The sequence below is a fragment of the Taurulus bubalis genome (assembly GCF_910589615.1).
Source record: "Taurulus bubalis genome assembly, chromosome: 11".
Taxonomy (NCBI): domain Eukaryota; kingdom Metazoa; phylum Chordata; class Actinopteri; order Perciformes; family Cottidae; genus Taurulus; species Taurulus bubalis.
In genome coordinates, this window is record NC_136599.1 from 8,738,607 (window position 1) to 8,844,369 (window position 105,763).

Here is a 105,763-nt window from a genome sequence, read left to right on the forward strand (position 1 = left end):
TATATGTATTAATATTTTAGAACTAAACCCCAAATTAGTCGTTTGTAGATAAAAAATAAATGATTAACCGTCGTCTTTTTGTGTCAAAAGAAGCTTTCTTAAAAAAGTTTTTTTCCTGACATTTTGATTTAATCTTCTCTTTGTCTTCAAGATTCTGCTGCACATCAAGATTCTTCTGACTCTACAATGTCTGACAACCCGCCTCCCGCAAAAAGGAAATATGTTTTAAAAAATAAGGCGAGCCCAGCACCCGTGATCACCTATAACAGGGGTACGTATTATTTTTGTCCACATTTGATTCACAAGCATGACGACAAACTCTTATGAAAGCAAAATCACCTACTAGATTCAGTCATGGCGTTTATGTTATGTCCTCGTTATAGTTCCGTATTTGTGATTTGTTTTCAATATTTTATTTTACAGAATCAATAAGAGAAAGGGTCCAAGAAAAAGGCAAACAGATTGGAGGTAAGTTTTGTGTGAGCGCATTGAATGTGATTTTAAATGGTTGTTGATATAAATATTCTTAATTTTAAAATGGTATTTCAGATTTTTGTTTGTCTTGTGGATCCTGCGAGATTGAAGTGCAGCACCCGTTGTTTGAAGGTGGTCTTTGTCTGAAATGCAAGGTAATCTACCTCAGTCTACTTTGTCTGGTCTGCTTTCTGCATTCTGCTTTCCAGTCCAGTCAGTGAATGTCTAACCACCTGAAACACAAACTGCTATTAACAACAACCATGTCACTGTTCGCAGGGGAACTTCTCAGAGACGCTGTTTCGCTACGATGAAGACGGCTACCAGTCGTACTGCACCGTGTGCTGCGCCGGCACGGAGGTCATTCTGTGTGGCAACGCCAGCTGCTGCAGGTAAACACTGTCCAGGTGTTATATTGATGACTATTGATCATCACTGTAAGCATATAAAACCTTAGATTTTATTGAATATTTCAAACCATGACACACAAAACTATATTAACAAATTATGTAAATTATAAAGGCAGATTTTGCCTTATCTTGGTTTCAGCCAACTAGGTGGTTTATTATTTACATATTCCATTTTCTTAAAATGACAGTTGTGAATGACATGGTATTAGGTAATTGCTAAACTAACATGTCAAGAATAATAAGTCCCAATTAAACAGTCTTTTTACCACATACCACCAGACCAAATTCAGCTCTCAAATGTAACACTTGAATATGTATCAATTACTTTTCCAAATATTTATCCGTCACTTTCCAAAGTCCACATAAACCACTCTCAGCCTATTTTAGATCCACTGCACATCAATTATTTAAAGTAACTTTTAAAGCTGGTTGCTGACAAGAATTGTAGTACTTTAAAGGCTTTTATTAAATGGAGCACAGTGCTCACTCCACATAAAACGCACCGAGGATACATTACATCACTTCCAGCGAACTTCACAAAGAACAACGAGAGAAAAATAACATCACTGGTCCGGTTTGACCGACTGTTCTTTGGTCTAGTAGCTCCAAAAAAAACACAAAAACACTGAATCCACAATTGCTGAATTACTTTGATACTGAAGAAAGCTTCAAAATGTGATGATTCTAGTTCTGGAGTTTTAAAGAAACTTTTTGATATGATTTCAAAGTGTGTATTATTGATGATGTTGATTATTGTAGATAAAGATATTTTCAGAAGGTTTACAGTAGATTATATGTGTCTGTATTTAAATGACTTATAATAAACAGCAATGGTGAATGAAGATTGGTCACTCTTTGTTGCCGTCTGCCCCATTTCCTTTTTGTGTCTGCACGGTTATAATATTGTCATTGACATTCATGGGTGTTCTCTGTCTGTCCCAGGTGTTTCTGTAAGGACTGTATGGAAATCCTGGTGGGCCCGGGAACCTTCGACAAGCTGAAAGAAATCGATCCATGGAGCTGCTACATGTGCAAGCCATCACAGTGCGATGGAAACCTCAAACTCAGACCGGACTGGAGCGTCAAAGTTCAGGACTTCTTTGCCAACAACAGCGCCCTGGCCTTCGTACGTACCACACATTATTCTCTCAGTGCACATTTCTAGTTCAAATGTTGGCTTGTTTGAAGGTGGAGGACAGACAATGTCAGCAAAATAATATTAATTCAAGAACCAAACAAAAACATAGTCTTTTTTTCTACACTGAAGTTGCTCCGTCTGTTCCACTGCTTTTTTATTTGCCGAGTCACAAAGTGGTTTATGCTTTTAGTTGTAGTGTTTAGTTGTGTATTTGAGTGAAGTTGAGCTGTACTTGTAATCTTTTAGGAAAATTTGCTGTTTTGAATCCTGGGTTTTTATCCACGCAATGTTCTGTTGCTCCTGACATGTTTGCATCCCTGATTTCCATTATCAATTAATCTGCTGATTATTTTCTGAATGAATTGCTTTGGTTCATAAAACACTGTATCATAAAACAGTCACTAATGACAATTAGAGTTTCACAGAGTCCAAGGTGACTTCTTCAAATGTCAACCAACAGCCTAAAAACAAGAAATATTCAGGCTTAAAATTTATAGCAAATGTGAGCGAGTGTGTTTGTTTATTAAATGACAATTAGTCGATTCTCAAAATAGTTGGCATTTAATTTTATGCCGAAATAATTCATCAACTAATTGAAGGGAAAAACATCTAGTGGCAGGTTTAGGTAGTCGTCCTTGTCCAGTCAAGATTTATCATATTAATAAGTCAATAATCATATTATAAGTCAGCCTTTCTTAACACTTTTACAGACACAAACACAAAAATAAATGTCTAGCTGATACAACAAGATTTAGGGACATTACAATGGTCTCTTGCTGAATGCTGTTATTTAACTAATTGCTGCAGTGGTACTGAAAGTAGTTGTTTTCTCTCACAGGAGCCTCACAGAGTTTACCCCTCCCTCCCTGCTGACCAGCGTCGACCAATCAGGGTGCTCTCTCTTTTTGACGGCCTTGCAACGGGTTAGTTTTCACGTTATGTGTCAATCTTGTTTATTAGACAAACTCTTCTAGTCTCTGTGATGTTTTGTTCATACTACCGAGTCTTCAGAAACTTCAGTCAGACAGTTACCTGAATCAAAAGTACACTTCTAATAGGAAAATGGTTATGGAGTTTACATTGAATAAACTGTGTGTTTTCCTCCTCATGATCAACCTGTTTTAACGGCTCATGACAGGCTACCTGGTGCTCAAAGACCTCGGCTTCAAGATCGAGCGCTACATCGCTTCAGAGATTTGTGACGATTCGATCGCTGTGGGGATGATCAAGCACGAGGGAAAGATCGAATATGTCAACGATGTTCGTACCATTACAAGGAAACACGTGAGTACGAGCCGGAGTAACGGTCACGGCCAAAGACAACACAAGAATGTGAACTCAAGTTAAACTCTGTGGTTGCAGGTGGCTGAATGGGGTCCGTTTGATCTTCTGATCGGAGGCAGTCCGTGTAATGACTTGTCGTGTGTCAACCCTCTTCGAAAAGGGTTGTTTGGTATGCAGCTTTCAAACCTCTGTGAAAGGCATTTTGGTAGCTGTGCATTTTGTAGCAGTTAACAAGTAGTTACTGATGAAATACTGGGGCTTATAGCGTTTCAGCGTCCTCTCCACACATTAACTTGTCTTCTCTCCCTCTCTGTTTGTCCTGCAGAGGGCACCGGAAGGCTCTTTTTTGAGTTCTACCGTCTTTTGACCATGTTGAAGCCGAAGGAGGGCGACGACCGTCCTTTCTTCTGGTTGTTTGAGAACGTGGTTTTCATGAGTGCCCACGATAAATCAGATATCTGCAGGTTCCTTGAGGTGATTATTTTGGATAACCGGTGAAAGTTTTCCTCTCAGCCCAATGGCAGAAAAACAGACTTCATTAAGTATTATTGTTCATTATTTGCTTTCTTACTCCCCCCCCCAGTGTAATCCAATTTTGATCGATGCAGTGAAAGTTAGTCCTGCTCACAGAGCACGCTACTTTTGGGGAAACCTTCCCGGCATGAACAGGTACATAATAATACACAATCATATGCCCTTTCTCCATGCATAAATGTTCGGTTTACAAGCCTGTCTGCGTTCCTCTTTAGACCTCTCGCTACGTCTCTCGATGACAAAGTGGGCCTCCAGGATTGTTTGGAAGGCGGACGCAAGGCACTGGTAAAAGCATTTAGTTTGTTGTTTGACAGATAAATGATAACCTGACTATTATAGTTATGCTGTTGTTGAAGCAACCATATAACCAGGATACCTGCAGGTCTTAAATTGCATTCTGTGGGATTTTAAAAAGGTCTTAAAATGTCTTAAATTAAAGTATAAACACCCTGATTCTCTTCCTGCAGTTCGAGAAAGTCCGCACCATTACAACAAAGTCTAACTCTATAAGGCAGGGAAAGATGGGTCCACTTCCTGTCACCATGAACGGCAAAGAGGACTACCTGTGGTGCACCGAGATGGAACAGTAAGCCTTTTGGAAAATATTGCTTTCTCGTAGGCCACCTCAGGGTTGTGACCTTGGAGCACATATTCTATGAGTCGATTTTTTTTTCTTGTAACAATTTGCAATCTGATCGACTCTTTTAGGATCTTCGGCTTCCCGAAACACTACACAGACGTGAACAACATGGGCCGCTCGCAGAGGCAGAGAGTCCTGGGCCGCTCCTGGAGCGTCCCAGTTATTCGTCACCTCTTCGCCCCGTTGAAGGATTACTTTGAATGTGAATAGCGACTGTGAACAGAACAAGCAGCGGTAAACCTTCTGCCTTATCCCCCGCCCTGCAAACCCGCCAATCTTTTTATAAAACGTTAGGAATTTACTGTAGAATTTACTATTTTGACTTGTAGTGTTTACTCATCACCAGCAGGCACTGACACTTTTCAGTTAGTTTCCCCCCCCCCCCCGGGTTTCCTTTGATAAATGATGGTGCTGTGATCAAACAATACTTTTCCTCAGAACATTGGCCTGAATCACAAAGCGAGAGCAGACGGGTAACCAGCTATCTTTGGGCTTAGTTCAGGGTTTCCAGTATCACAAAGCTGGTTCTTTCCTTTTTGGGTAAGATCACGATTGTAAACTGCCAACAGCTCCATTACTGACCAATCATTTAAGGGAAATGAATGAGTCATTCCTTCAGGATCCTGACATGAACCACTGAATGTGCAATGATCAATAAAGTTGCAATAGAGACGTTTTATAGACCAGTAGAAGCACTTTGCCTACCATGACAGTTACAATGAATAATTAGGATTAATCTTGGCTTTGGCAGCAGGAAGATCTTTTACCTTAACTTATTTTAACTCAATAATCTAACCATAGTTGTTTGTTCATCATTGGACAAGATGTCTTCATATTTGGACGTTGTTTCTAATATTTCTACAACTTCAGTGACGCCAAAGAGAGCCGCTGAACTTGCTTTGTGGTTCAGGCCGTAGGTCTCTACCTCAACACCGATTTACCGGTTAAACATCTGTAGTAACACTTCTTTATCCTGTTTTTAATGTATGAATAGGAAATATGTCTGTGTGATCTGTATTTTTTGTTTTATCGCATAATCTTACCAGTGATTTTAGGTCTGATCTAATCATGTTCATCATTAGCTGTGGTGAATTTTATTGTTTTTACTAGCCAATTTTTTTAATCTGCTTTTTTGTACATTTTTATTGAAATTACATTCATCTCACCATCGTGCACCAGTGATTTTGCCCCAAATTACCTCACTGATTTTGCATCGGTGCTAACATTTGATCTTCTTTAAGATCTGCTATTTATACCAAAAATATGTTCTGCTTACTTCTTTGAGAGCAAACAATTGTGAGTATTAACATTTCAACTTGAGTGTCTTCAATAATACTGTAATAAGGACAAGACTGCAGAGGTCTGACTTACACGAGACGTAGTAGACGTGTAACTTGCAGTAAAGGATCATACTGATGATTTTGCACATTTCCTCCCTTCACAAAGTTGTATCAATATAAAACAAAAAAGGGCAAACATATTTCACAGCGAATCCTAATTAATAGCCCAAACTCTCTGTTTTGTTTAAGAACCAACATTTAAGACCTTTTACTATCCTTTTATGAAAAAAAGATCAAGACGTATCTTCCTCAGGTTCTCACTGTAAGAACAAGATACTAATTAAAAGTTACTTCTAGTATAGATACAGTAATAATCATGTTTTAATAGCAATGTGAGATAGATATTTAAAAAAAAAGCCCCAATGAAGAGGTAGAACTGTAAGAATGTAATTGTAAAAACAATAAATAAGAAGTACAAAAATAAAATAAATAATAAAAAAGAAACAATCAAATAGAATATAGTATATAAAAAAAAGAAAATCCCAAGAATTGGAGAAAAAGTGTAGAAATTATTAACAAGAAGATTAGAAACCTGCACCTACATGAAGTAAAAGGTGGAATAATCAATACTATTATTGAATATAATAAGTATTTAGAAGTCACATTTGAGCCTTTCTCCATCCCCAACAACTGTAAACTTTAAACAAAGCAGCGAGCTTTAAACTTGATGGAAACCGTTTGCCCTCCTGTGCATCCGACTGGTCCAACTGGTGCTTCCTTCATTGTTCCTTCTGTCATCTTGGACTCTCTTTTTCCCGTAGTTTCTGACATTTCATAAACCAAACTATTAATAAACTATTAGGACTAAATATTCTTCAGAATGATAATAATTGTGAAATTATTTGTTATTTGTGGTCCTACATTTTTGGGCTTTTGAACCATTAGTTGGACGAAAACAAGACATTGATGGTATTGCAGTGTGACGAGCAGTCTTCTGATGTTTTATCAGCCAAACTATTTATCGATTTATCAAGAAATCAATCGGCAGATCAAACAGTAACGAATGCTTTTGGTATTTACTGCTATAATCACAGTAAGAACTTTTCTAACACGATTTGTTAACTGCAAAAAACACTGTGGTCCTTTTAATCTCAGTGAGACATGAACCATTAGTTAGCATGAATGTCATATCTGTACTTTTGATTTCTTAATATTGATCTTTCTTTAAATGACAGCTTTTAAATTCTCTTAAAACATTGACAGTATTGTTCAGGTGTTACGATTTAACACTCCACTGAAAGTTCATATTTTGGTGCTGTTCTCGGTATGAATCACTGTTAGTTTCCCGGTGGTTGGCCACACGTCACTGTGCTGCATCTGTTCTCTGCGTGTTGTGCAGTTACACGCACGCACACACACACACACACACGTATGACGGACAGACCGACAGTGATGTGGTCGACACCTTTACCTCACTGCTTGTTTGTTTGGGACTTTTGATTCCTGATGGTGCTACGCTAACAGTGCAAACTTTGCATGTACAGTTTGGGTTTGCCGTTGTTTTTTCTCTGCATTTTATTGGCAGCAGAGAACACTGTTTTGTTTTTCTTGTAGGTTGTTGTGCTCTGTGTTAAATGTTTATTTGTTTCAGTGAAATGACAAAGTGATGTAGAGAAGTGCGATGTAAAGCCCTGTTCCTTGGTAAAAAAAACAAATGGCCTTTGTGATATTATACTCAATACATCATTGATAGGTGAAGATATCTTTTTTTCTTATTTTTCATTTTGACTTGTTTTATTGCTTTGAGGTGACTAAAGAAAGTGCCCTGAAAAAAAAAAAAAGAATCATTCTATTCATGTAGATTAGTCCAACTTAATGGAGATAATTAGGAACTTAAATTCACCTGAATGATGATGGAAATAAAATCTGAGCTGCATAATTTCTTGCTTCTTTATATCAATGTTTTATACGACCACAGACTGTATGAAAGGTTACGACAGAAAGACCCTTTATTACTCCACAAGAGGTCAACATTGTTTTCCACAATGCTGCAGTATATAGTTTCGGGACGAGGTGGAAGAGAATCAGCGACTTTATGTTGAGCTCATCAGCCTCCTGTGGACCCATATCCTGTCACTAGGGGATGTGAGGCCCACCTCAACAGATCTGTCAGAAGTGGGCAACATAAAATAAGATAATCCTTTAATAGTGCCGTAGTGGGGAAATTGCAGGATTACAGCAGCAGTGCACACAAGAGACATATAGTAAATACAAATCAAGTAATATAAATAAACAGTGAAAACAGTAAGAAGACTTATGTTTTACAAGTAATGTATTAGTCATACATTAATCTAGATAAACAACTCAGTCCAGTACATTTGTAGAAGCTTGCATTGGTGGAAGAAATATGCATATCCTTTGCACTCTAGTTTTAGGATTTGGGAGAGTTGTTTATGTTTACTAATATTTTTGGACTGTCTTAGACCATAAGCGTAACGTATGAATTTAGAAAATGGTAATTCACCTTTAATCCATAAGAATATCCTAAGTATTAGTTTTTTATTTATTTAAAAATCTGAATGCAAATAACTAAGTAACAGTTTATAAATGTGTGCAGTGGAGTAAAAAATACATTTGCTTCCGAGATGTTGAGGAGCAAAAGAACAAAGTAGCATAAAATTGTCTTGAACTATAAAGTATAAGTACCTCAACATGTTACTGAAACGCAGTACTTGAGTAGATGTACTTTATATTCCACCACTGGAAGCTTATCAAACCTCACATGAACTGTGAGTCTCCACAGTAATCCCAGTGACAAAGGAGAAGCACAATTGAAGGTAAACAGAATAAGTTGGGTTACATTCTCATATATTAACATTAATTATGCTGGAACGTTACCTGTGGAGGGTTTTGAGTCTTTTCTGTCCATCCAATTATTTTTCAGCACTTGTTCCTATACCTTTACTTTTCAAACCTCAGTCAAAAAAAAAAAACTTGTAGTTTGACTTTTTCATAGTCTTTATTAAAATATATATTTGTATTTTACAGTAAAAAGTCACTTTGAAACCGATGATATTTCCCAGGGTTTCAGTCTCCTTTCCATGTGAGAAGGAGTGGGACTCTGGTTCGTTGGTTTTACGTCAACCTTTGTTGCTCCGGGCACTTCCTTTCCCTCCTGAACCAGTCGCATCACCTCCGCAAAGGACAGCTGCGTGACCTCCGTCTCTGCAGATGTTTCGGCCGTCTGGTTTTTACTGATTTCGGAGTCTGAAAGGGTCAGCTGCTCCAGCTGCTCAACGCTACAATCTACTGGAGGCGCACAAGCAGAAGCGGCGCTCCACTGTTTGTAGCCCGTCCGGTCTATGGGCTCCACGAACCTGCAAATGACAGACACAGCTTCATTTCCTGTGGTACTGTAGCATTAAGTTCATCATCAAGATCATGATGTAAAAACACAACTGTTACTATTTCAAGGTACTTATACATTAGGTATTTCCATGTTCTGCCACTTTATACTTCCACTACAGCAGAGGCACAGCACCACATTCAGATTGAAAATACAAAATATAATTATATTACATCAATAATACCCAATTGAGCCCCAGGAAACATTCTCATGCTATCCATTTGGGGGAAGTGGGGCATAACGCCATCTGCTGGCAGCAGAAAGAGGTTTGGTTTTGGAGGTACTAAATATTAATAATTTATCAATTTAGATAATATCAGCACTTAAATATTCGTGCTGATCAGTAAGACTACCTGTACAAATGGAGAGCTGAGCAGTAAAGCAGCAAAGGTCAGCGATAACCTGAATTGTCACCTAGTTTGGGATCTTTGCAATAGCAGATGCCACATTTCCATCCAAAGACACCTGCAATTAATAGTTATTTTATTGATTATGTTTTGATTTGTTCAGAAAATTGTGAGAGAAAAAAATCCCCCAGAGCTCAAAGTGATACATCACAGTGTCCTCAAAATGATTTATTTCATTTTAAATAAAACAATGACAATAATTAAAAGGAAAAGTAGCTGGAACCATGACATCTTTTTGCAACGTAAATGACAGAAATCATTAAATATTTTGCTTATTATTTCAGCTGTACTTGTACAACGTTATTTTTGTTGGGTAGTTTATACGTCTAGTCTAGTTTAAACTATGATAATAAAAAAAGTCATTTTATAAGCTCTTCATTCTTCTTAATTTGTAAAGTAACTAAATCTGTTAAATAAATGTCGTGTAAAGTACAGTTGGACTAAGTTACCTCAAACGTGTAACAGTTACTTAAGTACAGCTTGAGTAAATGTACTTGTATACACACAGGTGCCACATACCTGTTGTAAAAGAAGAGTTTCAGGTCCAGCAGTTCGCTTTCCTCGCCGCTGCTGCTGCACGTGCTTACTTCCTTCACTCCGTCCTGAAACCGTCGATCAGCCTCGAAGTCAAAAGAATGAAACCTCAAGAAAACGGCCTCCATCTAACCGCTGATGACTGTCTCATCTGGAGGAGAAAACCACTTCCGGCTTTGTTTTCATTTCGGTCAACAAACCGACAGACGGAACAGCACAGCTGAGCAAAAGAGCAGAGCTGCAGCTGCAGCGCCCTCTCGGGTATGATATGGTACTGCACCGTGTCACAAGAAGTATACAGAAAGTAGTAATACTAAAGTGTACTGTAGACGTACTTTGTTGCAAGTTCTGCATTCAGTAAAAAAACACAAGTAAGTGTGTTACTGCTACATTATATTGTATATTACTGGATTTGTATCATAGATGCATTCACATGTACAGTTGGAGCTGGTCAGGGAGAAGCTAATTTGACTAAATATACTGTTCGGTAGTTCGCTAGAAATATGACTGTAGTTCATACAGTAAGTCAGTCAGTCACTTTTTTGTCAACAGAATATGAGAGGTAGATGTTTTGCCAGCAACAATATTGTAAACATCAACATGTATACATATACATTAATAATATTAATTGTCTGTTTTCTTAATGTCTTAATATATTTTCATATTGACATAGGTTTGTGTGTCATGCGTCTATGCAATTATGCCTATTTGTTGTATTTCTATAAACACTGTGTGGGCTAATTCATGATTATTTATAAATATTACTTTTATTTGATCTTTTTTTTCCATCCTCAGAAAAGTTGTTCACTGTCCCATTTTGTGTATTTTAGCCACCTTTTCACAAATCCTCTGAAACTGGGTTATGTTGACTTGAAGACTCTCCACTTGACAGTGTGTGTGTGTGTGTGTGTGTGTGTGTGTGTGTGTGTGTGTGTGTGTGTGTGTGTGTGTGTGTGTGTGTGTGTGTGTGTGTTATGGAGACAATAGAGGGAGAACACGTGTTGAGCAGAAACATGACACTGTGTGATTGTGTGTCCTGAGAGAAGACAACATGTTTCAGCTTCCATCTCACACTATCAATATTTAATATCCAGGTATATCACAAAGTTACAAAACAAAACGCTACATTTCCATTGTGCTGGCTGCAGGTTTTCAGAGACAGTGAAAGTCAACAGTCACACAATCCGAGAGAGAGAGAGAGAGAGAGAGAGAGAGAGAGAGAGAGAGAGAGAGAGAGAGAGAGAGAGAGAGAGAGAGAGAGAAAGGATGGATCATGCTCCTGACAGGCGAGGGAATCTTATCTTATTAACTACTTAGCAGTTTTGAGCCTGTGATGTAACAGCCTGCAGTCTCCCTCCTGAAGCAGCCGATTACTGCAGTGTAAACAAGTGTCTGCACATTTCAGGGTGAGGGGTGACTGTGAAGCCATATATGGAGATGAAATGATCTCAATACATCATCCTGTTATTGAAATCTTAGATGTTTATTCAATAAAACAAGGTTAAATACTACAAAGATAATATAAAGTTAATTTGCAGTTTACAATATAATCAAGTTTAAAGTTGTAAATAGGAATTAAGCTTTGCAACATTGTAGTTTATTGTAATTTAAATCCACATTGAGCCCATGTGTTAAAGGAGATGAGGGTTATAAATTGCACCAAAAGAAAACACAAGAACTGAGCTAGACAACCTACACATCCCACATACAGTTTACTAGTTCTCCCAGTTCCTGCAGTAAAGCAGGAATTACATTTGAAGATTACATTTTAAAATGCCCTTCCCTGTCACTCGGACCGCTCTCAGCCATCCAGACGTATCAGTAATCGCTGCTGTTTCTCTGCCCGTTCACTCACAGTTGGAGTCTGCAGCCGTACTCGAGGGAGGCGAGTATCTGTGTCGGTGGAGTTTGCTCGGGCTTGACGTTTGTCTCTGGCTGGAGCGAGATGGGCGAGCAAAGCAGAAGGTCAGGGTGCTGCTGGAGCTGTGGTCGTAGTTTCCATCCTGGTCGGAGAAAGAGAAAAGAGAGGACTGAGATGAGATAGAAACACTTACCGAGCAACTATCAGTTATTTTCATTAACAAAAAGGTATCTTTTAAAAGTTGTTCACAATGGAAGAGGAAAGCGCTGAAAGGCTGCAATGCTCTGAAGGCTAACCCGACAGGTGCTCTGTGGTCGGAGAGGTGAAAGAACAAAAAAAACAGAATCCAGAAAGTCTTGCTTGAAAGTGGTGCAGACTTCTTGGATTCTGTGTTGTCTTTTTATTATTATTGAGTAATCAATCATTCAGTCAAGAATACGTCAGAAAAGAATTTAAAATGCCGTTCAAATTTTTCCATTGTGAGGTATTTAAATTACTTGTTTTTAGGTAAAGCAGCAAATCCTAATAAATAACACAAATATAATATGTTTTAATCTTCTGTTGATTGACTAATCGATTAACTACTTAACTGATTATTCACTGCAGAACTTAAGCTCACTAATCAATCAACTTGACGATCTGAACATCTCGCCTCTATCTGATAAAACACACCTGCTGCTAATTTCCACACAGACAGACATATTGTGCGTTACTCACCTCTGCTGTGACGGTACTCGGGCTGTGTCGGACCCCGTGGGGGTTCAGGCTGCTCCCCTTCTCCTCTCTCTGGGCCCGACTGGCCTCCTCTCGCTGCTTCATGAACCTCTGGTTGACGATCCTCGTCACGCTGTCGTTCCTCTGCAGCGGTGCTGCAGGAGGCCTCGTGGGAACGCGTTCCAGGTTCTTCAGACCGTTCTTTGTCTTCTGCCCTGACCCTGGTACCGGTTTCTCTGCCCGGCCGCTCACCCTGCGCAGGAACTCCGTGACCATGCCGTAACGGTTGGCGCCTGCGGGTTTGCTAGAAGACTTGCCGCTGCCCAGAGAGCTGTGGTTCAGTCCTGGACAGGATCTGTGACTGGTTTGTCGAGTCCATGTGAGGTTGGTGTGGCCTTGGTGGTTCTGACTCCACAATGCTCGATCTCTCGAGGTGGATGAAGATGAGGAGGAGGAGGAGCTTAAATTGATGGATGAGGGAGGAGACGATGCACCGGATACAGAGTGTCTCCGGTAAAATTTAGGGGAGGAGGTGGAGACTCTGGACCTCTCGACTCTGCCTGGTCCCCCGTCCAGTGAGGTGGAGATGTGGTGTAGGCGGGCCGACACCAAGGAGGTGCCCAGGACCCGGGATGGACTGCTTCTCACAGTGACCGACCCGTCTGTCTGCAGACCAACACTCACCATCTGTGGCTTCATGTGGGTCTGAGTACCTGAACAGGCCACGTCCACCCACCGCTGCTGTAATCTCCCTCTCTTCTCCTGGGAACTGCCCTGAACCGACTGCCTCCAGCCGGCCGTCATTTCCTTCATGTCGTCACTGAGGTTAGCAGCCGAGCCGAGACAGAGCGGCGAGAAGGAGGTCGGCGGCGTGCACCACGGAGAACCGGAGTTGACAGACTGTCGATCTGTGACGGGGCTTTGCTTCAGCTGAGCCAGCTGGACTCTGCGAGCTGACGGGGGGCTGTAGTAGATGCGGACGGCAGATTTCTCCGGGGCAGTGTGGCTCCTCTCCATGGACATCCGCTCAAAGTCGAGATCAGGGAAGCTAAGCGGCATGATTAGATGGTCCCACGTCTTAACGGGGTCCTCTCGGTCCAGCTGGGCGGCCTCCTGGCTCAGATAGCACCAGTTCTTCCTCTTACAGCCGTGTGGAGAAAACTGTCGCCGAAGTCTTTTCACTTTTGAGCTGCTTATTCTGTTAAAAACAGACAGTGAGACATGAATTATAACCGCAGTGTTCTCAAGAACAAAATGGTTAAGATGTTAATGGTTTAAAGACACTCACCTGTCAGCTCCATCATGAAAGACATCACTGACGCCACACTGAGCAAAGAATGACAAAAAAAAAGTCACGTAAATGTTTTTCTGTAGAGCCACAACTAAGGTCCAGACTCTTAACAACTATTGGATGGATTGACATACCTGCTGAACTAATGCCTCAACTGTACTTTGTGTTTAGTGCTACTTGGCAAACCTTAGCATGCTAACATAAACTAATATGGTGTGACCAAACATTAACAGTGTTCATGTCATAAGGGATTGATGGTAGTAATTGGACAGATTCCCATTTCCGACTTGTGAGTTTGTATTGTGAGGATTAGAATGTTGTGTATTGACATTGTAAGACCATAAACCATTACGTTTGGGTTCAATTACAATGAACGACAGCCGTTATTTGGCACTCGTGCATATTAAATGTGCCTCAGAGGAAAGGAGGGATTACAGTCTAGCCAGTGGAATAAGGAGGAAAAACACCCTTGAAGAAATAAATCCGGCCCTTCAAAGCAGATCTAGAGTCATGCTGTGCAAAGAAAACACACCAAGAGTGCAGTGATTATTTAAAGCTTTCGTTTTGCATTTGATAAAGCAGCTGGAAAAGATAATCAAGGAGCTGTTACGTTTTGGAGAAATATATTCATGCACCAGGTCTGGACAACGCAGAGAATCAGTTGAGTGTTTTCATGCAGCAGATTTTGAAAATGTCCTGTTTGGCCGCAGCCCCTACAAGAGATTAGCCTAGATACTCTGGCATGAATCTTTTCACGATGCCTGTTGAACTGAGTGTCAGGAGGGCGTGTGGCCAGGGAGCCAGATCATCAGACAGGACTTCATCACTGTATCACAGAGCTTCACACGCAGCAGGAGAGACACAGGCCTGAAGGGTTAACGCCATCCTTACCTCAGCATCCTTGGCCCTACTGTTGAATTCAAGCCGCTCATCCCGAAGCTCTGCACCAAGGTCTTGCAACAACCCCCGCAGCAAATACATGGTTTTGTCTTCATCCTGAATTAAAACAATCAAGGTATATTACAAATGTATGTATTGTATGTATATATTTTTCAAAACCGACACAATTTGCAGATTTAAGTATCAACAACTTTAGTTTTACCTCTTTTCCTTCCAGTCCGGGTCCTTTCACTTGACACCACTGATGGAGGATCCACAGAACCTGCAAGCACAGTCGCATCTTTGGGTCCCTGCAGCTGTGAATGATGTCCGATTGAAAGGAAGTTGTTTGTCTCGTTTGTTTTTCTCTCTCCTTAACCTCAGAGGTGCGTAGGTCTTCTACACACTCCTGCTTACTCGGTGACTCTTTGAGGTTCGGATCAGGACAGTCTCTGGGGAGAAAGGAGAACGTGCAGGAATCACGAACATGTCCATCCTTGTGAACGGAGAGTTTCCCAAAATCTTCTCCTGAGAGGAGCGTCTCCACTCTCCCAATGAACGCCAACAACATGGCTTGTAGAAGCTCCAAAACCTCATTTGAAGGTGGCAATATCTTATGTGCCTTTTCATTCAAGTCCGCCTCTGTCGGAGAGGTAAAAGCACATGAGGGAGATAAACTGTGGCCATTTTTTGGAGACGTAGTCAGGAGCTGGATTGCTGAACTTAAAATGCTAGTATGATCTCTGAGAGCTAGAAGAGTTTCATAGTCTCTCACCGTCATGCCTTTGGGACCTCTGTCGGGTTTTTTGTTGTTATCACTCTCATGGCTGTCTGAAGGGTGCCACTCACCACCCACAGGACCCTCTCGAGTAGCATGCCGAGCAGTCATCATCCCATCCGTCTCAGCATCACGTTGACCTTTCTCTGCTTCCTCGTCCTGACCCTGCTCGAACATTGTGCATCCTATTCCAATACTTCTTTCTCTGCCCTTCTGTGTGGAAGCTGACAGATCTTCCTCCGACACATCCCGATTCTCTTCTTCTTCCTCTAAATCTTCATCTCCTCCTCTTCCAATTTTCTCTCTCATGTCGCTCATTTCTGCTCGCAGTCCACGGTTCTCCACCTCCAGTTCAACAATTCGCCGGCTCAAGAGCGTGGCTTCCTCCTCCACCAGTTTGAGGTGAATTTTGACCCCTGCCTCCCTGGCGTGGGCAGAGTTCTGTTGACCCCCCGCCGATTGGATGGCGTCTATGTCGCCGTAGGCGTAGTGGTATTTGGCCAGCTCCTCGCGCATGCCCTCGCTCTCTGATACCAACTTGGTGAGCTTCTTGCACATGAGCGCTAATTCCTCTTTGGCAAAGTGGAGTTGGCACCTGAGGTCTGCACTGTCATCCTTTGGGTAAACAAACAACAGTCAGTATCATTATGAGGATGACGGTTTCATATAGGTTGCAACATGCAATGTTTCATTGGTGCAGCCACATTTTACATCAGATGTGTATCATCAAACCTCAATCTGCTGAGAGAGCCTCTTCTCAGCTCTGCTGGCTGATGATCGGATGCTCTTCTTCTTCAGAGTGCTCTGCGGGATACAAAGATAGCCAAGAGGTTTACGAAGAGTGCAATACGTACAAAAACATATCCAAGTGAGCAATTGTCATTGGTGAGCCATTTTTAAAAAGCTATTTCTAAAACTGAATTGATGTATAGACATGGCTGCACCTTCTGAGATGTCTTTATCTGCCTTCGATATGCTGAGATCGGCTCTGACGACAAATCTGTGTGTACGCATAGATCATCCACTCGCCACCAAATCATTTCCCCTGATTTAGAGAGCAGCGTTTACATTTCACTGCCCCTTCACCAGTCCCTAAAGGCTATGTTGCTTTTTACACTACGTATTGTAGGTTGTTGATGTATTAGTGTTTTCTTTTAAGGATTTACTTTAACTATAAGAGGCTGCTTTCAATAATTGTAAACATTTATGGGCGCAGTAATGTTCACTGCAGCAAGTATCGTGACAGAAGATGGATACTACTTACAGACGTGAGAGTGGTATTCATCTAGTAGTTCTCAAACATTATGATCTTGTTGTACTTTAACAGGGACCTTAAATTAAATCACAGTCCACGGGGTGATTTGATGCAAACCTTTTCTCACATTCTAGTCCTTCCCTTCTCTACATGTGTGGATTTATTGTAAGTCTGAGCATGAGAGGAATGTAAACTTCTTTCTGGCAGCATTGTCTCGCTCCCAGACGCTAGACAGGATGTCACAGTGTTAATTATAGTCATCTCCTACAGGCTAGAAGTGTCAAATAAGGAGTGGGTCATTGGGTTTTCAATTCAAGGTCAGTGGCACTGTAAGCGGTGACCTAAAATGTGATAAAAGTAAGAAATATGCATGATGAAAATGCATGTTTCACATGACTTGAACTGGAAAATTGTCTTAATTTGTGTTGAATTTGGAAATAACAGCACAGTTTTAGTCGTCATTTCTGATTTTGTCATTGTTCAAGCATCTGCAGCTGTGTTGTGACCTGACCGTATTAAATTACCATTCAAGTCCCACAAACTGGGTCACAGACAGTGCAGTTGCAATGTGAGTCTCTAAAATGTTCAAGCTCCTTCACATCCATCTAGACTGTGTTTTGTGGCCCTAGATTAGGTAATCTAAGTGGATTTCCCTGCTGGGATCAAAGGGACTAGCAGCTGCCTGCGAAGCCAGACTGAGCTCATGCAAAAGCACCGAATCCTGGATTAAACCACACACGTGTCACTGAAGTGCACGGCAGTCATCACTGGAGCCATCGAGGCAGGAGGGGCCCAACGAATAAAAGGTGGACTGGAAATTCAATCACTGCCGGGGTGTGGTCGCCACAATAAAAGCCTGTGCGTTTGCAGGTCAGTATGTCGCCACACAAACACCAATTTGAATGCCATAACACACACTGATCTAGATTTAGCATATCTTAATAGAAGCAGAAAGAGAGAATGCAAGTCTATTTTTGTAATATCACTAGCTCCCTTTTCTCTGGTAGGATATCAGCTGTTCCTGAAGTTCAGGCTTCGGCATACCAGGCTGCTTCACCCTTGCCGAAGGCACCAGGCAGCTGCTGGCCGTGCCCTCCTCTCATACTGCACCCGGGTCATGTGTCACCTGACATCAGGGTGACTGAGGGATGAGGGTGACAACTGGCTGGGGCGGGTGCAGCTGTGTAGCGGCAGAAATGGAGGAGGATTCCTGACCAGAGGGATGGAGGCTCGTGAAAAGGGTGTCGGTGGCAGCAGCTTATGTTTCTGTCAAGATTTAGGCCGAATTGTTTTGCCCAATGAACAGATTCATTTAGGATGTCCTCCAAACCGGATTTAAGACATACAAATACTGCTTTTCCTCATTCTCAAGAAGCTAAACTAATTTGAGTGTGTGTGTGGGGTGGGGTGTGTGGGGGCTTTAATGTAAAGTGTTGTGCTTTACTGTCGCACCTCTCTGGTTTTCTCCACTTCGGCCTGTAACACCTGCTTGGCCACCTCCAGCTCCTGAGTCTTCTCACGCAGCACCTCATTTTCCCACTCCAACTGCAAATCCTTCTTTCGCACCGCTTCCAGCTCGTTGTACAGCCGGAGAGACACACTCTTTGCCACCTGTAAACAAAGCCAACAGCAGGTTAGTGGATCTCCGATCATGGACGGGACGTACAAAAGCCCCCTCCAACATAAGTGTAAACCCTAAAGATTGTCTGTTTTGAGTCAGTATGTTTTGCCTAACCCTAACCCACCACCAAAACCTGTATCTACCCCCGGGCGATGTAAAAAGGGTTATGAAGTTCAACCTGCGTAAAACCTTTGCCAAATCAAATAAGTGGATTATAAAGTCAGATTTCGACACAGACCAAGTAGATGATCCGCTGTGGCAACCCCTAACGAGATGCAGGGGTTGTTTACGTCTATTTATAGTCATTTCGCTGATCTTTGTGTTTGTCTCGTGTCTCTATGTTGCCATTTTGCGTGTCTTAGTTGTCGTTTTCTGTCTCTTTGTGGTTGTTTTACTTCTCTTGGTAGTCATTTTGAGGTTCTTTGTATTCATTTGGCTCTTCTTTATGGTTGTTTTGCGTCTCTTTGTCGTATTTTTGCGTCTCTTCGTAGTATTTTTGCGTCACTTTATGGTCGTTTTGTATCTCTTGGTGGTCATTTGCGTCTCTTTGACGTCATTATGCATCTCTCGGCGTTTGTTTAGCATCTATTTGTGGTAGTATTCTTTGTGTGTGTGTCATTTTGCATCTCATTTTACATCTTGTTGTAGCCGTTTGATCGACTTTCCAACAAGAAATGTCACTTCAAAAAGAGGCTCTGGAACTTTGGCTCCAATTCGGCAAAACTGCTGTCAAGAAAATCTTTTGGCCCAGATTTCACCTCCTTTCACCTCTTTCCCAGAGTAGTAAAATAGATTTTACAAGGAAATGCTTGTGGCAGGAATTCACCATATGAGTGTATGGGGGGGTGAGAGGGTGAGGCTGTTGGGAATCCTACACCACGACACACAGCCGTCAAAGAAACTGAGTCTGGCTGCCACCACAAGGTCAACGGAGCGATTGACCTGCATTTATTCTGCTGAAGATTACTGTGCTTTTATGTTTACTGATGCAGAACAACTCACCACATAATTACACCATGGCACTTCAAAAATATAAACAGGATGCACGATGAAGACATTTCCAGCTAATGACATTTTTGTGGTGCTGACGAACAGCAGGAAGCATTTAACGGCACAGCGAAACCGTTGTGAGTCAGGCTGCTGTCACTGAAATGGGAAATAGCTTTGTGGGAATAACAGATATATGTTGCTACTGGAATAGCAGTGATTCAGTCAAAAGCCAATTTGACAGGAATGTACTGTTTTATGGCGGTGCGAGCTTTAACAAGGCTGCATGATGACGAAGGATGAGGAGTAACTGTAATGACCTCTGACCTTGATATCGTGCTCCAAGCTCCGGACCAGCTCCCCGTCCACCTGCCCCGTCTGAGCCACTCGGATGCTGCGGCGCTCGGCCTTGCGGAGGCGGTACTGCAGGATGCGACAGGTCTTGTTGGCCTGCTCCAGCTGCAGCCGCAGGTCCTGCAGCAGGTACACCTCCTCCTCCTGGAACATGTCGCGCATTTCCAGCATCTCACAGCGAAGCTCTTCCACCTCATCCTGGGACAAACAACACAGAAATACAACAACGTTTATATTTCTCCCCCACATATTTGTTAAAGTCACAACCATTCTGGGTCAATGTGTGGTCCTGGTGGATGGTTTGGTTCAGTAATCTATTTTACTCTCATGTATACCAAATACATCAAAATGCATTTCTAATTATGGTGGTTATGATTACAGTTTCCAATTATTTCAAGACACTGGAAGGAAAGGAAAGTGCCATACTATAAAGACTGAATTATTTGGCCTATTTCATTGTTGACTGTGTCTCTTTCCTTATTGATTTATTCTTTTTTTTTATTATTTTAAAGGATGTTTTAGTTTGTGTTTGAATGTCGTGTTTTTCCACATGTTTTCACATTGTTATTTATCTTCCATTTAGCAGTATTATTTCAATTGAATATGGAAATGCTGCTGATGGTGCCACAGCACGAGACCTTCCGCTCTCTTGTCCTTTACTCTCTAATGCAGACTGACAAGAGCATTTACAGAAAATCTGCTCTGGTGTTCAGAGTCTGAGGCCCTCTTATAGATCTCACAAAGAAGCGACACACAAACTAAATGATGGCCTAAATGTCCACATACACGTATGTGGACATTTAGGCCACAAGAATACAATGCAAATATAATTCAACTATCTAAATAAATAAAACAAACAGGAATTAAAACTAAATTAAACTTACTTTTAAATACTCGTTCTCTGATCTCAAATCTTCCACTTCCCGGACAACGTCTTCGGTTGTCTCTCCCATCATTAGATCCATAAACGGCCCCGTAGAGTTAAACACACTGAGACCCGCTCCAGCAGGCACCTTTACGCACGGTCTCCCGTCGCCTTTCCCCTCGCTGTCCGGGATCAGATAAGCTCCGCCGTCTATCCAGCTTAAATCATTGTCGCTGCTCGGAGAGTCGCGCTTATGGTTGCTTTCCGAGGGGCAGTCGGATATTTCTGAGCTGCTGTCTGAGGAGGAAAGTTTCCCAGACGGGCAGCCGGAGTCTTTGCTCAGATCCTCGGAAGCGTTGCTGGCATCCGACAGTTTCCTCTGCGCGCCGGGGCACTCCACTGTGCCACCTGGAGACACTTTCACCGGTCGTTTTCCCTGCAGTCCCGCCGATTTCAGCTCCCTCTCAGAGTCTCCTTGAGATGAATGAGAGCCACGTTGGGCATCTTTTGAAGCCGGATCTTTCTTCTTTTTCTGGACAGGAACCTGCTGCTGCGCCTTGGGTGGTTTCTGGCTACGGAGCGCAGTCTTTGCGCCCTTGTCTCCGTCTCTGTTCATCGCGACTCTCTTTCTCTTCTTCTTTCTCGGGTGGAACCTTTTTTTTAGTTCAAGGTGATCATGATGTTTCCACAAATATGTTAAAATGTCATAAAGTCCGCAGCTCAAAGCTTACTGAAACACATCACTCTGGTTTCTCTCCATCCTGAAGACTAAAACTTTGCCAAAACGAGCGCAGAAAAGAGGGCAGAAAGTGACGAGCAGTATGACTTCCGGTCAACAATTCCAAAATAAAATGAATCCATGACCCTTGATGAAAATATTGACTTTATGTTGAGATAATTATTTTGTGAAATGATTGTAAAACATATACATTGATAATAAATCATGCCGAAAAGTATCAATTGACCAACTGCTTAAAACATTCTATTTTTTAGCTATCTCTCATGGTCGAGCTTTTATTTTTGAAAACCCATTTTTGGTCTTACCAAGGCTCTTAGTGACTTGACGCCGTTTTTTGTTTCCACTTTCTCCTTTGGAAACTTGGAAATAACAATAAGCCTACTCGACTATTCAACTATATATTTACACAATCAGCAGCTTGAATTATTTAGTTACTAGCTTTTATATTTACTTTGCTAGGATGTAAACAGCCAAAACGTTTTGCACGTCACAGATCCTGGAACAACAAATATCTTCTTCTTCTTTTTTAATAGACCTAAAGTTTCAGAAATGTACCTAAAACCTTTTTTAAAGGTTTATAATGAATATGTATTAATTGAAGTACATACACTGAAAATATCTAAAGCCTGTTTCTGCGCCCACTTTTTCTTTTTGTAAATGAATACATTTCTAAATCTTTAAGTTATTGTTATTTTTCTGATCGCAGTAGAAAGCTGCCACCTTGTGGATGAGTTGAGCTGCGTTTAATTGGACAACAGGCACCGTCCTGTGTTTTTGTAGCATGGTCCCAGCTACCTGCAGCTATTTGCAATGTTTCATTAAGTTAAGCAACAACCATCATCACAGGTTCATTCAGCGGTTTTTAATAGTAGACAAACACTGTGGATATAGTCTACTGATACAAAGTGAAGTATTTTAATGTAACAGTACATTGATTTATTCATTATTTATCGGTGTTTGCCCACACAACCCTGAAACGTCTATTAAAACCATAAGAATACATCGTTTTGTCAGTGACATCTTCAATCCAATATCAAATGACATGTCTTATCTGTTTTGTTATTATTGTGGTTTTTATCATTACATTTTATTGTATTATTTTTAATTATCTGGTTTTATTTGTCTCATTGCAGTCCTGATATGTTTTGCTCTTGGTTCAACGATGTAAAGCACTTTGAAGCATTGTTTCTGCTGCATATACACTATATACATATCGTGTATAGCTGTTAATTTAACCATTTATTTGAGGAGTCGTGTCCGAAGTTTTGTGAGCGGTTAAAAACGGCTGAGCGTCTATTTCTAGAACGCACATTGCCGCGCTGTGATTGGCTGACGGATCCGTCAGTCACGGTGTCCTTGCCGCCCACCTCTGTCCCATTTGAGAAGCAGTACACTCTTCGTTTGTTGATGTCACTTGAACAATAATTTGACCTGAATTCACAGGTATATTTAATTGCATTGTGTGTGAATCTTCGTGTCGGTGTCTGCGTTGATAACGTAAACTAATCTCTGCCACCCAACTTCCGGTTAACGGCGAAGTTTAGCAGCAGTGATGCTAACGGCTAGTTAGCTAGTCCGAGCTAGCTAACTAACAACTAGCTGAAGCTCTTCGAGGAGCAGAGCTACTGACAGCGAGTTAGAAAGCTGTTGTTTGTTTGTCATAGCAGGGGTCTTACTGGACAACCTCTGCCTGTCCTGCTTGGTGTAACTAGTCCGTGCTGTTGCAGGTAGTTGTGTTTTGGCTGTCTGTGATGCTTGGAGCGAGGGCGGGCTGTAGGGACAGGCCAATGGTGGAAACATGACTGTTGAGTAACGCACAGTTACTTTCTCCGCTCAGTATGAACAGTGAGGAAGAGTTTTACGACGCTGAGACGGGTGAGACACGCTGACCGATTTCTCGTATCGTTAAATGTACTTGCTTCTTGTGCTAAGTTGTCTTTCCTTTCTTCCATCGCCCTCCTGTTGTCTCCACCAGGGCTGGAGTCGGATGATTCCTGTGAGGTTAGTTTTAAAGATGCGCTAGTGTTTGACAGTAAGCTGATGACTGACGGCAGCGAACAGGAGAATGGAGTGTGGGAGCGCAGGTGAGGAATCATGCAGAAGTGTGTGATCTGTCTTTCTGTATGCATGTTACCACATGACCACATTAGTCTTTGGGTTACGATCTAAAGGGATTCATTATGCATGCATGCATGCATGTGCATGTAGAAGCAGACAAGGCCAGTGCACCCACAGTTGTATACTGTTGGCTAGTGTGTGCACCTCCTTCTGCAGAACATTTGGTGAAGCTAGTCAAGACTTTTGTTTTCTTCTTCAGCTTTTCACCTTGAAAGATATCTGTATTTGAATGCAGTGCATTGTGAAAACAATATTCTGCCTGCTGTTTAACAGATGCTCTGTCAAAAGTGTTGTCTGAGTTCACATTTTTTAAATCTAATTTGGTCCAAATGTGTACCAGGAAAACCCTGCCTGCTGAAATGATCTCCAGACACAATTTCAGTGTGTGGAATATACTGAAGAAATGCATTGGCATGGTGAGTCCGATCTGCTTCCAATTTAATCTGACTTTTTAAAATCACATTTTGCCATTAAGCTGTTCTTCTGGGTCTGGTGTGAAATGTTTTTTTGGTTTATAATTGAATACTTGCACACTTCAGCTTTCATTGCACCGCTACAAGAATAATCATGTGTGAACTCTTTGCGCTTCATTCTGCTTAGCTGACTATATAATTGGCTTTGAATTTTTTTTTGCAAGTTTTCCAAAAAGCTAAATAGCTAAAAATGAACATCAGCAAACCAGGGATGTAAAACGCATGTTCAACAGTATTTGTTGCATGAAAGTTAAATAATATGATGCATGAGTTGTTTAAGTAAGCAATTTTGTACGACAGTGTCAATCCGATCTGGTAGTTCACGTGCGTATTTATGTGCTGTGTTATTTGATCTTTTCATGTGCTCTTATAGGAGCTGTCCAAAATAGCGATGCCGGTTGTGTTTAATGAGCCGCTGAGCTTCCTACAGAGAATCTCTGAGTACATGGAGCACACTCAACTCATCCATAAAGCATGCAATTTGTCTGCCTCAGTAGACCGAATGCAGGTACAAATTTTATTTCTCTTTTAATGTAATTATTTCTCTGTGAAAACCCAAAGATATTCAGCTTTTCAATCACTTGGAACAAAGGAAATCTGGATATCATCGCATTTGAAAAGATAAAACATGGAAATGTTTTGGTGTTTTGCTTAAAAACAACTTAAAGGGTTCATTTTCTATTGGTCAATGAACCGATTATTCTTTGCCGCTCTTCTCTGATTTGCTTCATGTCTCTGGAACAGGTTGTTGCTGCGTTTGCTGTTTCAGCTGTAGCATCTCAATGGGAAAGGACTGGAAAGCCATTTAATCCTTTACTGGGAGAGACGTATGAACTCACAAGGTATTAGAGAAGACAATATTGTCTTGATGATAGACGGACACCAAAAATGTTTCTTATTAATTGATGCAAGTTTCAAATGTGTTTTTTAAAGAGAGGACGAGGGATACAGATTAATCTCGGAGCAGGTGAGCCACCACCCCCCTGTCAGTGCCTTCCATGCCCAGTCTCTGAAACAAGACTTTGAATTTCACGGCTCCATTTACCCAAAACTCAAATTCTGGGGCAAAAGTGTGGAGGCTGAGCCCAAAGGTGTCATGACACTGGAGCTACTGAAGTGAGTATTTGTGCTTTTTTATTTGTTAGGAGTAGCTTTACTGTAGTAGTTATTTTTAGCGTCTGATTGTTTTGATTATTTGTTAGCACACTTGTCTTATGCTCGCTCTTATATTTACATACAAACTGTGGATAAACTTTTTGAATTTTTTATTTTATTAATATGACCGTGTCTCCAACTAATCTTTGAAATATTAGTTCAACATTGTAGGAAGCATGTCTATTTTCATTCTTCCTGAGTGTTAGATGAGAAGATTGATACTACTCTCATATCTGTTTTTACATAAAGCTACAGCCAGTGGTGGGTTAGCTTAGCATAAATACTGTAAATGGATAGCCTGGCCCTGTCCAAAGGTAAAAAATTGTCTTTTTAACAGACAGGCACGAGAGTGGTGTCATTCTTTTCATCTAATTCTCGGCAAGAAAAAGGAATGTGTGTTTTTCCCAAAATATCAAATTATTCCTTTCTGAATTTCTCACAGACATAAAGAAGTGTACACATGGACAAACCCAATGTGTTGTGTGCATAACATCATACTGGGAAAACTCTGGATTGAGCAATATGGAACGGTGGAGATAGTCAACCACAGGTATAGTGACAATTCTTAACTGCAATATTTAAACTGTTTGTATTATTGATTCTTGATTTACAAATGTACTTTTAATTCATCAGCACTGGAGATAAGTGTGTGTTGAACTTCAAACCGTGTGGAATGTTTGGGAAAGAGCTGCACAAAGTCGAGGGTCATATCCAAGACAAAAGGTAAGGGCAAGTCACAACAACACGGTTAATAGCCATCGATTGTGATTCATTTTTTATCTAAACTGAATTAGATTTTCTTTGCTGTTGAACCAGTAAGAAGAAGCACAGAGTGATCTATGGAAAGTGGACAGAGTGCATGTACAGCATTGACCCCAAGGTTTACGAAGCATACAAGAAGACGGGGGGAGACTCAAAAAACCCGAAACCGGTGAGTAAGTACAGTCAATTCTGTTTTGACTGATATCTGATCTTCCACTGAGATGAAATGCTGCTTGAGTTTGTTCTCACGTTTGTCATTGACGTGTTTTATCTGTCTTACAACGTGAAGTAATCTGTGACTCATCACTCTAAATTCTTTTCTCAAATGGTATCTTTTCCTTTCACAATAACAAGCATTGGCTTTAGTAGAAGGTAAGGTAAAAGTGTATTTGATATCTGTAATGTGCTACTGCTGTTGTCTAGTTTGAGTTATGTTCAAAGTGTAGTGAATGATTAGATCATTGCCAGCACTAATTCATAATGTCTTGCATTGTTGCTTGAGATGTGTTGAATTTGTTGCAACTGTGAATCAGCTGTTTGCACATGAACTGTACGTACTGTCATCTTCAGCTTGTTAGTCCACCTCTGATAATGCTATTTATCTTCTGTGTGTGTGTGTGTGTGTGTGTGTGTGTAGGGACATAGTTGTGAAGCTGAGGAGGAAGATGAGATGCCAGAAGTTCAAGAGACTGTGACTGTGATACCAGGAAGTGCCTTACTGTGGAGGATAACGCCGCGGCCTGCTGATTCAGCACAGGTCAGCATCACACACACACACACACACAGAAAATATGATAAACCGTTAAAGTTGTCCTGTAGGCTTTGCTTGTAAACAAACTTGACCAAAACTTGTTCTGTTTATCATCGACGCCTGACAAACATGTGCAGTTCCTTCCTCTCATAAAACATTTGTCATGAATTTGTATTATTTATCATATAAACCTTGTTTGCTAGCTTCCAGTCCACTTCTTTACTACCTTTTGATTGCACACGTCTACTTAGCGCATCAACAAGGTAGCGTGAAACCAGCCGCATTGTCACACAAGCATGAACAATACAAACAACTGGGGCCCATTTATAGAAACACTTCTCGGGTAGCGTCACCTGCATTTCTCAGGTTACCTTTAACTTTAAGGCCGTTACAGTTTAAGTAGGGAGGCAGTTGTTGTGACCATAGATGCCTTATTATATTGGAGTGAATGGCTAGGTTTATTTTTAGGCTGATTAATCCGATTTAATAATGTAACACATATTTCACACTTTTCTCCTGAAAATATTGCTCCTATGGCAAAGTGGATGAGCAGAAGTAATAGCCATGCAGATTCTGGAAAGACTTGTTGTAGAATTATTCTTTAAAAAAATGTAAATGTTGTGAATAATTCAAACAAAATTCCCCTCCATTCTGTTGGTGGGGCAAATATTTCAAAACTGGGCAAATACATGTACAACTATTTGCATGAATAGATACCACTAGAGGTAAATGATAATTGTTGTTTTTACATAATTTGAGTGAACCAACCCTTTAAATCAAGATTGGGAATCAATTTAATTGAACTTGTAGTCAGAGCTTCTACTGATGTGGATGTGTGTTTTGGGACAGAGATTTCTAAAAGGTTTCTTAATTTTGTATCAAAAGTAGCAAAATGTATTAAGATTCTGTGAATTAGCTGATTTACCAGGCTGCAAAATCACCTAATGAACAAAGATTGTTATTCTCTGCGTGTTCTTGTGTAGATGTATAACTTCACCAGCTTTGCCATGACACTAAACGAACTGGAGCCCGGCATGGAGCGACTACTGGCACCAACCGACTGCCGGCTAAGGCCCGACATCAGAGCCATGGAGAATGGAGACATGGGTAACACAAACCTGACAGAAACACGCTGAGAGAAGCTGACACACACACACAACCCTCATATGATTCTGCGATTGCTTTTTCATTCATATTTCTGTGTTTTTATAGATTCATCAAGTACAGAGAAAGAGCGGTTAGAGGAGAAACAAAGGGCCTCACGCAGAGAACGCTCCATGGATGAGGAGGAGTGGTCAACAAGGTGTGTGTGCTTGTCACAAATTTTAAGCTGTATTTTCAAGAACTTGCAAATATAGCCCATCTCAGACGTGCACATTGTGACATAAATGTGATGGCAATGTAAGCTAGGTGGAATAACGCCTGAATTTGTGTCTAATTATAGCCACAAATTTAACATTTCCATCACTAGTCTGAATTGGATGCTGTCATTTTAATTCAAAAAAGCACCAAAAACGTTTATTGCAAAGAAAAATCTGATCCAATAAATTTAGTAAACTACAAAAGACTGATTGAGCCAATTGTATGGTGTTGAGGAGATTCTTCTCATGTCAAATCCTCAGGATTTTCCCTGTCATGAATGTATTTATGAGTTTTCACTCATGCCAACAGTACAGATGGATTAATGAATGTCCGGAAGCCAACAACTCGCTAACATTCACTATCAAACTAATATCCAGCATAGCGCTGCATTCCCCGCCACAGACATGCAAGCGTACATTCCTGGTAAATTGTAATTTGAAAGAATTGTTGCTGCCAAGATAATTTTCCAGACTTGTAAATCGTGTCTATGGTTGTTATAAACCGTTCAGCGTTATATCCGCTAAACCTCTAAACGCATAAATCTGTTCCTCAAACTGGACTTCCTGGGTCAAATTGCTTTGTGTCGCTGATATCTTTAAAACAAAACAAGCTAATTCTGGCCTGCTTAAGGACTTACTCCTAATTGAGGGTGGTTGTACATAATAGTGAACAGCATAATTCACTCACTTACTGATGCTAAATGAAAAAATAAATGAGAAAATGTATTAGAGAGAAGAACGTCCTTTGTGTTCACAATAGTTGAGAAAGGCTTCAACAGCAAAATAAATGTAGTTTCTCTTTCTGTTAATGTTAAGTCACCTTTGACTGAATGATAAGAAAAGCACTTAAGCACACAAATAAAGCCAGGAATGCTACATATTTCATGATTTCAATGAGCTCTTAATTCCTGGATTTCTGCCATGTTAAATCCATAATTAGAGACTCTACACTTCCTCACAGTCTAACTAGAATAGAAACACTTGGCGGCTGTGTCTCTTGATCGTGCAGAAGCTGTTTCTCACACCTCTCCATCGGAAGAAGCTCCTCGGAACATTGTTTCAATCGAGGACTGTACATCCCTCATGCAATGTAATATTTTCCTTTTAACCCTGTAATTTAAATTGGATCCTGCATGTTTTATGTGTTTCCAGGTGGTTTCAGCTGGGAACAAACCCTCATACTGGAGCTGAGGATTGGCTGTACACGGGTGGATATTTTGACAGGAATTACACGGACTGTCCCAGCATTTATTGACCCAGGAGGAGGTGTTCAGTTTGAAGATCTCCTCACCGCTCTGATAGGATTCACTTTATTTCTCTACATCAATCGTTTGTCTCTTTGTGATGTCCAGACGCTCACAGGTACTGTGTCTTTGTGTGAATTCATAAAAAGCTGATATCAAAATGTTATCAGACAGTTTATCAGATTAGTACAGGAGAAATGTTATATTAAGAATTTTAGGGGTTTTAGAGTTTACTTACTGTAAATGTTGACATCTTTATATGCCCTAATCAAGACAATAATAGTCCACATGTATGTTACTGACTGTCTGGGTTTTTAAACGGGTCACCTACGTGTGCGTTGCGCGCGTGTGTGTGTGTTGCGTGCGTGGTGGCGATCATGCTGCTGCTGCAGGACACAAAACTCTGACTTCTAGAGGATATATTCTCAGTTTTAGTTCAGGTACTAAACCGTAATCTTACCTGTAGACATACCACACACTTGTCCTGTTACATTCAAATATCAGGGGTTATTTAAAAAATATATATAACCTATTTGAATATTAGATGTGCTTTTTCGTTACCTGTAAACATCCATGAAATGTCACAAGTGTGATACATTTTCTGTGAATAGAAACTTACAGTAGAGATGAAAGCTGCTTTATAGCCACGTTTACCGTCACAGTAAACATATTGTTGGTACTTTTTATTATTGTCCACTGTAACATAGAGAATGTGTATGATAATTGATGCATGCATGTTCACCAAGATGATTATTTACACAATGTTAAAGCCATAAAAACGTTTTTCTGCACTAAGTCTAATACTATAAATGGATTCACATAAAACGTTAAATCAAACGGATACAGAGGATTTTGGTTTACAGTTTTCAAAGTAGCACTATAAGAAACATGTTGATGGGATATTCTGAACCATACAGTCAAAACAATATTAATCAAAAGTTCATGTTTATGTATTTTTAAATGCTTATTAATATGATTTGTCTTACTTAAGACAAACTAACTAAACAAGGAGTATAATGTTGCCCTAGAGTCAGTTAGGTAGTTAGCTGTTTTGTGTTGCTTTTATAAAAGTATATTTGTTTATTTTGGTAAGTTTTACACTATTAAAAGTTTGCCAAATTAACTATTAGCATTTCCTTTTTGAAATGTGCCCATAAAATGTACAAACGGCTATCACTGGGTGACCTTGATACTGAAGAAAAGTAAAAGGAACATGATGATTCTCAGGCAAGTCCTGGAGTTATAAAGATCGATTTTGATTATTTCTAAGAGGATTTTTAAACATTTATTTATTTGCGAGATAAGGATATTCCTGGGAAGTGCAAGTCAAGCCAAATCTAAAAATGTGTTTATATATTTTGTGAGTTGCGGCTGATGTCTCTCCTTCTGCGCTGCCCTGTCGAAGCACAGCTCGAAAACCTCTTGTATAAAGAGAACGCTGTGTCATACGCACTGATTATTATGCGCTATTTGTCTTCACACATGGACAAGTAACTCACTTTTTTAGAGTTCTCATTTTGATGCTCTGAAACACATTCTCCCCTCAGTGAAAGCTGTGTTTTTGGAGACAGAAAAAAAAACAGGACCCATTAGCCATCATAAATCTATGCAAAAAAAAAACAACCATCCAGTCTGCCCTCCTGAAATGTGAAAAATTTAACACTTACTCCTCTTTAGCTTGTAGCCAATGTGTGCTTCAGCCGCTTCAGAGGCAGCAGTTGATGAATGTTGTGTGCTGAGGATATGCTTCCATACATACAGCAGTTGTTAGATAGTATATAGGTGTTCCTTTGTGTTTCAAGGCACTAACATTGCATAAACTGCACATTTCAAACAATCACAGTCCAATGCACATGTTGTACAGTGAAAATGTCGTCCCCCAGCTTCTCAACTTCCCTCTGAATTCAAAGCACTTTGTGACGCCTGCAGATACTCAAAGGTGCAGGTTCGCTCCACGGTTCTTCTGATCTCACTTTTTTTTGCCTTCTTGTGTCATCTAGCATCTATTTGAAAATGTTTACATTGTATGTTCATTCCCTCCCATACTGTTATCCACATACAACCATATGCATACATGGCATATTTGAGAAATAAATGATGGACTATTGAAATTACCAGGCCTGCTATTGTTTGAACACTCACTGTAACCGCATCGTGCAATGTTCGTTATTTATACCGGTCGTTCCCAAATAAAGGGTCACAAGATGATTTAAAGGGTGGGAAAGAAAAAACAGCTGCTACACATTTAAAGGCCCCCTGTGTCATACAATTGTTTTAACCCTGATTATTTTGGCGCGTATTCCTTCAGGGGAAGAAGTGGGCGTTAAACTGAAATATCTACATTTTGGGGATCCATCATCGGGTTTAAATTTGATCAAAACTCTCAGCTGTACATTGTCTTTGTGCTGACTTCTAAATGTTAGCATGCTACCACTAAAGTAAGCTATATATATATATATATATATATATATATATATATATATATATATATATATATATTTATATATATTTATATTTATATATATATATATTTATATTTGTTTAAATGATGTTGAACATTACCTGCTGCTACACATGTTAACCCTTGACTTATATTGATTACATTCGCATCTTAGTCTAGTTCCTTTCTATTTTGTAATAATGCCATTATTAATGCTGGCAATCCTGAGAATTATTACATGTGTACTCATGTACACACGTATGTAAACACATAGTACACACATATGTGTAAACACGTATGTAAACAAAGTAGCAATACCACAAGTTATAAGTACTGTGAAAAGTAAAAGTCCTGCATTCAAAATTGTACTATAAATAAGGTATTAGCAACACAATATATTTACAGTATCCAAAGTAAAAGTACTCATTATGCAAATTACCCATTCCTGTAGCGTAATCAAATAATGCATAATTATATATTCATTAATGCAATTTAGTTTAAATAAACTTAAGATGAATGTAGATGGAGTACAAAAAGTACAATAGTTCCTTCTTGTTGAATTGTTGTAGTATTAAATAGCATAACATGGAAATACTCAAGTACCCAGTATTAGAAATAGCCTTTGTTGTGTCCTCTCTACCGAACATGCTCATGGCGATTTAAAGGCAACGTCATTGACAACACGGTTCGACCAATCACAGTGAAGCCCTGGCGACAGCCAGCCAATAACAATCATCTCCAGTGGGTTAACCTGATCTCCGACTGAACGACATTTCAGTGGGTAAATGTAAGTATAAACATCTCATTTTCTCATATGTATTTTAAAATTCGTAACATATAAACCAGATGTGTTTAATCCCCGTGTGTGAATTGTAAAACTGAAGCTCCGTCGTGATCTCCTCGAGCTGAAAACAGGCGGCTTGCTACAGGATGCAGAGTCATCTTTGGCTGCTGCAGTAACGTTAGCTGGTTTATAATGGGAGCACTGGGATTAGCTTTGTCCTATGTTTCGTATTAAAGCGGCTTCTTTATTATAATCTTTGTCTAATTTAGACATTTTGTATGACAGCCTAGGAGAGCCGTACTATCCCCTGAGAGGAAATGACAAAAATAATAGCTTAACATTAAATAGGTGAGAAAAATGTTTAGAATGAATGTGCAATCAGGAACTACCATTTAAAATATCAATCTTGTATATCATGCAGGTTTATATCTGGGACTACACAGCTCTTTGATTATTGAACATAAATCATAATTTTATTGTAAATGTTTCTCTTTATATTTGTTTCTTGACTTTACAGTTGTTATCTATATTGTTTTTTTGTAAAATCCTAAATTATCCAATCCTAATAATCATACTCCATGTGCGTATATAACGTATAACTTTCTCCTCTCTGTCTCCCTGCAGCAGTCTGTCCTCTTCATCATGGCGTCTGGAGCTTTGTTCCCCAGCATGGTGTCTGGGTCCCGCGGCTCCTCCAGCAAGTACCTGGTGGAGTTTCGGGCCGGTAAAATGACTATGAAAGGAAGCACGGTGACCCCCGACAAGCGCAAAGGTCAGGTCTACATCCAGCAGACCGATGACTCGCTCATCCACTTCTGCTGGAAGGATCGGACGACCGGGAACGTGGATGATGTACGTGACGCTGTCTGCATGAAACGAAGGCTCCGCCTGTGTTTTGCTATTCATCATTAACCCCTTTTCATGTTCCGATTCAGGACCTGATCATCTTCCCCGATGACTGTGAGTTCAAACGGGTGAGCCAGTGCACCACCGGACGAGTCTATGTGCTGAAGTTCAAAGCCGGCTCCAAAAGACTCTTCTTCTGGATTCAGGTATGAAGCACAACGGCCTGTTACACATTTTTACTTAAAATGACACAATTACGAAGGTAAATGTACAAGAGATACACTTGTATTATGCAGGCAATGACACTGTTACAGATGATACAATTTAATTAATTCTGTCCGAGCACATGGGGGTTAAATGCAGAGGTCAAATTTCATGAATTGTAATAAAGTATACAGTTCTAAACCACTTGTTGGTATCTCAGACGCGTAGACTTTAAAGGATAAGTCTGGCAATATTCTATATTTTTCTTATTGTCAACAAATCCCATGAAAAGTCTCTATTTTGTTTCTTTTCTCTGTGCCATAGAGCTCCACTGTTGTCCAAAACCTATTAAATAAAACCCACATCAATCAGCGACACTGTTGCCCTGAGTGACATGTTCCTTCCTCACAATGTGGACACTGTTGTTTATTTTGAGTCAGTCCCACGTACACCGTCCTGCTGTCGTGAATTCTCACTAGCGAGCCAAATGTGTATTAATCCGCAGCCTAAAATAGACCCTATCAAAAGCCCTACTTACACCTGTTTGTGTAACCTTTTCCAACGTAATATAATATACATTATTAAGGGAGCGTTTACAGGGCTTTAGTCGTTGGTAAGGAATTGGTTGACTAACAAAAATATAGAATATTGCCAGCCCTGTCTTTCAAACACTTGAAATTCATATTTATATGTAATATACATATTACATATAAGTAATTTCAAATTCAAATCAACAGAAAGAATACGAGATATTACTAGTATTATATCATTATAAACACTATAACATGTATGCACATTATATCAATGCTTAAAGTAGTACAATGTCTGAATTAATGAAGTGTTAAAAACATCATTAGTGAGTCAGTACGCCTGAGCAGTTTTATTTTTCTGATCTCAGGAGCCAAAGACCGACAAGGACGAGGAGCACTGCCGTAAAGTGAACGAGTATCTCAACAACCCTCCGATGCCCGGCGCTCTCGGTAGTGGCGGCAGCGGAGGACACGATCTGTCCGCTTTGGGAGGTAACAGATGCTCACATTATAGTTTTCCTGTAATATATTGCGGTTAGAAAACCTCTAAAAAGTGAATTTAATCTCTGATTCTGGATGTCAACTGTTATTTTTCCTATGTAAAGGGGAGGGTGGTCTGCAGAGCCTTCTGGGTAACATGAGCCACAACCAGCTCATGCAGCTCATTGGACCAACTGGACTGGGGGGGATCGGTACGTACCTCCATGCTAATGAGACAAAAGAGGGGACCATCTTGGTAAATGCAGTGTCACGCTCTCGGGAGACTAACGTGTCTGTTTCTCTCTGAACAACAGGTGGTCTCGGGGCCCTGGCTGGTCCCGGATTGGCCAACCTCCTGGGCGGCAGCAGCAGCAGCAGCAGTAGCAGCAGCAGTGTTCCCGCAGCCAGTAACTCCTCCACAAGGTGTCTTATTATGTTTAATATCAAAGACAAATCTACCTTTTTTAAGACTCAGTGACTGATTTGTACTTTGTATTATTTGGCCTACTTTGTTGTTTGGTGGCGTCATTTTTTCCTTACTGCTGCTAAACAAAGGAGACGTGATGTTGTGAAGAAGTGTGAGGGACAGAATCAGATGTCTGAAACACAATCAGTAAACATCCGGTTTTAGTGTCAGTGCGTCGTAATCAAAGGTCACGCTCGAGCTTGAATGTTCATTATTGAATTTGCAAATACCTATAAAGATTCTCAGCACAGGGTCCTGGAGTAGAATTGTATTATGAGGCTGCAACGGGCGATTATTTCAGTTATTGAATAATCTGCTGATTCAGTCTAAATTAATTGATGAATTAAAGTCCAAGGTGACGGCTTCAGAATCCTTGCTTTGTCGGACCAACATTCAGTTTTCTATCATACAAGACTAAATCAGCAAATCATCACATTTTAGAAGCAAGAACAAAGAAACTTAAACGGCTGACTTTATGGCAATTCGTAAACCGATTTTTCGTTGCAGCTTTACTGTGATAAACCAGTATATGTTTTGGTATTATTGCTTAAAAGAAATTACTTAATAGTTTCTCATTTACTTTCTGTTGATCATCTAATTTATTAATTCAAAATCATAAATTTAGAATACAAAGTAGTTACAAGAGGCGACTGGAGGAACTTATCTGGTTGTTGTTGCTGTTGTTCTTCTCACCTTCTTGTACTAAACACATCAAGTTCTCGTAAAGCGTAGAAAGATTCAGATCGGTTTAAAGATTGATAATAATAAAATACATGATGATGATACAAATATCCCAGATTGATATGTATTAGTATCTCACGTTGACTCGTGATCTCTTTCTCTCCTTTCAGCCCGTCCACAGCCGTCACCCCCACCTCCACCTCTGCTACCAGTCGGCTCGGCTCCACCCAGGTGCCGACCACCCCCATCACTCCCTCCGCCACCTCAGCAGCCTCCCCCACAGCCACCACACCCTCCACCCCCGCTGCTTCCTCTGTGGCGGCGGGCGCGGCTAGCCCGGCGCAGCCCATCCAGCTGAGAGACCTGCAGAGCATCCTGGCCACCATGAATGTGCCCGCCAGCGGACAAGGAGGTGAGCAACCGACCGAGTGAGAACTACACTCCCCAGAACGGGAATTACACCCACACTAAAATAACCACCAGAGGAAACGCACATAATTAGGCCTAAGTTGTGTGGTCTCGCAAGTAATTAAGCAGCAAAGTAATAGCACTGTGGATGCAACCGTCTCTGTAATACTGTGTCATTTTAACATGGAAACTATCATTTGCGAACTGCAGTCTGTTGCTGGTTTGATTTAATTTTACACTGCTACTCTATATTGGGCACAACTATCCTCTTTCATGGATTCTATTTATTCACCTCGCCTATAGATTCACATTAAAAACGGGAGAATACTGAAGCAGCAGAAAAAGATAAACCCACAGCACACGTCCTGCTCGGCACCAAGCGGCAGACAGAAATACTTCTGACTAGTTGGTGAACACAGTGGAGCATTTAGCAGTTCAAGGTGACCAAAAACAGATACATTAGATTGATTATTGGACATCAAGTCACCTTTTTAGGTTGTGGGAATTATAAGTGTCCTGTTTCACTATTTATAGAGATTTGCGCTACAAACACGTGATAATCTGATATAATATGATGTATTTATGGAAATTAAACGATGTATGAAGGAGTTAAAATTAGCACCACCTTCAATATCTACAGCTTTAAAATGCAACATACACACACAAATTGGGCCAGGGGTGTAAAGTGTGGTGGAGCATTGGCCCCTCCCCCACTTCTTACCCCCTACAGCTGACGCTCCTGCTTGGACCACACTCGTCTTCAAACATGTTCTTCATCTTGATCTCAACTACACACCTGTAAAGATTTGTGACTTCAGATAGACAGACATATAAACACCTGGAAAAATACTCAAAGCAACCTAACTATACTAAAAATACTACCGCATGTGTCTCCAGGAGCACATTTAGCCATGATGTCACACCATGGTGACTCACACACGGACAGACGGTGAAAACATTACCAGCCAAACACTGTCACGGCTGGTAGACGCTGACGGGGAATATTTTACTGCACAAAAGTACATTTTTCTGACAATACTACTACTTTTACTTGAGAACGGTTTTGAATGCAGGACTTGTACTGGAGTACTTTCCCATTGTGGTATTGCTACTGGGATATTGTTGTTTTTAAATGATCTGAATTTGATTTCCTAAAGCAAGTTAATTTATTAAAGCCCCCTTATTTGAGAGGTGGGATTTCCTACTGCAATTGAATACAACTGGAAGTAACTCTGATGTCAGACAGGTCAACATTCAGGGGTTTGAATGTTTAATCTCTCCCTATCTAAACTTTATAATCCCTATAGATAGACTATGATGGGACAAGAGTATCACCTCCAGACTCACATACATAAATAAGCATTCTAATAAAACTGAAGAAGTAGTGATTTGTCGCTAAGGCCGTCTGGATATTTTTAGAGTAACCAATCAGTGGTGGTGTTTGTCACCTGCAGTGGACCTGGCCAGCGTCCTGACGCCTGAGATCATGGCTCCCATCCTTGTGAACCCCGAGGTGCAGCAGAGGTTGACTCCTTATCTGCCCTCTGGAGAGTCCCTGCCTCAGAGCACGGAGGAGCTTCACAACACGCTCAGCTCGCCTCAGTTTCAGCAGGTAACGTGTTCGCTGCTGGACGCCCTCTGTGGCTTTCTATCAGTTTGGAACTTAATTCTGGGAATGATTATATTTAAAGTCAATATAATAATGTTGAGCAACCTCATTTGCCATTAAACGGCAGACTGATATTTTAAAGATCAAGCTTATCGTATCTCCAGTAAATTCTGGTCACCGTGAGGCTCTCTCTCTCTCTTGTTGGTATTTAGTATATTATCCTTTTTATATCTTGTCCTTATCTGGGTGTTTATCGTCTCCCTGCAGGCTATGAGCATGTTCAGCAGCGCCCTGGCATCCGGGCAGTTAGGGCCTCTGATGAACCAGTTTGGTTTGCCTGCTGAGGCTGTGGATGCAGCCAACAAAGGAGGTCAGTGTTTTGCCCACACGACGCAGAGAAAACTGTAGCTGTTTGTTTCACTGCTAGAAAACAAATCTTCATGTTCACACAGGAGATTGAAAGACACAGAGTGAACTGGAATGTTGACAGCGACATTTCTATCTTTTTAAATAGTGCTGGAATATAATATAAAGTTATTTGAGTATTTCCTGTGGTGGAAGAATTGTTCAGATCCCTTACTCAAGTAAAAGTACGAATGCCACACTATGAAAATACTCCACTCCAAGTAAAAGTCCTGTATTCAAACCCATACTTCAGTAAAAGTACAGCTATCATAAAAAGTGAAAGATCTTTCCGTACACAATTGATCCCTGTCAGTGATTTACGTTTATACTGTTAATACATAAAACATCTTGTGTGTAGTCACTAAGTATTTCCAAATTGAGCTACCTAATACTTCTACTTCACTAAAAAACTCCACTAAATGCATGTGACGACTATAGTTACCCTAACTTTTTACATACAAAACATATGAGGCATTATTATAGATTAAATGGTATAAAGTGAATAAAATTAGCTCCTCGACTCTGCTACAGCATTCAATTGTTTTTATACTAATGTACCAGTAATAATTTAATAATTATAATAATAATTGTAATGCTAATTTTTGATACAATACTATACTGTGACTTTTCTATGACATTTTTGCAACACTATTCTTTTGACAATTACCTTTTTATGAACTTTTTTCAACATTATATAATATGAATCATTGATGACTTTTGAAATGTTTTCATCATGCTATGACTTTTGAAACAAAAATTTGACATAATACTTTCTATGGTTGTAGATGTCGAGGCTTTTGCCAAAGCCATGGAGACGGAGACAAAGTCGGACCAGGACGGAGACTCCAAAGACAAGAAAGACGACGATGAAGACATGAGTCTGGACTAAGAATTCTTAAAGTTTATTATTTAAGGTATTTATTTAGCTGCTTCACTTGTTTTGTAACTATTAAACATTAAGGATGAAGATTGTGGGTCATATAGTAGAGAATGTCACCAAGACTCCCCTCCCTTGCTGATAATGCCGTGTTCATCCTCTGACAGTGTGTTGTGTTATTAAAACTGATGAAGCCGAGTGAACATGTAACACCTGCATGTCAGCGACTAGTCTGAGCAGTAAAATGATGAGAAACATGCTGGCTGTCTTGTGTTTATTCTCATAACTTACCTAGAGAAAATAAACTGCTTCATATGATTTGTTTTTGTTGGGGGGGTGGGAAAAAACACACAAAAACGTTTCAGTTTCTGAAAATATATTTGAAAAACATTAATTTTACAGTATGAAAACAATGAATAAATACACATTTGACACCAACCATACAAATACAACATTTTCTGCAGTTACATATATTTGGACGTTTATCGTAACACATTTTTCAGCACTAACATTTTCTCAGACTAGAACAAGCACAACACTTAAAGATCTCTACAGCAGCAATACTCAGAAATGTCACTCGTGATAAGAAGGTTAACAATTTCACTGCCGCTGTAGTTTTAGGCACTTTTTTCTTTCCATACATGAACACCTAAATCTGAAGAACTACTACACATTAAGTGGCAACTGTAGTCATGTTAATGAAGTGTGGTACATGTAGTTATCTGTCGAAGCAATACAATCAGTTACCTTCCATTAACGTACAATGGGAGCACAGGTGATTTCAGTGATCATAGCAACGGTATTACATTTAAAACATCTCTTTGGATTAGATTTGAGCCATTCAAAGACATGCGAAAGTAAAACTCCTGAGAACTGAAAGATGATAAATTCCAGTGCAGTGTTTTTTATATATATATATATATATATATATATATATATATCCCTGGTCAACAACATTTACTATAAATAATGTTTCCAAATTCCTGTTTCCTTACAGTAGAACAGTTAAACTGTATATCGGCACAGTCTGAACACGCGTGTGAACTCATTTCTATTCACAAGATAAATATATGAATGTGGCTGGATTATTGTTGGACATACAAGTACTGAACAAACTTAAATAGAATGTTAGCCCTTCTCTGATCTTTCCACCAACAATCTACAGTGGCAGTCTTATGGCTAAAATCACCTCAATGTCAGTCACAGTGGGTTTAAAAAGGCATTTACAAAATCAACAGTATGGTTCCTTGTAATTCATATTCATAAGTACTATACAAGACTGTGTATAGTCATGAGAAATGTGCAGGAGACGAGTCTTCCACAAACATCACAGCGTATGTTTAATTTAAATAGAAGAAACACTAGGACGTACCAAAATAAAAGCACAATTAACGTGCTCATTGAAACATCTCTAACGTAGAGTTCATGACCGCATCAGCAACGTCACACATACAAAAAGACATTCAGGGAGACACACATGCCATTGAGTCTAAAATAAGAGTGTAAACTAGTTATCCTTCATAAACAGTGAGCGACCGACCGAAAATAAATAGTATCAGAAGTATTCGTTTCAAACACCACAGCTTATAAACTGGTTGATTACTCGATGTGATGGTAGTGATGAGGCCTAGCCTTGCTGCTGCTGCACTAGCTTGCGGTAGTGCGGCATAACCTTGCTCTCGGGCAGGTAAAGGCCCATCTCCAAGGCAACCAGCACCGGGAACTCCAACGGAATCAACTCCCGTCTGTTGATGCGGAAACGTTCCTCCAGCTTCTGCTCGTCCACACGGAGAAAACAGAGGAAGAGATTAAAGGAACGCACAATATGATCTGGTTAGAGTGTAAACATGTGGAATGTGTAGATGATCATAAATACTGAAATATATTAAGTATGTTTGAGGCTCATGCAGGTTTATTTGGTCCATAGTGACCGTCTCTAGCGATGTGAGGTGACTTTTTATTACACGAGAATATTTGTATGACATACTATAAGATTTGTAAACTTTTTTTTACAAACTGATTACGATAACCTTTGGACATACTTCATTATGAAATACTATGATTCTTTTTTGACATACAATACTATTAAACGCTTATTACTTTTTTCAACATGCTATCCTTTTTTTCATATAATACTGACTTTTCAAAAAACTTCGATGCCATTACTTCTTTTTTTTTTTACACAATGCTATGACTTTTTTTGACATGCTTTATTAATTTATACGTTTTTGGCGAGAAACTTCAATTAATACGATTATTTGAAGGAAATGTTTTAACAGCAAAATTAAATTAAATAAGAGAGGGAATTATGACCTGTTGAACTTGTTTTGAAACACACTGGAATCAGATCGCTACCCGGTATCAGCTGATGAACACATTTTCCACTCAACAAAAACATTTTTTCACATTGAGTCAAGTTCTACGAGTGTTACAGGTTTTCCCACTTGGTTTACTCTAATCAGCAAAAGGAGGGTTACAGTATACAGGTTAACACGTCCACTTTACTCACATCAATGAGCTGTTTGACTTCCGGTTTCCGCAGATCGCTGCTGATCTTCGCAGCCAGCAGCACGCACGCCGCTGCCACCAGCTTCCGGTTCTGCTTGTTGAGGCAGCCCTGCAGCACCAGCTTCTCAAAGTACACAAAGGCCATCGCTATGGTGACCGGCTGGAGACCGCAGTCATCACTCATGGCCCGCATCTCCCGCTTTAGGCTAGTTGAAAGCAAGGGAGAAGTCACTAACTGATTAGTTTTCCAAGAAAGAGTGCACTGCGTTGGAACTAGATTGAAATTGGAAATTAAATGCGATGGAGGTAAAAAAGGCTCTGAGAGGACACTTTGAAACGCCAAGGAGTATCTGTACCTTCTTATCTTGCTCAGAGTGAGCTTGATGTGAGGAAACTTCTCTTTGAAAGTCTCATTCATGTCCTTCTTCAGGTCAGATGGTTTCACATACTCCACAATAGTCGTCTGAAGAGATGAAACACAAACCAGCATTTCAGTACAGAAGTGACTCAAGTCAACATGAATTACTGCTGCAATCAAGTTTTACAGTTTTTCTTTTGCCCGTGTAGGTAAGGACTGTTTCTCTTTCTCACACACAAGGTTACAGTCTTGTGGTGGCATCTACTCTGCAGCAGTAACATCATGTGAACATTAAATAATGTTTTACACAGAGTTAGAAATTGGTAGGGGCAGCCAATAAGACATTTGGGGAAACAGCTTGCTCAGTGTTATTGCTTTGGACGGTGCGTTTGCCTATCAGTTAACAGACGACTGAAACACCAAGATTCCACCAAGAAATTTCCACATGCACAATCCAAATAGTTAATTTGGAGTGTGAATGTCTCCAAACAGCCCATTATCAAACATTTTATAACTAAAATGACTGCCTACAACAGGCAAGAGAAATACATTTTAATCGTATCTTTTGCCTTTAAAAAAAAAAAAAAAAAGTTACTATGGTCCTTTACCTCAAAATGAAAAACTATATTTATCGTTTACATTATATATTTTTTGAAATGCTTACTGGAGAAATCTGACTTTATCCTGGATTTTTGGCACCATGTCTGAATACAGTACTGAATGAAAAGAACAAACTCACCACATATGATGCAAATATCAGAACCCTCTTGTGTCTCCCACAAGGCCACTGAGGGTCACTGAGTAGGTTAGGATTGTACTCCACCACCTCCTCTGTAGCTGAAAAACACAAAAAAGACAGTTTGCAAAAACATCTGAGTATCAGATCAACAGTGCAGAAGCAGATGTGTGCCCGTTGGTCCTAATTTGCGACATACATGGGTCTTGTGTTGTGCTGTTGTTCAGACGAGCCGGGGTGAAGTTCCTCTGCTGATTGCAACGGAAACGGGACTGTGGGGTCTGAGCTGGGCAGTTCTCTGGCGCACCGCCGCTCTTCTGTCTCACCAAGGCATTGGTTGGGTAAAGGAACTGAGCGTATGACACCGTCTGAGAAACGAAAATGAAACCGTCAGCAACCTTCGAATCAAGCAGGTATATCCGAGTAATGAGCATTTCGGGTCCCCCTCATAGCACCAGGAAGACATTTACCTTGCCATAGTCTCCAAGCTCCACGCCTTCAAGGGAAGGAAGCAGGTCAGCAGCCACCACAGAAGACAGCCTCTGTCTCTGTGCCTCCATCTTAGGATCACTGTTCAAAAAGAGTCACATTTGTGTCAGTCTCACCACACGACAAAGTCACACTGCCCCTTTCCTGACAATGATGATGACAAATCACACAGGACGATGATGAAAACATAAAAGCGATGGGTGGGTGCTCTCTGCTGGGGATGGTGCTTTCTTTGTACCTGAGGTGAGCACTCTCTCCATAGGGCAGCACTGAGAAAGCAGCATAAAGCGACCGCTTGGCACAAATCAGCACGATCCTGCAGGACACAGCAAGTTAAGGCAGACAAAACAGATGGTGTGTCAGTCTACAAGCAACAGCTACAGTCACTGCTACTCAACAGCTACAATATTCATCGCCAAGTGAGCTAGAGTGGCTCTGAAACAGTCACACTTCTATGTGGATCTGAATTACTACCAAAGCTGAACAGCTATCAAAAACTACATGAAGCTCAAAGTGGAGGAAGAAAACCTCTCACTCTCTCTCGCTCTTGTTTTGCATCCAAGTCACAGAGATAAGTAAAGTAATTTTGATGATCAATGAATTGTCCTTTTAACGCAAAATTACAAAGAAAATCAAAGGCTACAGTTTCCATTCTGTTCTAAATGTAAAAATACAATTTTCTGGTCACTTCTGCTCACATAGCCTTCTTTCATAATTAACTTAAAATCTTAAAGTTCTGGATGGCTGGCCAGCCAAAACAAGCATCAAGTCCCTTTGCGTTCAAGGAAACTGTGACAGAAATGTTCCACGATTTTCTAATCAAACAATAAATGAATTAATTTAGAAAATAACCAGCAGATTAATCAAACAAGTAAATTAACTTTAAACGTGAGATTAGCATCAGATTTCTTTTTTTTTTTTAAATCTGAAAAAAATCTATATATAAACAGTGATCTTTGAAAAAGCCAGAAGGTCATGAAACAACACTCACTGCTGTAAGATCTGTCCAGAATCCTTAAAGACCTTTCTAACCATCTGAATGAAATAATATTATCTGCTGCACAAAAAAAAATCATGTTCAAGTTGCAACTGTAGCTCCTAATCAAGATAGCTGGAAATATGCCATCTGTTGGTCTTTTCTGCTATTTTTATAAAACAGACAAAATATTAATGCATCTTAAGTCAATTTTTAGAATCAATTGATGTGCCATTTATTTTTTTTGATTAATCAATTAGTTGTTTGTTTTTAAATTATACTTCTTCAGTGACACCTTTCCTCAAATTGCCTTTGTTGTTTGACCAAAAGTCACAAACCCCAAAGATATACATTTTAATAGAATATACGTTTGTAGAAGCTGCAAATTGTCACATTGGAGAGACTGGACCCTTTCAAATGTTTGGCATGTTTGCTTGATAAATGATTAATCGGTCAACAAAATCTCTGTCTAAACAATTAACCAAACAAAGTTAATCATCATAAAAAACGAAATATTGAAACCTGAACAGAAGCTGTAGCCAGTGATTTTGCTTTAGTGCTTGCATCATTAATAAATTATCAAACTACTCAACAATTAATTATTTCAAATCGACTTTTTGAGCGTTTTGAAAAATACGTCTAGGTTTTTAAAGTTTGCAGGCTATTAAATTGTTTGGGGAGGGATGCTGATATCTGTGACTCAAAGGTTATGTAAACACATGAGAGGCATAAACTGTGGCTCCAAGCTGGACTGACAAACATCAACTAACAGTTTACGTTCACTAGAACTCTTGTGTTCTGATAAATATGTAGACAAACCACTCAGTCTACTTACAACCGCTGAACACAACTTCAGCTCCTCACAAAACACCAATCAGTAACAGTCAGCAGACCCTGGGTCTCAGAGAGATATTACATCTCTTACAGCAACACATAAATCTACTTAATGTTAATAGGCTTAGTTACACAATCTAGATAGCTTTGCTTCAGCCAAAGTAACATACACTGCCTCAAACAGAAAGAGAGACGTGTGGGGTAATTTTGCTGCATCATTGTTTTGCACACATCAGCAGAAAACACATGACACATATTCATGCATGTGAGCATGAAATGTTGAGAAATGTAAAAAAGAAAACACATAGCGGGAAAAAAATATGATATGTTGTTTTCAGTGAGTACGAAATTATTCCAGAAAAACAAATACCACTCAAGTCCTATCGGGCTTTGGGGTTACCTTACTGTTGCTGCAATAGTATCGGGTGTTACAATTATACACAGCACCTCTTTTGGTTTTGGCATAGCTTCCAATGGTGATTACATTTACTGTAGCGGTTGCCATGCTGCTAGTACGCTGCAGGACAAACTACACTCTTTGTGCCAGAGTTAAGCAGCTTATTACAATATTAGCAGGAGTATAACACTGCTTATGAGCTGAATGCATATTTCACACAAAAGTACAACATAAAGCAGCCTTTGTCTTGTTTTTAACATTATTCTGACAGGAAATTTAGTGTAGCAGCCATCATGGGTTACTCTACTATTGACATATGTATATATACACATGTATTTGTTCATATAAATTGGAGACTGACCTACATCCCCTGGTATCGTACTGTCTCATACTCTTGATGAAGTGGACTTTCTTTGGCACCTTGGGTCCAGGAGAACCAGAGACATTCCTCAACCTGAGAACCATTAGAGATCAAGAAAAAATAATTAATTAATGCAACTGCAAAACCAGGACCGTCACCTGATATGATTCAATCTGTAATGTAAATATCTTTAGCATCATAGATTCTGAGTTAAAGCAAAAGAAGAGGGTCAAGGTTTGTACAGTATTTTCTTACAACCCACATCATAAAGCTGACAATTGACAGAGGAGTTATGTCCTTTTTAAAGCAGGCTAGTGACTGTCATTTATATCTAAGACTTTAAGTAACATTGGAGAATACAGTGAATTTATACATCCCATATTATTTATTCATACATCCTGTATAGGTTAAAGCAGAGAATACTGGAACTTTACTAAGGCGACATTAGTACAGGAGAATGAATGAGACTTCCTATCGGCTGGTTTCATTTTATGCGGAAGTGAGACACATTGACGGTTTAAAGGCCCATGTTGAGACACCGACCACTGATCCACTCACCTCTGCCGTGAATCCAGAGGGTTACCGGCCGGGAGCGGGCTGATAGCGCCGGGCGTTGACCTGACACGGGAGCAGGGCGGGTGTCCGGCGGTAACAGGAGACAGAGGTGTGTCCGGGGTTAGCGTCTCGGCCGCACTACGACCCTCCAAAAATACCTCGTTGGCTCCCACAGCTGGCGCCCCGAAAGGTCCCGGGGACATTACCGCAGAAGGTCTGGTCGGACTGACCACCACCCCGGGAAAACTGAAGGACGCACCACTTCCGGCAGCGGCGGGTTCTGTCACCTGGGCGACCGGTTCCTGGCTAACCGCCGGCAGTGGCTCGAGCGTTGCGCCGCTGTCTTTGCTCCCGTGTCGCTGCTCCTCGGCGGCTCTTTGGTCGGCGTTTCCATCGCTAAGCAGACACTGGGGCCGTCCGTCGAGTGAGATATTAGTGAGAAACAACAAAGCCGCTTGTCTCCTTCTAGAATCCTTCGCTTTCCTCCGGTGCTCTCGGTGTGTTTTCACTGGTTTGCTGTTGTTGCCGGTGGACTGCAGACCGCAAACAGCGGTCGCCATTCTAGTTTGAAATGTGGCCGTTGAACGCAAAGGCAACTGAAGACCGGTAGCACAGCATTAGCCCCGCCCCTCTTTGCGCCGATTGGCGGCGATGTAAATGATGTATCTTGCTCGCCGTTGATTGGGTGTAGTAAGTAGTGGGCGGTGCTCTGGAAACAAAGGAAGTATTTACTAAATTCATCATTTATATTTGATTAATGATTCATTTATATGAAATGATTGAACTTTACATTTTTTGAAAACAGTTATATATGCTTATGGAAAAAGCAGCTGTTGCAGCAACATTGTTGTGTATATTGAGTTGTGTTGTATATATTGAGTACTTTCTTTCTGATATTTGTTCTATGTAACTTTGCTTGATACAAATTTCCCCTTGGGGATGATTACAGTATACATATATCTATCAATCTAGCTATCTAACAGATAATACTGGAAGCAATAGCCCGTTGGCTTGTTTGACACTTAATATGAAAAAAGGAAGACAGCATCATCTTACCTATGTTAAGATCAACAGCCAGTCAATCCATCAAGTTTTAAAGGCCATCTGAAACAAATTGTAGATCTGTAAAAGTCAATCTGTACACATTTAGACTATTCAGAGACTGTCTAACATTTGATGCAGCCAAAATATATTTGCACTATATTTCTAAAGAGGTTATTCAATCATGCAATCAAAACAAGGACACAAGGCTAATAAGATCAAACAAATTGTAACATCCTGGAAAACCTGAACATGCATATTTTTGAGAACTACATTGCATTTGCAACTGCCAATCTTAAACTGTAAAAGCATGAAAGAGTTTAGATTCAACAATTATGCACAAATTACAAAATTGTGGGGCCGGATATGGTATTTCCCACCAAAACTATGCTGTGCATTATAGCCATTATGTAGAAATATGTAATTTACAGAAATGATAATAAAACGGTAAAATTAATAGATTAAATACCAATGTTTAGTGTTTTTAGCCATGCTAGCTGCAGGCTCCATGAATGGCAACATGTATGGCATATATATTTGTCTGTATACACTTTGTTTAAATAAGCACTAACAGCAAAAATCAGGTAAACACATTGCTCTTTATTTTAGCAACAACAACATAATGAAATTGTCTTCACCTTCTCATTAATCTTTTTTTTTCTTGTTTTGAACAGCAACCGTCTGGTATGACCAGTTTAAGGCTTTTTGATTCTAGCTTTATGTTTTGAGGTACAGCCCCGCCCAAACTCCTGCCATAACAAGTTTGTTTTATGGTACACCGTGTGGTAGTTATGTGATGGACTCAAACAGTTAGCACCGTAATTTAAGCCTCTCTGGCTTTGCTTCTTTCTTTTCTTTTTTACTGCAGCAGAGTTGGTAAAGATGTTCAGTGGGCTATTACTTATTTATTTGAGTGTCATCTGGGAAAACTGAGCTGACTGGACAGTGTTTACAACAAAACTGTCTTATCTCAATGACAAATTTCAAATGAACTTAAATGTACATGGCAGGACTCCCCTCCCCCACATACACCCATACACATGCTGGTATATGAGCTCACACACACGCAAACACACACAAACACACACAGTTCAGAAATGTCCTTCTTGTGACTACTCTATACAAAAACAACCCTGATAAACTAAAGTACGGTATCGCTTTATTTTACAGGACCACTAATTCTTAATAATTTCATAGGAAGGTTCCTGGAAACTGATATTTAGCACTAATTACAAAAAAAATCCTATTAAATGCAACGCTAGTGTGACCTTGAGTCTACAGCAGGTCAGACGTGTCATTTGTCGAGTATGGTGAGTATTCAATTAATTATATATGAAGAATTAAGTTTCCAATAATTAGTGGATGATGAATACATTATTTTTGGGCTTTAAATAGAGCAGTTCTTTCATGGAAATTCCTCTGGAAATCAACTGCTTAAATTCTGTCTATTCATTATAAAACTCATATCCAAGTAATAATGTATTTCTTGGAAAGTTTTGAGAAAATTAAAAGAAAATTACAGATCCCATAAAATAAAAATGTTACCACAAGTATCACATGCCTGTACCATCAATAATATCAAAGCTATTCCGAGTCTGGAGTCTGCAGCCAATTTTTTCTCTCTACATTATTCAGACAACAAAGTATGGATACAGTATTATTACAGACAGTGCTGTCCCTCTGTAACTTTCTCTTCATTATGCAGTTTAATTTACATGGAAATTAATGTCCTGTTTCCTTTGCTGTGTAAGTTGGATGAGTATGAAAATACAATTGTTGAGAGTCCTATCTGAATACATCCTGTAAATGTAAATCATAATGTAGCTATTGTTCAGTACACATTGAAGGTGCATCTTATTGGAATATTAGTGATGGCGTGTCCCAAAAACCACAGATTGCTTGTAAACACACAAATCTCTTTTTTGTTCTAGCTTACCTAAAAGACAAAAACAAATGTTGTACCACAGGAATGTTGTAAATCCCACTAACAGCATACAAATGCTTGAAGCCTTGTCACAAATAATCACATTTTCAAATTTTTTACATTCAGCATTTTCAGAGAATCCTTCAACATGAGTGAGTAGTTATGGAAAAGTATGCTTATGATCATCGGTGCCTGTGATATATTTATTCTAGATTGTGTTTAAAATTACAGTGTGAGTTCACGTCTTGTAAATGCCTCTCACCCGTTTACATCTAGTTCAATGATGATTCATTTCTAGCTGCCATAAATAATCATGCATGTTGAAGGCTCGTCTCTCTGTTGACCGCCTTGAGAGGATGCGCTGAAGCACTTTCACTGAGGAGGACTTTCGGCCTCTGATTAATAACCAGCTCCACTTCTCTGCCTACCTGTGCTTCTCTCTAACTTCACCAGACAGCAGGTTTGCTGCTAACATCAACATCTTCCTGTACCACAACCTGACCTGAGAAATGATACAGAAACCGAAATATGCACCATCGTTACACAACATCACAGCACTTTGCCTTCGTAAAAAATAAAAGACACCACACTCTCACACCTGTTTGTCTCCACTGACTGGCAGAACGGAGAGCAATCAAGTTGGCGCGGAGCTGAAACAGACTGCTCAGTGAGAGTCATCCACCTGCCATTTTATTTAAGGCAGGGTGTCCACACGGCTCGAGCTGAGTTACAGCCCCTTTCTGCACATCACACGGTGGTCTCGTACTCCATCACTTCTTTGGGTGTGCCCAGACAGCGGTACTGAATCCTCGGCGTGACCGGGGCGGCGCTTTCGAGCACCAGGATGGTTTTACGTAGCCGGCGGTCGATGAAGTGAGCATCCCAGGCAGGGTACTTCTTCCTGGGCAGGTCTATGCGGATGACAGGCCCCTCTGTCCTGGGTGTTAAGTTGGGTGCTGGGGCCTGAGCTCCCCGAAGCGATCGTACCTGAAACACGTCTCCATCCACCCCAGACCCCTGCTCTCTTTCTAACCCTTTAGTTCTCTGAAGGGTTCTGGGCGGGCTGCTCACCACGTCAGGCGGGAGGCTGGTAGCCGGGGAGGCCAGCGTCTCCAGAGGCTCCTCCTTCTCCACAATATAACCCCACCCTGAGACCGGGCCGTCAGGGTGCAGCAGACAGTAATACACAAACATGAAGAAGGTGCCCAGAGCGTAGCTGCTGGCCACCACGCACACCATGATGACGGCGTAGAAGTCCGGGGTACGAGGGTCGCGGTACAAATACCAGGCAGTGGTGAGCGCCACGTTCTCAACGAACACAGTCAGGCTGTAGATAAGCATCCTGCAGCGGGTGCGTCCCTCTCGAACACTGAACCAGCAGAAAACATACACGATGCCCACCATCATGTTATAGATAATCTCCTCCCATTTGGACATGCAGAAGTCCGTCTCGCCTTGAATGATCCAAAACGTCATGATGCACCAATGGGCCATGATGAAGATGCCAAAGTAAAGCTGGAACACAGAGGCAAACAGGGCGAAGGCCAGAGTGCGGGCGCCGATGGCAAACAGGTGCCACAGAATCTGAACTATGACGGCCTTGTAGGTCATGGATAGCTTATCGTCCCGGGAGTCCCTCAGGGCTTTCTGATAGGAGGCGACCATCCAGGCGAGGGATACCAGTGAGGCAGAAGCTGAAAGCCCTGGAGAGACAGAGGGAAAAGAGAGATGAGTAAGAGAAGTTAGACCGGATGAAAATGGCCGGGGTGTGAGGGGGAGGGTAACTGTCGTACCATTTAGCACAGCAGGAATATACATGTCTCTGCTCTGTGGGAGCCTGATTGAGGCGCATCTTAAGTGACTCATCCTACATAGCATGAGCTGCAGACGTGTGATTGACTGATGCGGTGGTTGGCCATTTTGGGACACTCACCCTGAAGGGGCAGCACCTGCCTGGCCTGGATCATGATGCTGAGCTGCAGCACCAGCTGAGGGGCGCTCTTCAGGAAGGACTCAAGCAGACGCAGCATGCTGATATCGGCGCTCTCAAACATCATGCGCCAGTAGTAGTGTCGGCGCTCAGGGTCTCGGTGCCAGCGGCTCTGCACACCCAGATACAGGACGTGGACATACCTGTGTATCAGAGGCACACACAATTCAGACACATCAGTGTATTAAGGCAGACTTTTAGGTCTAAAAACTGTGCTTCAAAAACTTTTGGACTTCAAGCTCTCAGAAGTCATAACTCATTATTCCAAACTCTGGGAGCTGTCAGTAGTTCTTGCCAAAAAATCTGGCTGCTTGCTCTTCTGGGATTCCGACGAGACTGAACCAAGCAGCTCTGTGATTTTAATTTTAAGGGGGTGAATGCTTGTCTGCAATCTCTCTTCAAATAAAATCACTCAGAGTGCTGCAGAAAAAAATGCCAAACATGAGCAAAGAAATCCAAATAAATGCACTCAATCTCTTCTTCAGATTCAAGGTTAGAGAGGGAAAAGAGAGCTTGCTATACATCTCTTGTTGAACTCCTGAGCTTTGCTGGCATGTAGTCCCACGGCCATCTCAGCTTGTTCTATAATGACCTTGTATGACAAACACACACCGTTCTGTAGACACACAGGTTGACATATGCACTGTGCAAACAAATTCCTGCACAAATGCATTGACACGGGACACCTATTTGTACCAGGCAAATACCCACTGTGTAAATCATTACTTTTCCACACAACTGTTTGAAAATAAAATGGTGGTTGCCGCCGAAGATTGAGGCTATAAATGTATCAGTAATTGCCTTAGGGAGAAGGGTCTGAGGAGCCCTATGTCAACAAGCCCAGTGAACCACAATAGTTTGTGTAATCCTTTTTTTGTTCTGCTTCCTGCTACACAAAGGGATGTAACACGTTGAGAAAATAGAGCATGCGTGCAATAATGAGGGTCAAAGACTCAGGAGGACACACAAAGACAGAGTTTCATCACACACGCTCCGTCTGTAACACAACCCCCATATCCCATCTCTTGTGCGCTGACATTTAATTCTGGTAGCAGGCCCAAATTGATCCTGGTTCACCTGACTAACAGTGTATCAGTGACGGATCATTCCCGAGTTAACAGCTGAGGGTAAAACACTGAGCGGTAATCCTCTTAATGTGCAGACACGCCGGTCTGAGAGCAGCGGCAGTGAACAGAGCACACACAACAGCTTTAATGGCATTACCGGTAATTCTGTGCCGCCACAATGTTTTAATGTGCTCCTGGACACACTCACACACATATAAGTCCAAGTCTCTAGGAGGAAATAAGAAATCAATATATATTACCCATAGGGCTGTCTAAAGAGGCAGGAAGAGAGCGACCACAAAGATAGACAGGGAGATTATGAAAGCCCACAGATAAATCAAACAAGTTATTTGCATCTGATTTTGTGTCCTTCTACAACGTTGTAGTATGTCTATGAAATACAACTTGTCTTTGAATATCATCACATTTTGTCTGACCCTCCTCCCACTACAGTTCAGCTGGATGCCCTTCTCCTGGCTGGCAGCAGTTCAAGCCTGTCAAAGCCCATCAGAGCACTCTAAGCTTGAGCACTGCTACCATCACTGCCCAAGTAGCTGACCTACAGACCTACTATAGCCCACCATCCATGAGGGGAGGGGAGAGTGTACGGCGGTTTGTTTTTAGTCTCAGTGTGCCTGATAATTAAACATGTTTGGGCTCAGCTGAGAGGAACAGACTGAATATAAAAACAGCTGGGAGATTTGAGAATATGGATTTAGCAAACATAAGAGCAGGAGCCTCAAGCTAAGAACTGGAAATACTCAGTGAAAGAGAGGCGGGTACACGTATCACTGCAAATAGGAAGCAACCCTCATGACATTTAAGAATATTCATTTCCTTCAGCACTCCGGCTCCTTCATGCCAAAACCCCTAAAGACAAAGGGATTTTTCTATTTTTCTATAAGGCGATTGGTGTGGATGAGTTGATGATTTTCCTGGGAGATGATTGACCTAAAAGCCCGTCAGAGGGTGTGTGTGTGTGTGTGTGTGGGGGGGGGGGGGGGGGGGGGGGGGGGCTAATTCCCCCACCCTACACCCCAGAGGGGGGCTGGGTGGAGTCTAATTCTCCCTTTCTAAGCTGGAGACATGTCAAACAATACAGCAAGACATTCTGTCATTTTGGGCAGAGTCCTCTCTGAATGACGAGAAACATAATGTTTCATTAGCGTTTAGCTTTTACAGGGAGCGTTTACCAGGACTGTGGAGAATGCATGTATATACACACACACACACACACACACACACACACACACACACACACACAAAGGCAGAATGTGTAGTTTCCCCTCCTCTCAGTCAGATCCCGTTACGTTCAGACTCACCTCCAGACCTGTGCCAGCTGAAAGATGTGAATGATGGCCTGGAGGAGCCAGACGAAGACTCTGCAGCAGCCCCGGGCTCCTCCCCCGGTGCCCGGCCCGGGCAGCACCCCGGCCCCGGCCTCGGCACAGCGGCCAGCGCCCCGCTCGCCGCTGTCCTTGGTGCTGAAGTCGCTCTCCTCCGCCACCGACGCGCCCACCACGGCGGCCGCGGCCGTGCCGCTCTCGACGGTTTCCGAGAAATCGTAGGCGAACCATCGGAAACTCAACACTTGCACGACCACGGACGGAATGATCACAAAGACCAGAGTCAGCGCAAAGCACCAGTAGTACCTCCTAAGGTAGTAGTCCGCGGCCAGCCACAGGTCTGAGGCCCCGTCCGAGAAGAACACCAAAAGGGCGCACAGCGTCCAGCAGCAGTCCGGGAGGGAGTAGCGCTGCTCGGCGGCGCGGCGCTGCGGAGGCCGCGGGTCCGACCTGGAGGGACACTCGGGTGGGATTTCGTTTCGTAGAGAGACGGGTGCACCATCAGATTTCGCGGCCATGTTTGTTGTAGGGAAGAGAGTGAGTAAGAGATGGGAAAATTATGGAAGGGGGGAGGGGGGTCGCGAGCCTGTCGGTCTGGGTGCATGCGTGTAGCAGAGAGGGAGGGGAGAGGAGGCAGGGAGGAGGGCCAGGGGAGGTGAGAGAGATTGGGAGTCACCGCTGCTGCTCACTCAGCGTGATAATATAGGGAGATGGGATTTTTAATTGCGACAATAGAGCTGCTTGCGGGTCGATTCCGATGCTTTTAGAGAAGATTTATCATACAGTATGTTGAAATGGGTGAATCAGAAATCATCTCGCTTAAATTTCCGTTTTAGCCAGTGTTGGAAGAAGTAACTCAGATCCTTGACTTCAGCAAACGTACTATGGAAACACCCAGCATTCAAAATCCAGTTCAGTCAAAAATAAAGAGGCAAACTGCACTCATATATCTACATAAGTATATATAAGTAAAACGCATTCGTTCAGCAGGAGAATGGTCTGCAGGTAGATTACATTGTTAAATACTGCTGCATCAGTGTGAATGTGTAGCATATTGTTAGTGGAGCTGATTGAAGTGGAGCTACTTTTACCTAAAAAGGTCAGGGCCCATCAAAAGGGTCACAAGATATAGTAACTGAGGTTGTATGACGGTCACTGGGGTAGGAGAGAAACAAAAACACACAAATTTGCTTTTTGCTTTAGTGTGAGATATTGGCGATGTTCCCTCGTTGGGCCCCAAAAGAAATATGTAAATAAATCCACAAGAAGTTTAGAGGCCTACACCTCTTTGGAGTAAATTTAAATGTTCCCTATGCAGTTGGTCTAACTACTGGTTTTATCTTTAACAATACATTGTACAGTAAAATAAAGACATATGTATTAATATATGTAGTATCTGTAAATAACTAGTAGCTTATATCTTACAACTTAAAGGCCTTTGTGTCTCACCATCATTCTGAGGTGGATCAGCTGATCCGTGTCTCCTCTGCCTTCACTGGCCTCAAGCCCACAACCCGATTAGTTTCTTTTCGGCTTCCTTAGAGTTCCTCTTTCTGGACTCCTTCCGCTTTTCAACAACCTCTGCTGCTGGTCAGCTGAGCAAACTTCTCAGCTAAAACTCTGATGACTTGGGTGGCGGCTGTCATTTCTGCCAACAGGAAACACTAACAGTTGCACTTTAAGCTGGAGGAGACTGTATTGGAAGTATTGATCCTCTCTACTGTGTCCTGAGCAGTACTCTACCGACTTCAGCCGTTGGCTGTGGAGAAAACACGATTTATAAAACCATTTAAAGTGGTTGCGTTTATAATTCAGCAAAACTATTGAGCAAAACACTTTGAATTATCCAGCAGTATTTTTCCAAATGAGAAAAACATTTAACACTTTGGAAAACACAAATTAAGGAAAAAAACATGACAAAAATAATGAAAATGTACTAAAATTTAATCATTCATAAAAGCTGGAAAAGCATCTGTGACAGCAATATTAGAGTTGGTTTAGTACAATATATTTTCAGCCTCAAGACACAAATCAGAACACACCATTTCCCCCATCAGTCTATAAAATACTAATTTCCTTAGCTTTATTATGCAAAAATGGAAGTAGAATATATTATGGGAAATATGGAAGGCTTTCAGCTCAATAAAAAACAAAGTCACTTAGGAAAGATGTTATCTCATCAATACACATCCTTTAAAGTAGGAGTGAGTAACTTATGGACAATGATGCATCTTTGTTGACACTGTTAGTGCAGAAATGTATGAAAGTCAACATTTCACAAGGTTTCTTTTTGCAAACTTATTGTCACAATATGCCAAAGATTGATGTTACTTTTAATAAAACATTTTAGTTCCCATATATGGATTCAAACCCTCGGTCTCTTCTTTTACACTAATATTTCAAAGAGAAAGACACCCTGGAGAAGAAAAACAAATAAAACAAAAACAGAGTTGTCATCAGGCTGACTATACAAAAAATAAAGAAGTGGATTTCTTCACTGTTAAAAAGCAGAGAAGAGCATCTTGAGAGTATGTGCCGTCTCCTGCGATAGGTGAAGTATCTCTGTCTGCCTTTTTCAAAACGCTCTGGAGAGGACTTGGAATGCTGGCACGATCCACTGGGAAACAGTTAATCATTACGAGTTTCTGCAAGCAAGACAAAAACATAACGTCAGTAGATATTCAACATTGTGGACATGCTGAGAAATAGGGACCTCAGTCTGGAGGAGACGCCTCAAACTCAAATGACCTGGGAGCCACTAGACAGGTTGTTCTCGCCACTTGAACACTTCAGCGTTTGGTTTTGTTGAAGCTTGTGAAACGTTAAATAAAAAGACTGTTTCTGCTGTAATTTTACAGAATTGGTAGAAAATGAAATTACTCTCAAGCGAGAAGCTGTGGTAATGGTTAAAGTCTGTGGACATGAGGAACCCGTCTCCATGGATCTAGACCACAGGCCCACAGCGTGGTTTGAGGGCCCTGCTTTAGAGACTAAACAAAGGCAACTATTAAGAAGGCTTCAGTTTACTTCAGTGGACAGAATTAACCATCAGTGGCTCCAGTCATTTGGACATGGTGACTAAACACACAAAGCAAAGGGGTTTGAGATGATGGATTCTCAAAGAGTGAAAAACCAGTATTTTATCCCCTTCATTCAAATCGTGCTCTTAAAAAGGGATCGGTCTTAAAACATCAGTCAGGTGCGAACATTGAAACCGGTTTGTTTGCTGTAATCGTTCCTCGTGTTCCAGCTGCAGGGCGAGCAGACATTCGGTTGAGTCAATTTTGTTTGCGAGGAATTGAAGGTGGAAAGTTTTGACGGTGACTAATAAAGCTTTCAATCTTCAGGTCACATTTAGATCAGCTGACGTATTAATTACTAAAAATGCCAACCATGTTTTAAACCTGGCTACAACTTTTGAAGTGTTGAGCCATGATGCAGGGCATTCAAACATCCCTTTCTAATCCACAGTCCTCTCACTGTGCTTAAAACGTAGCGCAAAATTAATCTGTAGCTAACATGTTACAGATTACATCGGATTTACAGACAACGCAAGTAGTTCATTTTCCAAAGCCGACTTCAAAAACGGTGAACCGGTCATGTTTTAAGATCTTTTTATTATTAAGTCTGCTTTTAATTGATGCAAAAGTTACATAATCAGTTTTAGAAAGGAAGTGTAGTTTAAATTCAGAAGTTTACAGGCCGTGAATGTCACTATGATGAATTACATATTTCAACCAAGCTTCAAGTCTCAGGACATTGGTTTTCATATTAAAGTCAAACCAATGATTTACAATCACAAACCTGGGGAAACGCATACAAAAATTAAAAAACTATGACTCTTTGGAAAACAGTGACTGAAAATGTTACGTCCAACACATTAGTACAGTTCATTATTTGTAGAAAACGGGCCAGAACATGAAGTATGGTTTATTAAAGCTGGTTTATTAAATTAAAGTTACAACGTTCCAACAGCAGGTGGAGCCACAACATTTATGAAAGACTTGATACAATTTGGATAAATCACTATAAATGATCTGATCGAATTAAAAGATGAAGCCCTAAAATGTTTTTTCACACAATTAGCCTTCAGTAAGTTGGCGTTAGGTTTACATCACCACAAGGCTAAAAGGGACGAGCTCCCCCTGAAAAAAGATTTATTTTGAGTTATTGTTACATCGTCATCAGTGATGCTTTAAACCACATTTACCAAGTTACTGCAATGCAATACGATACTTGCGTGCAGTCAAAATGAATCAAAAGATGCTAAAAATGACTGCAATAAACAGTTCTAAACGTTCTATGACGAGCCCCAGCTCAGTGTGCAGTGGGAGGCCTGCTCATGTCGGAAATACATTTAGCTTCAACACCCACTCACCTGGCCTGGAGCTGCTGTGGAAGGAGGGCCATTTAGAGCAGTGTGCAATTCGACTTCTTTTTTGTCTTCTTTTCCATCGGCGTTTTCCTGTTGATCTGTCTCACCAGATCATAGAAAATCTAAAACAGGGGAAAGGTTCATTGGTCTCAACATTTCAGCGATCATAGAACTAATATCTTCAAGTTGGACTTCAAATAAATGCTGAAAACATGTGAAAAGACTGAACTATATAGTACTGAATTGGAGATAGACCGTTTAACTGTTTTTGTTGAGTTTTCCTTTTACCATTTTTGTGTTACAGATTTTTTTTTGGGCAGATCTGAAATCATGGCTCAATGACACACGAGAGCATAACCCCTCCCCGAACACGATATGAAGACGAGAGCACATAGCTTCAGTGGTTCTGCTGCTCAATTGCAAGTTACAACCCGTAACCTGCCGCAGCCTACAGTTTGCTAGCTAGTAAATCTAGACAAATCTCGATGTGCTACGTTTTTTTCCTACCTGCCGGCCCTCAATCATGGTGTGCATGACAGCAGGCTGCATGCGTGTTCCAGTTAAACTTGTGGTCTCCGACACTAATTATGTGGCTTTTAAATGGTGGATGAAGTGTTTTCCATAACTGCAAATGTATTTGTTTCACTATCAGAATTTAATAAATTAAGTCCGATAACATTTGGAAAGTCTAGAAGTTACAACGAGTGATGAAAGTTATTTTTCCTTCAAGAAAATAGTGTACAAATTTCAGAAGCTCGAGTTCAGTGTGCATAGTTTTTTTTATTTTAAATACGCTGTTCGCAACATATGCTGAGGTTAGATTTTCAAGCTGATTGGCATGCAAGTCAGTTTCACTATGGCGAGCGCCAATTAAAAACTCAACCAGCTGGTTCCCGTTTAGCTACAAGAGCAATGAGGAGAGCGAGCCGTGTACAATTATTCTATGAATTTTGATAATATCAAAGAACCGTGTTTGTACAGTTTAATACAGAGGTGTTTGAAATGTTCTTTATCTTGTTAATGAAAATAGTTGCTGCCCCAGTACCAGCAAGATGATTCGTCTTTGAAACTTACACTACCGTCTGATCAAAAACAAAACATATCCTCATGCATTTGGGTTTTTTCACACCGTGCCAAACCATTCATGACACAGAAGCGCATACATATTCCGTGTACCGCTACACCCCGAATATCGGCCGTACTTACCTCATTAACGTTGATCTTTGATTTAGCTGAAGACTCTAAAAAGGCACAGTTGTTCCACTGACGAGCCAAGTTCTGACCCTGCTCCTTTCCGACCACACGCTCGTCCTCCAGGTCACATTTGTTTCCCACCAGGATCATTGGAACCTGATTAATGGAAACGTTAAAAGGTTTGAGCTTTCAGGCAATATCATACGGCGTACAGCATTTACATTTTTTTACAAGGCCAAATAGGCATGATTCACTTGGTTTATGATCTTATATACAGTAGATGCACAAGAATATTTAGTGAGCCACGAACCAAGAAACACAAGACCAATCAAGTAACCTGCTATGAATAAATAAAGCACACACACACTCAGCATGCTGCACGTCCTCTCTATAAATCAAGAGATGAGACGAAGACTGGAAGTAGCAGAAAGCGTCTAACAGCTCTGACATTTAAATCCCGTCACAAAGTTCCTGCCCCCATTCGCTCTGCCCTCTCTCCTACAGAGTCGACTCTAATGAGGGAATGATGAGCCTGAGAGGTGACACAGGCCGATTTGACAGAAACACAGATAAAGGTCAGAGGACACACTGAGGAGGTGCTTTATAGAGGAGCGGCTGAGAAATTATGTCACCTGTACTACAACAAGATAAACCCTAATGCCATAAGATGAAAACAATGTGTCTCCAGTTAACTTCTGTATTTCTTGTTTACATTCTATATTTATGACCTCAGTTCCATATTTTATACTTCCTATCCATCATATTTATTTCTCATGCAACTGAGGATTTGTATATACAATATCAGATTTAAACCAAGCAATTATCTTGGCCAAAATAACTCACAATGACAATATTTATAGAAAAAAAGTCAGTCACATTCATCTTTAAACTTAGTTTATTCTGCATTTTGTCTCTTTGAAACTTAGAAACTTCATTTACCATAATATCAGTGTAAAAGACAACAGTATGGTAAAATAAATAAAAGTATGTTTAATAAAAGTATAACACTCACGTCCTCAGTGTCCTTTACTCGCAGGATCTGTTCCCGGAGGTCCTGTAGGTCATTAAACGTCGACTGCGCAGTTATGGAGTACACCAAAGCAAAGCCTTGGCCATTCTTCATGTACAGGTCCCTCATGGCCGTGAACTGCTCCTACAGATCAAAAACAGAGGGGGAGCCATCAGCAACATGTTTATATTTATCTTCCCTCTTCATCTGATGCTTGTGTCTGATTTGACTTACTGTTCCAGCCGTGTCGAGGATTTCAAGCATACATTGCTGCCCGTCGACCTCCACTTGCTGTTGGAGAAAGAAAAAGAAAAAAAACATGCACATTTTTCTTATAATAAACTTGGGAGGCATTTTAACAGCCAACCACAGAGTTGCATTGAGATCAGTGTGCTTCTGAGCCTACCTTTCTGTAGGAATCTTCTATTGTGGGGTCGTACTTCTCCACAAAAATTCCTTGCACAAATTGGACTGTCTGAAATTAAAAAAAGACAGTATATCAATAATCAAAAACTGGCACTGGCCAATCCATTTCCCAACATATAAAAACACAATTAAAATATAAAAATTCATCATCAACATTCATTTCAACTCGACGCCACTTTAATTTCTTAAGGATAATTTACATTCTTGAGGCTCCACAACCCTCGACTCAGGCGAAGTCGTGCCTCCTAGTCTCTTATTTATTGTGGCCTGTTGAAATATTGCATCCCAGAATATATTAAACGTAGAATATAACCATGTACCACAATGCATTTTTTGTAGCCCAGAGAAGCAATCTACAACTCTATTTTCCTGCTTAAAAACAATTGCCCTTCTTGTATATTCTATAGAGCACTACTTTATTGTGAATTGCATCATGACAACACAATTTTACGACGAAAATATAATGAACATGATCACTGCAGCAGACATTACTCACCAGTGCTGATTTCCCCACGCCACCTGATCCCAGCACCACAAGCTTGTACTCACGCATGGTGGGCAACTTCACTGGACAGCACAAGGGACTGTGGAGGGACATAGGGAATGATAGTGAGACAGAGGATTGTGTCGATACCAACCGAAAAATAACCAGCGCAGCTCTCTAAATGGAACTATGTTTAAGTACATTGAGAGCAACTTAAAATCAGAGTCAAATTCTTGTACATGTAAACATACTTGGCCAGTAAAGATGATTCCGATTCTGTTTGCAATCAAAGAAGCTTAATGACTACACTTATATAAGAGTGAACACTGTGTCAGAACAGTGCCTACAACAATACAAAATCACCACTGACATCAGCAGAGTAAAATGCATTTTCTCTGCCAAAAAATGAGCTCTCTTTCCCACCCACTACCATGGGACTTCAGCCGTCACGACGACAGGCGTCGCCTCAAAAAAGAAAAGAAAAAAGAAGCAGGAAGAGCCTAAGGAAATCAAAGACAGGCTCCTTAACTCCAGAGATCCAGACTGGTGCATCAAGTAGCAACAATGGCATTTAATAATAATGAAGTGCCTTTTTAGTAAAAAAAAAAAAAAAACTTGCCACGTTGATCCAAAAGAGGTAATGTGGAGCCATGGACTCTAAAAAATTTAATAGATCCTAAAAATGTCAGTGTTGAAACAAGAGCTCCAGTGTCGCACATAACTTAATCTCATTATAATACAGAGGAGAAAGGGCACAGACAATGACCGATCATCAACTCCATCAGCCTCAAACAGTCCAAAGAAGAAATGGCCTAGAAAATATTAAGAGTCAGAAGAACTCTCACAGGCGTGAAAATGTTTCAGGTGAAGACATTTTTTCTTAAAACAATCTATTACCATCCAGGGAACTTTGCTGCTGCGGCTAATATATATATATATATATATATATATATATATATATATATATATATATATATTGCATCAAACCTACTGAGCAATACCGAAGGCTTGTCTTCTATTGTGTAATTGACCAACAAAACTTTATTTAATTTTTGCGTTTTGTTTTCTTGTGTGTCTTGTGGGAAAGTCACAAACCTAACCCTGATAATCAAAGTGCATTGATGTTGATTTAATTCGCAAACATATCAGATTACTTTAGAGAATGAGCAGATCTGCCTAATTTGCAGTGTACTTTGATAGATAGATTTGAAATATATATCCATCTGGGGTAGCATGAATCCAATAACAATATCGTTTACAAACATGTACAGAAGTATTGCTTTTTAAATGATATTCTGAAACGCAAATGCAATCGTCATTTGATGTACAAAATGTCAAAGAGGGGGTGATGCACACTAAAATCTAATTTACGAAGCTCTTTGAATCTACTAATCATACTAGGTCTGTTGGACATTTGCCAAACGTTGAGACAAACAATACAAAAAAACACTCTGTTACGCTTGACCGGCATTTGCAAGTCTAACTAGGACGTATGAAGCACCACCAGAAACCCACAGTGAGACCGGCACACGAGGCCCTCTACAAAGAGCCATTGTAATGACCCTCCTCTGCTCAAGTACACCATACAAACAGAAAATGCAGATCAGAGGGTGCATGCATGACCACTGCACTGAAATCATTACCATGGCAAGGGGGGATGCACCGAGGATGACACCATCGTGTGCCGGATGCATTTGTTCTCCGACATTTTAAGTGAACCACTCTGTTTAAAATGAAAATGTGTGTAGGTGTCACAAAACTTGCTTCTAAGCCCTGACATCAGATAAGAAAGCTCAGCCTTCCCACGATTAGATATGAGCCTGGACGCAAACATTTCAAGTATTGAACACTTGATCTGACAACCTTCACCAAACCTACTCATAAACATTTGCTGGCTTGCCGATGAAAGTGTCTCATTGGTGCTAACAGCTAAAGGTCACTTCATCCCACATTCCTGATCAAAGTGAAATGTAAACATCCATCCCAGTTTACAAATGGACACAAAATACTAGTTTGCTGAAAATATGTGCAGTAAAACAAAAAGCACATTAATGCTGAGAAAACAGCTTAACCTACTGTGTACACGGCTGCTGCAGATGTCAACTGCCTCTACATCTGGGGAGGGGGAGGGGGGGGGGCACCGGCAGATCCTCAGGTACAAGGATGTCAGCGGGCAGATACGGAGCGTCGGTTGGGAACCAGAAGACCAGAGTACACCGAACTGTTTGGACAGGAACCTGGCCCTGAATTAAACCAAATATTTAAGTGTTTACAGTCAGCCTTGATGAAAACTGGATTAATTCAAACCAAATTGAATTGTTTTCTACGTACTTATAAAGTCAGACAAATGAGAAAATGCAAGTACAACATTTGACACCAGAGCCCATTGGAAAAAGGGGGAATTAGAAGAATTATTAAAATCATGCAGTGTTTTCTCATTCATCCCATGTTAAGATGATTCTGCTGTTGTTCTGACTTTAAGTGCTGTGTGGGTCTACTTTATCACCAGGAGACGAGTTGTTACATGTTACATAAACAAAAAGTATTCCATGAGAAACCTGTTGCTGATCAACATGCAGACAGTAAAAAAAAAAATACATGATTGTCTGAATAAAACATTCATTACAAGGCTGGTAGACTTTTTAAAACCGTGTCTAACTGGGCTACTCTTCAGTTCAGTGTGTCCAGAAGGTCCATAGATTTTAACTTTACAAGAGCACAAACACGCTTTTGATTTATTTAATAAAAACTTTTTTTATAGTAATTAGTAAAAAAAAACGACGCCTTCATTTGTTAAACGAGAAACGATAGTGCTATATCGGCAATAAAAACAGTTATCTAATAGGACCTTATTTCTGTGATAACTTAAAGCAAAACGTTGGTTGGTTTCCAGAGGAAGGGTGTGGCTGAGAGGCTCAACGCAGCAGACCGACACCGTATAAAACGACCAGCCAAAGCTTTAAATCGCGTATTGATGGATCAACACACCGTAAATAATAACTTAACTTCGAGTGGAAGAAGTCGTTTCAAGAAGTATATTTATTATCAAATATTAGCATTCGGCTAGCAACGTTTGGTAAATGCGAGCTAACATCCCTGTTAGCGTCGAGAGAGGAAAGACGAGCTGTGCAACACAACACACACTTAACTAATGCTGGATAGGAACAGAAATAAAACGCGAGCTCCAGGTTTGACGTTGTTCACGTCTGACAAACAATAAACTCAATTCTAATAACTAACTTAGTTAATGGTCAACATAAATGTTTAGCTAACACCGTTAGCTAGCCAGTTAGCATTTAACTGAACTCTCAAAACTAGTGTTTTCATTAATCTCGCTCATGTTTGAGTTGAGCTTTCGTTAACGCGTGGATACACTGCTACATATCTCAAAGTGAGTGAGATACAACCGGACATGAAGCTACTTGAACTACAAACAGTTCGTCCCGATAGCTCGTCAGCTAGCGTTAACTCGTCGTTAGCTGGTGTTAGCCTGGAAGCTAAAGCTACTTCACGTTTAGCTGCAGTGGAGAGTGTTGGTGTGTCATCGGAGACGATAAAATTTTTGGAACCGATCAATAAACCAAACGAGTCACATCACTTCATAATTAGCAACATAATTAGCTAATGTAGGTACGGGTGGAGCTTCACGAGACACTCACCGTGTTCCGCCGTGTGTGCGCACTCTCACGGTGTAAATGTGCCAAAGTACGGAAGCATCGAAGCAGAGGCTGCTGATTGGACGAGGATCAGCCAATCACAGCTGTCCATGTTAAGGCACAATTTAAACCTTTTCAGTTCAAGTCGTGGGTTTTATTTTTAACACATTTCATACACATAGAGTGTAGACTTAATGTGCTTCAAAATGATGAGCAAAGAGCAAATACATATGATATGAATGTATGGCAATAAAAAGGGAAGGATTGTTACTTATTCAAAAAAATTGAATAATACTAATAATACTAATTCTAAAATAAAAGTTGTACCAACAACACATTCTAAACTTCACTAAAAGCATGCAAAAAAGATGGGTTTAGTCTTTTTTTTTTTTTTAAAGACCCTGTGGCCACTATGTGGTTAAGAATTCCAGGGAGTCGGACACCATACGCAGATTAGGAATTTATACCAGTTATAATGAAGAGATGCTGTAAATTATTTCATTCATACATTCTCTTCAAGAAGAATAGAGCATTTTAACGGTCCTATCAAAGATGATTCGCGTGATGCAAAGCATGGAGACTGTTAGCAGTGTGTTCCAGCTATATTAGTTTGTCCATTATAGGCAACTATTGTTTATTGTTTCAGAGCCATTTCATTTTCTGGTCCTTACATTTGGCTTGCTTTGCCTTTTCTTGTTTTTTGTTTAGTGTGAATCCCTGGAATACTAACAACCATTTTGTGGGAGCTAATGGAGATCCAAATAAAGAATAAATAAAAAGATAAATTAGTGTTAATCCTTTGAACACTGACCAGGAAATGAAATGCATTTTTTTTTATAGAGCTGAGATACTTCAAAGTAAAAGCCATTTTCTGTATTGATTACTTGATACTTCAAGGACATTAAGCTAATAGATACTTTTTCAGTGCGTAACTTTAACTTTAAGGTCCTATTACAGTGGTATATACTTTCAAAGACACCTTATATATTATAATACTTCCCCCAACACTGGTAAACCTATTCACATCCACCCAACACAATCGCTAACATTATTTTCACCCTCTGAAAGAGAGAGACACCACACACATATAAGTGAATAAAGGGGTGGACCAGGAAAGTAATTTACTGTATTTTCTGGTGTGCTGGTATTTTATTCAGGAAAAACAATGCATTTCATAAACAAACAAATATAATATTACTTTTGAATCTCAAACTCTCCCAGAAGATGATACTCAGCAGGTAGAGAACATACCCTGTTTATAAAAATAAAAAAAGTAGCACAGCTGCAATGAGAGCTGTTGTTTGGCAGGGGATTTTTGAGGTTGCGTTTGAAGTATAATCCAATAATAATGCTTTTATGAACCCCATGTGACTTAGAAAAGCCATTGAAGTTCTCATGTTTTTGTAACGAAACAGGATTTTATTTTTCAATCTATAACACAAACAAACAAGGTTTGTTTTTCTGACATCCATCAGTCTCACCATCTAATCTCGTCAATTCTTTTTTGTCAGATTAAAGTATCAGCCTGAGTTGCTTTTGTTCCTTTTTCTTTGCATTTTTTTGATAACCTGGCTGCACCTTACAGCTGTGGTCATCACACATCTGGCTTGCCAATGTTTTGGTAACTACAGCAGCTGATAAGGAACAGAACGCAGAGGGAGAGTTGAGTCACCTTATTTATTGCCTTTCATGTGCACAGACTCACTTAGGAGGAATTATTATATCTATAACTCAGTAATTTTAGTGCCCCTTGGTTGGAGATGCAGAGGATTTTTTTTTATAAATGTGGAAACCTGAGAAAAGTGAGTCTCCCATTCAATATTGAGCCATCAGAAACTTAAAGAACAGTTATATTACAGTTGCAAGCAGTCCGTTTATTGATAACACCACTGTATGTTATGTGTGTTATGTTGGTCAAGATTGAACTATTCCATGAAGTTCTGTAAAGACATGTGTGGTCCCCAGAGGATGAATCCTATACAGATTTTGTCGATCTCCTGACTTTTCATCTCGCGCCACCAGCAGGTCAAAGTTTTCAATTGTCTGGTGAAACACATACAATATCTCAACAAGTACTGTGTGGGTTGGCAAACAATTTGATACAAATCCAACTATTAGAAGGGCTGTTTGGTTCAGACTTAAAACAAGATGAGTAGAGTTGGAGTTTCACTTGATGCTTATTATTGCTTTTGTCACTGCGACACATTTCATTAATGTAGGTGTGTCACATTATTGGTTGTATCCACATTTATTCTTCAGTTGATTATCCACTTATCATTTCCATATGCCATTGTGTGTCTGTTTGGTTTCTGTTTCTGTTGGCATGACAAAGGCCCACATGAAAGAGCAAGACAGCCAGCTGGTCACAGCCTAGTGACGGCAGGGATTAGATGCGTTACTCTCACTGCATATCTTCCTCATTACACTGGCTAAATATGGACTTGTGACTTGCTGTGCATCCTCAGATGATTTGTGACTGCAAATATAATTAGATGTACTGTAACCTGGGGACGGTGCTGCCATGTTACTCGAACAAAAGGTTCCTGCCCTTGTTGAAAACAAACAAATTAAAGAGCTGTTACCACAGTCATCATCATAAACGGCAGATATGGATGTTATAAATGGCAGCCGTAAGTTATTTAAATAGAAAAGTACACAGCATCTGTTGCAGTGCTGTCGACATACAAACACATGCTATGAACACCGATATGCTGTCCTTCGACCCCATTATACAAACTACAGATTACCTTAAATAATTTACTTATCCCCCCCCCCACGTGTTTATCTGCTGCCTGGAGATAAACACGTGTTGAATTGTCTTTGTATAATTAATCTTCCTGTGAATTAATGTGTCCTAACATGAGCCGTTTCATTCCCCGAGCTTTACTTCAAGCTGTTGGAAAAGGAAAGGAAACGTGTGGACTGTATTATAAATGTGGATTTGTCCATTTGTAACACTGAGTTAATTAATCACAGCTTAATTTCCATTCCCATGAAAAAATTCTTTACATAAACTGGACGTCATTGTTTGTTTGGTGGCTGTTTGGATGAAAGGGGAAAACCATCATCTGTTGTCAGGATGTATCTGACTCACTTAAATCTCACTGACACGCCACTTTCTTTGCTCAGTGTGTTTTTCAGTTCCGGCTGGAGTTGCTCAATGTTTGTCTTCGTGTTACGAAATCTGAACACTTATCTGTAACAAGAAAAAATATATATACACACTTCTGACCTGCGACACAGCAGAATAATACTTCTTATAAAATCATGTAGACTATTACTGTTCATAATGTCATTCTGCAGCTCTTCAGCACTCAATGGCCGTCTCAGCTGCTCCATAACAGGACATAGCAGTTCACGGATGTATTTGTATCCCCACAGATACTTTATGGTCACAGACTTATAGATCTCCTGTTGTCCTCTTCGTCCTTACATTCAATTTTAAAGAGCAGGACAATGGCTGAGGTCTCAGAAAACTTGTCCTAACAGCATGCTGCGCTTGAGCTTCTGATATTTTTATTTATTTTTTATTCTAATTTTAAGTCATGAGTGGAAAAATGAAGGAGGCCAGCAAGACACCTTTTAAAGTCAATGATTCTTGTTGAGCATCTCACCGACATTGAAGCCTCAAACTTGTTTTATAAAATGATACTGCCAGTATCTGTTGACACCCACAGGAAGAAATCAAAATCTTTGCGTGTAAGTGATCCCTCCCCTTTATGCATTTATATTTGTTTATTTCAACACTTTACCAACAGGTGTACACTAGATACAAAGAACAATAAAAGAGCCTATCTCAGAACGGTGTTCCATATCAAATCATGTTTACGAGGACATCTAGTGGTTTCTTTCTTCCATGTGTTCAAGTGAAATGATGGGACTTCTCCATAGAACAAAAGGGCTTTATTCCACAATATAAACTTGTAACATCTTCAGCTACCCCCAAATCCTCCCCACAGCAACCTGCATTACATGACGTGGTGGTGACATGTCATCGCCGATCACCACAGCTGTACTCCATCCATCTGTGTAGCTCTCTGTACATCACACCATCGCTAAAGCACCAACACAACTCAGAGGAGATCAAGCCATTTAAGTCGATTCGGACAAAAATTATTGCTCAGATAAATAAACCTATTCTACAAAAAAAAAAAAAAGGGAATAATTATATTAAGATGCATGTACTAAACACTGGATTTCAAAGAAACGTATAGCCATTTGGGGGGTGAAATAGGGGATGAAAACCGTGACTCCCTTCCCCGTAGCTCTGGTTCAACATGCAAGGAGGTTCCAGAGAAGATAATATTAACCCTTGATTTACCCTCTTTACGGTTCTAAAGACTCCTTTGCGCTGATGATATGGAATCCCATGCAGCACACTTCACATCCTGTGTATTTTTTTTTCATTGAGACAACCACAAACAATTCATAAGAAGAAAGAAATACATATATATACTGTATATATTTATATACTGTATATATATCTACATATAAGTAAAAATACAAAAATTAGCTAAACATTATAGTTCTGGACAACAAGTCAAAGAGGAGATAGCACCGTTGTTACAAAAGGGTTGGACAGACGGAGGTGGAGTGGGGGGCTTAGGATCAGTGACATATCCAGACTGGTGGCTCGTATAAACGGACTGATGACACACAGACCTCTTTACTCTCTCTTCATTTTCTCATGTGTCCGTCATTCAGTGTACACCTGACACAAATGTAGTCCTCCTTCTCTGCCATCTCTGCTGTAACCCCGACGCAGACTTGGTGGAACCACTGGTTACAGCTGCCGTCACACTGGACCCAATTCACCTGCAGGCAAACACACACAAGCCGTTTTAACAAAGATGGAATATGATTTAACATTTAACCTGCATTCATTAATTGTACACAACATTTCATCACTTTACAACTTGACATTGGGAACCAGTTGAATAATTTCAACCAATTACAAAGTAACATAATTAATTTGGAGTCGTTTTTCTGTCCACCTGATGAATGTGATGTAAATTTCTCTTCGGGAATTGTCAGGCTCTACAGCTACAAAATGCTGCAGTATGTTCACCAGCTAGTCGTCAACTGTCGGCCTGTCAGCTGTTTGGTGCTGAGCAGGAAGTGTACAGCATGTTTAAAGAGAATTTTTCGCTAAAAACAGCTGTGGCTGAGAGTTATGCTAATAGAGCCGTGCGAGCGAACCAAAACAGTAAAGTTATTGAGCCAGAAAACCAAAATAATAAACGGCAACGCACTGAAACGCTCCATAGAGCAGAGAGGAACTGCAGCCAGGTGAGTTCAGTGTGAGCAACACCTTTCACACACACACAAGTAGTCATGTGATCCATCAAATACATTTAAACTATTGATTGTAACCGCTTTATCTAATAATATAAGTGTGCTCTAGTTCTTTATTTGGATTAAGCACCACATTTCTTTTTAAGAGGAAGTCAGTCTTTTATTTAACACCACAAACACATGTACACCGAGAACATTGTTATCATTAGTTTTGCTCATACTAGCCATTCAAATCATACATACTATCAGGCTTTTGAGTGGAAGACATGAAGGACAACATCTACAGTCCTAATTAAGTAGAATGCTTCAGTGGCTAATCCTCCAATGTGAATACCCTTTTAGTACAAAATTACCTCTTTTTGTGACCATCCTTCTGCTGCAGCTCAAAAAGCAAACAAAAAGGGAGTTTTATACTAAGCATGAGTCAGTTCAGCCTAGTCTCCTAAAAATTACATTCCGAAACTGAATTGTCAATACATTGAGGGAAACACATTTTCTCCTTTGACACATCACAAATATGTTTCGAAATCAAAAGGAGGTCAGGGTGGATGGATACTGGAACCAAAAGATGTTTTCCTAAACCCAACCAAGTCATTTTGTTGCGTTTCTGTCTCGTTTCGTTTAAATTTCAAACATTTACCACGTTGTTCATAATATCACTATCACCAGCAGTTATGTTTGTGACCTACATGTAGTAAAGACGCTTCACATTCAGGGAGTCCGATTGCAGCTAAACTACATTTTGTTACATGATACTTCTTATATACATTCTGCTTCCTGAAGTAGAAGGAAAACTGACCTCTGCAGAGAAAAGAATCTATTGACTGTTTTTCTCACCTCATCTCCCTCTGGCAGCTGACACCTCTCAGCCGGACACACAGCCATTTCCTCATCAGAGTCATCGGACTGGGAGAAATCAGAGCGTGGGGATGACGAGGTCGAGGCCGGCCTCTTTTTATTCATCTTCTGTCTTTTATGAGAGGGTTTTTTGTCCTTCACTCTGCGCTCTGCATTTAATCCTTCCCTCTCCAAATGCCGCTTTGCTTTCTTTTCCGAGTCAATCATAGATTCCCTCACACCATTGACGCCATCCTGAAAATAACAATTAAAACTGATATTGAGGCAGTTTTTAAAGGAGTGATTTAATCAATCAATTTGGTGGGAGGAGTTTGTACCTGGTTCAATGGCAGATTTTTTCCCTGAGAGTTAAACTGCATGTGTTTGTCACAGTCTGTGGATTCGTCCTGTGGCGGTGACATGCATCGGTTTGTGTGCTGGCTGCTGGCTCTGTCCAATAAAACGTGGAAGAGGCTCTGAACCTCTGGCAGACACACCTGCAGCAGGAGTCCCTCCACCATCAGCTCCTCAAGATCATGACTTAGGCCTATCGCACAGAAAAACACCCAGAACATAAACGATAATAACCTATAACAACCCATGACTCTGCAGTTTAAAATAAGATGGCACTGACCCTGCAGCGGGATGCATCTCTGCTCGGTGTAGAAGGCAGTCTGAGTATGGCTTGACCTATTCCACTCTGGAGTCAAACACGGAGCCTGTATCAAAAACATCAAACCCCAAAATTAACATTTGCACATAATACTTTTTCCCAGATGAATAGTGAGATGAAGAGTGACCTGAGTGTCGTTGTGAGCATCATGGCTGCCCGATGCCCAGCGGGTTAAGGTGGGAGGAGTTCCAGGTCTCTCTTCCAGTTCTGCTAGGTTAAAATACTTCGAGATCTCCTGCGCTCGGTGCTGCCAGTTAACCGTCCTCTCGACCAGATAGTGCAGCGCGTCGCCCTCCGGCAGGCGCACCCCGATGCGCTGCAGAGATGCTAGCAGAGAGACGGCTTTGTTCAAGGGGGGCTTTTCCGATCGCTGGCACTGCGGACAAAGCCACGGCTGTGTTTCGCAGGAGTCCGAGGGGTCTCTGACACAGACGCTGTGGAAAGCATTTCTGCAGAGTTCACACTGTGACATCGCACCCATGGGCGCCTTCTGACAGACGCACACCTTCAGGTCCATGCAGTCTGCTGTAGGAAGGAGCTTGGACTCATTTGCTGCCCTGAGATTAGAGAAAGCCTCCATCTCTCTCACCCGCAGCTCCTCCAGAGTTGCCATCTGGTGAATAAAATACAGACAGAGTCAGTACATCTCATGATAGTGAGGGTTCATTACTATATTACCACAGTCTCTTATAGATTTATCTTAGAATTACTTACTGCAGAGGTAGAATCTCTGGTTTCTGAAAGAGCTTGTTCCACGTCACTGAGAGTGTTTAGCCTTGGCGGTTTCTTTTTGTTATTTTTTGGCGATTCTTTTCCTTTCTTGGCCTTCCTCTTTGGAGAACCTACATTACCAACTTCACATCTTGGACACAGGACCTGTAATATACAAAATAGTGGTTGTTTTCAGGCCAGGAGTACAAGTTACAACAACAACAACAACAACAGAGAAGGGAAGAAAGAGGGCGGTACTACTGAATCACAGATTAAAAGATGATTTATATGGTGGGTTATGCTCGTAGTTTTGAAAGAGAGGAGTGAGGAATAATGTCTAAGGTGTCTGGGAGAAAGTTCCAGAGGGAGGGGGCAGCTGGTCTGGGACGTGGGCTGACGGTGCAGGAGGTTAGTGAGGTAGGAGAGGACTACGTTATGGAGTGCTTTGTAGGTGATGAAATGTATTAGCAATTCATTTCAAATGAATATTTCATGATACCTTTCATTTCTTACTGAATTTGTCTTAACAGAAGAAAAAGAAATAGTGAGAGGGAAAACAAGAAAGACAAAAGCAGGAGAATGAAGGAGGAAGTCTTTTAAACACCCATTATGTCCTCTGCGTTGATAAATACTTTACTCCTATACTGCCCAATTCATGAATTCGTTGATTTCTATTAAATATTTACATATACATATTCTGTTTCTCTTGTTAAATAAAAAGGAAGAAATGGATTTAGTCATGGCTCCTAAATATTATATGTTAACCAGGCGGTCGTTCTCGAGCTTCTGATCGGCTATATTGACATTTAAAATGAGCAATTTTACCTCCAGTAAGGTAAAGGTCGTGTCTCTCTGAAGGAACGCCGTAGATGCAGATTCTCTCCATTCTTGCACTTCTATCATTAAAGACTCCAGCCGCTCTAAAGGCTCGAGGTGGACTTGAATGGCTTGTCCTCGTAGCACCATGTCAGAGAGGTTGTCCATCATTGGTGTGCAATCACCGAGCTGAAAAAAGGGCAAAACATTTCAATATTACAATCCAGTCTCAAACAAACCAACAGAGAGAATAGTTATCCATTAAACACCGACTAAAGTGCGTCCTACCTGAAGCGCCTCAGCTTCGTGAAGCCACTCTCTAGCTTTTCTGACGGTGTCTTTTAGGAGGCGGCAGTTTGGGAGGTGAGCGGGGATGCCAGACGTCTTCTCAGCTGCAGCACTTAGAGTCTCTACGGAGTGTGGTGGTCTGATAGGCGGTAAAACACAAATGACATAATGTAGGTAAAAAAAAACCTGCATAACCGCCAAATGAATTACTCTCTATGACAACAACTGTCTTGGCATTTTCTTCCGACATCGTCGCAGGAACGTTCTGAAATATTTGTCCAACCAACACTTTCAAAACATCCTGTATGCACATTTTCATCAGACTTTTAAAACCAAGACTCTCTAGATGTGATACAAATCCATAACAAGTGTCAATCATCTTGGGCAACACTCAAGAAAACTTCATTAAACCATATTTTCAATGCTGTGAAATCCAAAATTCCAAGCTGCAGTAAACTAAGCATGGTGAGGGAACATAACACTCGACTACACCTGACTTGAAATTAGTTTTTCTGATAATGGGGAGTTGCACATTGCTGACAGCCATGCCATTAAAGCCTTTGAAAAGCACTTGTGACAGTTAATACTGAACAGCAATGAGTACCAATGGAATGAGGGCAGAACTAAATGTGTGCTCACTTTTTGTTGGTCTTGTTGAATATTCTAGCGGCAGCATTTTGCACTAGCTGTAATTAAAATGAAGCAAAATCAGGAGCACCGATGTAATGTTACAGAATTCAGGTACAATCAGTGCAAATACCTGGACAGAAAGTGACAGGTATTAAGAGAGCAACCTATCACATCTTCTTGGTGATGTTTTGGATGTTTTTCCAACCTGGGGCTTAGACGCTAACATAGTCATGGATCCGTCTGGGCCGTCCTCACCTGGCTTTGAGGAGACTGCTCGCCTTGTCCTCCCAGTGCTCGGATACAGTGAGCAGCTCCTGCAGGCGTGCCATGGCTTTCTCCACAGATGGATGAGGCACCAGGCCGACTCCCTGGTCGATGAGCCTCCTCATGGTCTCCAGAGTCCGGGTGCTAGACTGAGTGCTGGCCTGCTGCGCCCCCTCCAGCCAGCGGGCCTGCTCCAGCCTCACCCTCAGACGAGGCAGCTCGGGCAACTCCACGTCGAAGTCGAAGCTGACGTCTAACAGGCTCTGGATCTCAGCGACGCTGGGAAGTTCGTCCGCCAGGACCTTCTCACTGTGCTGTTGGAAGTCTTCGATGCGATTCAAGAGTTCCTAAAGAAATACATTAATTCAAACAAACAGGAAGTCAAATCACAAGCGATAAAATTGGTTTGACATTGAAACTGGAGAGAACCGTTCCTAATGTGTTTTTAATGAAAGTGACAACCTCTGCAGACCTTGTTCTGTGTAGTTCAGAAGTTAATCTTAAGGTAAAATGAGGCCTCAGTAGTCGTTCCTCGCTAACATTCACTGTGAGCAGCCACGCTGTGGTCGGTCAGTTGAGTCGTACAGCACATAAAAGTTGCAGTTTCTGGCCGTGCAGATTAAAATGTGTAATGAGAGTTGTCACACCAAACAAGATTAATCAAAAAGCAGTGTGTGCCCAGATTCAATTTGAATTCATGTTATGAATGGATTAATTTCTCCTACCTTCAACATGGGAGCTTGAGGGAGACTGCAGGAGAGGTTATACAGCTGCCTCACAAATGAACTCAGCTCCTCCACACTCAGCTGGCTAAATGATTTTCCACTTCCAAACCGATATCTAGGAAAGAGCGTGCAATCAGTTAAACAAATGAACCCCTACTTCCTGAGAAAACAAGAAGAGAAATGTAAAGACAGCTAATCTATAAATCTGATGTTGTAGAGTGTATTAGCGCTACCTGGTCTGCCTCTTGCCAGTCAATAGCTGCTGTGCCACCGAGGAGCACTTTTCTGCATCTTGTGTGACCAGACGTAGCCGACGCAGCAGGTCGTTGTCAGGGAACACCTTGGACTCCGATTGAGCCAGAAGGGAGCGAAAGATTGGCAGGCCTGAGGAGAGAACATCCGGTTAATCACAGTCTTACACATTCATAAAATATGGCATATGGAGTATTTATTTGGCTACAACATGCAACAATCACTGGTATGCTCCTTTAATGCTTTGTTTTCTTATTTGCTCTTGCTTCTTACCTTTCTTCTTTTCTAATTTAGCCTCAAGAGTCTCTGCCACGAGGGAGGCCCATTCGTCATACAGTTCAGCTCGCTGCTTCACTGAATTCATCATTGGGAACAGCTCGTCCAGTGTGTACCTGAGACTGCAGGAGAAAACAGAACACTTAATTTATGAGCTAGAGGTAATAACAAGACACCAACATCTACTTCAAGAGGCCCAGGGTAGTCTGTGATGAAATCCATTGTTTACTGACGTGAAGTAAAAATTGCATTTACACAACTAACAGGTGTGCTTTGATCTCTGTGGCCAAAGCCAGTTGACTACTACCTCTTAATCAGCTCCAGAGGGACTTACTTCAGTGTGTAGTTGGTGATGGGGCAGGAGCAGAGGTCGTTGATGTGGTGCAGACAGACCAGTACTCCTGGGCTGCAGGAACAGGTGACAGCAGACAGGTAGCAGGTTGTCCTGCACCTGGCACACTGCCGCTCGTCGTCCTGGAGGTGATCGTATTTTGCCTCCTTGGTAAGCACCATACCCTGATGGTTTGAAGACAACAACGAAGACGTTAAAAATAAATACACAGTGAGCTTGTTTGTTGGAGTGAATATATCACATAACACTGTATTTAACACGTAATTGTTGTGAGGAAAGCCTGGAACCTTGCATTGCTATCAACAAAAAACACATGCAATAAAAGTGTAATAATTGGTAATAGAAAAAAAGAGGCTATCCTACCATTTTCTTCACTTTCTCTCTTTGCTTCTGCTCTTCTAGGAGCATGGCGGTCATGTCCTTGTGGACCGCTGAAGCCAGGACAACATCGAGCGTGCTTGCTTTTGAGGCCATGTTGCACACCATCTCATCATGGGAGAACACGTTGTACCGGCGGAGCATACGATAGTGATCAACACACTGCCTGCCAAGAGGCATCTGGTAATATAGAGAGGAATGAAATGGGTTGTAAGGACAGTTCATACATGTGTCAAATCCACACAAAAATACATCACACAAATTATCCGCCGTTAAGCCTGCAGCTGAGGTTAAGGAGCCGAAACAACGTCTGTGTAAAAAGGACATGCGGCATGGCAAGACCACACCCACCCACCCACACACACACACACACACACACACACACACACACACACACACACACACACACACACACACACACACACACACACACACACACACACACACACACACGCGCACATGCGCACATGCGCGCACACACACGCGCGCACACGACGCCAAGCCTGTTACTCATCATCTGGGGAAAAGTTATGCCAGTTTAGTTTGGCTCAGTGTAAAAAAGCAAAGCCGGTGTAATGAGGGGTTTACTTTACAGCAGTATTGCAGCATCTCTTCATAAAAGAGGCTTATGAGTCGAATATGTTGCACATGTTGCCTGCCAATAAATAAACCGTTGTCAAATCATGATACTCTCTTACCTCCTCATTTTAATACTTAATAATACAATGTTGTTTAGAATAAATAAATAATGCAACAACGATAAATAGAAGTGTTCAAATGGGCCAAAAATCCTGACCTGAACACCCTTAAAATCAATCGTTAATTGAAATAAAATGTGTGAAATAAAACCCCTCAGAGCCAGTCCTCGTTTCTCTCTAGTTTATATTGATGGCGACATATTGCGCAATTATGCTTGAGCAAGGTATGAAGTGCTACCTACCCAGTCCACAGTGCAGAAGTTGACAGCCTCAGCGAAGTTGAAGCCCTGATTGAAGCCGCTGTGGTAGGCTCTGGGAAACGTGATGACAAACTCACCAGCACATTGGTTTGTTCTGTAAATCTGAAGGACAGCAGAGACAAAAGAAGGTCAATAACATTCCTGTTAAAAAGACCAGCTACTTGTTTGTGAAAATGTTGCCGGTACATTAGTGCGGATAAAAGACAGAAGGTCAGTGCATGTCAAGAAGCTACATAAATACGTACTGGGACTCCGTGGGCCATCAGGGTGTTGGGGTTCATGATGGTGACCAGCTGGTGCAATAGGTCAGGCTGAGACTCAAACAGCTCTGGGGCCAGTTTCCTCATCACCTCCTCCAGCTGTTCTGCAGCAGAACCAGGAGCTCCGTACCAGGTTTTGGGTTCCCCCCTAGTGAACAAGATAAACAGAAGATTAAGCTTAAAATTAAACAAAATTAACAAAGTCTAGACCAGATATGAAGCAACACAAGCCACAATGAATATTTTATATATATATATATATATATATATATATATATATTATATTGCTCTCATCAAGAAAATCCCTAAAGTCTTAAGTACCAGTGCAGGTAGTTGATGGAGTAGCTCCAGTGATCCTCAATGTGCCAGCAGAAGGAGGAGAAGCACATGCCAACATAAAGCCATGGCAGCGTCATCCCACAGATGTCAGCTGTCACATGAGTCAGTACAGAAGGGTTCATCATGGCCAGGTTGTTGAGGTTCCAGCCACACTTCAGGTATTTCTGAAAGACCGACAACATACAGAGTTTAATAATACAGGAATATACTGTTCACACTTCATTTTACATGAGACTGATACTATCTCATATAGTCAGATGCAACTGCAGGATGAAGGTTGAGTCTACGTGGTGTTGATAAGGTCTTAAATAAATCTTATAGAGTGCAATTTAATACCCGTTACTTGATCATACTGTCAGGATCATATAGAATAGCCTTATTTATTATCATGTCACTTTTCTAAATACTTAGTTCCCAGCAGTATATAACAACAATTTCCTAATGATATAATCAATTGTGACCTGGACCCAGATAACCATAAAATGGATGGATGGATTCACCAAATAAAAATAATCAATTATTTTAAGTTCATTTAAGTTTTAGCTCAAGCTTTGGGGGGCTTGCTTTACTGGTTTACCTCATCCGCTGGGGAAACTTTAAATTTTCCGTTCGGAATGGGGAATCCGCTCCCAAACTCCTTTGAGGCAATATCTGCTCCATATTCTACAGTAACATCCTCCTCGATGGCTCCCACCAAACGCCAGAACTCTTTCTCCACCAGCTCTGTGGGTACCATCTGTAATGAATACATGAAGCAACATTAAAATAAAGAAAATACATAAATACTTACTGAAAAACTGACAGATTTACTCTGAAACTGCTTGTACTTACATGAACTGGCATGTTGAAGTAATCAGATTTGAATGCATCAGCCATTTGTCCAAATGCACGCAGGGAATAGTCTCTGTACGCTTGTTCGAAGCCGAATGCCTCGTGAGGTTTGTTGCATTCCTGTGGGTTAAAAAAAAAAGAAGAAAAAAGACAGTGAACAAATAAGTTAAATGTGTTTGGGGGACATTCTTACATTCGATTAGTATGTTATAAATGTTCGTATGAATTCCCTTTTAGGAGTAGACAGGCTGGGGTCGATTAACTTGCACAGCTCATTAATCAAGAGTCAATTTGAGTCACTTTAAATCAGACTTTATCCTCACCTGAGCGAGGCACTTGGGGCACCTCCAGTCTCCTTTGGGGATTTCTGGTAGAGGAGGGATGAGGCAGAAGGTGTGGTAGCTGTCGTCACAGCCGTCACACAGCAACAGGCGTTCTTCATCTCCCCCGCTGCCACACACCAGACACACAACCAGATCCACCTGAAAACAAAAGGAGTTTGTAATGAATCCTTTTCAGAGCCATGACAGCTGGAAGACAACAAATGCTGCATTATTAAACACAACTAATAGGGTTTCTATACACAAACTATAGATAAACAAATACAAATGTTCCAGCAAAATTATAAGGCAGCTGCACTTTGATTTATGATGATGCATTACACATTGATATCACATGCAGGTACCTCTCATCAAAAAGAGGATATAAAAGACATCTCTACTTACGGGACTCGGAAGAACAGGAGGGATGATTTTCTTGTACCGTGACTTGGATTTATCAGCTTCAATTATTGGTTCTTTACTTTCAACTGGTTCCTGTTTCACTGGAATCGGAATCTCTTTTTCTGCGGGACAACAGGAAACATTACTAACACCATCACTAAATGTAGAACTTGTGGTTCAAGGGCATTTCTAAGTGTTTATTAATGTAGGATAGGTGTGGGAATGTCTCGATTCTAAGACGCATCACGATGCAGACGTGAACAATTCTGTGTCGATGCAGTGACGGAACACAACCACGGGTTTAGTTTCATTTCAGCTCAGTGTGAATCGCTACTGCGTTTTGCTGTAATTCACTGAGGCACTTTTCTCTCTCCTCTTCTTTGATCTCTATCTATCCACACACACACACACACACACACACACACACACACACACACACACACACACACACACACACACACACACACACACACACACACACACACACACACACACACACACACACACACACACACGGCATTCGGGAGTCCACTAGGGTGTTGCTCTCCCTACCAATATTAGCTCCTCTGTTGTCAATAATGTACGGCTATAAAAAAACATGTATGCAGGCTGAAATTCAACCGTGGTGTTGCAACCATGTCGGGGGATGCAGTGACTCAAAACGAGTAAGAGTAGAAGAGCTATGAATAAGGCAAAACCTGCTCCACAATAGGCTAACTCATGCAGTGTAAATTGCCTTCGGCATTCAGAGCTCTGTCTTAGAGCTGCTATGTGCAAACCTTATTTGTGTAGATAACAAGACACTTGTAATGTACAGCAGAAGGATGTTTTGTTTTGGGGATGTTTATGTACTGAGGTGGAAAGATGCAGCTTTTTATATATTATAGACTGTAGTGGACAGATTTTTTTAAAGCCCTTTCTAAATAAAAAGGGAGATCAGATTGATCTGACTGCTTGTGTTAATTGATGAAAAAGTAGCCATGTGTAATAATATTTAAACTTGAGGATGCAATACATTAGTCGAGAATTTATGTGCATTTAAATTGAATTGCGAGGAAAGTAAAGATTCACACCTCGAATGAACCGATATATTAGAAACAGGTGAACTAATTAGATGCCATCTGGCAATTTCTCAGTCTATATTTGGCGAAGATAACAAACAGAGTCTGTACTGTGTAATGTTAAATTATGTCTTTAAAAAGAAGGGTGTTAGTTTTGTTTATCCACTATTTATCTTTAAATAGCATTTTTATATTTACCAATCATTCCTTTATCTTTATACTGTGATCATTCTTTTTTTTTTTTTTTACATTTTTATTGAGAATAGAGTCAGTAAGCACAAATGATTATAGTATGTCAAAAAATATAACTTCTATGAAGAAGTATTTCATATCTTTATAACTGTGTTTTACTATATTGTCATGCATGTGTTTAGAAACCAGCCCACCGTTATGGTCGCCCACAGGAGGACTCAAAGCTGTTGAAAAACACGTGACTGAAAGCTCACGTCTGCTAATAAATAAACTTTACTGCACTATAAACTATTTGTGAACTGTTTATATACTGCTTATGAATACATAATATTATTATTAATAATAATGATGACAATAATACGAATGCTAATAATAATAATAATAAGCTAAATAGGGATAGTTTAACTGATTAATGCATTAATATTGTAAATGTCATGTCACTAGGGTAATCTGTGAAGTGGAGCCTGACCTGGTTCTTGCTTGGCGACAAACGAACCCATCCTCCGCCTCAGGTTCGGCTTGTTGTCACCGTGTTCACCTGGTTCCGTCTTCACACAGATGCCCTACAGAAAGAGTGAGAAGTTAATCGGCAGGCAACTTAAAACTACTAAAAATCATGATGTGGAAATATGTGGAGAATAGTAATTGGCAAAGTCTGCCCTGCTCGTTTCAGGACAGTTTAGTCAGGTGTTTGTGGCTCTCTTAAACAACACCCACCTCACACTTCATGCGCTTTGCTCTGCGAGCAGTGGGGCCAGTGTCGGGCGACTGGGCAGTCGTCCTCTGGTCCTGCAACTTGGTGTCCTTGCTATCTATGCTTTCTGTGCTCTCCGCTGGCTGGATTGGCTTCTGAACACACAGAGGGAAATAGCATGCCAGTTAAAACCACAGCTCAATGGCCATTAAAAAAAACATGCCAGTGTCTAACTGGAATTACCTGTAGGTTATGAATGTAATGTTAGACACAGTATGATATAGCTACCAAAACACCGACATGATAGATTTAACTGTCTAAAACCGGAAGTGTGAGTGTACCACAGCTTGCACTTTAAAAAGAGATTTATTTACATAATTATTACTTCCGTTTACCAACTGTAATAAATTAGATATTAAGAAGAATCAGCAGCTACCAAATATGGTTCAAAGACTGGGATATACAACTTAAAAGGTAGAAATATTTGAATTTAGTTTCAATTTAAAACCGCCAGAGGACAAAGAAAAGGAAGGACATGTTTAGTTACCGTTTCTCACCCCAAACAGGGAGCATAGAACTAAGGAGGAACATGCCAGAAGAGAGACGATAACTATATTTAAGCTGATAAATAATAATAATAATAATAATTATTATTATTATTGACTGTTGCCTGTGACACAAACCAAATATTTTTTTTATTTGTCCCAAGATGCATACTAAGTGTAGAGCTTGAAGGTCATTTGTTTGAGAATGTTTTTTTTTGCTGTAAAACCAGGTAATTACTGTTTTAAAAAGGGTTAATACACATTACCATTCTTGGAAAATATGACAACAATAAACTGGACACACAGTCTACTGTCCAACCGTAGATAAACATGTATTTTTCTTAATTGTGAGGCTTAGTGGCTTTTAACCATGACACAAACATACCTTTTCAAGTTCAGGATCAGAATCCAAACGCATCTGTTTGGAAGCGGGATCTGTTGCCTGAGGAAAGAGAGCGCTTGGGTAATTAAAAAATGTAAAGTGACCTTTCGAAGAGGTCACCCAGTACCAATTCAATGACTTTCATAAGCTCTCTTGCAACATATTATGGAATATTTGGGTGAAAAAGCTGTTAAATTACAAAACTAGACAGTAGATTGTAAATTCACACTCAACATACAGAGTTAACTTCTCCAAAGATAAAGTCTGTAAAAAAACAACTTTCATTTCTAAATATAAATTATATAATAAAAATATAGTTATAACATGCACCTAATATGCATCCGTTTACATTTATTTATTTATTAGGAGGTTGTTTACAGATGAGTCACACACAGTTGTATGTATGACAGCTTCTCTTAGCGAGTATCAGCAGGAACAAGATATGTCGTCATAATGATGCATCAGTCCAACTCACCAGCAGGTTTGCTCCACTCTGAAACAGATTGTAAGGATAGAGAATTTTCTCATAATGCCCACGCAGGTGTGAGCCAACAGCTTTGCCGGGGGCAAAACCCATTTGTATTGCAATCTTGGTCCATTGCCTCTCCTGACAGACAAGGTCAAATCCACCCTCATCTGCTACCAGCTGAAACGACAGTGAGTTACATGAATGTGGCTAGTTGTTTAATGGCAATGTATATTTAAAAAGAATTGGCAATGATGTCAATTATTAACCTTATTTAGCTTGTATAAATCCAAAATCTTTCGCTCCACATGAGGAATCTTCAGGGCACATCCCTGCAAATCCCAGAATTTGGCAATCTGGTCCAGGAAATTGAGCTTGACTCTGGTCTGTGCCTGGATAAAATATAAGAAATGATAATAGTCACAAATCAATTAAGCTCAAGGAAATCACCCAAGACACGGAAGTCAAGGCTTTCAAGCTAAATTATTTGGGAAAATCAAATCCGAAGAAGCTGAATTTATATTCAAGAACAGGGTAATGTGTCCTACTGTTTAAAATAAATAAAGTTTTGGTTAAAGAACAATTATGAATTGTAATTCCATTGTTACATTATCATTACAAGGCATTCAAAACATGTTCTTTGTTATCATCAGAGTAGCCTGTATAGGCCGATTAATTACACAAACAATGTAAAAACATGCCATTAAAACGTACAATTTTAGACTGCTGACACACAAACGATGTGGTTAGATAATCACTCGTATATAATCTGATTAACAAAACTCACCTCCAGTTCATTGAGTCTCTGGATCCGAGGAACAAAGTGAAGTTTGTCAACGTCACAAGCAAACGGAGGTTGCCAACCCTAAACAGCAGAAATACATACAATGGCTCTTAAAGGTCGTGATAAAACATAGTCTGGATATTTATGCAGTGATGATTATTATTCTTGTATTGATAAGTCTATTTGTTTTTGCTTTGCAGATGCTCCTCTTATGACAATTGTTTTTCATAGAATGGAATCAAATTTAAGAAATGTCTATATCCTTTACTCATGGTCACTATAATTAGGCAGATAAAAGAGGCGGTTTAATAATCCACTACACAGCTGCAGATTACTAAACTAATGTTAGAATCAAGTTTGGCAGAAAAGCTGTGTCTTGCTCAAAGAGAAGGAACACATTGATCTTTTTCATCTTATAACTCACAACACTGATCAATATTTGTGTCAATACAACCTTGCATACACAACAAAAACATACTATTGTATAAGCAGAGACTCAACTTATTGTTTTAAGTCAAGAGCCAACATCCCCCACTGGCACACAAAATGGCCAGATGGAAGACTCACTCCCCAGCCCAGCTTACCACAAAGCCAACATGGAGGACAACACCCTACAACACAGGCTCATACATGAACAGTGGTTATCTGACAAGACACTGATATTATACCAACATGCAACACCACTGCCCAGTTGTAGAATATGACACATTGAACAACAACTTCATAAAGTCAAAACTTGTTATTTAACAATGGTAGATGGACTTTATATGTATATAATCCAGTGTACTTTTTGTCCCATCGTGTGGCAAATGATATGACAACCAACCCATTAAAGGGATCATTTATTTAGCCTGACCCGTGACATAAATACACACTGCTACAGATATCCATTAGAAACAGCCAGTGAGTCGAGAAGTGATGGATGGAAACGACCCAACTGGATCATGATGATCTTCAACAAATAATCCATAATTAACCTCAACTGCATGGATGTGAGGACATTAAAATGGACAACGGGTAATAACAAGTGCTTAACATCCAAGTGTATTTGATCACAATCAACATATTCGTCGCAGAAGAAGGAGGAATGGCTTCCGCATCGCCACATAACGTCAAAGCCGTGAGCTAAATTATGACAGGTTGGCTGTTGAGCTAACCTACTAGCTAGCGTTAGCCGAGCTAGCTAAGTGGCTCACGAGCAGAGCAGCGAGGCTTTGTTGACACACGAAGAACCGGGAATACAATGCACTTTTAATACACCGGCACGTCATTATTAAAGTCAGCGAGCTTCAAACCAACCCCTCAAAACGGCGCTGTCGTGGCGTTAATAACAAGAAATGAGCGCTGGCTAGCTGCGAGCGGCACAAAGAATGAGCGCAGCCGTTAACGTTGTATCCGCCATGTTGAACAGTCCCTTTAAATCCCATCGGCTCGGTCCATCTACTCAACGGCTACACGGTTACACGAACCGAGCATCCGTAAAAACGTTCGACCGTTTAAAAAAAAAATCGCACTCACCGGAGGCGGGCGGACTTTGCAGATGCCCGTTTTTTCGGCGATGGGACGGATCTTATTGATGAAGGAAAACGGATCTCTGAATTCTTCCCAGCTTGGCTCGAAGACCGGGCACTCCGGAGGAGGCTTGAACTCGTCCGGCCGAGGCTGGCTCATCGTTTTTGGACCGACCCGCTGGTAGCTCGTACTGGACGGGTCTCACGAGAAGTATCGCCGCGTTCCGGATCGCCCGGAGTGTTTTTTTATTCCCGTTTGAGCACGGTCAGACTCGATGGCAGTCGTCGTCAACAGCACGAGAGGAGGCAGCTTACACACACACACACACACACGCACGCACACACACGTAGCATACACATACACACAGAAACATACACACACTTCCATGCACAAGTGAGGAGAATGTTCCAAGGCAGTGAGCACGTCCGCTGAAAAAACTAGACACCACACAGTTCTAAGTGATGTTGGAGTGATTTATCAGTTTGATGTTAAACCTAAGTCTCAGTTTTTGTCACTTTTGTAGTGCAATGCATATTTGTTTACACTTTATTTTATACAAATATTTATAAAATCATTAAAAAAAAAAGTATAGCCTCAAACTTTAGTAACCACACTGTCTGGACATATGGATTCAACCTAATTTAGCAAAATGGGCTTCCTTTGTGTCCAAATGTGCAAACAGTATGCTAAAAAAATCAGATAGAGAAATAAAGCACAACGTTTACTTGGATAGCAATGGAATAATTAGAACCATAATTGGAGTTTACAATTTAAAGAAATATATAACCATATGAACTTAATATCTTATGGAAGAAGTAGAAAATACAGTAGCATAAAATATAAATACTCAACATTGAGTTTAGAGAGTAAATGTACATATACTGTTCACTACTGCTCAAAGCCTGAAAGATTATACAAACCGAAATGTGCTCTGTCTAATAAAACCCACAAATGTGTCCATCCATCGCATACAAGGCGACGTTAGCTCTAAAATCTTCATCTAGTGAAAATTATATTCTAGATTCGTGATATTTTCCACTTCACCACCGCAGAAAAAAATCATTGCACATAATTATGAAAATATTATAAACAATTTCTCGCACCGTACTGTTAAAGAATAGTACATTATAATCTGTGAAACAAGTCTCTTCCTTGTAGAATGTCTACTGTTTACACTTTGCACGCGGATGAATATGTTCAGGTGACACCTTCACGGCTGACGGGACTCGTTGTTTAAATAGGCAGTCTGTGCAGTTTGATTGGATGCCTCTCTTGGTTCTATAACATCTGCTGCTGCACAACCTCAGGCACTCTGCCAGCTGATGTCATGCAAAAAAAACGTCGTCAAACATACATTTTTTATATAGTTCGGGGTCATAAAACTACGTACGTGAGACTTGGACGCGCTCATAATGTTAGTACATTTGTATATGTAATGTATATAATATATGAAATTACTTACTTAGTAGTAAGCAAAGTAAACATAGCAATATCCCACAGCAAAAATACTTAATTACAAGTAAAATTCCTTCTTTCTCATTTGACTTATATGTTTTAGCAACAGAATGTACAAAGTCAAAGTACTCAACATGCAGAACTGCCTCTGCCAGTGTTATTGTTTTATTATTTATGAATTAATATGTAAGGCATGAATGTTGTAATTTAGTTACATACTGTTGGGCATCATATTTAATACATGATCATATAATTATAATGTAAAATTATAATCTGAAAGTAGCAACCATTATAAATGTAGGGAAGTAAACATTATAATATGTTCCTCTGAAATGTAGTGGAGTAGAAGCATAAAGTAGCATAAAATGGATTTACTCAAGTAAAGCACAAGTACATCAAATGTATACAATAGTACTTTGTTACTTTGGTCCTCCATCAATGCTGTCTTTAAATCAAGACCTGTTATCCTCAACATTTTGTAGATATGCGTAACCTGCAGTCCTTCTCACTAAACTAAACTAAGCTAAACTGTATTTCTTAGATTAAGTATTTCTTTTGTATTTCTTCCACTGAATATATACTTTCAGACTTGTGTTCCCCGAATGGCTTTGCAATGGGGACGTGGTGGTGACCGAGTGCCGTCTCTGACATCTATAACGTCTCATGTCTAATGTATGTACCTTCCGCCTAGAAAAATTCCTCGTAAACATTCCTGGCAAATAAACGGTTTCTGATTCTGATTCTGATTGTGATATAACACCTTGCATCCCGAACAAGTTTCACGACACCTTTATTTCAAAGCACAATTCCAATACAACTTTAGCGGTTTGTCTTCTTAATCTAAAGCTGTATTAAAAAAACCTGGCAGTGAGAAAGATTATTGGGTTAACTTTAGTTTAGAAGATACACAGAACAGATACAAAATTGTTATCGCCTCAGTACAGGATACAATATTTGTCACAGCCTCACAAGGTTCAGTATTCTTAGCCTTCGTCACCCAACTCCTCGTAGTCCGTTTCAAGATAGGCCATGTCTTCACTGGCTTCTTCTCTCCCTCCTCCATACCCTCACCCACATACCAGTGAACAAAGGCACTCTTAGCGTACATCAGATCATACTTGTGGTCAAGCCGAGCCCAGGCCTCTGCAATAGCAGTGGTGTTGCTCAGCATGCACACAGCCCTCTGGACCTTGGCCAGGTCTCCACCAGGAACTACAGTGGGCGGCTGGTAGTTGATGCCAACCTGTTGGGACAAAGAGAATGATCAAAAAGATTAAAAATGTCAAGCGGCACTTCTTACTTTTTATGAGGTTACTCACCTTGAACCCATTTGGGCACCAATCAACAAATTGAATGGAACGTTTGGTTTTTATATCTGCAATGGCAGTGTTTACATCCTAAGGGACGACATCACCTCGGTGCAGCACGCAGCACGCTGTGTACTGGCCGTGACGAGGCTGCAGGATTGTCCAGGAAGTCGCCATCAGGGCCGACGGCATGCTCGAGGTAAAAGAGCTCCCAGCAGGCGTTTCCTGTCTGGACTGCTGCCTGGCCCACATGGACTGAGATGCACTCTCTCTGGACATAAAGAAACAAGTGGAAGTTAAGATTTTAACATAAAACATCATTGCCTGCCATTACGAATCCAAATTTCAGGGTCATATTTCTTCACCATACACTTTGGAGCTTTGGATGGCACTTCTTGCGTCACTTTAATCCAGGGAACGTTAGCAAAACACAATTTGTACTATTTTTATATTTACGTTAATTTTTAAGCACATTTAGATAACTGGCTTTGTTAATTGTATTTTTGAATTTAATCTAACCACTTGGCAGTACCTCTGTTGCCCACTAGGTGGCACTTTGATGCCAACCAGTGGTTGAGAAGTGATGACGTAAAGCATCTTAGCTGTTAGTATGCTATTACACAAAGTACAGCTGAGGTTGATGGGAATGCCATTACTTTTGCAGGTATTTAGACATTGACATATTCAATACATTTACATTTTGACCTGATGATGGCGCTAGAGGATAACCAAAGTCTTTAGGATGTATAAAAATAAAAATAAATGTGACCTGATGTGCTGGATGAAACGTCAGAGGATCACAACAGTTATTTGAGTTTATTCTGAAGGGAATATTAATGTTTCTACCACATTTCATATCAATAGTTGAGCCACAAATATCAACCACATGGTGTCAAACAGCCATTGTAAGAAGACCAATTAGTAATTAGGTGGCAGTTTCACGGTTTCTTAAAATTGAAATGTCTACCTTGTTTAGTTTGTTGAATCTGCTGCTTCGAGCGGCTCGTCTCGTGGTGATGATGATGCCACCGACTCAGCTGACGACGTGTGAAGCGAACATACAGCGTTTTGTCTCTCTGCATCACTTATCGGGTGTTTACAGACCGAGAGGATGAAACACGTCAGTTCTCAGTGTGTTTATTCACTTCCCAGGCAACAATGATGTGAGGACTTTGTGTCCTACGTGTACATTTCCAGATTTATAAGTGGAGGAAGAAAACATTTCAATAAAAATCACATGCACCTCATACTTATAACGTTGTGATTTTTTAGGGACAAAATAGTCAAAGTCAACTGGTACAATTCAGTCATTTTCTAAAACAATAGTGATCTCCAAATATATATATTTTGAGAGCAACAATAAGTATTAAACCTTCTGTATGAAAGCAATTTGAATCTAAAAGCACTGTTTACAGAAGGAATTACAAAAAAGGGTTGAATTACTGACCCATTAATGACCTCGCAAATGCCAAATGAGTACACTCGATAAGAAGCCAATGCACTGTCACTGTCATCAAAGTCAAATGGGAGGCAACACGGATGTCCACTGTTTGATGTAGGCCAAAGTCATAAGGCATATAGCAGCAACCAGAGTCAAAATCAACTCCATCTTTTTCTGTTTTATGATGAGTAGAAATATATTGCACTTTGAAGACAAACTGAAAAAATAATCTCACAGGTAACGACAGCAACAAGTATCACCGAAGAGTCATGCAGGTGGTGATGGGCTCGTCGGAAGGTGAACTCTACCCCCGACCTCTGTTGCACAGTCCGACTGCCGAAGGGTTTGACCGTCCATTAGATAAGGCGGCCAAAACGGCTGCACCGATTCTTTTTTTTTGAGAGTAACCGTTTGCATACTGGCGAACAAACATCTCCCTTTGTTTGGCTCTGTTTTAGTGGTATTTTAGCAAAGTCTAGCTGCATGTCCTCCCGTCTGCTTTTCCTCTTGTGGTTCTTGGCAGAGATCATTTTTCTCGTAGAACGCAGACACCTGCGTCGCATCGCTGCGTCGCCATCGACGTGACGACCTCCCAGGAGTCGATGACCGGGTCGTAACATTCAATGCTGCTGAGGAGAGAGTTCCCATCGTATCTGGAGACAGAGAGACGTGAGACAGACAGAGATGAACTGAGAGTTTTTAACCCACGATAATCAGCGCCGCTCAGTCGTGAATAATGTGCTTCAATTGTAGGTATCCAGATAAACGTGATGAGTTATCGGGTAATAAGAGAATAAGATAAAAGTGTTGGAATACATTTGCAATTAATTTCAGTTTTAAACATCTTAAGGGAGAGGGTCACAGTTGTATTAAATCTGTCTTGAAATAATAATGAAGTGCTCGCTGTAATCATTTCTCCTGTCGATAATACTGGCCATTAAGAGATCTGTTTCTAAAGAGCTTTCAATGCAAGTTGTATGGGACAAAATCCCAAAGTCCAGAAATATATTCAAAAGTGTATCTGAAGCTGATGCGAGTTAAGACAAATCAAGTGAGGAGCTTTCAAATTGTTTTGTTCCATTGTTTTGTCGAGCACAAAATTCCCTTGTTGTGTTCCCCCTGGACCGTGTTGCTCTGCCGGTGGTGTGAAGATCATCCTGCCAGTTGAAATGCCGTGGCAAAATACCGGCAATAAAGCTGCACTTGATTTGGCTTCACATTAGCTTTGGTTAAACTCAGGATATATTTTGGCACGTGGATTTCATTCCCGATTTTCTACAGTGCAGTCATGTTGCTCCGAGGGTATCATTCAGGGCCAGTGTGGAGAGAAGGAATGATTACCAAGAAGTCTCTCAACATTCCTGAGATATATATCATATCTCATATGCCGAGAATAACTTGAAAACATTAAACGTGATCCTTTAAACAGAAAGAGGGGCATTCTTTCTTACCCGGCGATGGCGTAGAGACGTCCTCTGAGGACGGTTGCGCCTACGTAACATCGAGGCGTCGTCATACTGGCTACAGTGGTCCAATAGTCTGTTCTGATGTTGTACACCTCAACAGAGTCGAGGTGTGAAACACCATCAAATCCTCCCACGACGTAGATGTGGTCGTTGAGTAAAGCCACACCAGCGCCTGAAAGCAGTAGGAAGGTCTCAGATAAAAAGTAACACACACAGCGAGATAGGATATTTGGCTGCATTCTGTTTTCTTACCTACCTGACCGCTTGGTGGCCATAGGCGTAACGCTTGTCCAGTGGCCCGTGTGGGGGTCATACCGCTCCACTGAATTCAGGATATTTAGTCCATCATATCCACCTATGAGGAAATACAAGGAAGCGTAATTGACACGTCTATTGACAGATTGACTCAATTTGTTAAGCAAAAAGGCCAAACATTCCCACCTACCAACTTCTCATTTGTTAGTATTTTCTGCCTTTCTTTGTGTTATGCGATAGTTAATTAAATATATTTGGGTTTTGGAGTATTGGTAAGAGAAAATACGCAAAGTGAATTAATCCTACACCTAAGGAAATTGAGCATATTACAGACAAAACAAATGATAGGTTAGTTTAGAAAATTAATTGATTGATAACAATAATAATCATAAAAAAGTTGAAAAAGTTATAAAGGATGATCTGTCCATACCTAGACAGTATATAAGTCCACTGGCCACCACTAGACCAGCTCCTTCTCTAGCTGTCTGCATATCTCCCAGCATGCTCCACTGGTCAATGTTTGGGTCGTATCGCTCCATGCTGGTGTGACGCCGGCTGCCATCGAAGCCACCGGCAACATAGATCATGTCTGTGAAGAGTCGAACGAGGTACAAACAACATATTATGCACCATTCTGAGAGAGATTTTGAACAGGAAACCGTTGCAGGCGCGAGTCATACAGAAACACACTCACCTCCGAGTGTCGTGGCTCCGGCGAGGCCACGCCGCACGTTCATGGTGGCGACGGTGTACCAAACCCCGTCCTCGTCCGCCGTGTAGTCCAGGCACTCCACGGAGCTGAGCCTCGACCGACCATCGTAGCCTCCGATCACATACACTCGGTCGTGGAGAGACACCGTGGCGACATACCGCCTTTTCCGTGCAATGTTCTATTGAAGACATGCCTGTCTGTATTAGCCAAACCCGCTGGGATGAAAAGAAAACACATCACAATGCTCTCTTTGTAATATTCAATACTTACAGGAAGGGAGCTCCATTCCTGTGTTTTCGGATCATATTTCTCAACTATGTCTATTGGCGATTGCTGGCTGCCAAACCCGCCGATAACCAACAGGACTTCTTTGGCACCTGAAAGAACCCATAAATCACTTTTACTATCAGTGTCGATTACAGAGCAGTTATATCGGAAACAAGCTTATAGCCAAATTCCTACGAAAAAAAGAATTCCCACCTAATCTAGCTTGTGTGCGTGGGCCCTGCATCTCACTCCTCAGCTCCGGTCTTAAGTGGAATTTCTTGGCTTCGTCAACAAGGTCTCGACATGGCAGGCTACACCGAATGAGGGGCTACAACATGTCAAAACTTGCATAATTATGGTGGCAACTGTGATAAATACGTCAACACATAATCCAAGCTTGGCGTGTGATTACACAACAACCTGATGTGTGTCGCCTGGCTCACCTCGGCATCAATGACATCTGTAATGTAGCGGGGGGTCAGGAGCGGCATTCGAACAAACTCCAGCAAGCCTGACAGGCAGAGCTCTCGCTCTTTTCGGTTGTGTTTGACCCAGTTTAACACGGCTTCAAAGACGGGCTCCTCTGAGTCCACCTACAAACAGACAGCACATACAGTCAGAGGAGCTACAGCTACGTTTAAACCCGTAAATCCACACCTAGCTGACAACTGTTAAAGATGTTGCACAATATTCATTTGTGATGCAACCACTCTAATCCTTAATTGGTCAGCAATTGCAATTCATTTGTTTAATTACAAAGACACAACGTGCCACGATGCCGTGTGCTGAAGAAGGTGAAACAAGCCATGAATTCCTCACACGAGAAAGACGACACAAAGTTTTACTGAGGGCAAATTATGCGATTTACACGTTTGGTCTAGTTTTAATCTAAAAACAATGAAAATGTCTATTAGAGACATGTGATGATCTATAAATCATTTGTATGATAATAACTATGTCTTCACAAAGCAAGGGCTTAAAACTTAAATCAGGTTTTCTTCACTGCAATTTCTTTGTCAGCTCAATCCGCTAAAGTGAATGGAATTAACGAGGGGGGACTGAGATTACAGCAGGTTGGTGCTTGCTTTTCTCTTTTCTCAGTGTTTGAAAGACGATACAAAGCTGTGAAAGTCAGTTGACACTAAACAAATTTAGTCATGTTGCATTTCAGGCATGTTCTAAGCCATAACTTAAACACACATGTCACTTTAACATACACTTACAATAACGTTATCTGTTTGTCTGAGCACTTTATCTTATACTTAAGTTAATACCCATTGTACTGTTGTTGTCGTTTATTGTTGATTGTTGTTTGTCTCGTCTAACGTCTCATGTCTAATGAATGCACCTTCTGCCTAGAAAAAATCCTTGTTTGTGTAAACATTCCTGGCAAATAAACGGTTTCTGATTCTGATTTCTAAGCTTTACAGTTACCTGCATTTGTCATTATGGAGTCAGGCATTTCAAATAACATATAGTTATCTATCGTACTCATTGATGATAGATAAGGTTTAAAACTTCACAACATCCGGTTTTCATACCTGGATTTCATCACATTTTATGAGCTTTTCAACTTCTGTCTGGCTGAGCAGCATGAACTCCTCATGCTGAACCACCTCAGAGAAATGCTTCTGGGAAAAGAGCTCGGCTGCCTGCATCAGGTCGAGGCAATTGTGAGTTTCGGCAAAGTCACGAATCCCCAGGCAGTTGGTGGGATCAAGCTGGCTCTCCAAAAAGTCACAACATGCTCTTTTCACCCCTGAGGAAAAACAAAGACACATTTGTATATGTATGCGCGCACACACACATTCATCATTCAAATTCAGCCAAATCTTGATCGACAAGACTCTAATGTCATTCAACAACTCTTCATTTGGAAATGCCGAAGCCATTTCATTACATTTCAGACTTTTAAAATAACACATTGCAATGTATTACCTGATTTATGATAATACCCCCCAAAGTGGCGAGAATAATTTATTACATATCCTTTTTAATACTTATAAAATAGATAGAAAAATCCACCAATTTTCAATGATTCATTCATTAAAGTTTTTGCTAAAAGGGTATATTTGACAATTAAGTATCTGGGTGTAGACTGAAACTCTGAGGGTGTAGACTGAAACTCCACTAAAAAGGATTAAACAACCTCCGCCAAACCCATTATACTATTGCAACAACCACGCTTTTAGTTTAAAGAATATATGCTTGTCGATCTGCAGATACCCTCTGCCTATACTCATAACAATATCAGCTGGCTTAAGCACCCACTTCTCAAATAAAGGTACGGCCGGAACTTCTCAACCTACCTTTGAGCTGCAGTAAGCACGCTGCAGGCAGCAGTTCTTGTACGTTCTCCACTGTGACTAGCACCGTCTCTGTGTACACGAAGTCCAACAAGATCTCCATAGTCATTGCAGTAAGACCCTGAATGTCCACAAACGATTTCCCCTTCTCTGCAAGCTGCAGAGCCACAAAGACAGGTACGATGACAATAAACATCTCATTTAGGGATTAGTCATCTGCATTGGGTATTATCTAGAATTCTCTCGTTAATTGTGTAGTTTAAGTAAAGCGAAAACACTGCCTTATTCTTCATATGCGTTTACTATCTATATTTCTTGTCATCCTGATTGTCTATACTGTCATTTTACTTGTTGCTCTATTATGTGTCCAAGACATCTGTTGCATGTTTGTCTGTCCTGTGTGAATGATCTCTCCTCAGTTGCTCTTTCTGGGGGTTGTTCCATTTTTTCCTTGATAAAGTTATTTGTGGGGAAAGTTCTGCCTTTTCTGAATCAATGGTCTAGGGACAAAGGATTTGTATGTTGGACTGATTGTACAGGTCTTGAAGCAAATTTTGTGATTTGTGATAATGGACTATAATTTTTATTTATTTACTTGACTTAGACTCTCAGAGAAGCCCAAAACGGTGTGAATAATAAACAGATCATTTTCAGACAGTTTCTCCTTTTCTGACAGATATTGTTGTACTCTTAATTTGATCAATTCTTATGTAACAAGGTAAATAATAGTAACAATTCAACATATTTCTCAGCACTCAAACTGTTTTAGTATTACCTCACTGGTGAACATGGCACAGAAGTAGTCACTGCAGGCGGCCAAGACAATCCGGTGAGCGGGAAAATCTGTGTTCTCCACCCTCAGAGTGATATCACAGAGTGTGTTGCTCTTTCGAAGGGAGTTCATGGCATTGAGGATGGTTTTGGCATGGGAGTTGGTCATGATGTCTTTGGGAGCCATGCTGCCTTGAGTATATCTCAAGGATCTCAAACTACTCCAGGAATCTAAAATAGATAGAGAAGCTTTGTTGAGAATGATGGCCACAACACTTTGTTTTGTATCATAGTCACCCTTCACTTTATAGTTTGAACATGCAGCACTTACGGTATCTGTCATCCTTCGGTGTGTGTATGTATACGTGTGCATTAAATGGGTGTCTATTGGGTGAGAGATTCAATCTTGTGTTGCATGCGGACAGAAACAATGGATATTTGTTATGTGTGACAAGTTAGAAAGCCCAAGAAACAAAGATGCAAAGTATATTCAAGTACTGAACTTCAGTACTGTTTTGAAGTATTTGTGCTTAATTTGAGTATTTCCAATTTGTGAGATTTCCAATTAATTTTAAAGGATAACATTATACTTTAACGCAATCTATTAAATTTGTCTGATAGCTGTATTCAGCAGAATTAGATTTTTCTTGCATATCAAATGGAAAACTAATAAAAAAAAACCAATTTCATTAACAGGTCTTTCAATTTAGATGTACATAAAAACATGTTTTTATGCTAAAAATGGACTGTTACTTTACTTACATTTTTGAATGCAGGACTTTAACTTTGACTTGAGTAATTTGGCATTGTGGTATTGCTAATGCAACTTACCGTTAAAAGATTTGAATACTTTTTCCACCACTGGGAGGCAGTAACTATAGCTACACATTAGCAAGCAGCAGCCAGCGACAGCTGAGGGCTAACGCCAACGCTAGACAACAACTAGGAAAACACAGGCATATAAAGTGAGCCGGAGACGACATATGAAGCGACACACACAGAATAACTTGTCAAGAATGTGTATAATACCTGTCGCAGCAGTAAAGCTGATTCAAAACGTCTAGCTAAGTTGCGTTGCTAGCTAACGTTAGTAGCAACAAAGTCCCTTGTCCCAGTTGCTGTCAGTCACACTGTCTGGAGAAAAGCCACTGAACTACAGCTAATCCATGATGACCTTTGATAGGTCACGCTACGCGCCGCCTGCTCGAAGACATTTATGTCTAGAATGCCCCAAAATAATATCACATCATTCCTGGCACGAGTTTTAACCAGCTAGAACATTTCGTTTGACTAAACTGCAGCAGGTCACAGCAGCAGAGACTCCACAGATTGGACGTAAACAGACCATTACGTGAGTGTGCGCGCGCGCTCCCGAAGCCGGACGCGTCACGTAACATTCCCCCACGCAAGATGTCTTCCGCTCGTCACCGCGCTGGTCTGCCCGTAAAGCTCCCGTGGGACTTGGTAAAGTGACTATTTCCTACAAATAAAGTTGCATAATTCTGGGTTCATGAGGACATTCACATCCAGATACACACCCGGAAAACCCGGTGCGGGTTATGACATTTTAAACACAAACAGGCACGCGCACGCACGCACACACACGCACACACACACGCACACACTGCTCTTGGCCGGCGGCTCCACCGTGGAGGAGGAGCCAGCGGCGTGTTTCCGCTAACACCAGGCCGACAGAGGTAGCTCGGTAATCTACGCCGTCGTACTGAGAATTACAGGACATTGACGGAACAATCGGCGGCTATTGCGGGACTGTGTTAGGGTGCAGTTTTTTCGACCGGCGGGGAGCTGCGGTTGTCCGTTGATAGGTGCAGAAGAAGAAGAAGAAGAAGAAGGAGAAGGAGTGGCAGCTGGACTGTCAGCAATGGAAGCCGAGTTTCGGGAAATCGATGAAAACGGGAGTTGGAACGCCATCTACCAGGTAGGTAGGACCTCCCCGGCGAGATCAAGGTGGTGGAAATGGTCTGCTGGAGAAGCGGCCGCTTTTAGGCCAAATCATAGCCAGTGCACACAAGTTTGCAGCGGGCGTATCTCCCGTTTAATGTTTGTTTTAAACCTTTAGGTTAGTCCGTGTTCCGCCTGCTCGGATCAATCCGATGATTGATGTGTCTGCTGGGTAACACCCCCCCGCCCCCATCACCAAACTGTTATATGATTGTACATTAAATACACATTGTACATCGAGTCCGTGTTGGAAAAAAGTATTCCAATATTTTACTTCCATAGTTATACAATATTGTGTTGCAAGTACAAGTCCTGCATTCAAAATCTTACACAAGTAAAATTACGAAAGTATTGTCATGATAAGATACTTCATCATGTAGAATAACATATAACCGGATTATGATTATTGATGCATTAATGTGTAAGCATCACCACTGTTGCAGCCGGTAAAGGTGAAGCTAATTTAAATTCCTGTTGAATACTCAATGTACTGAAGTACTTAAGTACATTCCATAACTGCCTTATTGATTCTTTCTTATATGGTTTTTCCACAGTTTTTTTGCACACAATATCCAATCATTACAACTCTGTGTGGAGGTGTTATTATTATATTTGTTGATTCAGTCGTGTGGGTGCACTAAAATGTTCAACACATCACCCTGTACACCCACACACATGAGTATGACCCTTTTAGGGAGTTGAACGTTTTTTGTTGTTGTTTTGTTTTTAGAATTCATAGAATTGTTTTCGACAAAGGAAGCAACAACCCCCCTCAAGATCCTTTTACAGTATTCAGCTTTAAAGCATCCAACAGCCAAGGAGACCCAGCCTGCACCGTGTTACATCAGACTTTTGATGCCAATGTCATTTTACGTTGTTCTATTTCTATTTTGCCACAGGAGATTCGCCAGCAGTCATGTGAACTCCCGTGCAAAGTTGCCAAATTGCCTGAAAACAAGAATCGGAATCGTTACAGAGATGTTAGCCCATGTAAGTAGCTCTTCTATCGGACTGATTGCACCGACCAGAGCAGTTTTAAAATATTCCTTTATATTGATGACGGCTATGTAATCTGCTATTTCATGTCCAAACATCAGCCAGTGGTGACTTATTGTTTGAAGTTACAGCAGCCAAGTCTTCCACAGTTGAATGTTATACAAACGGCTTACTGCTGTTTGACCTCAGTCATTTGAAATAACGCAATGTCAGTATTACGTAATAGGCAGAGGGTCAGGCACTGTATCGACATCATAAAGGATGTGACTAACAGTTCATAACTTTTGACCTCTTTACTGTGAATTTATTAAGGTTGATAATCATCTTTACTGAAAACCAATTTGTATCGGCTGACTTTTCTACAATCGTCTATGACATTTAACAACATCAGTGTAAATGTACCGCGCTGGTTCAACTGAACATTTGCTCCCATTTTCCAGACACAACCGACAAATATTATAACACATAAGTACAACGTGAAGTTGCAATAAAAACTCGAGACAAAAGAAACAGTAGGAAATGAACCACACCAATTTGTCCCAATAATCTATAAACAACAATACAGTCGGACAAGTTTGAAACGCTACAAAACAAGTTTGAGTGGATCATCCATCGATACATATCTCAGTAGATTTTATTCACATTTTAAGCATGATTTAAAATAATCATACATTGTATTCTTTCCAGCACTTTGTAAACATAAGAAGCACATTATTTAAGTACATTTAATTGTTATTATATTTCATTTATGCTCGGCGAGCCCCACGGACCCACTGCTTTTAACTATTCATTACTCGGCGCAGTCCAGTGTTTGAAATTAATTATTATTCACCAAAATGTTTTTTTCTATAACATCACAATACAACAGCTGAACTATGTTGTTTCCTCTTCTTCACGCTGAATAATAAATGCAAATACTGTAAATGTGCAATCAAGTGTGTAAAAATGTGAACATCTGTAGCCTGAAACTTGTTCATGCTGTTATCGTTTTAACTGAAATGCGCTTTCAGTGAATATATCGAGAACAGTTGACGTTATCCACCTCTGTAATAAAACAGCCAACACCTGCGTTTTGTTCAAAGATTGACTTGTCATATGTTCCCAGCAGCTTAGTCGGTCTGATCTGTCGTCCCCTGAGCGTTGTGACATGTTGAAAACATCCAGGCTTATTTTCATGTTTCTTCTTTTCATCCTCTCCTAAGTTGACCACAGCAGAATATGTCTGCAGCTTGGAACGAATGACTACATTAATGCCAGCCTAATAACCGTAGAAGAGGCACAGAGGAAATATATCCTCACTCAGGTAAGCAGGATTCAGGGCACTCCTCTGTACAGCGATGTTCCACCCTTATTCAGAAATCATACCTGTTATTACGTGATGTTGGATGATATTTAATTATACTTGTGAACAACCATGATGTAAGTATTGGGTCATGTGAAAGGAAGTGGGTGGTAGTACTACCTGTGCTTTGAAGCATCCAAGGGAAGACTTCATTATGAAGTCAGAGAGAAAGGGAGGGATTTAGCCTGCCTTCATTGATCCATGTGTGGTGGACAAATTAATAGAAACACCTGTCAGTATGGCGCGTCACAATTCAACAGCAGCACAAACTACATCCTCAAAAATGTTCATAAAGTAGACATCTCTTAACCAGTTTCAACAAAAGCGGAACATCATAACCTTCATGAAGGTCAGAAGTCTTGCAGCTGTACTTAATAAACTGGCAACTGATTGAAACCATTTAACAAATGGTTGACAACATAGGATAATTATTAATGCGTTTGTCAATGACCAAATCCTCTCGTGGGAACGCGCAAGCAGAGGCTGGTGTATAAAGAAGATAATAAATGACAGTATAGTAAGAAACAGGTATAATAAAGTAAGTACATCATAAAATAATCTTTACAGGAGAATTCTAAATTTCTGACAAGTACTTTCATATTTATATATAATAATATAATTTTCAAGAATAGTGCACTCAGCAATCCCAAATGGTTTGCTGAGATCTTTAAATAGAAGCACTGGTTTGTTTTTAGTTTTACTGAGAATCAAATCCACTCTTCAAACACAACATTCTTTCTTTTTTTAGGGACCTCTTCCGACTACATGTGGCGACTTCTGGGAGATGGTGTGGGAGCAGAGGACCCACGGTGTAGTGATGCTGAACCGAGTCATCGAGAAAGGATCCGTAAGCAGTGGCTTCTTTCCTCACATTGTCACTTGATTGTTTGCCCCATAACCTCGTTGCTTTATTTCTTTCTTTTTTTGTTTTTGTTTTAGGTCAAATGTGCTCAATATTGGCCAATGAGAGAGGAGGGAGATGCTATCTTTGAAGATGCCAATTTCAAGCTCTCCCTCATTTCAGAAGAGATCAAGTCTTACTACACAGTCCGTGAGCTGGAGCTGATCAATCTTTCGGTAATTAATATTATTTTTTTCTTCTCTTCACAGTTATTTTTCTGTGTGTGTGTAAAAGTAGACACATGGTTTGACCCTTTTATACTCCGTGCCTCCGTCCTGGTCTCTTCTATCTTCTGCCTTTGAATTGTTCCTTGCATGTCTTATCATCCTTTACAGACTGATGAGACTCGTGAGGTTTTACATTTTCACTACACCACCTGGCCTGACTTTGGGGTACCAGAGTCTCCTGCCTCCTTCCTCAACTTCCTGTTCAAGGTGCAGAAGTCGGGCTGTCTGAATTCGGACCAGGGACCGGTGGTGGTGCACTGCAGCGCCGGCATCGGACGCTCTGGGACCTTTTGTCTCGTGGACACGTGCCTGTTATTGGTCTGTACAGAGCTCTGCTTTTGAGAAATAATGACGTCATATCTTTCTGTCTGCAAAAATAGAACAACACTAAATTCCTCGGTTATTGTTACAAGCAACCATTAATGTAGAGTGTAAACGGTTGGACTCTAGTGCTGTACAACTCCACAAAACCCGAGACTCCTGTGTACTCAGTGTTTTTGCTGTATTGTGCAGATGGCCAGCCGTAAGGACCCGTCTTCAGTGCGTATCCGTGACGTGCTGCTGGAGATGCGACGCTATCGCATGGGCTTGATTCAGACAGCAGATCAACTTCGATTCTCCTACCTAGCTGTCATCGAAGGTGCCAAGTATATCAAGGGAGATACATCTCTGCAGGCAAGGCCTCCATCTATTCTTTTCAATTTGAAGATATATTTCACATCAATTGGGTTTTATGTCAAGTACATGTTGTTTTTATTTAAGTATTTTTGCAAATATAAGGATTTTGTTTTTTCCTCAAGGAGTCCTTGAAAGAGCTGTCAAACGAGGAAGATGATCCTCCAGAGTTCACCCCTCCGCCTCCTCTTCCTCCTCCCAGAGATCCTCACAACGGGAAAGTTGAGCCAGCCTTCTTTCCCGAAAACGATGAGATCATCCAACAGATGGAGATCCGCAGTCTGGGGTAATCATCCAAATAATGTTATTGAAAGATTTTGTCTATCATCAATAGTGTCGACTTTAAAAGACAGGACAGGAATAGGTTGCAACAGCTATTTATAAGACCGTCATACATAGTGGCAAGCGTAATGAAACACGCTTAAATGGAGCCCAGAAAGCATCTGAGGTCGCAAGCATGACTTTGAATTTCTAGTAGCTGATAAGCAGACGGCACCAGGTGGTACGAATGCTGTGCCAAACTTTTATTTCATCACAGCTTTTAGGTGTTTGCAGAGACACTATAACTGTTTCTGTTCAGATTCAGCCACTACAAGCCAGGTTAAAAAAAGTGTTTATTCATCTATTTTGACGACAAAGCTGTCACAAGCTTCACATATTTTGTGAAGTGCCACACAGAGCTCTCAACTAGTTCTGCCATTTAAACATTACCGTCTTAACTCGTAAAGATTTTAGTTACGTGTAAAGCAGTTGCTAGGGAACATCTGTAGTGCCGTCCAATCAAAATGTAAACAGTTGTAAAAATGAAATGTATGTATTGTTAATATCGTGGAATGTAAATGAGAATAATCCCCATCTACATCCTTATGAAGCAGCATTTTATTAAGCGTCAGGTCAGATGTGTCGGTTATATTTTCATATTGCCTTTAAGAACGTCTCATGTCAGCAGGCGAGTGTTTAATCAACAACTACTGTACTAGTTTGTGTGTTTCAACCCATTTTAATTTAGTAAACGCGTTATAATAAGCTATGTTTGAACTCTGAGGATCTGGTGCAAGCGGCTCCAGGACTGTTTGTCAAGGAAAAACTTAATCTCCCAACTCTTATACATCCACTTAATAAAACCAAACTGCTTGGGGGCATTAAAGCTTTACTCGGCTCTCCTCTCTTTACTCAGGTCCTCACAAGAGCCGGAGCTGCGAAAGAGGACCATTGCTGCACGCCAGCCTCCTCCTGATGGCGCTGATCAGCTCCATGGCCACATTGGAACCGTAGATCACGACTCCAAAGCTCCAACGAAATCCCAGCAGCAGGAGACGGAAGAGCAGGAGGTGCCCAAGGCAGTGGAGCCGCTAAAGGAAAGCTCTCCTGAGCCGGGGACCTGGTCCCCTCTACTAACCAACGTGTGCCTGTGCACGGCATTGGCCCTCAGTGCTTACGTCTGTTATCGAGCCTGTTTCCACTGATGTCTGTCCTTCCTCCTCCTTTTTGTTGCTCTCTGTCTCTCCACTGATGTTGCGTAGTGAACTAGGCTGGCCAATGAGCCTGCTTTTGACTTTGGGTTTACTCTACGAGTGATTGGATTATTTGGACATCAGCAGATTCAGGTTCACTCGTTTATTTTACAAATGCAGTGCGAAGGGGTTGGCTTGTTGGGAATAACAGGCCGCCAATCCTCATTACCCACCCAAACGTTCTTTCCATATGTCATTGTGAATGCTCAGGGCCTTAGTTTTTTCAGGTGTCGCATCCCAAATACGTGTGCCGACTTAAACACAGACTCAACAGGCAATACGTGTCTGTGAGGAAAAAAGGGGTTTGAATGGCCTGTCAGCCCATTTTACTCGTGTCTCCTCTCTTATTTACCAAATGACACTTGTATGCGTTCTTCCATTTTAACCAGTACTACGGTGTCCGTTAGGATTTCACATTTATTTTCCACCTTTTTTTTTTCTTTCTTTTGTGTACACAAATGATCAGAAATCGTAGAGCCAGATTTTTGACCAGAAACCTTTTTAGTTAGTTTGTTGTGGTTCAATATTAAACCCGACAGTAAGGTGAAGGATGTGAAAGTAAGAGGGAAGCAACCCTGTGCCACTAGATAAGAGATGCATGCGGGGGTGGGCATTGAATTATCTGTCCTCACTGGTGACCTGTGTCGGTCTGCAGGAGGCATGCTGATTGAGTACATAGAGTATGTGTGTGTTTGTGTATGGACATGTGTGCGAGTGGTAGTTAGTGAAGCTTTCTACTGATGCTTGAGTTAAATCCACTCAGTGAGACATATTAATATAACATTTTTCAGTATGTAAGATATAGACTGAGTTGCCTCCCGCTGCGTTTCTTTCTCCCTGTAGGCTCTAAAAAAACAAAATGGTGCAGGCACAGGGTGGCTTGTCTCTTTCTCCATTTGCTTGGCATTCCCAAACCGACAGTGGTGATGAGGTAATAACACCTGGCTTTTGCCAGTCAGTGTTTTCAGTCACAGTGGTTTAAATTGTGTGGAGGCTTTTCACGCCAGGAGAATGTGTAAGAAAACCTGAATGACACCGTTGTATCTTTACACACAAGAATGCCAGCTTATTGAGACACAAAGTAGCTAACACCCAACTCTTTTCGCCAGCAATAACAAATACTTACTAATGTGTCACCCTTTTGCTTGGTCAAACTCTTGAGTTTGAATGGGGAACCAGGGTCTTTTGAACAAACCAAAAAAAAATCAAACACCAGCACAGGGATGAAAACAATACACTGTAGCAATGAACCGTTGTATCATGGCGTGGCCCTGAGCTGGCAATATTGTTTTGTATGATTCAATTTTAGTTTTTTTTTTTAAGCATGCTGCATTTGTGAATCGACAGGTTTGTCCTAAAAAGAGATTAGCTAAACTGCTAGCATTCAGTTTACCTTTGTGACTCGACAAAGTTCAGTTGACTGTCAGTCCGACAGTTTTACTTTTCTTTAGAATGTATAAACGTCCTCAACAAGGACACACCCTTATTAGATATATATATATATATTTTTCAAATCAGGTTTCAATGTTCTGAGTTATTTCTTTTTGTTCTGCTTTAGAAAGGGATTCAATCTCAGCAGCCGTGCAGCCATCGCACCAGGTTTTCCTGTTTTTCTACTTATGCTGAGCTCAAAAACATGTATTTTTTTATTTACATTTGTTGTTTTACTTTTTAAATAAAAAACTAAAAACTAACTGTTTTGTGCAGGTTTTTCCAACACAGTTAAATCTATAACTATGGTCATGATTATGCTAATACAATTTCACACATGACTGTCTGATGATTTATGTCTGATGTGTAAAACATTAGTACATTATTTATTAATAGTAATTAAAGCCAACATTAGTTACAACTTAGAAATCCTTTACAAAGGGTCCCAGGAATTCTTCCAGTCGTCAACCTTTTTTTACTCTTTATCGTGCACTTTACATTTCCTTTATTATATTGAAGAAAATATATTTAACAATATAAGGATAGTGATGCAAGTAAGTACTGTGTGTGTATATATATCAAAAATATATAGTATATATTTTATATTAGATTATATTTCATTAATTAATTAATATAAAATATATGTTGTAAGTTTTATTATATTATTGTATAACATTGTATATTATATAACTGTTTTCTACAATATATATAGCTAAAAGGCTACAATATATTAGCTACAATTTATATATATATAAAATATATTGTAGCAAATATATTGTAGCTTTTTAGCTATATATTGTAGCAAGAAAACAACTATAATATTGAAGTACTCATTAATCCAATTATATTATATACTGTATATAATTTGTCTAACTTGATGTTTATACTTAAGGTTTTAAATGCAGGACATTTACTTGTAGCAGTATTTTTACACTGTGGTATTGCAACTTTTATGTAAAAGATCCAAGTACTTCTTCCAGCTTTGTGAATTGATAGTTATTTGCTTTCAGAGTCTGAGTGACTTGTTTTGAAACCACCACCATGTGGCGCTGTGGGATTGTAAAACTAGCTGGTTCCTGACAGCTAATATGGAGCCTTGGCTTTTATTGCAGCCCACTCTATCTAGTTTTATGTGTTGAGCCTGGATTTGCTCATCAATTACTTGTAATTGCCTCAGTACTTTCATTTACCGTAAACGGGAGTCATGAGAAACATGGTAGAACATAAACTGCCATTTAAGGGGATTGTGACGTTGCATGCCAAAAATATTGCTCATTTAATCATATTTTGTTGGCTTCCAACTGCGCTAAGATGATTGTACAGGAAAAACACTACTACAGAACATAATAATACTCAATTATTATATTTATTCTGACACTTTGCTGTGAAAACATCTAGACAATGTCAAGGTTGATGTCCAAACTGCTCCGCTAAGCCCAAGAATACGATGAGGTTAATTTTAGTGTAAAAGACCAAAACAATAATGGTCAGTGAAGACTAAAGCACGGAAGAACATGTCTTGACACATGCACTGCTTGAGTAAACTCCACCACACTGATATAGTACAGATGATTTGGCAACAGTCTTGGCGAGAACTTCCTGTTTGGGAAATAAGAGGCTTGTACGCGCCGTACAAGAATGCAACTTAAACAGAGTGAGTAATAGCCCTCCCAACCACTGTTCTCTGCTGACGTCAAGAGCTGGCAAGATGGAACACGGCG

At 40.6% G+C, this 105,763-nt stretch overlaps 9 protein-coding genes across 10 annotated transcripts in view; 4 read left to right on the top strand and 5 right to left on the bottom strand.

Annotated features, from left to right (window-relative positions):
• Window positions 1-4,690, top strand: part of dnmt3ba (DNA (cytosine-5-)-methyltransferase 3 beta, duplicate a) — a gene marked incomplete at both ends in the record, with an annotated part of 11,339 nt that extends 6,649 nt beyond the window's left edge. The window contains 13 exons of the mRNA XM_079226511.1: window positions 152-271; window positions 424-468; window positions 550-629; window positions 754-866; window positions 1,827-2,010; window positions 2,861-2,945; window positions 3,161-3,306; window positions 3,385-3,475; window positions 3,632-3,780; window positions 3,890-3,975; window positions 4,056-4,125; window positions 4,308-4,426; window positions 4,549-4,690. Of these exons, the coding sequence (XP_079082637.1) occupies window positions 152-271; window positions 424-468; window positions 550-629; window positions 754-866; window positions 1,827-2,010; window positions 2,861-2,945; window positions 3,161-3,306; window positions 3,385-3,475; window positions 3,632-3,780; window positions 3,890-3,975; window positions 4,056-4,125; window positions 4,308-4,426; window positions 4,549-4,690 (1,430 nt within the window). The remainder of the gene's footprint in view (window positions 1-151; window positions 272-423; window positions 469-549; window positions 630-753; window positions 867-1,826; window positions 2,011-2,860; window positions 2,946-3,160; window positions 3,307-3,384; window positions 3,476-3,631; window positions 3,781-3,889; window positions 3,976-4,055; window positions 4,126-4,307; window positions 4,427-4,548) is intronic.
• Window positions 4,691-23,289: 18,599 nt separating this feature from the next.
• LOC306744010 (oxysterol-binding protein-related protein 2-like) lies at window positions 23,290-31,410 on the top strand (the record flags this gene model as incomplete). The annotated part of the gene is made up of 13 exons (XM_079226574.1): window positions 23,290-23,326; window positions 23,427-23,535; window positions 23,910-23,985; window positions 24,416-24,550; window positions 24,787-24,884; window positions 24,976-25,158; window positions 25,640-25,747; window positions 25,831-25,920; window positions 26,014-26,128; window positions 26,597-26,716; window positions 27,694-27,817; window positions 27,923-28,013; window positions 29,224-31,410. 13 exons carry the CDS (start codon window positions 23,290-23,292, stop codon window positions 29,324-29,326), a joined length of 1,389 nt encoding a protein of 462 aa, XP_079082700.1. The 3' UTR covers window positions 29,327-31,410.
• A 1,118-nt stretch (window positions 31,411-32,528) lies between these two features.
• On the top strand, window positions 32,529-39,304 carry LOC306744101 (proteasomal ubiquitin receptor ADRM1-like). The gene is made up of 10 exons (XM_079226681.1): window positions 32,529-32,542; window positions 33,164-33,391; window positions 33,475-33,591; window positions 34,488-34,611; window positions 34,725-34,811; window positions 34,914-35,022; window positions 35,917-36,158; window positions 37,609-37,766; window positions 38,031-38,133; window positions 38,954-39,304. Exons 2-10 carry the CDS (start codon window positions 33,182-33,184, stop codon window positions 39,055-39,057), a joined length of 1,254 nt encoding a protein of 417 aa, XP_079082807.1. The 5' UTR covers window positions 32,529-32,542; window positions 33,164-33,181; the 3' UTR covers window positions 39,058-39,304.
• A 188-nt stretch (window positions 39,305-39,492) lies between these two features.
• cables2a (Cdk5 and Abl enzyme substrate 2a) lies at window positions 39,493-46,819 on the bottom strand (the record flags this gene model as incomplete). The annotated part of the gene is made up of 9 exons (XM_079226380.1): window positions 39,493-40,819; window positions 41,555-41,759; window positions 41,910-42,016; window positions 42,651-42,748; window positions 42,847-43,015; window positions 43,118-43,217; window positions 43,375-43,452; window positions 45,705-45,797; window positions 46,263-46,819. The coding sequence occupies 9 exons, from the start codon at window positions 46,817-46,819 to the stop codon at window positions 40,673-40,675; spliced, it is 1,554 nt and encodes a 517-aa protein (XP_079082506.1). The 3' UTR covers window positions 39,493-40,672.
• Window positions 46,820-49,971: 3,152 nt separating this feature from the next.
• xkr7a (XK related 7a) lies at window positions 49,972-54,202 on the bottom strand (the record flags this gene model as incomplete). The annotated part of the gene is made up of 3 exons (XM_079225973.1): window positions 53,604-54,202; window positions 51,158-51,357; window positions 49,972-50,927 (listed from the first exon to the last, which is right to left on the bottom strand). The coding sequence occupies exons 1-3, from the start codon at window positions 54,143-54,145 to the stop codon at window positions 49,972-49,974; spliced, it is 1,698 nt and encodes a 565-aa protein (XP_079082099.1). The 5' UTR covers window positions 54,146-54,202.
• Window positions 54,203-55,553: 1,351 nt separating this feature from the next.
• On the bottom strand, window positions 55,554-64,799 carry LOC306743412 (ras-related protein Rap-1b). Of its 2 annotated transcripts, XM_079225915.1 has the most exons (9): window positions 64,775-64,799; window positions 63,192-63,358; window positions 61,128-61,215; window positions 60,612-60,680; window positions 60,440-60,496; window positions 60,209-60,349; window positions 59,209-59,352; window positions 58,006-58,124; window positions 55,554-56,272 (listed from the first exon to the last, which is right to left on the bottom strand). In XM_079225915.1, exons 3-8 carry the CDS (start codon window positions 61,182-61,184, stop codon window positions 58,038-58,040), a joined length of 555 nt encoding a protein of 184 aa, XP_079082041.1. In that variant the 5' UTR covers window positions 61,185-61,215; window positions 63,192-63,358; window positions 64,775-64,799; the 3' UTR covers window positions 55,554-56,272; window positions 58,006-58,037. The 2 variants fall into 2 exon arrangements, with proteins under 2 accessions (XP_079082041.1, XP_079082042.1); XM_079225916.1 differs by lacking the exon at window positions 63,192-63,358 and having other exon boundaries at window positions 64,775-64,784.
• A 3,869-nt stretch (window positions 64,800-68,668) lies between these two features.
• Window positions 68,669-85,185, bottom strand: kdm5bb (lysine demethylase 5Bb). The gene is made up of 28 exons (XM_079225741.1): window positions 85,021-85,185; window positions 83,506-83,583; window positions 82,988-83,110; window positions 82,728-82,898; window positions 82,256-82,312; window positions 81,349-81,480; window positions 81,101-81,194; window positions 79,382-79,500; window positions 78,980-79,138; window positions 78,657-78,776; window positions 78,403-78,561; window positions 77,808-77,989; window positions 77,472-77,634; window positions 77,209-77,328; window positions 76,254-76,448; window positions 75,873-76,054; window positions 75,536-75,660; window positions 75,244-75,394; window positions 75,011-75,125; window positions 74,277-74,632; window positions 73,392-73,530; window positions 73,113-73,292; window positions 72,291-72,452; window positions 71,704-72,189; window positions 71,538-71,622; window positions 71,242-71,450; window positions 70,904-71,158; window positions 68,669-69,586 (listed from the first exon to the last, which is right to left on the bottom strand). The coding sequence occupies exons 1-28, from the start codon at window positions 85,171-85,173 to the stop codon at window positions 69,449-69,451; spliced, it is 4,608 nt and encodes a 1,535-aa protein (XP_079081867.1). The 5' UTR covers window positions 85,174-85,185; the 3' UTR covers window positions 68,669-69,448.
• Window positions 85,186-88,903: 3,718 nt separating this feature from the next.
• Window positions 88,904-95,202, bottom strand: klhl12 (kelch-like family member 12). The gene is made up of 11 exons (XM_079226757.1): window positions 94,999-95,202; window positions 94,227-94,380; window positions 93,459-93,676; window positions 92,361-92,510; window positions 92,131-92,245; window positions 91,921-92,027; window positions 91,633-91,828; window positions 91,369-91,527; window positions 90,940-91,038; window positions 90,669-90,855; window positions 88,904-89,870 (listed from the first exon to the last, which is right to left on the bottom strand). Exons 1-11 carry the CDS (start codon window positions 95,179-95,181, stop codon window positions 89,744-89,746), a joined length of 1,695 nt encoding a protein of 564 aa, XP_079082883.1. The 5' UTR covers window positions 95,182-95,202; the 3' UTR covers window positions 88,904-89,743.
• Window positions 95,203-96,738: 1,536 nt separating this feature from the next.
• ptpn1 (protein tyrosine phosphatase non-receptor type 1) lies at window positions 96,739-103,881 on the top strand. Its single transcript, XM_079226243.1, has 9 exons — window positions 96,739-96,933; window positions 97,856-97,946; window positions 99,155-99,255; window positions 100,043-100,141; window positions 100,234-100,371; window positions 100,531-100,740; window positions 100,936-101,097; window positions 101,223-101,383; window positions 102,275-103,881. Exons 1-9 carry the CDS (start codon window positions 96,877-96,879, stop codon window positions 102,561-102,563), a joined length of 1,308 nt encoding a protein of 435 aa, XP_079082369.1. The 5' UTR covers window positions 96,739-96,876; the 3' UTR covers window positions 102,564-103,881.
• Window positions 103,882-105,763: the final 1,882 nt, after the last annotated feature.

What these genes read in the sequence shown, in the direction of transcription:
- klhl12 (XM_079226757.1), bottom strand. Translation starts at nt 95,181, where the DNA reads ATGGCTCCCAAAGACATCATGACCAACTCCCATGCCAAAACCATCCTC. An exon ending in TATGGCCACCAAGCGGTCAG is followed by an intron (nt 90,856 to 90,939) that starts GTAGGTAAGAAA and finishes TACTGCTTTCAG; the next exon opens with GCGCTGGTGTGGCTTTACTC. An exon ending in CGTCTCTACGCCATCGCCGG is followed by an intron (nt 89,871 to 90,668) that starts GTAAGAAAGAAT and finishes CTCTGTCTCCAG; the next exon opens with ATACGATGGGAACTCTCTCC.
- LOC306744101 (XM_079226681.1), top strand. Translation starts at nt 33,182, where the DNA reads ATGGCGTCTGGAGCTTTGTTCCCCAGCATGGTGTCTGGGTCCCGCGGC. An exon ending in GCCAGTAACTCCTCCACAAG is followed by an intron (nt 35,023 to 35,916) that starts GTGTCTTATTAT and finishes CTCTCCTTTCAG; the next exon opens with CCCGTCCACAGCCGTCACCC. An exon ending in GCCCGCCAGCGGACAAGGAG is followed by an intron (nt 36,159 to 37,608) that starts GTGAGCAACCGA and finishes TGTCACCTGCAG; the next exon opens with TGGACCTGGCCAGCGTCCTG.
- ptpn1 (XM_079226243.1), top strand. Translation starts at nt 96,877, where the DNA reads ATGGAAGCCGAGTTTCGGGAAATCGATGAAAACGGGAGTTGGAACGCC. An exon ending in GGAAATATATCCTCACTCAG is followed by an intron (nt 99,256 to 100,042) that starts GTAAGCAGGATT and finishes TTCTTTTTTTAG; the next exon opens with GGACCTCTTCCGACTACATG. An exon ending in TGGACACGTGCCTGTTATTG is followed by an intron (nt 100,741 to 100,935) that starts GTCTGTACAGAG and finishes TGTATTGTGCAG; the next exon opens with ATGGCCAGCCGTAAGGACCC.
- LOC306743412 (XM_079225915.1), bottom strand. Translation starts at nt 61,184, where the DNA reads ATGCGTGAGTACAAGCTTGTGGTGCTGGGATCAGGTGGCGTGGGGAAA. An exon ending in TAGAAGATTCCTACAGAAAG is followed by an intron (nt 60,497 to 60,611) that starts GTAGGCTCAGAA and finishes TTTCTCCAACAG; the next exon opens with CAAGTGGAGGTCGACGGGCA. An exon ending in GAGTAAAGGACACTGAGGAC is followed by an intron (nt 59,353 to 60,208) that starts GTGAGTGTTATA and finishes TCCATTAATCAG; the next exon opens with GTTCCAATGATCCTGGTGGG.
- kdm5bb (XM_079225741.1), bottom strand. Translation starts at nt 85,173, where the DNA reads ATGAGCCAGCCTCGGCCGGACGAGTTCAAGCCTCCTCCGGAGTGCCCG. An exon ending in AGAGACTCAATGAACTGGAG is followed by an intron (nt 83,111 to 83,505) that starts GTGAGTTTTGTT and finishes TATTTTATCCAG; the next exon opens with GCACAGACCAGAGTCAAGCT. An exon ending in ATGCTCACAACGACACTCAG is followed by an intron (nt 71,623 to 71,703) that starts GTCACTCTTCAT and finishes TTTTTGATACAG; the next exon opens with GCTCCGTGTTTGACTCCAGA.